This window comes from Pseudorca crassidens, chromosome 10 (assembly GCF_039906515.1).
Source record: "Pseudorca crassidens isolate mPseCra1 chromosome 10, mPseCra1.hap1, whole genome shotgun sequence".
NCBI classification, from domain to species: domain Eukaryota; kingdom Metazoa; phylum Chordata; class Mammalia; order Artiodactyla; family Delphinidae; genus Pseudorca; species Pseudorca crassidens.
The window spans coordinates 5,585,788-5,701,484 of record NC_090305.1 but is presented as its reverse complement, the minus strand read 5'-3'; the positions used below and the strand labels follow the sequence as shown (position 1 = coordinate 5,701,484).

The following is a 115,697-nucleotide window of genomic DNA, read 5'->3' as shown; positions in this document are numbered from 1 at the left end:
CAGCCCTTAGCACTGCGCTTGGCACACGGAAAGTGCTCAATCCATATTTGTTAAACGTGTTTGAATGAGGAAATGAAAAGGCCAGTTAGAGGTAGTATGGCTTCCCTCTTCCTTCTCTCCAGATCACCCTCCCCTACTTTCTCTTTATCCACCACCTACACTTAAACACGTACGCAGGGACCAGGTTGTTTCTGCCCCAAACCAGCTGGGCATTTAGCCTCTCTATGCCTCAGCCTCGTCACCTGTCAAATGAGGAGAATAATAATGCTACCAACTTCAGAGGACTGCCATGAGCCCTAGCTGGGTCAGCACGTACAGAGCACTTACAACATTAGCTGGCCTGTCATAAGTGCCACGTAAGTGTTTGTTCAATTGCAGCAAGTTCTGACACTGACTCCCGGAGTTAGCCCAGACCTCATAGACTCCAGAAGGCTCCACAGCTCTGGTGGTTCCCAGGCCACCTGAGCTTCTGGCCAGCTGTCTACAAATGTCAGGAGGTCTCACTTTACCCTTTCAGGTTCAATAATTCACTAGAATGACTCACAGAGCTAAGGAAAGTGCTGTGCTTATGATTACAATTTTATTGTAAATGATACAAGTCAAGACCAGCCTAATGAATAGATGCGTAGGGTGAGGTCTGGGAGGGTCCCAAACGCTAAGCTTCTGGGTCCTCATGTTTGCCTCACCCTCTTGGCACATTAAAGTACGGCTACCAACCGGGAAGGTCACCCGGGCTGTCCGGAAGGTTTTTACTGGGGTTGCACTGTGAAGACATGGTTGATGTATCATTGCCTGAATGACTGAACTCAATCCCCAGCCCGCTCTCCTCGCCAGAAGTCAAGCTGATATTACATGGCTCAAAGCCTCAACCCTTTAATCACGTGGTGGTCTTTCATGCATGGCCAGCCCCCATCCTGGAACCATCCAGGGACCCACGTGAGTGAGCGCTTTAGCATAACTTCCGGCCCACCAAGAATAACAAAGCCACTCCCCTCACTTGGGAAATTCCAAGGATTTAGAGGTTATCTTCCAGGAACCAGGGATACGGATCAGCCAAGTTCTTTATTATACAACAAAAATAAAGTAGATTCAATTCATTGAACAGGCAGAAGGGGCAAGGAAAACATTCCAGGAAGGGGGTGTCTAAAAAGGAAGAGGCAGGGCTTCCCTGGTGGCGCAGTGATTGAAAGTCCGCCTGCCGATGCAGGGGACAAGGGTTCGTGCCCGGGTCCGGGAAGATCCCACATGCCGCGGAGCGGCTGGGCCCGTGAGCCATGGCCGCTGAGCCTGCGCGTCCAGAGGCTGTGGTCCGCAACGGGAGAGGCCACAACGGTGAGAGGCCCGCGTACCGCAAAAAAAAAAAAAGAAAGAGGCAGAAATAATGTCTGGCACAGTCACGACACAGTGGAGAGACCACATCGCCACCCCACCCCACTCCCAGCTGATGGAGCTCTGCTGTTTTAGAAGCACCAGCCTTGAAGTCCATAGACCAGGGCTCTGACCATGGTTCTGCTATTTGATAACTATGGTACCATGTTGTGGGAGTACATTTACAGATCATTGTAAGCCATGTGAAATCCTTTCTATAAGAGGATATAAGAAATCCTCTATAAGAGGATTTCTATAATTCACACACACACACCTACCTTAGTGGATTAAAACAACAAAAATTTATTATTTCTCATAGTGAAACTGCACAATTCAGATTGGGACGTAGAACCCACTGTCTTTTTTTTTTTTTTTTGTGGTACGCGGGCCTCTCACTGTTGTGGCCTCTCCCGTTGCGGAGCACAGGCTCCGGACGCGCAGGCTCAGCGGCCATGGCTCACGGGACCCAACCGCTCCGCAGTACCTGGGATCCTCCCGGACCGGGTCACGAACCCGCATCCCCTGCGTGGGCCGGCGGACTCTAAACCACTGCGCCACCAGGGACGCCCGAACCCACTGTCTTTTAATTGAAATCACACACCTGGTCTCAGGACTTAATGAAGCTCAGGTTCTTTATGTCTCAGCATAGAAAGAATTCAGTGAGAGACAAAGTGATAGGTAAGAAATGAATTTATTTAGTGAGATACACATTCCATAGAATGCGGGCTGTCTCAAACGGCTAGAGTGGCCCTGGGAGAAACACATTTCACAGACAGTGTGGGCCATCTCAGAAGTCAAGAGGCCCCAAAATATGGGGTGGTTAGTTTTTATGGGCTGGGTAATTTCATAGGCTAATGAGCGGGAGGATTATTCCAACTATTTTGGGGAAGGGGCGGGGATTTCCAGGACTTGGGCCACCGCCCACTTTTTGGCCTTTTATAGTCAGCCTCAGAACTGTCATGGCGCTGGTGCCTGTGTCATTTAGCTGATGTATTACAATGAGCGTATAATGAGACTCAAGGTCCCCTGGAAGTCGAATCTTCCGCCATCTTTGACCTAATGGTTTCTAGCCAGTTTTCGTCATATCCTCAGTGGCTATGTCATTCTTTTTTTTTTTTTTTTTTTTTTTGCGGTACGCAGTCCTCTCACTGTTGTGGCCTCTTCTGTTGCGGAGCACAGGCTCCGGACACGCAGGCTCAGCGGCCATAGCTCACGGGCCCAGCCGCTCCCCGGCATGTGGGATCTTCCCGGACCGAGGCAGGAACCCATGTCCCCTTCATCGGCAGGCGGACTCTCAACCACTCCGCCACCAGGGAAGCCCTATGTCCTTCTTTTAGAGGTTGTGCCCTGCCCCCTTCCCTCCTGTTTCCATAACACTGTGGGTTGATTAGGCAGTTTTCTGGCTTCATGTGGTGGTATCCACTCCACTGCAGTTCATGGAACTGCGTTCAGCTGGCTGATGGCTGGGCTGAAAGACCCAAGAAGGCCTCCCTCACACTTGGCTGCTACGGGGCCTCCGTTCTCACCTATAAAGCCTCTCTACAGGGGATGTCTCATCTTCCCGTGCTTCTCCACAGCACGGCCTCTCCCCAGCAGGACAGCCTAGACTTCCTGACAGGAGCAAAAGCAGAAACTGCCAGGTGACTTAAGGCCCATCATGTTCTACCCATCAAAGCAAGTCACAAGGTCAGTTCAGACTCCAGGGGAGGGGAAACAAACTCCGTCTCTTGATGGGCAGCAAGGGAGGAAACATGGCAGCCATCTTAGAGACTCTCCCACATTCTCTGATCCTCAGCTTCTGTATCTGAAAATGGGTATTTTAATATTTATCCTAACTAGAATAATGAGAAGATGGTATGTTATGTGTGATGACATTTTATAAATTGTAAAGCGCCAAACACGTGCAAGACATTATAGTGGTGGCAAATAAAGGTGAATTGGGAGAAAGAGATTATACAGGGCTTTAAAAGGAGATAGAGGTTATTGAAATAGTATTTATTGAGCATTTGCTGTGCCAAGCGCTGTTCTAAGTACTTTACAGGTATTAACTTCTTTAATCATCACTTTATAATATGGATATTATTATTGCTATTATTGCTATTCTGTAGAAAAGGAACATCAGGCAAGTGGCACAGTCAGAATTTGAACCCAGTTCTGTCTGATTCCAAAGTCTTAACTACTGCACCTGGAATTTGTAAGGCCAGCAGGTCCGGGGAAGGGCCCAGGGAGCCAGACGGAACCCCCGCCAAAGTGGCTGATGCAACCGACACCTGACATTGCCACACCACTCGGCCCCGGTCTTCCCGCTCCCCGAGGGGCAGAACCAACGGCTCTGAGGCTGATGCAACCGACACCTGACATTGCCACAACACCCGCGAGATTACCAAAAAAGGGCTGCTTCACACAGCAAGACCTCCCCTGCGTCCATCCCTATACATTTTGTTAGCGCCCGCACCTGGGCGCGACTTCTCTGGCCCCTTTCTCTCGGACCAGTGAACCTCGCCCTGGAGCGTTCCCAAATAAAGCTTGTTTAAGCTCTCCTCCGTTTTTGGTGCCGTTTCTTACAGAATTCTTATATCATAATCAACTGGCAATTGGGTACGGGGAGGTAGCAGCTACCCCAGAACTACTGAAACAGAATCTGGGGAGGCAGAACCCAGAATCTGCAATTTTAACAGCCATGTTAATGTGGGGGGACTATCAATCTCACTGTACTAGAGGGAGCCTGAAGCCGAATCTGGCTTCTGTACCCCGACACCAAATTAAATCTTGGAGACAGAATTTTGGGTGAAGTAGAAGAGAATAGCTTTATTGGGAGGCCACAGCAGACTCCTGCTCTCAGAACTGTGTATCCCAATCTAGAGGGGATAGTGAGAAGTTTTATAGTAATGATTCAAAGAGGGCGCGATCAGCTTGTGGACATTCTTCTGATTGGTTGGTGGGGAAGTAAGTGGGAGTCAGCATCGTCAACCTTCTGGTTCTAACCGGTCTGGGGTCACCGTGCTTATTATGGTTAATTTCTCCCACCTGGTAGGGGTTTCAGTATCTGAAAAGATATTGTTATGTATCCCTGCCCCAAGGCTGCACTATTTTTTTTTTTTTTTTTTTTTTGGCCACACTGCGTGTCTTGCAGGATCTTAGTTCCCAGACCAGGGGAACCTGGGATTGAACCCCAGGCCACTGAAGTGAAAGCACCGAGTCCTATCCACTGGACCATTAAGGAACTTCTGACACTACTGTTTCTTTTCACTGTTCCTCCCTTGTCTCCGCATCCCCGCCCTTCCCTAATTAGCAACTGTTTGAACCTGCTAGTTGGAACTCTGGGAAGGTCATGGAGGCTGAATGAAGCCTATTTTCTGTAATCGAGTAATGAGGGACACAGAATTTTGTGCCCAGGAGCCCCACAGTGTCCTGTTCAGTATCAAGTCTTCCCAGGTTTTTCAGTAGTTCAAAGAAACTAAGCTTAGAGAAGATTTAGTCTGGCAGATGCAGAAGAAAACTTGAATACGGAAAGTGCCTAGAAGTGGGGAGGATAATGAGGGGCTTTAAAAATAATTACGTTTTCTAGAGGTTAATGCCAAAGCGAGGGAAATAAAAGGTTAGAAGCCGGACCCAATAACATGCAATTAACCAAGTTCACATTCTACTTATGAATTCATCTATTTTATGCCTCTTTGTTATTCCTGTGCTAGAAAACCCCAAGTTCCATCTTCACCGCACCCCACATGACTTACACAACATTTCAGGTCTGAAGACAAAATATACCTCCTCTGGGAAGTCGTTCCTGGCCACCTCCTGCCCCCAGGTGTCCCACACATGTGCTGCACTTAACTCCATCCTATCACATACAAGGCCCTAGACTGTAAATGTTGGTGACTGAGAGACCCTTGAGGGTAAGGACAGTGCAGGAAGAGAGGAGGGAGAAGGGAGAGATTAAGAGATGATTCTTAGAAAGAACCGCTGGGTGAACACAGGAGATGAAGGAGTCACTGAAAAGTTGCACCGTCTGTCGTTTGAACAGGCACAAATATTAACGCAAGTTCATGTGCCCGACGAAACGTCCGCGTTTGGAGCAGAGAAAGGTTTATTGCAAGGCCATGCAAGGAGACAAGGTGGCTCAAGTCCTAAAAAGCCTCCTGCACTCTGAAGGCTTTCGGCAAAGCATCTTTAAAGGCCAAGGGCAAGGTGGGGGGAGGGGTCTGCAGAATACGCGATCAGATCGTGCACAATACTCTGATTGGCTGTTGATGAAGGAACAGGGTGGTGTCACAGGGGTTAACTTTATCAGTCCTTAGGCTCCGGGAGGCCTGGGGCTACGTGCTCATAGTCATCAAGTAGTTAACATCCTCCATTTGGTGGGGGTGGGTTCACATCTTCGAAACACCTCAGGAAAATTTCATCAATTACTATTATCTAGGTACTTCCGAGAGGAGCTAAAGCAGAGGCTATGGGGGAAGGCCTGTGCCAGGAAGGGAATGACAACTTGTTGAGAATACAAGATCAACTCTAAGGAGTTTACCAAACAGTAGCACTAGATACAAATGTCAGCACCAGATTTGTCTCTTCATGGCTACGAATCAAAGCAGCCTAGCAAATTATGGTCCCTTCCATAATTACATGCATTTATTTTATCTTAGCCCCTATAACAACTGGTTGAGATTTTGTAAATACAAATGCTAAGAACAGACATTTTTGCTCTTTACATGGGCATGAATGAGTCTGAGAGGTGATTTGGGCAAATTACTTAATCTCTAATCCTGTTTCTTCTTTTGTTAGAAAGAAATGACAAAACTGTTTCCCGCAGTTGCCATGATGAGCAAATGTGGCAAAGCACTCACGTCAACAACCTCCATTAAATACTGGTGGCAGGTAATAATATAGATGATGTATTTACCCCACTATTATTCATATTCATCTATGACTAGATCCCCTCTCCGCCAACCTCTCTAAATCACGATAAATTCCAGCAGGTTTAGGGAGGAATAAATTTAGCTCTAACTTTCAAACACCTTCCTATTCCGGCAGCATCTGCCCTAACCCAGCATGGCGGCACCGGCTTCTTCAAGCTCACATCCCTGGCCACACCATAGTGGCTTTATAGGAACCGGCCGCTGGGTAGACTCAGCTTCCCCGATGCTCTTTGATGACGCCTAAACCCCGCGCGGGGAAAGCGGACTGTGTAGGTTTGCGCAGGCGCAGCGCGGCCGCGGGTGGGCGGAGCTGGCCGGGATGAGCGGCGGAGGGACGGAGACCCCCGTGGTTTGTGAGGCCGCGTCGGGCGGCGGCGGCGGCGGCAAGAAGAAGGACTCGCTGGGGACCGCGGGCTCGCCAGCCCACCTCATTATCAAGGGTACGGAGTTCTAGGGTTCTCGGCCCGGTGGTCCCAGCGCAGCCCCACCTCCCAGGCGGCGTCCTCTGACCCGGGGCCGAGCCCCAGGTTGACCCCCGGCTCCTGGGCGGCCTGGCGTTTGCGGTGGGTGGGTGGGGGAGGGGTCTGCGCATTGGCGCCAGTTTCCCCGCGCCAGGTGCCTCCCAGTAACAGCAAATCGCCCTAGCCCCTCCTGCTTCCTCGTAGAAGCCGCAGCCGAGAGCCGTCGGGCTGCCCTCTCCCCTCCCCCAGCCCGGGACCCTGCGTGGAGCTGCCGTGGACGCGGGCTCGCGACCCACGTGTGATGCCCTGAGCTTGGGAGTCGGGAAGAGCCCGCGCACCCAGGCAGGCCGCTTAGGAGGTGTGTACCTAGGTCGTTCGCTCTGACCCTGTCTGCTCCTGGGTCGTGCAAGGTGGAAACGAGAGAACATGAAGGCATCTTAAAACACCAAAGGCCCCCAACACGTGTACCGATGTCCACTCGTCCCGTCTGCTTTGAGCTGGGAGAAGGTTACAACCTAGCTACAGCCCTTATTCTCACAGAACCTGAATTGGTTTGATTCTCCAAACTCTCAACAACTGTTTCGTGCAGAAAGATCTTTGCCAGTTAAATACCGCACCGCCTCATCTCCGTCCTCTCTTAACCCCTCGCTTCTGCCGGCAGCCCTACCGTCTTGCAGTGTTGAAGCCCTTGTAGGATTCCGGCGCCCCTCAGCGCTGCCCAGGGAATGGCATCCTCGTGTTCATGCCTATTGCATTTTAACCGTATCTGTCAGGTTTGTGTAGAATTCAGGGTGTCTCAAATCTAGTTAGTAGTGTGGGCGTAGTGCATGGGTGTTAGCCCTAAATTATAATTGTTTACATGTGCAATCTTAGTGAACTATTACTTAAATTTTTTTTTAATTACGGTAAAATACATGGAATATAAAGTTTCCCTTAATCATATTTTAGCGTACAATTCAGTGGCATTGGTACGTTTCACGTTGTTGTGAAACCGTCACCACCATCCAGCTCCATAACTATTTCATCTTCCCAGACTGAAGCTGTGTACCCATTGAACACGGACTCCCCAGTCTCCCCTTTCCCCCGCCCCAGCCCCTGGCAGCCACCATTTTGCTTTCTGTTTCTGAATGTGGCTACTTTAGGTACTTCATATAAGTAAAATCGTGCATGTGGCAGAATTTCCTTCCTTTTTAAAGCTGAATATGATTCAAATATTTCATTGTATACACACACACACACACACACACACACACACACACACACACACACACACATTTTGGGTATACATTCACCCATGGATGGACGCTTGGATTGCTTCCCATTTTTGGCCCTTGTGAGCATGGATGTACAAATATCGAGTTCTTGCTTTCATTTGTTTTGGATATGTACCCACAGCTGAATTGCTGGATCAAATGATAAATCTGTTTGTAACTTTGTGAGCAGCCACTCTACTGTTTTCCATAGTGGCTGAACCGTTTTACATTCTCACCAACAGTTCACAGGTGTTCCCATTTCTCCACAACCTAAACAATACTTGTTATTTTCTGTTTCTTTGGTAGTGGCCTTTCTAATGGGTGTGAGGTAGTATCTTGTAGTTTTTTTTTTTTTTTTTAATATTTATTTATTTATTTTGGCTGCGCCAGGTCTTAGTTGCGGCACATGGGATCTAGTTCCCTGACCAGGGATCGAACCCGGGCCCCCTGCCCTGGGAGCTCGGTGTCTTACCCACTGGACCCCCAGGGAAGTCCCAGTAACTTGTAGTTTTGATTTGCATTTCCCTAAGGTTACTGATGTTGAACATCTTTTTATGTGCCTACTAGACGTTTGTAAATCTTATTTGGAGGAATGTCTATTCAGGTCCTTTGCCCATTTTTAAATCAGGTAGTGTGTTTTGTTGTTGTTGAATTATAGGAGGTCTTTTTCTATTCTGGATATTAGCCACTTTACAGCCATGATTTGCATATATTTTCTCCCATTCCATGGGTTGCCTTTTTACTCTATTGATTTTGTCCTTTGATGCACAGAAGTTTGTGATTTTGATATAGTACTTTTTTTTTATTGAAGTACGGTTGATTTACAATATATTAGTTTCAGATGTACTACTTTCTTTAAAAGAAGGTAATTCAAAGGAAGTTTTTCAGGTTAATTCAAAATTGAGTTATAATTGAAAATATGTCTAGAACCTCCTTGGGTTTTTTTGTGGAACGATTTACTATTTTCAGTATGAAAATCTGTTTTTAGTTCATCTTACTTGAAGACTATCGATTGTGAAAATATACGTGTCGAGTTTTATTGCCAGGGTCTAGGGAGAGGGAAATATATAAATAAATGATTTCAGTACTTAGGCCCCAGGTCTTTGAGGTTTTCTGGGCTGTGGTTGGCTGTTAGGAGACGGGGAGCTTCCTGGGGCATGCAGTGTCTGACCTGAGTCTTGAAGAATAAAGGGTTAGTAGTTGAGAAAAGCGGGCAAGGATATTTTGGACTTAGTTTGGAAGAGCATGAGCAAAGGTGTGGAGGCCTGAGTCAGCACGGCATGTTTGGGAAACTACACGTGGGAATCAGACCGAAGAAGAATTCTTGCCTTTTAAGGAGATTGGACTTCTTGTTGAATGTTCCATATTGTTATGGAACAACAATAAGTACAAGAGTCATGTGGTTAGATCTGTGTTTTAAATAGAACACTCAGGCAGGTACAGTGGGTCCTCATCTTGCAGGGTGCCCATTTGTGAACTTGCCTACTTTATAAAGTGAATTTGTAACTGCAGAATCAGAGAATACAAGGGGCCTACTGTCCTGCAGATAAGCAGAATTGACTGTACATGGAGTGGGTTGAAGAGGGGTGTGACTCACTCTGTTGAAACAGTCCAAGACAAGCAAGGATGGAACAGAAGGGATGGATTTGAGAAGCAGTGAGGTGACAATGGTGACGATGTGGGTGTTATCAGAAAAATTTACTCTGCAGTAAATTGTTCCTTATGGGCAAAGAGATCCACATACTACATTAAAGGTCTGCAAATTCAGGGCCAGAACTTCATTAGATAATGAGAGATCTGCAGTTTACTGTGTTTTTTCTTGTCTCATAGTCTGTTGAAGTACTTATTTCTGTCTTTTGTGTGAAGAGATTGTCTAACTCCCACGTTAGAGTATGCACTTTGGAGAACAAAGGATTATATCTTTTGTCTTGTTAACAAACAACAAAAGAGTGCTTTGCCTGTAGCCCGGCTAGGATTGAGTTTATGTGGAAATATGTGGCTTACCTTTACATTATTAAACTGAGAGAATTTGTTTGTAATCCTTGGGATACCTGTAACTCTGAATTATTATAATGTGTTTGTTTTGTTGTTATAATGTTATTACAAAACCAGCTTAATTTCTGTGGTCGTGTGTGTTTCAGAATCTTTTTTCCCCTCATCTCCACATCTTAAGTTCTGGAGTGCAGTCAGGGTTTCAAAAGTGGTGATTATCCACTTCTGAACAGAATTGAATTCTCCAAAGACTAAGAAAATTCCCATTACATCAGGCCACAGACGCAGGTATCCCAAGATCAATGTAATGGCTTCTCAGTCATATAGAAAAATGTATGTTAACCCTTTGTGGATGATACAAACAATTTGATCTCTTACTCACTGGAGTAGAGAGGAAATTTCAGGACAATATGGTATGTGGTATGAGAGCAGAATATACCCCGGGATGACTCACCAAAAACAGTTAAAATTCAGAACTTTTTTTCCTTAATTATGACTTATAGTGACTTACAATGAACACTCACCACCCATATTAATAAACACACATGAAGAGCCCCATCGTGCCCTTTGCTCTCATTGCACGGCCCTCCCTCCTCTAAGGTAACTGCTGTCTTGAATTTGGTGTTTATCGTTCTCGTGCATTTCTTTATAGCTTTATGGCTTCTGTATATGTCCCAACAGGACGTGATTTTGCATATTTTGAAAGTTTATATAAATGGCTTTATCCTTCTGAAAGTTGCTTTTTTGCTTAACATTTTATTTATGGGATTTTTCCTTGTTAATAAATGTAACCCCACTGTATTCATTTTCACTCACTGATTTGTAATATCCATCCTATGAGTATGTTAAGTCGTTCCCCCTTTTTTTTTTTGACATTATATTCATGCTGTAGTAAACATTATGCATTTCTCTTTCCTTTGTTTAAGAGTTTTTCTAGGGCACATACTTGGGCATGAAATTGCTAGGTATACGTCTTCAACTTTATTAGATATCGCCAAATTGCTCTCAAAAGTACTTTACCAATTTACTGATTGGATAATCCATAGTCTGAACTGGATTTTAACCTTCATACGTTTATGGGGACAGGAAGAGTAAAACAAGCTAGAGATTGTGCCACTTAGCGTGGATTGACCGTGAGTTTCATTTTGTCTTTACAGATCTCGGAGAAATTCATTCAAGGCTGTTAGATCACAGACCAGTTATCCAAGGTGAAACCCGTTATTTTGTGAAAGAATTTGAAGTGAGTATTTGAAACCTATTTTGTAAAAAGACTGCCCTAATTGTTAGTGTGTTAATATACGGAAGGGAAATTCCCTAGTTTTAAAATCTATGATTTCTGTTCATGTGTTCATAAAATGTACAGAGCATTCAGAGGCATTGACATGAATGGAGGGAGCACGAGAGTGGGCAGCAGGTGCCTTGGGCTCCAGTTCCTGTGCCTGCTCTGGGGTGTTTACTGTCTGTTGAACTCAGGTTTTCAGGTATAACATGAGATATAATGAAAAAAATGATTTTACAGATGAATGGGTCAGTTTTGCAGACCCATTTTCTATATTTTTTTTTCCTCATTTGGGGCAGCAGCATCTACTGAAAGCACTCAAGTTAAAACGTGAGAATCGCCCTTGGCTATTCCCTCCTCTTTAGGTTACATTCAATGATCAAGCCTTCCAAATGCTACCTAACAAATCTCTGTCCATTCTGATTGGTATGCCTGCTTTATCAACCCAGTCAAATCCAGTCTTCACCCTGCTGCCAGAGCGCTCTGACATTAACTTTTTCAAAACCTTTGATATCATTTTCTGTCTACAGGACAAAGCCCGGCATCCTTCTATGACCCGGCTCCTATCTTTCTAGCTTCACCGTCTCCCACCCCACCTCGTGTGCTATGTCCCAACAGTCCTGATGCACTAGCCTGCCATTCTGTTTCGTTTGACTGTGATTTCGCACATGTATAATTGGTTCACTGTGCGTTGAATAGTAACATCCCAAGCTCCTGTTGGGTAGATGGTAAATGACGTTACACAAGCAGTTTTGTGATTTTGTGGAAGTTGGGGTTTTCTTTTTCTTTCTTTTTTGGCCTCGCGGCTTGCAGGATCTTAGTTCCCCGACCCGTGATTGAACCCCCTGGCAGTGAGAGCACCAAGTCCTAACCATTGGACCGTCAGAGAATTCCTGGGGTTTTATTTTCAAATGAGACTCCAACCAAGCAGGAAGTCTAAACCTGCTAAAAGGAGAGAACCTTTCCATAAACACTTTAAAAGTACAGAAAGCCTGTGGTACAGAGCACTCAAAAGAGAAACAGAGCTGCAGCATTAGACACCATTTCTGGGTTCAAGAGACTTAAAATCTGCGTAATATCTGCTTCATGGAGTTATTGTGACGATTAAAGGTGTGTGTATCTTAGAATATTTTCTGGTACCTAGGAATAACTGTTAGTTATCTTCGTCATCATTACTATTGCTGTTGTAGAGTAAGAATAATTATCCCCCAGACAGAAAATTAACCATAGACTATTCCCTTATCATGCTATGTAAAGATTATTAACAATTGAATAGTGAGAATAAAGTAGTGGGAATAAAGTCTGGGCACAGCACGCTGGGTACTCTGCTCACGGTCTGACACGGTTAAAATCAAAGAGCTGTCCAGGCACCATTCTTATTTGGTGTTCAGGGTCCTCTTTCTGACTTGCAGGATTTTGGCAGGACTCAGTTCCTTGCCCAGGTAGACGAAGTTCCCATTTCCTTGCTTGCTGTCGGCCGGGGCCGCTCTCAGCTCCTAGAGGCCACCCATATTCCCTGCCACACGGCCCCTTCCTTCTTCAAAGACATAAGTGAAGTCTGCCTTTCATGCTTTAAACCTCTCTTACCGAGAAGAGTCCCATCCCTGTTAAGGACTCACCTGATGGAGTCAGGCCCTCTAGGGATAATCTCCTTTTCTTAAAGTCACCTGATTTGGGGCTTTAAGTAAACCTGCAGAATATCTATACAGCAGCACCTCGGTTAGGGTTTGACTGAATAACTGAGAGGTGTGTATATCCTAGGGGTGGTGCTCTCAGGGACCATCTTGAATTCTGCCTTCCATGAGCTCTTATTACTACCTATATTTTCCTTACTTTTTGCTTAGTTATTGCCCGTTGTCCTTCCTAGAATATAGACACTTACCTTTCTTATGCTCTGTTGTGTTCAAAGTGCCTGAAAGAATGTCTTGTGCATTGTAGGGTAGGTACTTAATATGATTCAAAAGCACAATTAACAGAGCTTGGCCTAAGACCTGGCTTTTCCAACATCCTTTCATAAGTCATCTTTTTTTTTTTGGCCAATCTGGTTAATTTGAAATGCTAAATAGCTTTTATTTTTAAAAAGTTTGTAAATGTATCTCTAAAGGCCTACTTTATATTAAAAGAAGCATAGAATTTTGGAATTAAGATGGCTTCTCTAATCTAACCCCACCCCCCCCACCCCCCCTTCACTGAGCCCAGAGATGGAAAGAAATGTGTGGAAGGTCACACAGCTGATTAGTGGCTGAGTGCTCATTAGATAATGTAGGTGGTTCCTGTGAAAGGGCTGTACAAGCAAGACTGAGTCTTGAATGGATGATGAAAGAAGTGTTATTTCATTTATGCTGCGGAATATGTTATATTGAAGAGCTCACTCCCTTTTGAAGCCAACACCTCTGTTAACTGGGGCCGAGAGAAGACGGGCATGTGCTTGAGAGGAGAGCAGTTACCTGGGTTCCGCGTTGTTCAGCCCTCCAGGGTCTCTTTGGAGACAGGGCTGTGCTGAAGCATAAAAGAACATGGGCCTTGGAGCTGGACCTGTGACGTATCTGGGCTCAAATCCTGGTATCCCTCTTCCTAGCTGTGATTATTTGCTTTATTAAGGCCTAGTTTCCTCTTTCTTAAAACGGGAACAATAATACATACTGCAGAGTTTTTGTGAGGATTAAGTAATGTATCATTGTTTAAATTCCGTGGTATGTCGATGTTAGGCAGGTGTTGGTAACTGTTATTATTAAGAGAAAGATGGGAGCAAGTAAAATCAAATTAAAATTGTATTCAGAATTTGCAATACTTTGAGTTTTGGTTCCGTTTTTGATATCTTTAGGGAAAACAGCGATTTGTTAAGCAAGTGGTATAGACATCTCAGGAAAATGTTTACTAAAGAATAAAATTTTCACACTGGGTATGACAGATGTAAGCTTATTATAGAAAGTGAAACAAAATGTCTTCAGCACTTATTTTGTGTGAGACCTCATGTCAGGAACCAGTGCTGTATCCCTGAGTAAGACAGACGGGCCCAGCCTTTATGCAGCAGGGTAGGCTCATGTAGTCACTGAAGAATGGTCTCTGAAGGGCTCAAAAATATTTCATCAGCTGTGTTTGCGCTCTCTCCAGCTAATTGGTCACATGACTCCTCTTCTAGAAAAGTACTTGATGCCGTCCTTTCACGCAGTCACCTCCCCAGTCCGTCTTTTTTAGTGTCTCCTGGAAGCTTTCCTGTATGTCAGGCTCGGGTACCTTTTCTGTCTGTTCCACACTAACCTTTCCCCTCAAATTATGAGAGAAAAGCTGAAAGCATTTTAGAGATTTAGATTTGAATAGATATGTGCATTACTTACCATTCTTTTCTATCTTGGCCCAAATAAAAACATCCTCTATTTACTAAAAGTGGTCTTTCCCCAGCGTCACACGGCTGGACCGGAGGAACGGGGAGGCAGAGCTGTCAGGGCTTCCTACAAGTTTTGTCTTTTTTTAAAAAATTGAAGTACAGTTGATTTACAATGTTTCAGGTGTACAGCAGAGTGATTCAGTTATATATATACACGCATACTCATACATATATATGTATATTCTTTTTTAGATTCTTTTCCATTACAGGTTATTACATGATATTGTATATGGTTCCATATGCCACACAGTAGGTCCTTAAGTTTTGTCTTCTCTAGGTCACTTAAATGTGGTTCACTTGAAGAAAAACTGGCTAGCATTTAAAAGGAAACTCGTTTATAGTTTATATATTTTTAAAAGTTAACACACACGGCAACGATAATCCTTTTCTTTATAAAATTTCCTTTCTAAAAGAAGGCAATAAGTGCCACACGGTGGCAGCATTACTTAAATTATCGACCTTCTATTATAATATTTTAAGCTCTCTTTTTGTGATTGTTAGTATTTCAGGACAGTTGACTCTCCTGCTCCCAACTGCACACAGCTCTTTTATTCCCCCCGATTCCAGTAAATACTATGAACAGAGATCCCGGCAGGGCCCCTCCAGTGAGCCTGTCTGGTTGTGTCAGCGAGTAAAGGCATGATCTTCTGCACTGTTATCTTTCCAGCTGCAGAGACGCTGGGGCCTCTCTCGTGTGGGACAGAGGGGAGGCCGTGCAGGTCAGCGTTTATGAAATGCTTAGGGGCTGTGCAGTCCTGCACGAACTCATCTTCAGCAAACTTCAGTCTCTGACTGCTTTATTGACTGGTTCCTGAATACCTTGGTGTATCATAAGGAAGGTGTTTGGTCACTAGTGACAGACACCTGAGGAGAGTGGCTTTCCTAAGTGCTTACTTTCCTCTCATGGCAGCCAGAGCCTGGGGCAGGTGTGGCAGCCCTAGGACGTCCGCTCTTCCTCCAGCTTCTCCTTCTTCCTCACTGCCGTGGTGCCCTCACCCCAGGCTCACGCTCACAGGGTAGCTGTGGGAGCCCAGCCATGGCGCGTGCACTTCATGCAGCAGAAAGGACGGCAGGGGGGCAACGGCTAGCTGTGTCTATTACGCCAGGTTTACCACCACGTGGTATTTGGGTGTGGAGAGGAGGGGGATGGATCCAGAGCTGTCTGTCACACCGGATACGCAAAAATAGATACGAAACAGTCTCTACCTTCAGGAATTTACAGTCTGCGGAGAACAAATTGTAATGGTGAAATTATTATGATAAAATAAGCACAAAGTGATTGAAATCTCAGAAGCGGAGATAACTCCCAGCTGAGCTGGGAGGGAAATCTTCAGAAGCGGGGCTGATACTTGAACTGAGAAAGAAAAATAGGTGTTAGAGAAATAGGGAAAAAATGGAGGAAATGTTGATTAAAATTGAGGCAAAAAAATTTGTTAAAATAAGTACAGTAGTTATAGGAGGTGTGAGGGTTCTTACTGCTGCGTCTGAATGTGAGTTGTACTGATAAAAAGGTAAAGTCCCGGGCTTCCCTGGTGGCGCAGTGGTTGAGAGTCCACCTGCCGATGCAGGGGACACGGGTTCGTGCTCCGGTCCGGGAGGATCCCACATGCCGCGGAGCGGCTGGGCCCGTGAGCCATGGCCGCTGAGCCTGCGCGTCCGGAGCCTATGCTCCGCAATGGGAGAGGCCGCAACAGTGAGAGGCCCGCATACCGGAAGAAAAAAAAAAGATAAAGTCTCTTAAAAGGCAGGACAGACAAGAATTTCATTTGACATCTGATCTCATTTTTGTTAGGTTGTAAGAGTAGCTGTCAGAGTATTAAATATCAGGAAGAAGTCGATCCCACATGGCATGTAATAGGTTCACGTATGTATGGTAACGGTTTTAAAACTTGTGAGAAAAGAAACTTGTGGGACTGACCATTTTGTGATGGAAAGAAAATTTTAAATATTACATCGGCCTCTCATTTCCTCTCTGATACTGTCGTTACATCTTTAATGTAAATATTACAGTGACTGTACTAACATTATGAACAATTGCTAACATTTTGAAGCATTTAGTGCCAGGCACTGTCTTGAAGCACATTACCTGAGCACTTGTTATTAATTTCAACTTGAGAAAAATTAACTGTATATGTAATTTTATGGGGTATTATACATCAGAAACCAAGCTTCATTGGTGCTGTGCTTTGCTCTGAGAATTTTCACCCCAGAAATAATATTCATATAACAAATAAACAGATGTTGGTTTATAGTCTTCCTTTTTTTTTTTTTTTTTTTTGAGGTACGCGGGCCTCTCACTGCTGTGGCCTCTCCCGTTGCGGAGCACAGGCTCCGGACACGCAAGCTCAGTGGCTTTGGCTCACGGGCCCAGCCGCTCCGCGGCATGTGGGATCTTCCCGGACCCGGGCACGAATCCGTGTCCCCTGCATTGGCAGGCGGACTCTCAACCACTGCTCCACCAGGGAAGCCCTATAGTCTTCCTTTTGTAGTAGGTGTCAACCGTATACCTTAGCCAAAAATATCAGCATAAAAACAAGCACATACCAGATGGGCCTATTTGTTGTTTAAATTAATTATTGTCATTAATGGGCTGTTAGAGAGGTGACAGTACAAATTCACTTACTATAACGTGTAATTTAAGGCTAAACAATGGCTATAAGGGAGAGAGCCAACCAGGTCACATGCGGTGGCTCTGTCTTCTGCCCGTGTAGATACAGCCTATCAGAAAACGGAAGGAGAGGGGAGGGCATATGAAAAGGAGACTGTCCTCAGTTGTTGCCTTATCAGTATTAACTGGGAGGGAAAGGATGCTATTGCAGATTAGATTTTGAGGGAGAGGGAAAGGCTAGAGACAGAAGAGGTGACCACCTAATACTAATCTTGCTTAGAGTAGGGAACCAACAGACAGTAGCCAGAGTGGAGACCGGGTTATTGTAAGAAGTATTAGTGTAAACATAACCATGAGAACAAAAACGCCAACTTTTTAAAATACTGAAAGAGATACCCAAAAGAGAGAACAAATAGACCGCGTGACCACATAGAGAAAGATTATATACGTTGTGGGTGTGTGTGTGTTAATCAGCGTGACTCAAAGTGAAATAAGAAAAGTCTGTATATCATGTTTCTGTTTAAGAAGGAGTTGAAATATATTTATACATAATGTGTATATACACACACATATATGTTTATATACGCATCTGTGTATACATACACATACCTATGTATACATGTGGATGTATATCCTTATAGTTAAGACAATGGCAGGATAAAAATAATTAAAGAGTGTTAGAGGGAATAGGATACAAAAGGTAGTGATAGAAGCTAGACTTTCTTGAATATATATATTTTTAGATGTAGTTTGGGGGCCATGTAAATATTTTACATAATTTAAAAGAGAATTAAATTTTAAGGAGCAATCCCTAAAAATCAAGTAACATGTAAAAAAAGCAAACCTATTTTCCTAGAAGGTGGCATTGCCACGCAGAGAAATTCTTCCAGGTAACTTAAAACGCAGTAATTTGACTGTGTACATTTCTAGTGGAATACCCTTCAGAACAGAAAGTTAAAAAAAAAACAACCTGAAATTATTTTCAGTAATTTTGTTAATTCTGGCACTGGTATTGTTATTTCATTGACTTGGTGATAAAGCAAATGAGTAACTCTGTTGGTATTTTGAGAATTGAAAAAGAAACATAAAGACAGGAGGGTAATTAAAAATCCTGTAGTCCTGAATTTAAGGGTTTTTTTTTTTTAAAATAAATTCATTTATTTATTTATTTTTGGCTGTGTTGGGTCTTTGTTGTGGTGCGCGGCTTCCTCTTGTTGTTGTGAGAAGGGGCTTCTCTTCGTTGCGGTGCGCGGGCTCTAGGCGCGCAGTCTCAGTAGTTGTGGCGCGCAGGCTCAGTAGTTGTGGCGCACGGCCTTAGTTGCTCCGTGGCATGTGGGATCTTCCCAGACCAGGGCTCGAACCCGTGTCCCCTGCATTGGCAGGCGGATTCTTAACCACTGAGCCACGAAGGAAGTCCCCTGAATTTAAGTTTGATTATGAATGTGAACTTTAGATGTTTCTTTTCTTTTCACAAAAATACCTATTTCCTAGCCTTGTCCACTCAAAGGGCTAGAAATGATGACTGACCCGTAGTGCTCAGTCTCTAAATACCAGTGGTGTTTAGAGACCTGCTGATTCCAAGTCTGGGTCAGGAAATGGACAAGAAGAGCCTGGAGCATCAGGTCGAACTAGAAAGCAAAGAAGCTACTAAGGAGCACTGGGGTTTGGACTGAAGCATTCCAGAGCCAAGGTAAATAGGCTCTCCCTGGAAATAGGATGATTTCAGCATCAGGGAGGACAAATACTGCAATGGGTTAAAAACTTCAGATATTCCTATGAGTCATAGGAATGCGTGGAAACATACAAAAAAGAAACCTTTAGCAGCTTTAGGAAACCAAACCATTATTTTTGAAACTGGTGGATAAAGAGAAATAATCAAATGTTTTATTCTGCCTTTCATATGAGCATATCTCAGAGTAACCAAATAGTTGTCGAGGGGAAATTTCTCTTTATGGAAGTATTCCTGCTGATAAATGAATACGGAATGTTACCAGCATCCTGTTGAAAGTGCACAGCCCACCTCTGAAATATTCCTTTTTTTAAAAAATTTTATTTTACTTTTCTTATACAGCAGGTTCTTATTAGCTATCTATTTTATACATATTAGTGTACATACGTCAATCCCAATCTCCCAATTCATCACACCACCGCACACACACACCCTCCCCACTTTCCCCCCTTGATGTCCATACGTTTGTTCTCTACATCTGTGTCTCAGTTTCTCCCTTGCAAACTGGTCCATTTGTACCATTTTTCTAGATTCCACATATAAGCGTTAATAAACGATATTTGTTTTTTCTCTTTCTGACTTACTTCACTCTGTATGACAGACTATAGGTCCATCCAGGTCTCTACAAATGACTCAGTTTCGTTCCTTTTTATGGCTGAGTAATATTCCACTGTATATATGTACCACATCTTCTTTATCCATTCGTCTGTCGATGGGCATTTAGGTTGCGTCCATGACCTGGCTATTGTAAATAGTGCTGCAGTGAACATTGGGGTGCATGTGTCTTTTTGAATTATGGTTTTCTCAGGGTATATGCCCAGTAGTGGGATTGCTGGGTTGTTTGGTAGTTCTATTTTTAGTTTTTTAAGGAGCCTCCATACTCCATAGTGGCTGTATCAATTTATGTTCCCACGAACAGTGCAAGAGGGTTCCCTTTTCTCCACACCCTCTCCAGCGTTTGCTGTTTGTAGATTTTCTGATGATGCCCATTCTCACTGGTGTGAGGTGATACCTCATTGTAATTTTGATTTGCATTTCTCTAATAACTAGTGATGTTGAGCAGCTTTTCATGTGCTTCTGGGCCATCTGTATGTCTTCTTTGGAGAAATGTCTGTTTAGGTCTTCTGCCCATTTTTGCATTGGGTTGTTTGTTTTTTTAGTATACAGCTGCATGAGCCGGTTTTATATTTTGGAGAGTAATCCTTTGTCTGTTGATTCGTTTGCAAATATTTTCTCCCATTCTGAGGGTTGTCTTTTCGTCTTGTTTATAGTTTCCTTTGCTGTGCAAAAGCTTCGAAGTTTCAGTAGGTCCCATTTGTTTATTTTTGTTTTTATTTCCATTATTCTAGGAAGTGGGTCAAAAAATATCTTGCTGTGATTTGTGTCAAAGAGTGTTCTTCGTATGTTTTCCTCTAAGAGTTTTATAGTGTCCAGTCTTACATTTAGGTCCCTAATCCGTTTTGAGTTTATTTTTGTGTATGGTGTTAGGGAGTGTTTCAATTTCATTCTTTTACATGTAGCTGTCCAGTTTTCCCAGCACCACTTATTGAAGAGACTGTCTTTTCTCCAGTGTATATCCTTGCCTCCTTTGTCATAGATTAGTTGACCATAGGTGCATGGGTTTATCTCTGCGCTTTGTATCTTGTTCCATTGATCTATGTTTCTGTTTTTGTGCCACTACCATACTGTCTTGATTACTGTAGCTTTGTAGTATAGTCTGAAGTCAGGTAGTCTGATTCCTCCAGCTCTGTTTTTTTCCCTCAAGACTCCTTTGGCTATTTGGAGTCTTTTGTGTCTCCATACAAATTTTAAGATTTTTTTGTTCTAGTTCTGTAAAAAATGCCATTAGTAATTTGATAGGGGTTGCATTGAATCTGTAGATTGCTTTGGGTAGTATAGTCATTTTCACAATATTGATTCTTCCAATCCAAGAACATGGTATATCTCTCCATCTGTTGGTATCATCTTTAATTTCTTTCATCAGTGTCTTATAGTTTTCTGCATACAGGTCTTTTGTCTCCTTAGGTAGGTTTATTCCTAGGTATTTTATTCTTTTTGTTGCAGTGGTAAATGGGAGTGTTTCCTTAATTTCTCTCTCAGATTTTTCATCATTAGTGTATAGGAATGCAAGAGATTTCTGTGCATTAATTTTGTATCCTGCAACTTTACCAAATTCATTGATTAGCTCTAGTATTTTTCTGGTAGCATCTTTAGGATTCTCTATGTATAGTATCATGTCATCTGCAAACAGTGACAGTTTTACTTTTCTTCTTTTCCAATTTGTATTTCTTTTATTTCTTTTTCTTCTCTGATTGCCGTGGGTAGGACTTCCAAAACTATGTTGAATAGTAATGGTGAGAGTGGACATCTTGTCTTGTTCATGATCTTAGAGGAAATGCTTTTAGTTTTTCTCCATTTGCTGTGGGTTTGTTGTATATGGCCTTTATTATATTGATGTAGGTTCCCTCTGTGCCCACTTTCTGGAGAGTTTTTATCATAAATAGGTGTTGAATTTTGTCAAAAGCTTTTTCTGCATCTATTGAGATGATCATATGGTTTTTATTCTTCAGTTTGTTAATATGGTGTATCAAATTGATTTGCATATGTTGAAGAATCCTTGCATCCCTGGGATACATCCCTCTTGATCATGGTGTATGATCCTTTTAATGTGTTGTTGGATTCTGTTTGCTAGTATTTTGTTGAGGATTTTTGCATCTGTAGTCATAAGTGATATTGGTCTTCAATTTTCTTTTTTTTTGTAATGTCTGGTTTGGGTATCAGGGTGATGGTGGCCTCATAGAACGAGTTTGGGAGTGTTCCTTCCTCTGCAATTTTTTGGAAGAGTTTGAGAAGGATGGGTGTTATTAGCTCTTCTCTAAATGTTTGATAGAATTCACCTGTGAAGCCATCTGGTCCTGGACTTTTGTTTGTTGGAAGATTTTTAATCACAGTTTCAATTTCATTACTTGTGATTGGTCTCTTCATATTTTCAATTTCTTCCTGGTTCAGTCTTGGAAGGTTATACCTTTCTAAGAATTTGTCCATTTCTTCCAGGTTGTCCATTTTATTGGCATAGAGTTGCTTGTAGTAGTCTCTTATGATGCTTTGTATTTCTGCGGTGTCGTAACTTTTCTTTTTTCATTTCTAATTTTATTGATTTGAGTCCTCTCCCTCTTTTTCTTGATGAGTCTGGGTAATGGCTTATCAATTTTGTTTGTCTTCTCAAAGAACCAGCTTTTAGTTTTCTTGATCTTTGCTACTGTTTTCTTTGTTTCTATTTCATTTATTTCTGCTCTGATCTTTATGATTTCTTTCCTTCTGCTACGTTTGGGTTTTGTTTATTCTTCTTTCTCTAGTTCCTTTAGGTGTCAGGTTAGATTGTTTATTTGAGATTTTTCTTGTTTCTTGAGGTAGGCTTGTATAGCTATAAACTTCCCTCTTAGAACTGCTTTTGCTGCATCCCATAGGTTTTGGATCATTGTGTTTTCATTGTCATTTGTCTCTAGGTATTTTTTAATTTCCTCTTTGATTTCTTCAGTGATCTCTTGATTTTTTAGTAACATATTGCTTAGCCTCCATGTGTTTGTGTTTTTTACGTTTTTTCCCCTGTAATTCATTTCTAGTCTCATAGCATTGTGGTCAGAAAAGATGCTTGATATGATATCAGTTCTCCTAAATTTACTGAGGTTTGATTTGTGACCCAAGATGTGATCTATCCTGGGGAATGTTCTGTGTGTACTTGAGAAGAAAGTGTAATGCGTTGTTTTTGGATGGAATGTCCTATAAATATCAATTAAATCTATCTGGTCTAGTGTGTCATTTAAAGCTTGGTTTCCTTATTAATTTTCTGTCTGGATGACCTGTCCATTGGTGTAAGTGAGGTGTTAAAGTCCCTCTATTATTGTGTTACTGTCGATATCCTCTTTTATAGCTGTTAGCATTTACCTTATGTATTGAGGTGCTCCTCCTATGTTGGGTGCATATATATTTATAATTGTCCTATCTTCTTCTTGGATTGATCGCTTGATCATTATATAGTGTCCTTCCTTGTCTCTTGTAACATTCTTTATTTTAAAGTCTATTTTATCTGATACGAGTATTGCTACTACAGCTTTCTTTTGATTTCCATTTGCATGGAATATCTTTTCCATCCCCTCACTTTCAGTCTGTATGTGTCCCTAGGTCTGAAGTGGGTCTATTGTAGACAGTATATATGTGGGTCTTGTTTTTCTATCCATTCAGCAAGCCTGTGTCTTTTGGTTGGAGCACTTAATCCATTCATATTTAAGGTAATTACCGATATGTATGTTCCTATTACTATTTTCTTATTTGTTTTGGGTTTGTTTTTTGTAGGTCATTTTCTTCTCTTGTGTCTCTAGAGAAGTTCCTTTAGCAGTTGTTGTAGAGCTGGTTACGTGGTGCTGAATTCTCTTAGCTTTTGCTTGTCTGTAGAGCTTTTGATTTCTCCGTTGAATCTGAATTAGATCCTTGCCAGGTAGAGTAATCTTGGTTGTAGGTTCTTCCCTTTCATCACTTTAAATATATTGTGCCACCCCCTTCTGGCTTGTAGAGTTTCTGCTGAGAAATCAGCTGTTAACAATATGGGAGTTTCCTTGTATGTTATTTGTTGTTTTTCCCTTGTTGCTTTTAATAATTTTTCTTTGTCTTTAATTTTTGTCTATTTGATTACTGTGTGTCTTGGCGTGTTTCCCCTTGGGTTTATATTGCCTGGGACTCTGAGTTTCCTGGACTTGGGTGGCTATTTCCTTTCTCATGTTAGGGAAGGTTTCGACTGTTATCTCTTCATATATTTTCTCGGGTCCTTTCGCTCTCTCCTCTCCTTCTGGGACCCATATAATGCCAATGTTGGTGCATTTAATATTGTCCCAGAGGTCTCTTAGGCTGTCTTCATTTCTTTTCATTCTCTTTATTTTGTTCCACATCTGTGAATTCCAGCATTCTGTCTTCCAGGTCACTTATCCTTTCTTCTGCCTCAGTTATTCTGCTCTTGATTCCATCTAGTGTGTTTTTCATTTCAGTTACTGTATTGTTCATCTCTGTTTTTTAATTCTTCTAGTTGTTTGTTCTTTAATTCTTCTAGGTCTTTGTTAAACATTTCTTGCGTCTTCTCGATCTTTGCCTCCATTCTATTTCCGAGGTCCTGGATCATCTTCACTGTCATTATTCTGAATTCTTTTTCTGGAAGGTTGCCTATCTCCACTTCATTTAGTTGTTTTTCTGGGGTTTATCTTGTTCCTTCATGTGGTACAAAGTCCTCTGCCTTTTCATTTTGTCTATCTTTCTATGAATGTGGTTTTTGTTCCACAAGATGCAGAATTGTAGTTCTCCTTGCTTCTGCTGTCTGCCCTCTGGTGGATGAGGCTATCTAAGAGGTTTGTGCAAGCTTCCTCATGGGAGGGAGTGGTGGTGGGTAGAGCTGGGTGTTGCTCTGGTGGGCAGAGCTCAGTAAAACTTTAATCCACTTGTCTGCTGATGGGTGGGGCTGGGTTCCCTCTCTGTTGGTTGTTTGGCCTGAGGCGACCCAGCACTGGAGCCTACCCAGGGTCTTTGGTGGTGCTAATGGCAGATTCTGGGAGGGGTCACGCCAAGGGGATTACTTCCAAGAACTTCTGCTGCCAGTTTGCTTGTCCCCACAGTGAGCCACAGCCACCCCCTCTGCAGGAGACCTTCCAACACTAGCAGGTAGGTTTGGTTCAGTTTCCTATGGGGTCACTACTTCTGGATCCTGATGCGTACACTACTTTGTGTGTGCCCTCCAAGAGTGGAGTCTCTGTTTCCCCCAGTCCTGTCGAACTACTGCAATCAAATCCCACTAGCCTTCAAAGTCTGATTCTCTGGGAATTTCTCCTTCTGTTGCCGGACTCCCAGGTTGGGAAGCCTGACGTGGGACTCAGAACCTTCACTCCTTTGGGTGGACTTTTGTGGTATAAGTGTTCTCCAGTTTGTTAGTCACCCACTGAGTGGTCATGGGATTTGATTTTATTGTGATTGCGCCCCTCCTACCATCTCATTGCGGCTTCTCCTTTGTCTTTGGATGTGGGGTATCTTTTTTGGTGAGTTCCAGTGTCTTCCTGTTGATGACTGTTCAGCTGTTAGTTGTGATTCCGGTGCTCTCGCAGGAGGGAGCGAGCACACGTCCTTCTGCTCTGCCATCTTGAACCAATCTCTACCTCTGAAATATGCTTGCAAACAATTTAACAAAACAAACCGTGAATCTGATCAGCTCTCTAGTTCTAACTACTAATTTACAGGAGAGAGAAGAGACAAAAGGATATCTTAAATCACACCATTAGGATTCATTCAGTTAAAAAACAGATTGTGGGAAACTGTTCAGAACAGATGACTCGCTTTTTTTCAATAAGTTGCAAGGTGGACAAAAAATGGAAGGGAAATCTATAGATTAAAAAGAATTTAGGAAACATATTAACCAGTTGCAGTGTATGAATCTTATTTAGATTTTGGTCTAAACGAACTGGGGTATAGAAGGAAACATTGGGATATTTGAGGTAATGTGAGTACTTCGTTGATATTTAGTATTGAAGAATTATTGTTGAGAGAGAGTGAGTGGGCGGGTTGGGGCAAGGGCGCTGTGATTTCATTTTTTTTTTATTTTTTATTTTTAAAGAGGAATCCTTGTTTTTTAAAGGTAGATGTTGAAATATTGCTTTAAAAGAATCTAGGATTGTGGGTAGGGGGCTGTACGGAGTGTTACAGGGGGAACAAAGTCAGCCACGAGTTGAAGCTTGGTGATGAGTACATGAGGATTCATTCTTTCATTCTCTCTCAACTTTTGTATAAGTTTAAAATTTTTTATTATGGAAAAATTCGAGTAAAAATCTGACCACAGCTGCTCATAAGAATGGTTCAAAACAAAACCCCCAGTAACTAACATTATTTCCTTACAATCAAGTTTACCACCCTTTCTGAAGTAAACTTTTCGTCTTGTATTATTTTAAGATTTACAGTAAAGTTACTAAGGTAGGACAGAGGTCTCCTATACGTCTCACCCCCCCCTTGTTTTGTTTTGTTTGTTTGTTTGTTTAGGTTGCATTGGGTCTTTGTTGCTGCGTGTGGGCTTTCTCTAGTTGCGGTGAGCGGGGGCTACTCTTCATTGTGGTGTGAGGGCTTTTCATTGCAGTGGCTTCTCTTGCTGTTGAGTACGGGCTCTAGGTGCATGGGTTTCAGTAGTTGTGGCTCGCGGTCTCTAGAGCGCAGGCTCAGTAGTTGTGGCGCATGGGCTTAGTTGCTCCACGGCATGTGGGATCTTCCTGGACCAGGGCTCGAACGTGTCCCCTGCATTGGCAGGTGGATTCTTAACCACTGCGCCACCAGGGAAGTCCCCTCCCGTTGTTAATGTTTTACATTAATTACTATACTACATTGGTAAAAACTGAGAAAGTGACATTGATACATTACTGCTAATGAAGCACCGGACTTTATTTGGATTTCACCGGTTTCTCCATTGCAGTCCTCTTCCTGCTCCGGGATGTAATCCAGGGCACCACACTGCATTTAATTGTCATGTCTGTCTAGTCCTCTTTGGTCTGTGACAGTTTCTCAGTCTTTCCTTGTTTTTCTTGATCTTGACAGTCTTGAGTCCTGGGCAGTATCCTGTAGAATGTCCCCCAATCTGGGTTTGTCTGCTGTTCTTCCTAAGATTATACTGGGTTTCTGGGCTTTGGGAAAGAGTACCAGAGAGGTTAAAGTGCCTTTCTTGTCACATTACATTGGGAGGTGCGTGCTGTCACCATGACATCACTGATGAGGTCACCTTCATTGACTCCACTGTAAAGTTAATATTTTTCTCATTCCCTGCTCTATTCTTTGGAAGCAGGTCACTAAGTCTAGCCCACCCAAGTGGAAGGGTGGTTTAAGCTCAGCTTTCTGAAGGGGGGATGGGCTGGGGGTCCCCAAGACCACCCCCAGGTTCATTGGTTACTCACAGGACTCAGCATGTGGTTGCACTGGTGGCTGAACTCTATTATGGCAAAAGGATGCAGAGCAAAATCAGCAAAGGGAACAGGTGCATGGGGAGACTCTATAGGAAGCCAGGCAGAAACTTCCAGGGGTGCCCCCAGCAGTGAGTTGTGACAACACGCATGAAATAGTGTCTCCCAGGGAAGCTCGTCTGAACCTGGGGGTCCATGGTTCTTATTGGGGACTGGACAAGTAGGCACACTCTGCCTAGCGCGTATCAAAATTCCAGACTCCCAGAAGGAAAGAGGTGTCTTACACCTCCATGGGAGCTGTTTTCTGGTCACGTTCCCAGCCCCCAGCCGAAGGCCAACCTTGCAGGCAGCCTTTGTAAGGAGGCGGTCTCAGGCACTCAGTGTTAACTCTTTTCTGTACAGGGAAGTTCCCACATACTATTACTTTTACAACACATTTTTAGTTGAGAAATCTGGAATCAGATGAAAAATACAGAGCATAATAATAGAAGCTTTATGATGGTAAGAACAACAAAATCAAATTTAAAACCAGATCATTTCTTTCTTTGCCACAGTTGAAATACATGGAGTCTAGGTCTCTTCTTGTTCTTTTAGTATTTCTCATGCCCAATTTTTTTTTTTTTTGCGGTACGCGGGCCTCTCACTGCTGTGGCCTCTCCCGTTGCGGAGCACAGGCTACGGACGCGCAGGCTCAGCGGCCATGGCTCATGGGCCCAGCCGCTCCGTGGCATGTGGGATCCTCCCGGACCGGGGCACGAACCCGTGTCCCCTGCATCGGCAGGCGGACTCTCAACCACTGCGCCACCAGGGAAGCCCCCCTCATGCCCATTTTTAAACATAGGTATAAAAATATTACATTGCAACTTCTGAAGCATTTCGTAATTTAAAAAAATGCCTCCAGGTTGTGACCTCATTTATTGCCAAATAATTGGAAGAAGGCTGGGTAAATTTCAGTAGTAGGTAATAACATAACCAAAACCTGGGTGGAAACCCCAGAAAGTAATTACTAAGATTTAAGACACAATATGTACTAGCTGTTTACTTTCTTTTAACAGGAAAAACGTGGTCTTCGAGAAATGCGAGTTCTTGAAAACTTGAAGAATATGATCCATGAGACAAATGAACGTACTCTTCCCGCGTGCAGGGAGGCCATGCACGATAGCTTGAACCACGTTCTCCAGAGACGTAAGCCGGAGGTTTCCTCATGTTGCTTTATTTCAGATGCATGCGCTGCCGAAATGGATGTCCTTGAGTATCTGCTGAGAGAGGGAGAGAGAATTCTTAAGCTGGAGCCAGGAGAGGGAAGTCACAGATAAGGTGCTTATCCAGCCGTTAGTGTGTGTTGCCCTTGATGCTAAGAGCATTAATCTCCAAGGCAAGATGGGTGCACAAGATAATCCTTCTAGGATGTAAGACAATCGAAACATTTTTTAGCTTAAAAAAAAAAGCTTATTCATAAGAAAAAGTTTGATGACCAGTAATTAGGATATGAAATGAAGCTTCTTTTTCAAACAGGATACTAGAGTTTTTAACTAAAAAAAAAAAAAAACCTGTCAAAAACGTTTATGTTTTATCACTTTTTTCATTAAGCAAAATATTTTAACATGGAGAGATGTTTGCTTAAAAGGATATTTATTAAACATATTAAACTATAAAATAAAAGGAGTTTTATTAGTAACTGAGTTTAAAATTAGAGGTGTATCAGAAACTCAGCGCTTCTCGGGTCCATATTGACACTGTTCAGTTTGTCCAAGGACAAATGATGCTGGTAGATAACGATGGAGGGCAACATGAAACAATATCTTTCTGGGGAGAAAATAGCAAAACTGGAGGGTAATGTAATGTCCTGTGAGGGAAGGTAGCAGGGGGGCTTGGTTAATGACTGAGTTACATAAGAGTATGTGTGCAAGTCCAGGTTAGCCTGGGTCCTCTGATGCTCAGAGGAGCTTGGAGAGGACAGACCTCCCACAATCACATTTGGTTTCTTTGAGTAGAAGAGCAAAGAGTCTAGAATTGACTTCAGGCTTTGCATGGTAACTGCAAACACACCCTTGTTCGTTCAACCATCACTTCCTTAACCTTGACAAGCTTTCTAGTCATTACAGTAAAAGTAAAACTCAAATTATTATTGATAGAAATGCTTATGTTTACTTTTGAGATGTACTTATAACTTTCCTTGTACACACTTTGAGTATATAAAAAATATTGGATAAAACTTAGTAAGAAAAAGAAAACTGTGAATGGTTGTTTTGACTTGTTTTGTTCTTGGGCCAAAGCTATTTCTGACGTGAGGCCTCATGCTAAAAGTATAGTCTTCACAATGAAATAGAAAAGTTTTACAGGTAACAGGGAATCCAGACTGTAAATGTATTCTGCTAAAAGAAAGAATTAAAGCACGCAGAATGTGAAGTAATAATGAAAGTTTTAACCTCTGAGGACTACCTTATTGTTAGCATTAGAGACATGCGGTGGCTTTGGAGTTAATTTTGTCGCTAGAAGCAGGAATGGCTTCCTCAGTAGGCTCCAGCCTAAGTATTTCCTGGTAGCTATTATCATGAGCCTAACGGGGATAATGGAGATAATTATCTGATTTTAGAGCCAATGTAGTTTTAAAAATTGGCCTGGGCCCAGCTCTTGTTCCTGCAGGATTTCATGTTTAAAAACTTTACATTTTGAGCCATGGTGCTGGCTTGCTTATAAAAGTGAGTTTATCTAGGCAGTATACTCTGATCTAACTAATACTTTACAAGGTTAGTGACAGTTGAGTTTTGTTTTGTGCCTGTTAGTAGATCTGTCTCATTTACCTCTTCTCTGCATGTTTGAGGGCTGAGCTGGGAGTGTGGTTGGCTGAGAATCTTAGAACTCGGTGGTGTGGATCTTAAGCTATTGGTCGATCGTTGTGCACAAAACTGAGCAACTGTGGAGCATTAAGGGAGGGACGTCTCGGCTTGTTTGGATGGAGACGGTTACAGAATCCTAGCTGAGTGTCTTAGCATTGGATGAGCAGAGGCTTCAGAACCAAAACTCACCTGTGGTTCCTTAAAAAACACAAAAAGTAAGTGAGAGCTCTAGGAGGGTACATAAGAGTAACCCGTAAAGTACGTTTTTCTCATCCTAGTGTCTATGTTCTACTTATTATTTATTTCATAGACTCGTAAACTTCACCGTGTTTGTTGTCTCAAGATCTTGCTTAGCATTGAGAACCCAGCCTTTGATTTTAGAGGCTAAGAAGGACAGAAAGCCTTCAGGTTATTCCTCATTCAAATAAACTAAGTTTTAAGAGCAGTGACTTTATTTTTTATTATTTAAACAAAAGGATATATGCCTAAGTAATAAGAAAGTAGAAATAAAGAAGAAAATAAGAAAGAAAAAGAAGCAAGAAATCACTTTAATTGCCTCAAGATAACCATTGCTTTTTAGCTTTGGTGAATATCATTCCCGACATCTTTTTTTTTTTTTTTTTTTCCGGTACGCGGGCCTCTCACTGTTGTGGCCTCTCCCGTTGCGAAGCACAGGTTCCGGATGCATAGGCTCAGCGGCCATGGCTCATGGGCCCAGCCGCTCCGCGGCATGTGGGATCTTCCCGGACCGGGGCACGAACCCGCGTCCCCTGCATCGGCAGGCGGACTCTCAACCACTGCGCCACCAGGGAAGCCCTGGAAGGTGGATTCTTTACCTCTGGACCACCAGGGAAATCCCAGTCCATTTTCTTTTTCTCATTTTTTGGGGGTTGGAGTGGTTATGGTGAGGTGAGGAGTCTCAGTTCTTTATAGACTCTGTGTTCCTATTCTTGGCCACCACTTTTTTTTAATAAATTTATTTATTTATTTATTTTTGCCTGCGTTGGGTCATCGTTGCTGCGTGCGGGCTTTCTCTAGGTGCGGTGAGCGGGGGCTACTCTTCGTTGTGGTGCATGGGCTTCTCATTTCGGTGGCTTCTTGTGGAGCACAGGCTCTAGGTGCGCGGGGCTTCAGTAGTTGTGGCTCATAGGCTCAGTAGTTGTGGCTCGCGGGCTCTAGAGCACAGGCTCAGTAGTTGTGGCACACAAGCTTAGTTGCTCCATGGCATGTGGGATCTTCCCAGATCAGGGCTGGAACTCATGTCCCCTGCATTGGCAGGTGGATTCTTAACCACTGCACCACCAGGGAAGTCCTTGGCCACCACTTTTCAAAGTTTAAATATAATTATATAATTCCTCATTGTTCAGTAAATGATGGATTTTTTTTTACCTTTTTAAAAAACTGTTAATTTATTTTATAAGGTACTTGGGCTAAGTTTGTCTGATTTTGCTTCACTCTCCCTCTGTAGCTAGAAAACTTTAAGAACTCATTATGACTTAAAATACTAATTTTTAATAGCACTTGACTAGTTAGATTTTTTACCTGTATTTTCCTCATTGGCCATCTTAACTGTGTAAAGTAAATATTTATCACCCTCTTCCCAACACATTTATAGTTGAGGAAACTGAAAGTGTTTTAACATCCATGGTTCTCCCTAATAGTTGGAGGAACCGCCATGCAGACTTAGTGCTTCTGCTGCCAGAGCTCAAGCTCTTTGAACTTCAGAATGACGCTTCTGTGGAACAGGTCATAAGGAGAGTCCGCCTTTTCTCCTGGATTCTCTCCTACAGCACAGGCTCCTCCTTCTCAGTCTGCTTTGTTAGTTTCCACTTCTCTCCTTGACTTTTGACATTGGGATGCCCTACGGCTTGGTTCTGGGACATCTTTTCCGTCTGTACACACTATTTGTTCCTTGAAATGAATGAATGAGAATTCAGCCAACATCTGCTCCTAATACCAAACCAGAGCTACTTTCTTAGGTGTGTATTTGCAGTTTACACATACACACTGTGACACAATGAATTTGTTTCTCTTTTATGTGAGGACACAGGGACACTGCTAGCTGTTGCATGTCACAATTACTGTGTGTGGTGCTAATCTCCTCAAGTAATCTTTTGGTTTAGAGAAAATAATTTGATGAATTCCTAACTCCTTAAAGTCAGTATAGCCTCCTGGGACACTGAGACAGCTGGGGAAGTGGCTTCCTACTGAGTCAGGAATGACCAATATGTGGTATAGAAGTGATAGGGTTAGATAAATGGCCCTTTTCCTCTTGGAGTCTCTACTTGTAAAGAAAGGGGAAGAAAGGGTAGTTAGGTGATTTTCTTAGATTTTAGAAGAGCAGATTTCATTAAATTCAGAAAGCAAACCTTTTTTATCATGTGGATAAAGAATGAAAAATTTCAGGGACTGAAATTTCTCAAAATGGATATTCTAAGTACAAAGATAATCCTGATAAGGAACTAAAGTGTGCCTTTGTCTGATGTGTTCTAATTAAATTTTTAAAGTATATAACAAATGACAAAATATAAATGTCATAGTCCTGTAACTCTTCTTTTAGATAAAGCCCAGAATGATCTGAAAATGATGAAGCACCCAAAGACCACAAAATGGGTTTTTTAAGAGTTATGTTCAGAGCCAAGAAAAAAAAAATACAGGAAATGATAGAACCACCACTCGGGAGAGATGATGTAATATTAATATACCACAGAAAGAAGGCAGAGCTCATCAACTCCTATTTTGTTGTGTTTTCAACTTTTCTATTAGAACAAACAATGATTGGGAACCTTAATTTTTAGTACTAAAGTGTTATCTTTGATGTGACTAAAATGAATGGTTACTGATAAAAACATGACTTTTTAAAAGCTGAACCCTCCCCTTTGTCATACCCTCTCAGGGAGGGGCCTAACATTTTTCTGAAAGAGAAGTCACAGCCCCTGCCCTGTATGGAACTTTGAACTTGGGGCTGGGTTGAGTGGGGTAGAAAGGCGTAATTGTGAAACAACTGGGTAAAGTTGTTTAAGCAAATGCAAGATAAAGTGGTAGGATATACACATACCTGTTTAAAGAATTTCAAATAAGAGAAAATCCTTACAGGGAAAGGATTCAACTGGAGGGCTTTATGAAGGCACTAAACCTTGAACTGGGCTTTTGAAACATGTAAACATTTTAATTAGAGGAAAGGAATAAGGAAAGCACTTTCAGTAGGGAGAGGACAGTGCATAGAATAATAGCAACAGTCACATTTCTTGACTGCTTACCATGTGTGAAGAACTGCTCTGAATAGCTTTTATTATTAATCTTTCAATTATTTTTAAGCATACTACGTACTGCATTATCTCATCCTTTTCTCATGTCCATTCTGAAGCCCTCTTATTAGTTGTTACGTTCATTTTACAAATGAGGAACTAAGGTTCTGAGAGATTAGGAGCAGCAGCAGTAGCACCTGGCACATAGCAAACACTCAGTAAATACCTGACAGACGGCTGCATGAACGAGCGAGCACACAAGCCCAAGGGCAGTCACACGCGTAACTAAAGTTCAACTCAAGGTTTGACTGTGGAAGGCTGACTCTTAGCCCACACACCAACCAGCGAAGTAAGTGAGAACGTTTGTGTACAAAAATAAAACGGATCTGGTAAAGGAAGAGGCTTGAACAACTGATGGATTAAAACCAGTTTCATTGTTGAGATTATAAGAGAGGTAGAGCCCTGAAGGTAAGAGCCGAGTCTTAGGGTCAGGGGTCTGATTTTAAGTCCTGCTTTCTGTGCCTGTTAGTCATATTACCTCCTTGAGTGACGTTTCACTCCGTTTGTGCCTCAGTTTTTTACAGATGACAAAAATCTGTAAAATGGGATAGTGATACTCAGTAGGAAAGTGGAATTAAGAGGAGTAATACATGGAAAGTACTTAGCACACTTCCTGGCACATAGTAGTACTCAGCAAATAACTACAATAATTATTACTAGCAATTTTAAGTCATTACAAAAGGGAAATGACTGAAAAGAAAGCAGTCCAGAGAAACCTGAATCTGGCAGTGGCAGCCAGGATGAATTAGAAGAGGTGAGAAGAATAGTAGAAAGTCGTCGAAGCATTCTGGGTATCAAGTCCTGCCTGCAAGAGAGCAGGGGTACCAGTGAGGAAGGGGCAGGGGAAGTTAATGAATCAGAGAGACTCCGTAAAGTCTACATCCATCAGAATGGAATGATACATTTATCAGGTGTTTTATATCTTTTTAGAGAATTCTGAGGTCATTGATGACAACTTGTCATTGGAATTAGTACTGAATGCCCTTGGCTTGCAGCTCAAAGCTCACAAATGATAGTGGTTCTCATTATGACATCCTGAATACTTTGTTTTCCCCTTTTAACCACCCTACCATGACCAAAATACCAGCTTTTTTTGCATAGTTTCTTAGATCTAAAACAGTCCAAGTGTTGTTTTTTGTTTTAATCCAGGTAAGTTTCTCCTTGAACAAGGGCTGCTGATTGAAAACCCACTCTGTTTTATTTCAGTGCAAGCAGCTACGGACTCGGTCTGTAGGCTCCAACAGAGGGAACAGGAGCGAAACAAGGTAAAAGTGGACCATTTGGGTAATGGAGGCTGTAACTCCAGGGCTTTTATTATCATATTATTAGCAGTTGCTTTTGATTTTAAAAAATTCTCTGAATTTGTTTTCTCTTGTGCAGTGATTTTAAAAGATTAAAAAATGGCTAATTCATTGAAGGTGTGTTGAGGAGGTATGGTCACATAATTGCACGATCTGTATTTTTATAATTCAAATTGCAGACCTCTTTTTCTCCTTTTCAACTTTTCCCTGAAAGTGGTATTTGTCTCTTAGAGGAGAAAGAATAGGACTGTTACATGGAACAAAAAATACCCACCAGGTTGGAAATATAAATCTTCAGGCCTGAGGCCTTGAGTATATTATGTATATTTCTTCTAGAAAAGGAGGCATTCATGCCTGTGGATGGGTTCTTTAATGAATAGTCATAAGAGTGTGTGAATCACTTGCTGGGTAGTGCTTTGCTTATTTGAATTATACCTTAACTAAATTCAGATGTGGAAAAACAGCACAAGAATTTAAGTTCCTGTAATAATTTGGTGTTTTAACTTACAGTTTTCATGAAGTATTTTTATAACTTTATTGTTCTAAACTAGTGGGGATGCACTTGTTAAGAAATGGTGAGTCACTCTGAAAATATGCCTTTTTGTGTGTTTATATCAGCAAGCGTTACTATCTCCATTTGTCCTTAATGTGTGGTTTATCCATAATAATGGTACCGATCTGGCACTGTAAAAAAGAAATACGGACCTTGCCTTGCCCGAGTTTAAATTTCTCCACCCTTTGCTCAACTCTTAATGTTGATATAAATTTAAAAACTCAACAATCTGATGGATCAGGCCTTACTGAAAAGACAGTTAAGCCAGGTGGGAAGGCTGCCCGAGAGGAACAGGATCCCAGCAGGCCAGGTTGGGAAACAGGGCTGTTGCGAGACCACTGATAACATGGCAGGGCAGAGCCGTGGGCAGGGAAGTTGGTGTCGGGGTGCAGTGCTTGCACAGTGTCCGGAGAGCACGGTAGGGGCAGCTGTGGGGGCTTCAGTGCGCCATGCCCAGCTGGACAGCAGATTTTTTTTTAGTCTCTACTTGGCTAGGTGCCACTGAAGGTGAAAGATTTTAATTTAAGTTTAAGGCAGCTCATACATGTAGGAGCTAAAAGTCTAGGAGTCCCAAACCACTAATGCAAATATAATGTAGGATAAAGTAAGGGCTGTGATAGTTACAAAGAACTTTGCAGGATCTTGGCAAAAAGTGTAATTTACTAGGAAGATAGTGACATCCGAGCCCAACCTTGATCAGTGAGTAGGAATTCGAGTGATAGAAGATGGGAAGAAAGATACTGTAGGATAAAGGATACAGTGGAAGCAAAGGCAAAAGATGGGAGAAGTCGGTGGTCTCACGGAGCTGGTAGGTAGACTGTCTAGATGGATGTTTCCAGAGAAGAATGTAGAGAATCAAGCATTCAACGTTAAGCAATTTGTTGTGGAAGCACCAGGAACATTCCTGTGTTTGAGAATCAGAAAGACTTTTTCTGATAGAACACTGGCTGTGCTGGCTGTTACTGGCTGTAACTTACGCAGTTCTCTTGGCTTTCAAAATAAAAATGAAAAAGGGTTTTTTTTTACGTGAATATGCACTCACATGATATTGGTCTTTATTTCTAAGACATTCTCAGGGCAGTTATGATTCTGATAAAATGGCAATCCCTGTCATTCTTAAGCAGAACTAACCTAACATTAAATTATAATTGGGATAGATGGTTCCTCTTGTCACTTTGAACTTTTTTCATGTTTGGTGTATTAACTGTATGTAAGTAGGAAAATTACCAGATTGGGTAAAAAATATCTGGTGTCTTCTATTTCTGGTACTTGCCTTTATTAGCTAACTGTGTGCCCTTGGACAAGTCCTTGAGCTTCAAAGCAAATACTTGTTCTACTTACCTGATAGATTGATGTTCTACTTACCTGATATATTGTGTTATATAATTTATGTGAAATAGCTTTACTTTCCAAATGTCAGGTGGCTTTTTTTCCCCTACCACCTCGATCGTTTGTTTAAGATGCAGGCAATCACTCTGGATAAGAGCCCTGCTGTGGTCTGTAGGGTTGGTGAAACACTTGATTTTCTAAATTGAAAGATACTGTCCCTTGGTTTAAAAAAAAATGGCCTCAAGAAATAATAAAGCCCTTGGGGTATTTTGGTCTTAAATATATTTCTTCCAGGTACTATCTCAGAGAATGTTATTGAACTTTTTTTTTAATGGAATACACATTAAAAATCAGTATTTTAGAATATATTGAAATGTAGTCTTTATTTCTTTTATTAGTGCGTGTCTAGTTAGCGGAACATTTGAAATATGGATCCTTAAGGTCTTTCTTTTTTCTGAAGTGCCATATCTGATTTCGCCAAAACTTGGTGTGGCGGAGGCTTCAGACGACGTACATATGACAGACTACATACATATGACAGACTACATACATATGACAGAGAGGCAAAGCTAACTTCTCCTCTAGCAAATGTGCACAAAGCAAAATTGACCTCTAGCTGCAGTTTACAATCTAATGTTAGTTGTTGCCTCGGTTATTCTATTGGCTACATTTTGTATATTTGAATGGCTCTCAGAACAAAGAAAGATGGGAGTAGTAATGGAATACAATAGACTATTGCCATTAATCATTCTTTTATGTCAAGACAATTTGTGGAATTCTGTGGGAAGTAAGTTATGATAAACGTCATTCATCCAAATCATACTTCCCACAATTGATATCTAAAAGTACATTCAGAAGGACAATAAATGCACATTCCCCAGTTATTTGACATATGTCTTAAAAACTGGTAACTAATACAAGCTGCATATTGGGCACTAGCAGTAAGAGTAGTGAAATGAAAATACAATTGGCTTATAAAATTCACTGACTTAAATAAGCTGTCAAAGGCAGATGATGAGCTGATTAATATCTGTCACTGGTTTAAACTTAGGTTCATGCACAGGCATCAACTATTGAAGTTCTGTTCATCCAGACTAGAGATAATAATAAAGTAAACATGAATCCTTTGATTCATCTTGTCCACAAATATTTATTAAATTTAGTTTTCCCTCTGTATGATTTTTTTTTTATGAGAGCAGTGAGATAGCATGGTTTATACATTTTTTCTTGATAGAGTTTGAAACTGTAGGGTAATAGATCAGTACAGTCGGCCCTCTGCATCCGCTGGTTCTGCATCCGTGGATTCAACCAAAATTTTAAAATGTATATTTTTTAAATTCCAGGAAGTTCCAAAAAGGAAAACTTGAATTTGCCACATGCTGGCAGCTGTTTCCAAAGCAGTTACACTGTATTTATATAGCATTTATATGTATTAGGTATTATAAGTAATCTAGAGATGATTTAAAGTATATGGGAGGATTTACAGGTTATATGCAAATACTACACCATTTTATAAGGGACTTGAGCATCTGTGGATTTTGATATCCATAGTGGGGGGGGGGCGGTCCTGGAACCAAAACCCCATGGATACCACGGGATGACTGTACATAATATTCTAAATATTTTAAATAATTACTGGCAGTTGTTATTCTGGTACTTCTTATTGATGTAAATACTTTTTCATTTATCCTTGTAAGGCATATGTAAAATTAAAGGCACATGTATTGCTGACAGATGTTCCAAAGAACCTTTTAGACATTAGTTGCTTTATTCAGAGTTTTCCCTTAGACAGGATTTTTCAACCTCTGCGCCGTTGGCGTTTGGGAGCAGATAAATCTTCGTTGTGGAGTCTTTCCTGCATGTTGTAGGCTGTTTAGCAGCATCCTTGGCCCCTACCCACTAGATGCCAGTATCACCACCCCCAACCTGTGTTGTGATAACCAAAAACCTGGGGGACAGGAGCCTCAAAATCACCCCCCACTGAGAATTACCGACATAGACTAATGCGTGCAAAAATGTGTTTTTATTATGTATCCATGAGTTGATTTATAGACCTGGTCCTAGACACAGTTTGCCTTCAGGATTGACTTTTCTTCAAATGTATCTCCAATGGGACATAAGTAAGCTGGGTTATTACTACTGTTTCTTTCTGTTGTAGAAAGAGACAAAAACCATTACAGCTAATTATTTTTGGTACACAGCTATAGCTCATTAATAAACTTTCTCTTTATTTTCTTTTAAAGTTGGCATTTTCTTTTTTATCTTGGGAAAACAAATGTATCCACTCCTTTGAGTATGCAATTGATTTCATTTAGGAAGAACCCTCTGAAACTTGATTTGAATTATTTTTATTGTGATAAAATACACAGATATGTCATTTGGGGAAGTATTAAACATAATAAGTCTGGAAGAGATTCATAAAAGTCACATTTCACAATGAATTCTAGAAACTGTAATACTATCTTTATTTCTTTGGAAACCATTTTAGTGGCTCCCAGTGTCCACAGTATAAAAATTTTAACTACAGAGTGAAACATACAAGTTTAAGTAAAAAAAAAAGTAATGTAGAATGATAGATTTGAACTAATTCAGGTTTTATTTCTGCAGTTGCTGTGCTGGATCATTTTTTATTTTTTTTAGTTTTATTTTTTGACTGTGTCGTGTCTTCATTGCTGCACGTGGGCTTTCTCTAGTTGTGGTGAGCGGGGGCTACTCTTCATTGCAGTGCATGGGCTTCTCATTGTGGTCGCTCCTCTTGTTGTGGAGCCAAGCTCTAGGCGCACTGGCTTCAGTAGTTGCGGCGCATGGGCTCAGTAGTTGTGGCTCGCGGGCTTAGTTGCTCCTTGGCATGTGGGATCTTCCCAGACCAGGGATTGAACCAGTGTCGTCTGCATTGGCAGGCGGACTCTTAATCACTGTGCCACTGGGGAAGTGCTGGATCATTTTTTAAATGCAAGGACATTTAGTAATTCAGGGATTAGAGGGGCTGAGCATCTAAAGAAAGCTGACATGATTCTGAACTGTTAGGAATTTACTTTTGGAAATGAACGTGTGTAGCTGACTCACTTTGTTCAGGACTGGCTCTGTAACTGGAAGTCCTTTAAATTAACTTCAAGGTTTATTAAAGGATAAACAATGAAAATGTGTTAATTTGAAACTTATGTATTACTAAACTTCAACAGTAACCTCAATAATCGTTTAGCACTCAGACCAAAGAAGGATTTGGGGGTTAAGAGTATTTTATCACTGACATTACTCAGTATATTGCCAGCACCTGGTGGTAATAAAAACCAGTCTGTCAGTTGTGTGTGTCATCGGTTTAAATTCTGTTCAGACAGTGCACCCCCTTGTTGCTTGCACCCAGGGCAGAGCTCTCCCACCCTCGTGCTGTTGGTATGCCATTAGTACATATTGTATCGTTATTGAAAAAAGAAAGCTGCAGACCATCATGTGTCGTGTGACTACATTTTGTTGTAATTAAGTAAATAGGTTTGTATGAACAAAGGAAAAAGCGTAAGTGTACCCATCAAACTCGTAATGATACTAGGAAAAAGGAAACAAGGGACAGGATTTGTATGTGTATGTTGGGGGGGGAACTGTCCCTTTATATTCTTGTATTTGAATTTGTTTCTAAGATCTGTGATACTTCTTTAATAAAAATTAAGGGAAAATGCTAATATGAGGAATTACTGAGCCTTAAGTGTTTATACTTTCTATTTTGATAGATTTTTGCAAATTGCTCACCAGAGACCCTAATTACTGCCACCACCATGAATATCAAGTTTTAAACGTATAATTTAGTATGTACTCTTTTGGTAGCTGCTAGAAATTTAACTGCTAACCGTAATTACCTATTACAGGTAATTTTAAGCTTTAAATGGTAAGTAGTTCCATTATTATGTTGTGTTCCTTCTGTTAGTCTTGTGTGAATCTGTTGCACATAACGATAGTTAGATATGATCGTTATTTTTCAAACGCATTTCGACTGTAGAGGAATCCTTTCAGACTAAATCTGACGTAGAGCCCCCTGTATTGAACGTGAAAGCCGAATTACTGTGCACAGGCGATGACGGTCTGCGGTTAGCTCACTGTTTATAAAAGACTGTTCCTTATTTCTGAGAGTTCTTTTTAGTTGTAAACAGACTCATTGGCATGTTAGGCTAAATCTTTGGCGTTTATAACTTGCTCTGAGTGAACTGGAGGCGCGCTGCCCTTAGGACGGGCTTGGTTCTCAAGGAGGTGGCGCCTTTGCTGCTTCAGATCAAGGAGCAGTTCAGCTCCTTGTTGTTCTGTTCTGGTGAGGTTACCGCTGCCCAGACTGTATTTCCTGACATTTTGAATAGATATGCTCTGAGGTAACCTTCACTCCTGTTGGCTTAAATAGTTTTTAACTTGCTTCTGGGTGATGATATGTGAGATATAGCTAACTCGGGATTTTTCTGCTGTTACATACAATGAAACCTCACGTGTCTAGAAGTCTTAGAACACAAATCATTCCATATAGCCAGGTCAACCACAAAGCTGAGATTTTTATCATCTTGAAGCATAGTACTTTTATCACTTTAACTATTTTGGATGGAAATCTTTAAAAATATATTCCACACTTTTCTGGTTTTTATAAAAAGTTTATTAAATGTTACAGGTTAATTTTCTTTATGAATTAGGAATTACTGAGAATGTAAAATTTTATGCTGTGGTGAAAATGGTGATGTCCTCAGGGAATTAGAGAGAAAAACGTGTTTCTCTATTTCAGATGCCCTCAGATACTGTCTGTTTCTAAGTTTCTGTATCTGTCTTCTTTTTTGTAAGGCTGATGCCTATCATTTCTTTCTATCTCATTTATCAGCATTTTCTTTAATTTGACTTTTAATATGGTATAGCTTTGGAAAACAGTTAACTAACCTGGTTAGAATTGTGTGTAAGGTAGGGCAAATAAATTCAGAATCAGAAGAGTTTTTCATGAATACTGCAGTATTTTTAAATGGACTTTGTGTTATGTTATTTTGGGCTGGTGTGTGTGTGTGTGCGCGTGCGCGTGCACGCATGTGCGTTTTTTTTTTTTTTGACCGCTTAAAGTTCTTACCATAAAGTTTTCAACTAAGTTTCAGGTAGATGTTATTTTCTGGTAGCTGACTTTTGTTTATAGGTAAAGATTACAGTGTTGTCAGTACAGGAATATACAAGCTACCCCTCCCTTTTTTTCCTTACTAATTGTGGAGAATGCAAGATTTCAAAGCAGTTATTGTTATTAAAGGTGGGAGACTGAGAAAGGATAGATAAAGTAGAGTGGCTTCCAGACCTCTTTTAAAAAATTTTCTTGAGGTATAGTTGATTTACAATGTTGTGTTTAATTTCTGCCTAAGCAAAGTGATTCAGTTATACGTATACATATATATATATATATTCTTTTTCCTATTCTTTTCCACTGTGGTTTCACAGCATATTGAATATAGTTCCCTGTGCTACACAGGACCTTGGTGTTTATCCAACACACACACACACACGCGCGTGCGCGCGCTTGCATCTGCTAATCCCACACTCCCAATCATTCCTTCCCCTAACCCCCTTCCCCCTTGGCAACCACAAGTCTGCAAAACTCCTTGATATGAAAGCAAGACTAGATTTTCAACTCGGTTAGGGAATTGTCAGTCTTCACCTTCTTTTCACCTGGACTAGGAGGCCAAGCAGTGATATGTGTCATATGAAAAAGCTACTTGGATGTATATGTCTTTGGTAATAGTATTCTGAAGCTACAAAATAGAGAAACTGGTCTTTGGCAATGTCTTAATTAAAGTCTTGTCTTACAGCCAAATGGTAAATGGTGGAATCACGGGAAGATTGAGTTGAGTATGGGATTGGGAGGCGAGAACTATTACTTTTATTCGAGTTGCCTTGTATTGTTTGAATTATAAAAATCTGTTGCTAAAATCAGATTATTAAAATTAAAGATTTAAAACCCTAAATTGAAGAGGATTAAAAAGTGGTTTGATCTGCCTTCTAATGCATTGCTCATATCTGTATAATAATGCTTACCTTCTATTAAGCACTGTAGACACTGAGCTAGGAACTTGACATGATACAGATTTATTTATGAATGTAAATATTCTTTTCCTCATTTTAAAATTAAAATTTAACGTGGCCAGTCATGCAACTGGTAACAGGTGAACCAGAATTTGAAGCCAGGTTTATCCACTTCCCAAATCTTCATTTTTCTCTGTTGAGCTGTATGGCAACATGCTGCCTGGTGGGAAGTCGAACCTGGGCTGTTGCCTCATGGCACAGATCACAGGGTCAGCCAAGCTAATGACAGTGCTTCAATTAAAAAGAGAAGACTAATCTGTTAAACAACTTCTGAGCATGCAGGGTTAGTATCCTCTGTACTTATTAGAAATTAATTTTCAGCCAAAGCAAGGCATCATTTTGATGAAATTTATTTGCATTTTTCTTCTCTATGACTTTTCTCTTAAAATAAATAGTTTTGTAAAAGTTCCATGAAAAGAATTTAATGAACTCTTCATGTTTTATTCATCTTTTGAAGAATTACCGTCCATGAGGCCGAAAGGTTAAGAAGAAATGTTTTGAATTTTGTTTAACCTGTTTCCCAAACTTACTGGATCAGCAAACCCCATCCTAACCCTCTCTCCCCACCACTGTACTGCCTGCTCAGATCACATGGGTCTGCGGGACATATTTTAGGGGAATGTTTCACTATAACTGAAACTTCAGATTCACTTCTAACCTCTCGCCTTGGTGCTGAGGAACTTTAGATCAGATTGGCAGAAAAAACTCTTGCAGTAGTTTTTTTTTTTTTTTTTTTGTCTTGCAGAAGACCTTTAGCCATCTATGTAAAACTTCCTTGGAAAGATCTGATTTGCACTTCGTGATAGAAAAGCCATAGGTTTGGGTGTCAGCAAGTCCTAAGTTTGAGTCTACAATGTAGTAGCTCAGTGACCATGGAGAAGTAAACTTAGTGTTCTTAAGCCTTAATTCTTCATCTGTAAAATGAGAATCCTGTAACCTCAGAAGTAGATAAGATATACAAAACAACTAGCAGAAATACACCTTTCATAGATACTTAGAGCACCATGGCTTCTCCACCTTGCTTCTTCTCATCATGGCCCAGATGAGAGAGAAGATAATGGGCGGCATTATGGGTGGCGGGAAAACACGGCTTCCATCTTTTTCCTGATAGCTCTCTCAGCATCTGAGTTACCAGTATTCTGAGTAACCAGGTGTCCTCCTGCTTTCATTAGAGCTCTGGGATTAGTAAGCCTTTTGGTGCTTTGTAGGTTTTGATGGTTTGCACCTGTCACAGTGCTTGTTTTTTAAACAGGACTTAGTCTGTGGCAAAACTTCTAGACACATACGTAGAATACTGAGGCAGAGATAGAAAGTTTTTTTTATACTGTCTTTTTGTTATTTAGCTCTTTGTGAGTTGACCAAAAGTTTCGTTCAGGTTTTTCTGTAAGATGTTACGGGAAAATCCGAACGAACTTTTTGGCCAACCCAATACCTATTCAAAGATAATAAATTATATTAAATTTATGCCTTTTAATTTATATATTGTTTCATCTTTATTGTTGTGTTACTCAAAAGAAAAAATTTGTCCTCATATAGAAATACTAAGGGACATCTCAAGATGAACTTAGATATTTGACACAGATGCTTTTGCCGTTTATTTGCTTTAAGTTTTGGAACTGAACCAAGAGAGAGTTCTTGAGTTGTCTTCCAGTGATTAATAATCTGTGATTCTTTTAATGTGGCCAAAAATATTCTGTGTGAGACATGCATTTTAATTTCTTAAAATAACAATTCTTTTGGCATGTATTCTTTAAACTTAATTTTTAAATTATATGCGATTAAATGGAATTTGTGGAGAAATAGAGGTATGAAAATTTACCTGGATTACGTTTGATTCTGTCATTTAAAATACTAGACATTTTTGAAATTTCAGAAATGTGCATGCCCATGTTCGGGCATAGTAAGAGAAGCCTTAGATGTTTCTAATATGTCATGTTCTTGTTGGACATTAAAACTATAAAGCAGTTTTGTCACTGTGACTTATAAGCCGATTGTTACACTGTAGTGAGCAAATATCAAAATATTTGTCTCTCTGCATAGAAAACTAATTGTCTGCAAAACGTCCCATGACTTTCAAATTTTCTTTTCTCAGATGCGTAATGACCATTTAATAGCTAGTGAGAAACAGCATATAATGCAGTGGGAGGATTTCATGAAAGAACAACACAGCAAACAGGCTGAAGTGGACGAAGAGCACAGAACAGCCATGGAGAGGCTGAAAGAACAATACGCCGAGATGGAGAGGGGCCTGGCAAAATACCCAGCCTTTGGAGAACTTGAGCCATAACAGTGACAGACTGATGAGAAAATACTGCCTCCCCTCAGAAACCGCTCAGCCTCTGCCTCAAGTTGAGCAGTGTATTCAGTGTCACTCTTTTGCAGAAAAAAGAAACTGCTACCGGAGTCTTAGCTGTTTCCTAGAAGAAGAATGCCACATCTTCCCAGTTTTAATTTCCTGTATCTGCCTGTATCTCTAAATGGGGAGAAGTAGGAGGAAAATGGTATAAAACACGCTCTTTGTTAATGAGGATTGGTCTTAGTTTCCATTGATTATCTCGGAGAACTGTAAATACAGACTTCTTAGAAAAGTAATTTAATTCATTCTTATGCAGGGTTAATGTTACTTTATTATTGTGGCTCAGAAGGCCGATATGGTGGCTGCCTGTCAGAGCCTCCCTGGCTCTTGGAAGAGTGTGTACAGTGTTATTCCATGAGTAATGTACTGAGAAACAACTGTCCTGGGAGCAGAGACCACATTGAAGAGAGTCAAAACTTTGTCTCTGCTCTTCAAAGAGAGCCACGTTGGTCTCTGAATTGGCCTGTTAGGAGAAGTTGCAGATTTTGCATGGCAGCGTAGTGCCGTGTTTCACTGGATGACAAGACATGCTTGTGAAGTTTGTGGCCTTCCCGCACTTCATATTTTCAGCTTTTAAAATGTGCTCACAAGGAAAAGCTTACCAAAAATAGAGTTGACTTTTAACCTTTCCAAGAACCATAATCTTGCCCATAGATTTACCTCATTTTTACGTGTGTTTTGCTGTGGGTAAGCTTTGTAAGATAAATAATGTCTATACATGTTTCAGCTGTTTAATGAGTAATCAGCAAAATCTGCCAAGGCGTCCCTCTGGAACCATATAAAGACTCTGGCTCTGAGTACACCAGAAGTATTTGCCCACATGGCAAATGATCCATGTTAAATGTAAATCCTTTTTAGTGTTTAATGTCTGTTCTCATCAGCAGGTGTATTAAGATGAAACATGTACCAGTTCTGTCATCACTGTGATCTTTAAAACTCTGCATTTACCAATCTAATGAGGAACTAAGTTGATTTTTTATTTGCCATAAACCGAGCAGAATTAAATGCAATAATTTCAAGAGATTTATGGCAAATGAATTTGAGGTATGGATAAATCTTTCAGGTCTTTTTTTTTTTTCATTGCTCTTCAGTAAAGAAAGGCACAAGAAAGAAAATACTCAACTCTTGTGTTATCTCAGTGTTGCTACTGCAGAAAAGTGACAATGCTTGCTTGTGTAAATTTATGGCTTGCTGTCAAAGCTTCATTCTTGGCTGCATGTTGAAAATGTGATTAAAGTTAATAGAGGAGATGAAATAAGTATTTGAGATTTCTTTCAGTAACACTGAACTTCTGCCAACTCCCTCTGTCCGCTACTGTAGGCTTGACAGGTTCATCCATCATCCTCCGGTACCTGGACGAAAAAGAGCACTTGCTGACATTCAGGCATGTTGGAATTTTCTTAATTCTCTTTCAGTGGATGGAAAAAGAAAACATACTTCCCAAAATATCCCACACATGAAAAGGGAGGGGAACCTTAAATGAAAATTCCTTTTGTACCATAGGCAGTTTGGGGAGAGCCATTAATTGCCAATGCACCATTGAACAGATGCTGGAACCAGGAGATCAGGACTTTGTGTGATTAGGAATGGTTTCTCAACTTGTGCAGAGATTTCTGACAGTGTTTGTTCATCTCATATGAATAATAAATACTTTACCATATGAGTTTGTATATACTATAGGAGGATCTAAGAGACTTCTTAAACCAAAATGATTTAATGGACTTTTCGAGCTTTAAACATTGATACTAAATTCTTTCTTTGTGACTTTCTTAGCTGTTCAGTATAGCTTCTAAAAGAGAGGGTTGCTTTTCTTTCCCTTTACTATTTTTAGTAGTGAACACTTTCACTTATATTTCCCAGTTTTTAAATCACTTTTGATATGTGTTTTATTTATATATAGAAAGTAGCTTTAGTCGTTACATAATATACAGCATTTCTGCTGCTGTGCTGTCAAGCAGAGAGTATGGATTCTGTGTGCCTCACTGGATTAGTTTCTAATGATCAAACGAAATCATGTTTGTCAACTTAAAGTGCTATAGAAATATTTGTTTTTAAATTCTAAGTATTTTTTATTTTTCATCATGATTTCTTTTTTGACTTATATATGTGGATTTTTTTTTCCATTTCCTAACATGTAGTTTTTTGCCTTTCTTTTTTATTTGCGGTACGCGGGCGTCTCACCGCTGCGGCCTCTCCCGTCGCGGAGCGCAGGCTCCGGACGCGCAGGCCCAGCGGCCACGGCCCACGGGCCCAGCCGCTCTGCGGCACGCGGGACCCTCCCGGACCGGGGCACGAACCCGTGTCCCCTGCATTGGCAGGCAGACTCCCAATCACTGCGCCACCAGGGAAGCCCTAACATGTAGATTTTTAAGTTCTGCTCTTATTATTGATTTCTGCTTTTATTGGATTGTGGTCCAAGTATAGATTCATATAAGACTTGAGATGTTAAAATTTGTTGAGATTTGCCATCTTACCTAAAATATGCTAAGTTTTTGTAAATGTTGTGTTAGTGCTTAAAAGTATGCATATTTTCCAACTGTTGGGTATTCATTAGACCAAACTTGTTAATTGTGTTGGTTAAATTGTCTGTTTTACTGTTCTTTTTTTCTTCTACTTGATCTTCCAGATTCTGATATGTGTTAAAATTTCCTACTCTAGTGGATTTTCTGATTTCTCCCTGTAATTCTTTCAGTTTTTATTTCATATATTTTGAAGCTTTGTTATTAGGTACATACAAGTTTAGAATTATCTTCCAAGTTTAGAATTGAATCTTATATTTGTAGTCACAGCCTCTATTTCTAGTAATGTTTTTGTATCAGTTTATATTGCTTTAAAATCTGTTTCTAAAAGAGAGATTTATACAGGCCACACCAGCTGGTTAATAATTTGTAGGGTATAAATTTTCTTTATTCTTCTGTTGGACCTTTATATCATGTTTTCATGTGCCCCTTAAAAACTGTAACTAGATTTTTTTTCTTTCTATCTAATTATCTTTTAACTGGAGACTTTAATCCATTTTACATTTGTTGAAATTACTAATATATTAGGATTTATTTATACAGTAAGTCCACTACATATGAACCTTCAAGTTGCGAATTTTCAAAGATGCGAACGTGCATTCATTCTCCTGTCCAATCACGTAAGCTAGTTCACGTGTCTTTCATACATTGAACACCTTGCTGTGTAACACGAGGAGCTTACTAATAAAGACCTGACAGAATTGGAGGCCCAGAGAAAGGACGAAGAGAGACAAGAGGAAGAAGAAGAACAGAAGAGATTCACAACACAGGAAATAGCAAGGGGATTGTCTTTATTTAGAGGAGGCACTGTTAGTTTTTGAGCACAGGACCCGAATGTAGAACGGTACACGAGGGTTGCAGCAGCCATTCAGAATGCGATCCAGTGCTACCGTGTCATCTGTGACAGCAAAAAAAAAAAGAGCTCCTACCCGGACATCACTGGATCGTTTTTACAGGAGGGTAGGTAGAATTGAATCCAGCAAGGAACCAGAACCTGTGCCATCAGTGTCAGGCATGAGTGAAATTGCAGCTTGCCCTCCATCTCCTATTGCTGACGATCCTTCAGCTCTACCGTCTCCCACCTCCTCTCCCTCCTCCAGTCAGTAACTCTTCTTGCCTGTTCACTCGATGCCAGCCCCGGTATCCCAGCTGTTGTACTGTACTACTGTACTTTTCAAGGTACTGTACTGTGAGATTAAAAATGTTTTCTTTATTTTTTGTGTTTGTTTTTTATGTATTATTTGTGTGAAAAGTATTGTAAACCTATTACAGTACAGTACTGTGTAGCTGATTGTGTTAATTGGGTACCTAGGCTAACTTTGTCAGACTTACAAACAAATTGGACTTAAAAATGCGCTCTCAGAATGGAACTTGTTCACATGTAGGGGATTTGCTGTACCATCTTACTGTGCTTTTTGTCCCACCATTTTGTTTCCTCACTGCCTTTGGGTTTTTTTTCTTTTCTTTTTCCACACTGAGTTTTGGTTTTGTTTTGTTTTGTTTTACAATTTTCCTCTACTAGTTTGAAAGGTAAAACTCAATTTTTATCTTTTTAGTGCTTACCATGAAATTTAGTTTGCATAGTTAACAGAATCTAAAGTTTATGTCTTTACTCTTATTTGAATATTAGACTTCTGAACAAAGTGATTGCTTCCCCTTAACTAATAAGTGTCTAGAATTTTAGTTTTATCTCAGTTTAACTCCAAAAACAGTTATTTTTTACAGTCAGTATTTGCTTATCATCCTTGAAAGTTATCTGGGTATACAATTCTAGATAGACAGTTATTTTCTCTCAGTATTTAAAGATATTGTTCCACTGTCATCTTGCTTCCAGTGTTGCTACTGAAATGACACTTGTCAGTCTGATCAGTATTCCTTTGTAGATAATCTGTCTTCTCCTTCAGGTTATGTTTAAGTTCTTTATCTTTCGCATTCTACAATCAAATGTCATTATACTACAGCATGTCTACTGTGGATTTCTTTTCATTGATCTATTCAGATTCACTGAGCTTCTTGAATCTGAGAATTAGTGCCTTTCATGAATTATGAGAAATTCTCAACTTTTACCTCTTTGAATATTGTACCTTTACATTCTTTGGATTCTCTCCTTTAGGAGATCAAGTTAGACTTAAGTGTTCCCATCTCACTCTGTTCTCCATATTGCTTTATCTCCATTTCGTATTTTCTATCTCATTGTCTCTATGTGTTGAATTCTGGATGATTTGTTTAAATGTGTCTTCTCACTGTCTTTAACCTATCAAGTTTTTAATTATGGGTATATTTTTTTCATTTCCAAAAGTGTTGTTTGGTTCTTCTTCAAACTTCCTTCATCATTTGGGGTAGTTCCATTATTCCCTCTTTTTCTTTTCTTTGAACATATTAAATGTACTTATTTTGCATTCTGCATATGATGATTTCTGTATTTTTCTCCTTTTTTGTGAATCTGAATCTATAGTTTGTTGTTTGTTGTTTTGTCTGAAACAAGTTTATGGTGACTTGTTTTCTGATGTGATCAGTGAATTTTCATTGTGAGTTTACATTCCTCTGAACTTTCTTTTCGGGAATTTTTGGTATGTTTTGTGTTTTTTGGTTTTTGGGTTTTTTTCCTAGCACCTCCATTTTGTTTCTTATGGCCCTCTAACCCTGGACCACTTCAAAGTCAGTTTTCACCTTGAGTTTTCCTCCACTCCCACCCTGTCACTCAGTGTGTGTGTGCTCACAGACACTTACAGGCAGTGTGAATTTCTTCCTCAAATGTATGCCAGTGTCAGGCTGTGATAAGACATTCCTAGAGATTTTTTTCATCCTTCACAGCTCTACTTGGAATAAAGAAGAGAAACTTTAGGTGTTTTCCTAGTTCACTCACTGAGAGTGGTGCCCTTTGGGGATTCACCAATTGTACTGCAGTCCAGCTCAGTCCCTGTTGTGAGCTGAATTGTGTCCCCCAAAATTCATACGTTAAAGTCCTAACCAATGTGACTGTATTTGGAGACAAGGCCTATGAGGAGGTAATTAAGGTTGAGTGGGGTCAGAAGGGTGGGGCCCTGATCTGATAGCACGGGTGTCCTTATAAGAAGAGGAAGAGACAGTAGAGCACCCTTTCTCCACGTGCACACAGAGAAAAGATCATATGGTCGCAGCAGAAAAGGTGGCCATCGGCAAACCAGGAAGAGAGGCCTCAACAGGATGGAATTTTCCAGCACCTTGATCTTGGACTTCTTACCTCCTGAACTGTGAGAAGATAAATTTCTTTTGTGTAAGCTACCCCATCTGTGGTGTTTTGTTACAGTGGCCCAAGCAGACTAACACAGTCCCAGACGGTGATTCCTGCCCCCATGCAGGCACAGGTCCTTAAAACTGGGGTTCTTCTAGGCCACAGGGATGGGGACCTAGGACAGTTATCAGTTCCAGAGTCAAATTATCCTGTAGAATTTCACTTTTTCCCGATCTGCCTTCAGTTGTTTTCATTAATTTGCGATGAACTTAGCCATGAATAAAAAATACAGTTAACTAACACAACATTGTAAAGCAATTATACTCCAATAAGAAAAAAATAATAAAGTAAAAATAAATACAGTTAAACTATTTTTCTAGCATTTTTGGTGTTCAGTAGCTATTGGAGATTTCTCTGTTCAGAAAGGTATGTTAGGTATATGTTGATTTTATTATATTCAAATTTCCCTCCCAAAAGACCTTGTCCATATTCTAGTATAAAGGATGATACCTTTTCTTTCAATCATTGTGCCTAATATTCAATATTTTCTATTTTGTGTTTTCTTATTATCTGAACTAATTTGATTGTTTCCATTATTTCTATTGGATTCTTTTTACTATTCATGAGCTAATAAAAGCAAATAAGAGTATAGCAGTCTCATTTTGAACCTGTATAACTCTTATCTGTATATTTCATTTTGGATTTCTTTTTTTTTTTTTTCTTTTTAGGGCATTGTTGTATATAGTTTGTGAAAACATCCCGGGTCCCTATTATGAGTATATAGATAGAAGTAGATTTGTGGTATTAAACCCAAGGTTTCATGAAAATCTGGAGGAATCACAAATGCCTCCAATATACATTGTGAATTCTCTTTTTTGTTTCTGTCACACATAGGCTTTCAATCTGAACACTTCCAGTCTCCGTAGAGGTATTATTTATAAGTGAAACTTTTGACTATAAGAGAAGTCAGTGTCATCTGCAAATAGAGTTTTACTTCTATGATATTGTTTATCATAGACTCCATCGAAGAAACTTACAACTAATAAATTCAGTAAACTTGCAGGTTTCAAAATCAATATACAAGGACCTGCTGTGTTTCTATTCACTAACAATGAACGATTGAAAAGAGAAATTAAGAAAACAATGTCGTTTACAATTGCATCAAAAAGAGTAAAATACCTAGAAATAGAGGTGAAAGATTTGTACACCAAAAACTACAATATATTGATGAAAGATATTAAAGAAATAAATGGAAGATATTTCATGCTCATGGATTGGAAGGATTAATATTGTTAACATGTTCATACTACCCAAAGCAATCTACAGATTTAGTGAAATCCCTATCAAAATTTCAATGGCATTTTTCACAGAAATAAACAATACTGAAGTTTGGAACCACAAAAGAGCCCAAATAGCCAAAGCAATCTTGAGAAAGAAGAACAAAGCTGGAGGTGCTTCCTGATTTCAAACTATATTACTAAGCTACAGTAATCAAAACAGTATGGTATTGGCATAAAAACACATAGACCAATGGAACAGAGCCCAGAAATAAACTCATGTATATGGTCAGTTAATTTATGACAGAGGAGCCAAGAATATACAGTGGGGAAAGGACAGTTTCTATAATAAATGGTGCTGGGAAAAGTGGACAGCCACATGGAAAGGTTGAAACGACACCTCCATCTTACACCATAAAACTAGTAGAAGAAAACAGGGGGTGAGCTCCTTGACATTCGTCTTAGCAGTGATTTTTTGGTTATGAAACCAAAAGCAAAGGCAACAAAAGCAAAAATAAACAAGTGGGACTATAGCAAATAAAAAGCTTCTGCACAGCAAAGGAAACATCAACAAAATGGAAAGGTAACCTACAGAGTGGAAGAAAATATTTGCAAATTATATATGTAATAAGGGGTTAATATCCAAAAAATATAAAGAACTTGTATAACTGAATAGACACTTTTCCAAGGGAGATAAACAAATGGCCGACAGGTACATGAAACATGCTCAACATCACTAATCATCAGGGAAATGCAAATCAAAACCATGATGAGATATCACCTCACCCCTGTTGGGATGACTGTCATCAAAAAGAAAAGAGATAGCAAGTACTGGTGAGGATGTAGAGAAAAAGGAACCCTCATACACTGTTGGTGGGATTGTATTGGTGTAGCCTCTATGGAAAACATCGTGGAGGTTCCTCAAAAAAATTAAAACTATAACTGGTATATGATCGAGCAGTTTCACTTCTGAGTATATATCCAAAAGAAACAATCACTATCTGGAAGAGATCATCTGTACCCCCATGTTCATTGCAGCATTATTTACAATAGCCAAGACATGGTAACAACCTAAGTGTCCATCAGTGGATGAATGGATAAAGAAGATGTGATATGTGTATATATACACATACAACGGAATATTACTCAGCCACGAGAAGGAAGGAAACCCTGCCATTTGCAACAACATGGATGGACCTTGAAGGCATTATGCTAAGTGAAATCTGTCAGAGAAAGAGAAATACTAAATGATGTCACTTCTATTTAGAACCTAAAACAAACAAAAACCTCATAGAAACAACAGATTGGTGATTGCCAGCGGCAGGGGTGGGTGTGGGTAAAATGGGTTGGGGGGCGTCAAAGGATACAAGATTTCAGTTATAAGTTCTGGGGATGTAATGTGCAGCATGGTGACTGTAGTTAACAATATTGTATATTTGAAAAGTACTAAGAGCGGATCTTAAAGTTCTCATCACAAGAAAAGAATTCTAGATCAAATTCTTGACTTTTATGAAATCGTCCATATTTTTTAAATTACAATTCTTCAGAGAAGCAATTTTGTAAATATTTTTAAGGCTTCTATAGTGAGTCCCTTAAAACAGAATTTGTAGAGAATCTGAATAGAAAGCCATAAGTTAAATTTTTTTTTTTTTTAATTTCATGTACTCTGAAATGCTTAAGCAGCTTTGGAGATGTATCTTTTTTAGAAAAATAGTTCATAAAATTACAGTGAGGTTGTGATCACACACACAAACCTTGTGGGGTCCATTGTATATTGAATAAATTTATTTTAAAATTAATTATACGTCAAATAATTTATTAAGATGGAAACTATTTAATTTTACTAAGAAAAATGTTGACGCTAAAGAATTTGTTTTTTACTCGGGATCTAAAATTTGTAGCTAAAAACCAGCAGGTGTCACTGTGATAACAGATTTTTTTTTCCCCACTAAGCAGTTTTGTGTAGATGGGTGCATACCATCTGGGAACAAAAATGTGTAAGAAATAATGAAAGTGAGTTATATCCTGAGCAAAAATGTCAAAATTTAAGAAAGCATATATATAGTATCCCTGGAGGGTTAGGAGTACTTTTGAGAATTGTTATTTTTTTCCTAACTTTCTTCATGTTTCATACATACAGATTTATAAATTATATTATTGATGTGAAGGTACTATTAGCAGTAAAAGTACAGCAAAAACCCCTGGTGAGGCTTTGGACTTTATCCTGAAGTGTAGAATAGTACACAATTCATTAGGTTACATCTTGTGTAGCCAAAATCAAGTCAAGAAACAGTGCATTCCCCATAATGTTTTTAAATGGATTTGGAAAAAAACCTTGGTCCTTTCCTCCAAATTATAGTTTTATAACTTCCAAATTAATTTTTAGAGACAAAAATACGGTAATTGGTGGAAAATAATAGTAGGAATTAAAGAGCTGGTTGTCAGGGTATCTTTTTCCCACCAACTATGGACGCCAAAGTAGAATTCAATACACATTTATTCATCGAAGCATTGTGCTGTGTCTGGACTGTATTCCAAGAGAACTAGAGTCAATAATAGCACTCCATCTTAATGGAATTTATGATCAGTTTTGCACATGTAATAACGAAATAGAAGAACCAGGACAATAGTATTACACAGTATCATATCAAAGACGATGCTCTACCAGGAAAACAGTTTATGATTAAGCGAATTCCTAGTAGGAACTATCTTTGTAAGTTATAATCAAAGAATCATTAGTAATAAAGATAAAACTTGAATTCAGTAGGATTTGGAGAGTGAGAAGAATGGCAGAATATCCGGTTCAGTTTAGTGCATTAAGCATTTATGAAGCACCTGTGGTCCAGCCACTTTGTGTTCCTAGATAAATTGTAGGGATTTTTAAAAAATGCATAAAGCTCAATTTCTGCCCTTGTTTATCAAAAATGCAAATGAAATTACTGGTAAGTTCATACAATAATTACTAGGCTTCTTTGGTGTTGAAAATATCAGAGAAGACTGGAAATTGGAAAGTGCACTTGTTTGAGAGTCAAAAGACCTAAGTTTCAGTTATGCTTCCATCGCTAAATTTACAGACTTAACATCACTTAGACAATTTTCACATCACTTCCAACTTTATTAATTTGTGCATAGCCTGTAGGTTAATGAGACTGTGTGGCACAATGACAGTATGACAGGAAGGTTGCGCTATAGACTCAGATGTGTGACTGATAGAGGAAATTGCTACCCTGCGCGTGGGTTTTTGAGAATGTGACTGAAAATAGCAATTCCTAGTCTAGACAGGGCAGGGATAGCGATGAAGATCTCAGTTTGGAATTTAAGATTGTGAGAATTTTTAACATCCATATATAGGTATGTCTATGCACTGTTTATATTTCTTATGACAACAAAATTTAGATAATCAGCCCTGTTGCTTTTTTATATATAATCATAATTGTTAGCCCAAGTGACTGAATTTTTTTGCTTTTGAGAACAGCATCACTATTAGGAAGATCAGAAAGATGTTAAGATATCTTTATCTTCTAGATAAATATTTTGCTTTTATACATTAGTGAGAAAATACTATGGGCTTTTATTAGGCAGCTAGGCCTATTTAAGGATTTCCCATTTCCTTTCCCAGTAGATTAAGTTATTCAAGGACAAAGAATGTGTTTTGTGCTGTTCTCTATCCCATGCTTAGAACATGTGCTGTGTGTTAAAAAAAAAAAAAGTTCTCTCCATAGTATAAGGCTACTAATGAGTTTGATTAAGTGAGGTTTGAATTACCCTTGCTATTTTTGTTACATTTGTGTTTCACAGTGGATGAATATGAAGGTAAAGACTAGATGAACATGTTCTGTTATTTTTAGTCTACACCATCAGGTTTCTGGTCTGTCACCTAGCTTATAATATTTGCTATTTCTCTCAGGAAAGCTTTTAAGATAAACTATATACTGTGAAAGTAGAAAGTTGACATCTTTTGGAAAACACAGTGACTCCCAATTACCAAATAGATATCTGTTTGGGAATGAATCTTCGGATAGAAACAATGATGTACATAGTGATCAGGCTTTTCTAGCCACAAAGACTGTTGTGTCTCAAAGTATTATAGTACCAGCATCAGGACCAGTGATGTAAGCTAGTAATCAGCCACTATATTGAAGGCCTTTTTTTTTTTTTTTTTTTTTGAGAGATGTATTTAGAGTTTCAACTTGTGGAAGCTGGACTGCAGCTCTGGAAGCAGTATTGCCGGGTAGGAACGGGGGTGGAAGAATCCATTCCTGAAGGGAGGCTTCTTTGGTAGAGGCCGAATCCTCCCTCATCCCCAGTTCCGGCCTCTCTCCAGTCTGCTTTCCTTGCTGTTGTTACACTTACTGCCTTGAAACAAAGTTCTCCATCCCACTTCCCAGTGAAGTATCACCGTTTCTTATCTGGTGCTAAAGAGATGTTCAAGTTTTTTAAATGACTTGTTGAGATTAAGTAGTAGATGAGAGAAGCATCCCTCTTCACCACCAACACACACACACGTTTTTAACGTACTTAGGTGACAGTGATAGTTCTTTAAATGCACCACCGGGTAAAAGGAACCTCCATTTGCAGATTCAGTGAGCTCCCATAACGTTTCGTCCCTGGCCCTCTTAAGGTGGGACGTCCTGTGAGCCGACCAGTTGGCTGTGAGTTTGCTACCCATAGGCTTCCACTGGGGCTGGAGAAGTGACAGGGGGCTGGGGGGAGCAGCCCCCAGGGTTTATTTTCATTTCTTTTCTTCTTTCTTGCCTGAACTGATCCCGCCATCCCAGACATGGGTTACCATGAAGTGAGTCAGCGCTCTTGGAGGTGCCGGGTCCCACTGGTGGTCTACACGCGGGAGAGGATGACAAAACGCCTTCCTCTCGTCCGTATCGGATACACGTGTTTGTGTGTATCTCTTGTATCGATTCTGCGTTTATTCTCTTATCATCTCATGGAGGTATTTCATTAGGGACACAGAGTAAGACAACACTTGAATCCTGGAATGTGTGGACATTCCTAATGTTAATCACCCAAAAAAGTGGTGATTCTTAGGGCCAGGCAGGTGTGGAAACCTCTCTCTCCCCTCCTGTCCCCTCCCCCCACGGTTCATCTGGAATTTTGGAAGTCTAGGCACACTTGATAGCAGCCTTAGTGGGTAGGGGTTACAGATGACCTCTGCCTCGTGTGGACGTGGTCAGGGAGTCTTTGTAGGAGGGCCTGGGCCAAAGATGAGTGAGTTATGCTTTATAAACCAGATTATCTGGTTATATTTTGTGACTCTTCACATTTTGTGACCCCCAGTCTTTAGTGAAACCCTTTTTTCCTAATGTTCCAACATGATCTCCGCTGTGTGGAGGGAATTAAGGAAGGAGCTGACCCCCAGTCTCAAACATGCTTGGTGGTGACAGCAGGGAGAGGGCAGAGAGCCCCAAGGGGGAGGCGGGTGACGCACCTGTGAGGTCTGGTTTCCATTGCCCACCTAGATTCGATTTTAGTAAAGAAAAGGACAAGTTCCTTTTTAAGTGTTCGGAAAAGGAAAACTCAAGGCTACAGCAAGTGAAAAGTAAGAGGCAATATGCATAGTTGCTGTGGCCAGCGGACTGGCTGAGCCAAGTCTAGGTCCCCATCGTATCTTAAACACAAAACAAAACAAAACTTTGATTAATTGTGTACAGAAGAAAAATGCGTGTTTCAAACATTAGTTATAATCAATTAAACTAGTTTTATTTCCATTTTTTAGAAGATGAAAAAATAAAAACTTAAAAGATCATGCAAAATCCTTCATTTAACATATTACAAGCGTGTTAGAACTGCCTCCTAAACCCAGGATGCCCCCCATCCGCCAGGCTCCACATTTACCCTTTAACTGCTGCTCCGCCCCTCTGCTCACATTTATAGCAGAATGCCTGGAAAGAACTTACCTTACCTTGTATGCTCCCCTGAGCCCATCCCAGCCCCTCCTTCAGTACCACTCCTCCACTGAAGCCCCTCTTACCGAGGTCACCAGAAGCCTCCATCAGGCCAAATCCAGTGCTCGGTCCTCGGTTCATGTTACTCTATCAGCAGCTGACACAGTTGATCCCTCCCTCCTTCTAGAGACGCTGTCTTCACCTGGGTCCCTGACGGCCACACAGTCCTGCTTTGCCTTCTCCCCTCTGTGGGCCTCTCTTCCAGGCTCTGATTGTTGCTGTGCCTCACAGATTTCCAGCCTGTTCTCTTCCCTGCAGCCCCGTCCCATGCTTTTCTCGACACCCAGTTTATATCTCCAGCCCTGACTTTCGCCCTCATATATTCAGCTGCCCGATTAGCACCTCCACTTAGGTCTCTAGAATGTACGTCAGACTTCGGTGTCTGAAGAGACCTTGCTGCCCCTTCCTCTCAGACCTGCTCCCCCAGGCTTCCCAGCTCTGTGTACAGCACCACTGTTTATCCAGTTGCTCGGGTCAAAATCCAGGCATCAGTTCTCACCCCACGCCCGACATCCAATCCATCAGTTAGCAACTTGGCTCTGCCTTCGTTATCCCCGGTCTAACCACCAATTCTTACCACCTCCACGCCTGCAATTCTGGTCTCAGCCACCGCGGTGTTCTCCGTGCACCGCCGGTTCTTACCGTCTCCTTGCTCATCCTCTTGCTTCCCCCAGCCCTACCCAATCCATTTTCCACGCAGCAGCCATGGATCCTTTAGAAAGCACGGAGCAGATCTTGTCACTCACCGACTTAAACCCTCTAATGACACCCTCTCCCGCTCAATAAAATCCAAGCCCCTTTGCATGGCCTGCGAGGTCCTGTTGCTGTCACGTTTCATCTCCCTCCCCGTACACCTCGCTTAGTTCCATCTGGCCACGCTGGCTTTCTTGCTGATCTTCAAACACACCTGAGCTCATTTCCACCTGGGAGCCTTTGCCTGACGTGCTCTTCCCTCAGATCCCACCGAGATTCCCTCCCTCTCTTTCCTTAGCTCTCTGTTCAAACGCTCCCTCCTCCAAGAGGCCTTCCCTGACCACTCAAGCCTTAAATAGCACCCTCCCATTGGTATTTAATGTTTCGCTGACTAGAACATAAGCCCATGAAGGCAGGAACCTTGTCTGCCTTATCCATTCTATATTCCCAGTACCTGGCATGTGGGACTTACTCACTGGATGGATGGATGGATGGATAGATATGCTATAGTCTTTGAACCTGTATTTCTTTACACCTGATTTTTTTAAGGTATAATATGAAAGAACTGAGGTATTTCTTAAACTTAATTCTACATTTAGTAATGGATTTTTAAAAATCATTTAAAGATCCTTAAGCTTTTGAATGACAATGCTAGGCATTAGACATTCCATAGAAATAGTTTCCTCTTTATTGAAGTATCATATATAGCACTGCAGCATACTGTTCCAGGGAAAAATAAAATCTCTCTACAGAAACTACTGGAAACTAAAGTTGAATTATAATAGAACTATGGTGTTTCTATTAAAAATATTTAGACTCTAACCAGAAAATGTTTGGTGCTTCTCATTTCATTACCAAACCATCCAAATAATAATCTCTATGAAGAGGAGATAAGATCATTGTATCGTAACTGAATCGGACAGAAGTGTCTGAGAACCACCAGAGGTTCCCAGAGGTGGGATAGTTGAGGGGTAAGAGTGTCCACTACGAGTTCAAATTCCACCTCTGCTACTTATTAGCTAGGTGACCGTGGGCAAGTTACCTAAGCTCTCTGTGCCTCACTGTCCGCATCTGTAAAATATGGGTAGTAAAAGTACCAAAACCTACCTAGTTTGTTCTGAGGATTAACTTCGTTAACTTACGTCATATATTTTAAACAGAGCCTGGCGTATAAGTGCTGTATTTAACGTTTGCTTTTATAACAGTTGTATTATCATCACCATCTCTTCTAGATGTCCATTTAGGAACTTACTCTTTGTAATCCACCCATAGAAAGGTTGATAGGTCGTGATCATAAGTAGCTTAAGCTTCTTAAAGAGAAGTCCATAGCAGCTCTCTCTTCTTGGAGCACTTAGCTAGATCAGACTGCTTCCTGTGATCCTAAAATACATATTAAAGCCAAAGAAATACTAGTTTTCTAAACCCTTAGATGGCACATCCATACAGCTGGTACCACAAATGATGTCACATGTCAGGAAAACCGGCTAATATATTCCACAGACTCATAGGTACTTCTGAGGATGAAATGTGTTTTACTTCTAGTTCCCAGGCTGGTCTTTGATTTAGACCCAAATGAGAGAAAAATCAAACCTTTCACATAGGTCTCTGCTGAACCCATTTTGATAGCACTTAATTTATTGGAGTTATTCATTTGCCACATTTAGTAGTATTGGTGAAATTCCTCATTTCTCAAAACAAGTTTTGCTTACACCCTTTCAAAAGCATGTTATTGGGATGTGGGTAGGTTGTCTGGGGCCAGTCTCTTATCTAGAGACCAGATTCAAAAAGTCTGAGTTCAGCAAAGTGACTTAGGCTGCACGCTCTTGTTTTGTTTAATAAGCATGTACGGGTCTGGCTGAAACGCAGTGCTCTCCCCACTAGGAACAATGCCATACACATCATTTCCTGCAATAATGGAGTTGGAAGGCGATTATCTACTCACAAAACAGGCTGAAACAACAGTTCCTGATATTCTTCTCAAATACTTTAACTTCCCAAGGAATCCGGAAAAAATAATTCCATGAGACAGTGTTGTGAATGAAGGTATGACATTTCAGTTTCCTTCACTGGAACCCAGTGACCAGCAGAAATGAATTACTACCCACTTGGCGTTACTGAGAGGGGCTCTGGCTGGGTGAGTTGTCTATCTTTGCTTTGGGACCCCTGTACTTGTGAGAGGATGGCCATGGGTTCCTTTTTGTCCATTTATGGGAACCATCCTAGAGATTACCTGCAGTTTCTGGAACTAATTTTATGACATTGTTTCCTTTTACTCCTAAAGAGAATTTGAGACTTCTGTTTCAGACTTTCTGGACAAGAAATGTATACTTTCTAGCAAGAATGAGGCTACATGTTGTATAGTAGTGTGAGAGCTTTTTAAACCCTGCGGCTCCTTTATCTTAAATATGGGATGGTAAATATTCATAATAAGAGCCTTCTTCTCTGTGACCCTTAACCATCCAGGCATCGCCCAGGTAGCCTAATGATGTGCCTATGACAGAAAGGAGTGATTAAGATGAAAGGTTCAGACACTGTCTTCTGGAATTTTCATGTGAAGGAAAACTTTGCAACAAATTATTTCATCAGGGATGCACACATAGGTTTTCTTCACGTCCTGAGACAAAATTGGGCACAGTCATTTGGCTGCCAACGTAGGACGCCAGTTGTAAAGCTCTTTGAAAACTTCCAGGAGATTGCCTGCTTTGAATTTCATCTGAATATTTGACTCTGTGTTGACATACCCTCCCTACTAAATAAAAGGTATAATATATTGTGTGCAAGTGTCACTGGGAGGGACAGTCAGCAGAATGAAGAGAAACCTGAGACTGTAATTACCCAGGGAGGTTATAGAAGCTCCGGAAGTTTGTCACAGAAATGTAGACTGTCTTCAGGCCGCTTGTTTGGGTTTCATAAATCTTCTCCCTGCCTGGAAGCTTAGGTATTGATTTAGTGTCTTCTCATTCAGATACATCAAGTCAAAGTGTTTGACATATTTCTCTAAGGAAATAGATAACTTTTTAAAATGTAGTATGAAATTGGCATTTAAAATTGTTTCTTTCTGATTGTATCAGAAATTGGCCAGTTCTTCAGAAATAGTGGAAATAGCTAACCTGAGACTTTCTTCCTTTAAGACGTCTTTCCCTTTAGCCCGGCCCTTCCTTGACAGTGTAGTTGGCACCCTCCATCTGGCTCCTGAAGTCCACATGTCCACACTGTGGACTTGTCTCCTTTTGCCTCCCACCAGCTCTGTTCAAGTCAAGAGACTCAAATTGAGAAACTGTAGGTGGAAATGGGTCAGATTGTTTTGGTAAAAAGGTAACAGGTAAAACTCAAGGTCTAGCGAAGGGTCCAGGATGAAGCTAAGCCTGACAGGAGGACTTGGGCCCTCACGTGGTGATGGACGGGAAACAGCCACGTGCAGTTCTGGGACGTGGTTAAGGTAGGCCCTGCGGGTGGAAAAGGGCCAGGCGAGGTCTTGGCACTCTCTTCCTTCTGTGGCGTCTGCTGGGCCGGATTTCAGTGGTCTTAGGCATAGTTCAGGAGCTTACGGAGAATAGACCGTGTCTGGAGCCTTAAGTCAGTTGCCTTGGCTGTTTGGCTCTAGTTCGTATCAGTGGAGTCATTTCTGGCTTCTTATCTTGGCTCACTCCCAGGACTGGCTTAACACAATAGTTAGCCAATTCTATAAATCCCAGTTACCTTCATCGTCTTCCTAACGACCGCAGAGGGAAATCACCAGCTGTGAAAAATCAACACATGCATGGAACACTTAAATCCTAACGGCTGCGGTATATATCTAAGGATGGACGCTATTAATGTTTTCTAGTATGATTTCCTTGGTAATATAGCAGTTCAGTAAGATGTATCAGTTAAGTTCCAGTTTGTTCCTCATTTTCAATTCATTTTTACCCGTCGTGCTGGATAAACAATAGATTATGAATCTGCATTTACCATGATACCGTTTTTATAAGCACTTTGAAGTATAGAATGAAATTTTTCTAAAGCAAAACCTGTCTTAGACTGTATCCAGGGGCTGCATCGCTAATCCAGTCCACATTTATCTCATTCTTGCGATGTACTTTGCAGAGAACAGGGGATGTAACTGAAGTATATGTGGCTGCTACTTATGAAAGACTTCAGGTGAAAAAACAAAAACTAACTTACATGAAATGGTTGGAAAACAATTTGAAACTAAATTTTAGACCTCTTGGGTTGTACAGGAGGAAGAGACCACGGTGGGCTGACGCAGTTCATTCCGTCTTTCAAGGACCCTTCATGGAAGAGGCAGGATGTAAAAGATGAGGGGAATGTCATTGGACAGAAAAGAAGAGAGAGAGAAAAGTTTAGGAGCCTCTTTTGGACGCCAGGCTCTTTGATAGTAGCGTCGTATACGTGATCTCATTAATCCTGCTGAGTAGACATTTATATCCCTGTTTATACATGAGAATATTAAGGATTAGAGAGGTTACATAGCTTGCTTAAGCTCGTATAACTAGAGGGTTGCTAATGAGTAGCGGTTAAGGTTATTGGCTCTGAATTCCAGGACTTTTTGAATTTGTATCCCATCCCGTCTGCCGACTGGCTATGCTTAATGTCTGAACTGCAGATTCTTTTCACCTGTAAACTGGGGACAATAACAACAGCTGCCTCATAGATTTAGTGTGATGAAAAAACTAATGAGACGAAGAACTTGGCGGTTTCTGACACACTGTACCTGCTCAATAAATGTTTTAAAAATATATATAGAAAGAATGTGAGTGAGATTCATACCTACTCTTGTCTGACTCCAAAGCCTATATACCCTGTATTATGTGACCCTGCAGAGGGAGCAGGTAGAAAATTCCAGAGAGGAGAAGAAGTACAAGCAATGTGTCTGCTAAAGAAAGGTGAAGTTCTCTTCATGCCTGACGTAAGGTCGGGTTGGTGAAGTAATGGCACAGCGATGGGATAAATCGGGTGGACGCTGATTCTGTAGGACCTCAGAAGCTGGGCAGAGGGTTGAGGCTGGAGGCCACAGAGATCCCGAAGGCCAGCGAGCTGGCGGATGGGGCTGAGGGTGTGGCTGTCAGCAGTGTGGGTGGCGAGGGGGGCAGTTCTGGGACTCCGCTTGTGACGCCACCAAGGAAGGCGTGAGGTCACATGGCCCCGCACTGGGGGAATAAAGAACAGGAAGAAGGGCCACGTGGGAGGATGCTGGCCCGGGTGTCACCACCTTGCACAGCTGGCAGCACAAATGGGGGGCGCTCAGTGCCGCCCTCCCTGCTGGGAGACCCCATCCCGCTGCCAGTGCCCTGGCCCTGGCTTCCCTGCTGTGGACCTGACCTCCCTGATGACCTCCCTGACCTCTCTGACCTCCCTGACCTTCTTCACCTACCTGACCTCTCTGACCTACCAACGCTACAGTCAGCTTTAACTAGAGATGATTTTGTCTTGATTAAGAGAAAAAGTCAACAGTGTTTTATTCTAGATAATCACAAAATGAATGAATGAGAAAAATATAGTATACCAGAGAGTCCCTTCGAGTATAATCTTTTGCCTTCAGCGAGCTCACGTACTGTTTTGTTTTGTTTGTTTTGTTTTAAGCCTCACATTACTGTTTTAATGCCTACCTATAATTTATGGAAGATTTAGTAAAGTGACTACACTGCTCAAAAGACCTGACATTTCTAATTTTACATCCCATTTTTTACATTTTCACCAGATAAGTTCAGTTTGAGTACAGTAATGCTCAGCCTTTCCTTAGCAGTGTAGCCGAGTGGTTCTGCCTAATAGGTCTTATGATTATCTACAAAGGTTAATATCTGAAGATAAAAAGAAATCAAACTGAATGTTTCCTGAGCAAATCCTTTGTTAATTAGACTAAAAGCTGGCATCTGTAGGCACAGGTATTGCTAACATATCAAAGGAGCCCAAGTCTTGCAAATTAATAACCATTGTATGTTCAGCCAGTGGTTGGAATGAAAACATATAAGAATTGTAGTAATAACAGTAATAATTATATCATGTTAGGAAAGAGTATATCCTAATGATTAAGAATATGGGATCCCGGGCTTCCCTGGTGGCGCAGTGGTTGAGAGTCCGCCTGCCGATGCAGGGGACACGGGTTCGTGCCCCGGTCCGGGAAGATCCCACATGCCGCGGAGCAGCTGGGCCTGTGAGCCGTGGCCGCTGAGCCTGCACGTCCAGAGCCTGTGCTCTGCAACAGGAGAGGCCACAACAGTGAGAGGCCCGTGTACCGCAAAAAAAAAAAAAAAAAAAAAAAAGAATATGGGATCCCCAGAGAGTCATGGGGTCGAGTCCTGACCTCACTCCTCTTTAGCTGAATAAACTTTGCATGTTGTATCATAAATCGTAGTTTACAAAAAACCTTGCTCACATGTTTATTTATCTGAACCGGTCAGTTCTGGGAGGTAGGCAGGAAAGGGGTTAGTATTCTCATCTGACGTAAGAACTGAAGTTCAAAGAGGCATTAAGTAACTTAACTGAAGTTAATTAATGGCAAATCCAAGACTCAAAATCTGGTGCTTTTTCCTCTACATCGTTCAGCTGCACAGACCAAAAACAAGACAGTGAAGGAGCCCCGACTTTCCTGAATATAAGAGCAGGTCCCTCAAAGTGAGAGAGTGGCATGGACATATATACACTACCAAACGTAAAATAGATAGCTAGTGGGAAGCAGCCGCATAGCACAGGGAGATCAGCTCGGTGCTTTGTGACCACCTAGAGGGGTGGGATGGGGGGGTGGGAGGGAGGGAGACGCAAGAGGGAAGAGATGTGGGAACATATGTATATGTATAACTGATTCACTTTGTTATAAAGCAGAAACTAACACACCATTGTAAAGCAATTATACTCCAATAAAGATGTTTAAAAAAAAAAACAGGTCCCTGATAGCAGTGGTTTCTGAGGGCCGGCCCACAGACAGTGATGATGCATGACAGCATTTTCCTGTGTGTGTCATTCAGACTTGAGGGCTGATGGTGAAGTGAGAAAATGTGGGGCAGAGTAGGGAGCTTTAAAGAGTTAAACTTATTCAATTTAAAGGACTGCCTTTTACTCTAAGGTTACATCTTTCCTATTTTTGGGTGTTAAAATAGTCTTATAAAATGATGACAGAACATAGTAATTTTTTTGTTGTTGTTGTTAACATCTCTACTTGATGTAATAGAACTTTGGCAAAACCATATTGGTTGACAGACTTTGTTTTAGAAATTTTTTGAGTCCAGAATTTGAGAATCAATGCTCTAGCGTGATTGCATTATTTTATGTATTAAGAGTGTAAGTTTACAGTGTTATTTAGTTATCTACATTAAGCCATAAAATCAGGCACTTGCATTTTTATACACATTGAATTTTCTCTTTCTTTTTTATTGTCTGAGTCAGTGATTCTTAGCTTTTTTGGCAGCAGTCACAGACCGCTTTGAGAATCTGATGAAAACTGTGGATTCCTCTCACTACCCCACCCTCAAAAAGCACACGCACAATTACCAGTACAAAGTAGTTTGCAAACTTGGCAGTACTGAAAATAAGGAGCCTCTAGGCGGCGCTAGTCTGTTTGATCATATATCCCATTCTGTTTTTTTCATCTTGTTTGTTTTGCTCTGTTAGGTATTAGGGCTTATACAGGGGACGTTGGTTTCACAAGAGACAGGGTAGGGCTTCCCTGGTGGCACAGTGGTTAAGAATCCACCTGCCAAGGCAGGGGACACGGGTTCAAGCCCTGGTCCAGGAAGGTCCCACATGCCCCAGAGTAACTAAGCCCGTGTGCCATAACTACTGAGCCCACGAGCCACAACTGCTGAAGCCCGTGTGCCTAAGCCCGTGCTCCACAACAAGAGAAGCTACCACAATGAGAAGCCCACGCACTGCAATGAAGAGTAGCCCCTGCTTGCTGCAACTAAAGAAAGCCCATGTGCAGCAATGAAGACCCAAAAATAAAATAAATAAAATAAATAAATTTATATATAAATATATGTATAAATATATAAATTGATATAAAAAAAGAGATAGGGTAGAAGGCTCAGTGTCAGGACCCAGTGTTTATTTGGAGGTCCCTATATCTCGTGTGGTTTTTCAGGTAGAGCTGTCATTTGATGGAAGATTGTAAATATTATTAGATGGTTTTGGCAAGGAAGTGGGGAGCAAGGGTTCTTATATACAGTCGTGATGGTATAAGTTGATGTAATTTCTTTGGAGGGCAATCTGGAAATATCTATCAGCATTTAAAGTGCACATACTTGTATGTGAAGACATGTATACAAAGGTCTTTGTTGGAGCTTTTCATATATGAGTAAACAACTGGAAACATACATATCCATTGGTATGAGACTGGTTATGTAAATTATGTATTCAAACTAGAATACGATGCAGCCATGAAAAAGGATGAAGCAGCACTACTGATGATAAAATGGAATGCCCTCCAAAATATATTGTTATGTGAAAATGCATTTTAAAAGGAGGAAATGCACACACACATGGGTTTGGCTGTTTCTGGAGTTTACACAGCAGCTGGTAATAATGACTGGCTTGGAGGTGAGGCCTGGGGAGACAAGGGTCTGCAGTGGGAGAGATACTTACTTTTTCTATATATTGTGGTGCCTGAATAATTTTAACTGGGTCCTGGTATTAGTTTTTTAAAAAGCTAGTTTTTTTGTTTTTTAATTAATTAATTAATTTATTTATTTTTTGGCTGTGTTGGGTCTTTGTTTCTGTGCGAGGGCTTTCTCTAGTTGTAGCAAGCAGGGGCCACTGTTCATCGCGGTGCACAGGCCTCTCACTGTCGCGGCCCCTCTTGTTGCGGAGCACAAGCTCCAGACACACAGGCTCAGTAGTTGTGGCTCACGGACCTAGTTGCTCCATGGCATGTGGGGTCTTCCCAGACCAGGGCTCGAACCCATGTCCCCTGCATTGGCAGGCAGATTCTCAACCACTGTGCCACCAGGGAAGCCCCCAGAAACCTAGTTTTTAAAAAGAACAAATTTTTAAAATCAGTATGCAATATGAGAAAAAGAGATGAAAGGGTATTTACATTAGATGAAATCTGCCTAAATGAAAGGGATGATGCAACACCAACAGACTTTTCTTTTTTTTTTTTTTTTTATTTGTTTTGCGGTACGCGGGCCTCTCACTGTTGTGGCCTCTCCCGTTGCGGAGCACAGGCTCCGGACGCGCTGGCTCAGCGGCCATGGCTCACGGGCCCAGCCACTCCACGGCATGTGGGATCTTCCCGGACCGGGGCATGAACCCGCGCCCCCTGCCTCGGCAGGCGGACTCTCAACCACTGCGCCACCAGGGAAGCCCCAGACTTTTCTTTTTTAAAAACTTTATTGAAGTAGAATTGATTTACAATGTTGCATTAATTTCTGCTGTACAGCAAAGTGGTTCAGTTATACATATGTATACATTCTTTTCCATTATGGTTTATCCCAGGATACTGACTGTGTATCCCTGTGCTATACAGTAAGACCTGGTTGTTTATCCATCCTGTGTATACTAGTTTGCATCTGTTAATCCCAAACTCCCAATCCACCCCTCCCCCTTGGTAACCACATGTCTGTTCTCTATGTCTGTGAGTCGAACAGACTTTTCTTTTCACCTCGTTCGCTAATGTAAGAACAGGGGACACCTGATGGAGGTGAGAACTGGTAAATGAGTAAATCAAAGGAAATAGCTTCTCACGCAGCGTGTGGCCAGTGTTAAGGGATTTACCGCCAGAGGCATAGAGTCAAATATTGTGGCTGGAGTTTCTTTTTTTTTTTTGGAAGTCTGGTCACTTCTGTGCAGTCATAACACTGTCGTTACGCAAGAAAAGATAAGGGTAATCAGACCTGGTGGTGCAGGGTGTAAGCTGATCATTGCAAAGGAAGGAATTTCTCCCCAACCTCCCTTCTTTTTTGGCTTCTTCCAGTGCCTCAGAATAAACATTACACAATTGGCTAGGTCTGCTTTGAAGAATGGACAGTACTTCCTCTGAATCATTAGATATCACCCACAGCCAAAGGAAGGATTCCAGACCTGCCAGGGCAGCAAAGCTCATCATTCTCTTTTTTCTTTTTCTGCACCCAGAGTGATGGGCCCTTCAGCTCAGAATGAAGAGTTTCGGCAGAGCCCTCCTGCTGCTGTCCTGCTCCTTCTTTTTCCAGGAAAGCAGAGGCTCAAAGGGAAGGAATGGATTTCAGCTCCCCTTCTGTGGAGCTGGCAATCTCGTATAAACAACAAACCCCAGATGACTGAGGGAGGGACTGAATAGATATTCAGGAAATAATTCATGCTTTTTTCTCTTTCTCTTTCCTTCTTTGGCTCCGACTAGTAATGAATCCCTCCACCAGGGGGTAGACAGAAGACATAAACTAGTGCTGACCAATCTCATTAAGCCCCGGTTACCTATTTGACATTGTTACAGGTCTCGTTTACCCACATGACTCAAGAAATACTGCACCCATTTACCTCTGTCTTATGTTTTAAGACTGAGAGTAATGTGTATCAGGTTGACCTGGATTTGAGCAGGTAAATGGGGTGTAAAATGGAATATCATGTCAAGGTGAGCAAGATAGTTGCACTTAACAAAACCCACTGCCGAAGGCTCCATTCTGTCCCTCCCATGTGATCACGTCAAGGGCAAACCTTCAGGTGTCCAATCACATGAATAAGAGGACCCTCTCGTTAAAGGCATTTCTCCCCCATTGTGGAATACAGTTGCAGGCAGACAGAGCATTTGTTCAGTGTGCAGGATGAATGCGTTTCCCTTTTTCTTTCTTTCTTTCTTTCTTTCTTTTTTGGCTGTGCCGCATGCCTTGCAGGATCTTAGTTCCCCAGCCGGGGCTCGAACCTGGGTCCCCTGCAGTGGAAGCGCGGATTCCTAACCCCTGGACCGCCAGGGAATTCCCCGCTTGCCTTTTTCAGGGCTTTGCATTGCAGGGCCTTTGCTGTCAGCCAGTAGCTGGATGGTGTCTACACAATTAGTGATCCTGGGCCCACCTGGTGGCCAAACACAGGGGCACGGCGTCTTGTATGTCCTACAGACAAGATTCAAAGCAGTCGGTATCCAAACACCCAAAGCCAGGAGAAACTTGTTTCGGTCATTATTCTTTGGCTTAATTACATGCTAGAAAGTTCCAGCTGAACTTTTAAAAGAAGATCTCTCATTATATTTAACTAGAATTCCTTTTTTGCTAGCCAAACCCACTGGCACCATGTGCAATCCCAACTTTCCACCGTTTTAGGAGACTCAGTCCATTTCCAACATTGTCCAATAGAACTTTCTGTGGTGAAGGAAGTGTTATGTATCTGAGCTGTCCAATATGGCAGCCACCAGCCCCCCATGTGAGGACTGAGCACTCAGAGTGTGGCTGGTGTAACCAAGGAACTGGGTGTCTGATCTGATCTGCTTTTCATTGAGTAGTAAACAACGATGCCACCCCAGCTTCAGTGTCCCTTAACGTCTGAGCCTATTTTGACATTAGCGTCCTAGCAAATATACAGAAGTGGTGCAGCTATTTTCTTCCTTCCTGGGCAGAGCACTGACTCTCTTTTTTTTGCCATGAAGATTTAAAAGCAATGTTAAGATACTGTTTCTCTGTTTTCACACAGTTTTAGGGAAAGGAGTGCAGTCTTGTCACTGTGCAGAGGCTGCCATTGTGACTCAGGTGCTGTAACAGGACCTGTGATCCCACCTTACACCTGAATGACAACCTCAGCGAACAGTAGTGAGGCCTCGTTTTCTAAGTGGAATAACCTTGAGTAGAAATCTAAGAATCTAATGTTTGCATGGCCAAGAGCAACATGGGGTACTGGGAAATTCCATCGGTAAGGCAAGCAACTTCTTGGCAGCAGGAACCATGTCTTTTATCTGTTTCCTTCATTCCTAGCATAAATTTTAATAACTGCTTCTCCAATGAGTGACATAGTATGTGAATGAAAAAATGAATATGGCTCAAAAGGGATGCTAGTAACATAACCTCCCAGGAGTCTCTCATTAAAGTCCCCAGCACCCTAGCAGGTATGTTTACTAGCAGAGATGTTATGGAAACACACAATGTAACTAATAATGTTTTGGACTTTTGCAGCAACTGATACAAAACCACTGCAGGCTCCTCTATGACTACTTTGAGTACTGTACAGTTAAATGATAACCTACATTTATAAAATCTATGAGTCCAGAAAAAAGTTCCATTTTCTACAAAACTTCTGTTTCTCTTTGAATGTGTTTTGTACGATGGCCCCTCCTCCGTCCTCCCTTCCTGACCATTCCTTTTCATCTTGACCTGCATTTGATGTGGCCCACTGCCTCCCTTCGGTGAATCCTGCTCAGTTTCACCATTATTATGGTCAGTTGCATGAAACTGCTTTGTAGGGACTTCCCTGGTGGTCCAGTGGTTAAGACTCTGCACTTCCACTGCAGGGGGTGCGGGTTCCATCCCTGGTCGGGGAACTAAGATCCCACATACTGAGATCACACACGCTGCTCAGCGCTCGGCCAGAAAAAAAAAAAAAATTGCTTTGTAAACTAAAGCACAGGGTAGTTCCATTTGCAGATGGCAAAACAAGAGCCTCGCTTTTCTTTTCTAAGATGCTTCCTTAACAGCGTTCACCGTCTGCATGTTTTTTAAGAGCTGCGCAGCCTGTCTGCTTTCTTCATTGTTCTCATCAAAACAAATCCATCAGTTTCTTCACCTGATCAACCTATTTCTGCCTTTAAGCCTTTTTTTTTTTTTTTTCAAGTTGTACCTAATGATTGGAATGTCCTGTCAGGTCAAGTGCTCTAACCTCATTTCCTTCCTAATATCAGCATACTTGAAATTCCAACTCAGAAGTAGACGCTTTCAAACAGCAAACCAGGTTGTTATGGAAGGAAGAACTCAGAGCTCTAGGAAGTGTGATAACTGATCTAAAAAATCTACTTGTGCACTAGCTGGTTGTATGATCTTGGATAAATTACTCACCTTGCCTGGGGTCATTTACTACCTCTGTAATATGGGGAGAAAGAATGATCCCTCCATACTGTAAAGTCTGTGGGATTAAGGTACACTGTCTGCTCCGTTCCATCCTGTCAAATCCCACAGTGATGACACGCTGTCTAACAAGTGATGCTGCAAATATATTCTGTAATGAATTAGAAATAATTGCACACGTCATTTACGTGAAATGTATTATGTACACTGCTATACTCAGCATAGTACCATGGATGGATAGGCATGTAATATGTGGCGGTGATAAAACATTTTATGATAGAGATTTGCTTCGGTGAAGGGCAGACTAGTCAATTCAGATCAACCCCCCTCAGAGAACAAAAAAATATGTTTTTAGTTGGTTGAATATATGGAGTGCAAACAAGTTAGTGAATAATTATAGTGCCAAGATCAGGGAAAAGAAAATTACAGAGAAATGAGCATTTGGGCCCATTTTTTCCTTAGGGACCTCTGCCTGTTCCATAAGTGGTAGCTGAGAGATTGAAAAGCTGAGCAAAGTTTTTGACAAACTCACAGGACTGGGGATCCAGAAATTGAGTTTGGGGTCCATCATGGCAGCAGGCTGGCATACCTCAAACACTCTAGATTGGAAAGGAGTCAGTATGTACTGAAATAGACCATTCCTCACGGACACTGTAGTTCATCTGTGGATCACCTCAATCCCAGCTTGGATTAAGATCATTGAAACTGCTATAGCCCTAGATGTCTGTTGAGAGCAAATTTATATTCCTCTTTGGAGAAATATAGCCATCATCCGAGGCCTTAAATTCTCTCTACAACATTTCATATAAAATTTCCATAATTCAGTCAAATATAATCACACACAGGAGTTAAGACAATGTGATGAAATCCCAAGAGAGACAATACACAATAGGAATGGACTCACAGGGGATCTGGATAACGACATTATCTTACACAGACTTTAAAACAACTGACTAATGTGTTTAAGGAAATAAGGTAGGCTTTCTAGCAGATTAGATACAGCTGAAGCAAGAACTTGTGGAGTGAAAGAAACATCTTAAGAAAATATCCAGAATGAAGCATGGAAAAAATAAAAGTTTAGAAAATACAGAAAAGGGTGAGGGGCAGGGGATATCATGAAAAATGTAACAGTAGGAAACAGTACAGTCTTTCCAGTTATTGGCTCTGGGTGAACTGAATACCCACATGGAAAATAAAATGTGGCCCCAACTTCCATACCATGCAAAAAATAATTAATCCCACATGGGCTGCAGGTTTAAATATGAAAGGTAAAATTATAAAGCTTCTAGAAGATAATTTAAGAGCATATTTTCATGAGTTTTGAAGGGAAAGATTTCTTACACAGGATCCCAGAAGTTTAACCATGAATGACAAGGCTTCCTTAAAATCTACAACTTTTGTTTTCAAACAATAACATTAGAAAGTGAAAAGGCAAGCCACAGAGTGGGAGAACATATTTATAACATGTATAACAAGGGATTTGTAGCCAGACAGATTAGTCATGGAGCCCATAAAGAGAATATCCAAATAGCCGATAAACATGAAAAAGTGCCCACTCACATTAGTCATGGGGAAATGCAGATTAAACTAGAGTGCAACGCTATTACACACACACACCAGAATGGCTGCAGTTTAAAGGACGGGCCCCACCAAGTGCTGGTCAAGATGTGAAGAAATAGGAATTTATATATTGCAGGTAGGAGTATAAACTGGCACATTCTGGAAAGACTTGGGCATTATCTACCAAAACTGAACATAGATCTGCTCAAAGACCTAGCAAGTCCATTCCCAACAGAACTGTGAGCCCAGGTGTACCGTAAGACACACACAGGACTATTTATCAGAGCATGGTTTGTAAGACACCAAACTGGAAGGAACCCAAATAAACATCAACAGAATGGGTACATAAACTGTGGTATATGTTCATGCAGTGAGGTAATATACTGCCCCCCAGATGAACTAACTCAGCTACATATAATAGTGTAGATGGACCTCACAAACGTAATGTGAGTGAAACAAGCTAAATATAAAATTATATACACGATATGACTCCATTGATATCATGTTCAAAACAGTAAAACTAATACCTGGTGGTGATAGAAGTCGAAATAGTGGTATCCTTGGGGAGGTGGGAGAATGTAGGGATTGGGGCTTGTGGGGTGGCGGTAATGTTCTAAGTCTTGACCGGGTGATAGTCATGCAGGACTGTTCTCTCTGGATGATTCACTGAGCTGTACACTTTTAAAAGATAAAACCCTATGATTATGTTTATTCAAACTAGGATTTATCATTTGCTGAACTCTAGGCTAAATGCTAAAATTGGAAAGGTGACTCGGAGACAGAGTTGGGTGTCCCGGAATTTGGAGTCTAGCTGTGGACTCGGGATTGCTTTCTCTCAGGAGTCGACATATGCATTGGGTCTTAAAGTGTGATCGGCTTTTCAACAAATGAAGGAGACGGTTAAGGACGTTCTACGTAGAAAGGGTGAACGTAAGCAACGTTTAAAAGTGCAGGCATGATGGACATATATACACTACCAAACGTAAAATAGACAGCTAGTGGGAAGCAGCCGCATAGCACAGGGAGATCAGCTCGGTGCTCTGTGACCACCTAGAGGGGTGGGATAGGGAGGGTGGGAGGGAGGGAGACGCAAGAGGGAGGAGATGTGGGGATATATGTATATGTATAACTGATTCACTTTGTTATAAAGCAGAAACTAACACACCATTGTAAAGCAATTACACTCCAATAAAGATGTTAAAAAATAAACTTTATATGGAGACACACACACAAATAATATAAAATCCTGAAAAAAAAAAATGCAGGCACGTTCACTCAGCCACTGAAAAGATAATGAGAAAAACCCATACGTGTTCAGTGTTGCATCAGTGCTGACGGCTGATGAGAACGCCAGGAGGATGGTCTGCTGCCAGTGGGAATGAGGAAGGACGAGCGAGGGAGAAGTTTCCCATGTTGATCTTCAGTCGTAAAGAAGAGTGGACTTACTTTATTTACTTGGTAGTAGCCAAGCACCCACAGAAGTAAATATTGAAAATAAAAACTGTGCATATCTTTAGGGGAAAATGCAGGGGCTCCTGTGCCCCTGTTTACGCTCTGCCCTCCAGTGCTGATGAGGCTCCTGGGGCACAGTAAGAAACACGTGTGCCCCACGGATTTATGGTTTTCTCTCTGGTCCCACCACTCACGCCACCACCGCCACCCCACCTGTGGGCCGGCATGAGCCCCAGCTGATTCTCCAAGTGGGCGGGCAGCTCTTCCCTAAGCTGACGCCTCAGCAGCGCCCAGGTCCTATTTTGTGCGTCCCTCGGCTGTGCGTTTCACACAGGGTGGTCATCTACCCTGCATCTGTCTCACATTCATGTCCTTATCCCTCCGCCTGGCACAGCGGCTGGTGTGCCGCTGGTGTACCCCGTGGTGCTGAACAAATGTTTGTTGAAACCACATTAAATAAAAGCCCAGGTGGTGAGTGGCCCTAATATTGCAGCTGTGGCATTAGGAGAGCTTATCTTGAGCCCTGATAGGGTGTGGACTGATGGGAGGGCTTACCATCCAAATAAAGACGCTTTGGAGTGAGAAAAATGGTATTATGAATACACGTGCCGGGGTCAACCCAGGATTTTCTGGAGGAAACAGAGATTTGGTCACCCTCACATGACGGTATCGCTACAGGGTGACAGGTGTCCCTGAGTCCCTCAAGGAAGTCCCATCTCTCCTGTGATCCCAATCCTGTGTGACACCACTCTTGTCCATCCTAGACCTCTGAGAGGAAGGTGGTCCTGGGACTAGAGCAGGCTTCGTCCCCCTGCATGTCCTCACGAGTTCCACTTGCGACACGCCACACCGTCAAGGTTGAGCGCTCATCTCCCGCGGGCCCACGGGGTTCCTGCTGAGTCTCTGAAGCCTGGTGTTTGGCCCCCGTGTGACACGTGCAGAGGCCAAGAGGCGCTTGGTCCCTGTGGCCGGTGATGGACTCCAGCATCGTGCCGTGTTTGTAGGGACACGCGACGTGCACCCACTCTGCCCTGTGCTTCTGCCTCAGAGACAGAGCCTTCCCCAGAGCAAGGGTTCCTGCGTGCCGTTTTTATCTCACCACAGGCACTTCCGAGGCCACAGTCAGGACGGTTTCGCTGATTTCAGGGGGATCAGTCCAGGAGACAGTAAACGTCTTGATAGACTGAGGACTTCCTAGAATATGGGGTCCGACCAAAGGGGAGATGAATGACGAAGATATAAATTTGCCATGGAAGAAAACAGCACTCCCCAGCACCAAAAAATACTTTCCGTGCTATGTAAGTAACGCACAAACATTACAGCCAATTCGCACTTGATACACGATGAACTTCCCCATTTCTTTGATAGGAAGGCTGTGAAGCGAGATAAAGCAGAGGCACGCCGTGGAGGACAAACATCTCGGCATCCAGTAAACCTCCACGTGTTTCTTTTTCTGTTTTCAAGACTGGTTGCTATTTCCTCCGTGCCCCTTGTTTATTAGTGTATTGACTCATCCAGAGTTGAGCTCCCTGTTTCCACACCAGAGAGACGGAGTCGCACATCTGCCAAGCAGAGCCGGCAAGAGATAACAGCCAGCAACAACAATGGTCTTCCTCAGCCTGTCGGCCAAAAAAACTTCTGGCAGAGCGGGCTGAGAATAACTTATCACCGGTGCCTGTTCTGGAAGCACGGAGTAGTTGTTTGCCAGACAGAGATAACAGGCAGGATGCGACCAAGAGCCAGAATCGCCCTGGAAGTCGGGGCTCCACCTGGCAGACGCTGAAGAGGAAAGAGGGATAGAGCAGCCAGTTAGCACATGGTTTCCTGGTGCCGAGACCCGGCCGTCAACACGTGCCAGTGTTCCTAAGTCAGCCAGAAGGATTGAGTTCATTCCTGAGTCCTGTAAAGGATACTTAATGGTTTATGCTGCAGGGAGGAATTTCCAGAGATGTGATTTTTTTAAAAAACCACCACCAACAAAAAAACTATTAATGCAAGCAACTCATCTGAAAGAGAGAATCTGTTCATTTTCAGTTGCTTTGGTTAAAAACTACATGATGGTGTGATGAGATGAGTGTTTGATTGTCTTACAAATCACCCTCTCCGTGTCTGACACATCCTTCATTCTCAAGGGGTGGCTTTGATTACCTAGAGATGTAGTTGAGGGTTTCTAGGAGGCTGGACCTGCTTATCCTGAGCTGCCGGAAGGGCATCTGAAACTAGACTCACCTCCCTTGTTGTTAAATGTCGGGATGGTACACGTTGCTCTGCAGGCTGTTTCAGCTTCAGAGGTTAGATGCACCAAGTGGCGCCACCCTTGCCAGTTTCTGTTGTCAATTTCTGATGAAAATTTCCTTCCTTGTCTCACAGAGCTTTTTAGAGTGATAATTAAAACAGCAATAAAGGAATGATTGTTTTAAATAAGTTCAACACTGTACTGTAAATCACTTAAACTACAAGTCCTGTGTAGCGTGTGAGTGCCAATAAGCTTTATTCATTTGAGAGAGGGCAGTGGAGAGCAAGGCATCTGAGTTCTCTTTCAAAGTCACAGAGCGTGTTCTTCAACAAGGACTCAAAAGCAGATGTCAGAGCTGCATTATAGGAATCTTGATACATAATTGATGTTTACAGAGTGATTCAAGATTCCAACGTGAAAGCTCCCTTGTCAATGGTAAGTAACTTAATGACACTGTCTGTAAATACGGTATACTCTTTCCCCTCACCTAACACCCACTCTTGTTCTGTCAGTTATTGTAAACTAATCAGTATCATCTCCAGGGGTTGTGCTAGGTCACCTAAAAATATCCCTCTGGATTTTACAGCACTCCTTTCTTCTTAATATGTGGATGGGTTTGTTTTTGTACGTTGGTCATTTAAATCCCCTGAAGAGAGGGATCTCAGAGTAGGAGTCTTACCTCAATGAAAGCCATGTTTCCTGGCTCTTCTGCAAAATATTTTCAGTAAGATTTTGGCAGGTGAAGATAAGGTTTAGCTACAGATAGCTTCGGTTTGGGTAAGGACCACACATCTTTTTTTTTTTTTAGGTAATTTTTTTTAAATTTATCTTTTTAACATCTTTATTGGAGTATAATTGCTTTACAATGTTGTGTTAGTTTCTGCCGTATAACAGAGTGAATCAGCCATGTGTATACATATATCCCCATATCCCCTTCTCTTGCGTCTAGGACCACACATCTTGGTTGAAGCATTTTTGCCATTAGCCTGTTGGTCTGTTTAAGATTGTGGTTAGCTATCTGATATCAATAGCAGCCCATTTCTTGCACTGGGCATTTCACTAACTTCATATAGATAACTCAGAAATTTCAAGGTCAGAAAGGCATAGCACTGACTGACTTGTTAGGAGGGGATTTCAGTGCACAGAGCCCTAAAAAGAGAATTCTGAATCTTATGGCTCTGCCTCCCTTGGGCCGACCATCTGGAGGGCAGGTGGGAAAGGATGTAGCAGTCCAGAAGCCCTAGGGATGTCTTCTGAGTCATCTTCTCCATATAGAAAAATAGGACCTAGTGGGGAAATGATACCTGCCCCCTCCATGGAAGGCCTGCAGTTTATGTGTGTATATGAGACAAAGCTGGTTTCTGTCAGTACAGAAGATACTAATGGGTAATTGGTGAAGAATTATTTTCCAAAATTCAGTTAATGTGATAAATTAATTTTTTTTTTGATTTTCAGAATGCTTGTAATGGAGTGAAATAGGCCCTTGTTTTATCTCAGCCACATTATCCCCCATCTAGACAGTTTTTTTTTAATAAACAATTATGCTTTGAGACAGTAATATTTTAGAACAGAAAATGGATAAGGGAAAAGTGATGACACTGAACACCTTTAAGGCAAATCATCTGAAAGTTAAAGGGAAGCAAAGACAATCTTAATTACTACTATATTGCCATATTTTCTCAAATCTGAGATGCACTTGATTATTTTCTTACATATTACATTTCTGAAATGAATAGCATCTTACAGTGGATCTCTGTATTTAATGTGATGGTGTTACTTTCCTTCCCCATCTCCCCCAAACGTCTGTTATAAACTCATCATCTTAAAAATCAGTGGCATCCTAACATTAATGGAATAAAGAGGCCCAGAATTAAGCAGAGATAAATTTTCCTATATTTCCTCAGAGTCTGTCATTTTACATATTAAAGTTGGAAGATTAAGTTTTTTCCTTTCTGATTTCGTGATTGCCCTCAGCGGAGTGTCCCATATGAGGGTGATCGTCTTAACTCTGTATTTCTTGGATAAAATGTATGCAAAATCATCACCCATTGCGACATTTAGTATTTCTTAATTATTGTCAGTTAATGGCTCAGAATGGTGAGAGAGAAAATATAAAATTCAGTAACGTTTCCATTTGGAGCTAGGCTTCTAAAAATCCCTGAACACCTTCACAACCGTTGTGTAATACATGCGGCAACTCGGACATGCTCTGTTTGCACGCCAAGCGGGCGTCCTGCAACACAGTCTGACACCAGCTACCTGGAGTGAGTGTCACACTCCACAGGGTTAAGGGCTCAGTCTCTCAAGCCTGCCCTCTCTTCTGACACCAACCCCAAGTCTCAGGCACCTGTGATTCTGACAGACTGGCAATAAACGTAAAGGGTTCCCCTAGAAGAAGTCCTAGAACTCAGGAAAGCGCCGTACTTATGATTACAGTTTTATTATAAGGGATACAAATGGAAGAGACACCCAGGGCCAGGTCTGGGAGGGTCTTAGACACAGAGCCTTTGTGCCTCTCCACGTGGAATCTGGGTGGGCCCCCTCCCTGCACATCAGGGTGTCACCAACCAGGAAGCCCCAGGGTTTAGGGGGTGGTCTTATTAAGTAGGTGCGATTGATTAAATCATTGGCCACATGATTGAACTCCATCTCCAGTCCCCCTTCCTGGAGGTTGAGCTGGTTCTCAGTCCCAACCCTCTGATCAAGTGATTGGTCCTGCTGGTGACCAGCCCCAACCTGAAGCTCTCTAGGGACGCCCCCCCCTTGAGTCATCTCATTAGCATAACAAAGACACTTCTGTCACTCTGGAAATTTCAAGGATTTCTGGATCTCTGGGCCAGGAACTAGGGACAAAGACCATATGTATATATTCTGGTACCACAGGGCATGGTCCAGATTCTGTGTAAGGTTCTAGCTTGTGTCTCTAGCTCTGTCCTTCTCACTGGCTTACTTGCATTCCACCGCAGGCTCCTCAGGATGTCCTCCTGCCATCTGCAGCTCAGCAAATCCCAAATTATGCTTAGCTTCATCCCCTGAATTAGCTTGTCCTAAATCCCCCATCATGGTTTATAGAAACCACTGTCCTTCTGTGCGTTGAAACTCCAAGTTTCGGGTTCATCCTCGACTCTCTCTGGTTATTAAGATTTTCTGTTAAGTCTTGTCCGATCCCATTGTTTAGGTCACTTTACAGCTTTTTTTGAACATAGGCTCCCTGATAATGTGTTAAAAGATCCAAAAGTGAACAAGTCATGAGGACCCAGACCGTGTTAAACTCCACACACTTCCTCACTGCGTCTTTTGCCCCAGAGATGCCGGGAGGTCCCCTCTGGTTGAGAATTTCGGGGCTAGATTATAGCCGGATCACAGTCATCCTCAGCCCTTCAGAATCAAAGGTCATCAGTCATGTTCCAAGGGAGCCTCCTCCCTGTGCCCTTGACCACACTGCCACTAGGTATCTCGCAAGGCAGGTTTAGGGACTGAACCCTGAGGTGGGGCTGGGTGGCTTGGGAGTGGCAGGGAGAGCTGGCAAGCAGTAGGTGATTGTAGGTTGCAAACAGACTAATCTCAATTTTCCTTTCCTTTTCCTTGGTATTCTATTTTATACATCCCACCAATCAAAATTTCCTACCCCACTTCTTTAGTGCATCCATTCATTCACTTGATCGTTCACTGATTCACTCGTCCCCGATCTCTTGAGCACTTCCTCTAGGCCAGGCACTGTTCTAGCATCAGGATAGAGCAGCATTTAACAAAGCACAGCCCCTTCCCTCTGGGAGATCCCAGTCTGGTGGTAGGGGAGGTAAGTAGACGGATATACAAGAGAATTTCAAGATGTGCTAAGTGCTATGAAAACAGTATTAAACTAGGCTAACATGATAGAGAGTGCTGGGGGGACGGGTGGTTGGTTGCTCTGGGAGGATTCTAGGATTACACTGCGCAGAAGCCAGGGAAGTGTGGTAGTTGAGAACATGGGATTTGGAGGCGAACAGACCTGTTTCAGGACCACAAAGGACCGCTTCCCCTTAACTCTGAAGTTAGAGAAATTGAGCCCAACTTTGTTCAGCTTGGTTGGCTCCTGGTTCCCATTAGGGAAGCTCTGTGCTTTGAAGGAGCCCAGCATTCTTTCCTGGAGGCTCAGTGTGATAAGGCCACACAATCCGGTTGCTGTGTCCTCCTGCGTCCCCTTCCTTACTGTCCCTAAGAGAGCCTCCAGGGGCCCACACTGGTTCCCTACTAAAGTGAGGGCTCAGGAATGAACCTCTCCGCTTCTGCTCCTTCAGATTCCATGGCCCCCCTCCCTCTCTCCATAAATAAACCTCCCTTCTGTTTATTTAGGGTGGTGAGTCTCTATTTCCACACAAGGCTGCAGTCAGCCTCAGGGCCCTCCTTGAGGTCTTCTGCATTCAGGGGTCTTGGTAGGGAGCACCCCTCTTGGGATTAATAGGAACCGGCAGGGCAGTGACAGTGAAATGTGAAGAATGTTTGGGGGTGGGGAGCGCCCTGCAAGGCCCGTGGTGCTTTTTCACAGGCAGGCAGCCCCCGGATGACTGAATGCCTTATTATTAAATCATGCAGGGGGGAAAAAGTCACTTTTGGCCTGAAACCAAATATGGGAACTTTCAACACCAAAGGCAACTTTCTCAGAATGTTTTATAAGGAGCTCTGTTTGAAGTCTCAAGTCAATGTAATATCCAGCTCAAAGATACACTTTTGTTGTAGTTCTTAATCATAACTCATTTGAAATAACAGGTATGTCAGTTTCCAGTCGTCTGCTCTGATTCATCAGGACAATGCTGTATTTCATCCAAATTAATGTAATAGATTATAAAATACCTTTTTATCTATACTTGTACCCAGGTCTGGAAATTCACTCTGCCTCCCTGTTCTTTTCCTTCTACCCAGTCCATGCCCACTATGCACCCACATCCCTCTGCATGGCCTGATAAGAATCTCTCGCTTTTTCTCTATCTCATTCTGATCTCTGAGCAATAGAAGTAGAAGGAAACGGAAATTAAAAGAGCTTTTCTCATAGAACTACCATACGACCCAGCAATCCCACTACTGGGCATATACCCTGAGAATATCATAATTCAAAAAACGTCATGTACCACAATGTTCATTGCAGCTCTATTTACAATAGCCAGGACGTGGAAGCAACCCAAGTGTCCATCGACAGATGAATGGATAAAGAAGATGTGGCACATATACACAATGGAATATTACTCAGCCATAAAAAGAAATGAAATTGAGTTATTTGTAGTGAGGTGGATGGACCTAGAGTCTGTCATACAGAGTGAAGTAAGCCAGAAAGAGAAAAACAAATACCGTATGCTAACCCATATATATGGAATCTAAAAAAAAAAAAAAGGTCATGAAGAACCTAGGGGCAAGACGAGAATAAAGACGCAGACCTACTGGAACATGGACTTGAGGACATGGGGAGGGGGAAGGGTAAGCTGGGACGAAGTGAGAGAGTGGCATGGACGTATATATACTACCAAATGTAAAATAGATAGCTAGTGGGAAGCAGTCACATAGCACAGGGAGATCAGCTCCGTGGTTTGTGACCACCTAGAGGGGTGGGATAGGGAGGGTGGGAGGGAGGGAGACGCAAGAGGGAAGAGATATGGGGATATATGTATATGTATGACTGATTCACTTTGTTATAAAGTGGAAAGTAACACACCATTGTAAAGAATTATACTCCAATAAAAACGTTAGGAATAAATAAGTAAAAGTCTAAAAACAGAAAAATAAATAAATAAGTAAAAGAGCTTTCTCACGGATGTTTCCTAGGGATAAGGTCGAGTGTTTCCCCTTCCAGCTATTGCTGAATTGATGGCCATGCCCCGTGTGAATCCACAGAGAGAGAAAGTCAGCAGAGGAATTGACTCCAAACCAGAACACTGGTATCCACCTAGCTATACTAGAGCCGATTTTGTAAAGACCTCATTAAATATCAGGAAAAGCCTGTTCACGGGTAATTAAATTTAAAGCTGCTCAGAAAACCGTATTACGTTCAAGAGCATAAGTGGTAGCGGTGCTCCAGGTAGAAACAAACAAGCCAGCAATTCCCAAGACCTCTCTGTCAACAGCGCCTTAAGCCTCTGAGAAGGCAGAGGCCTCTGGGGTTCATTAGCTCCTGAAGCTCTGTCCCAGTACTGGATGGCCCTCACTGTTAGACCGTTTTCTCTTATTGAACTGAAATTTCTCTCTGCCCACTGGAAATAGCTCTGCGTCTGGGGAGAAGGGAAGGGACGTACAGAAAAGGTCCAATTTTTCTTCTGGGTTGAAAACACCCTTCTATCTTATCTCTGGGTTAAACAAACACATGGATTTAAGGAAATAATTTTCTTTCTTTCTTTTTGTTTCTTAGCCACGCCGCGAGGCTTGTGGGATCTTAGTTCCCCGACCAAGGATCGAACCCCAACCCTCGGCAGTGAAAGCGCCGAATCCTACCACCTGCACCGCCAGGGAATTCCCAGGGAATAATTTTCACATGAAGTTTCTTCAGGTCCCCTCAGCAACTTGCTTTTCCTCCTCCTGAATTCTTTGTAAGTTGTCTCTGTGTCTCTCACACTGTCGCATCCTAAACCCCTTCCTTCAGTGTGCTCTCTCCTCCCATTGTGACCTTTTCCCCTGATGAAACCTGGGATGGTATCCACCACATGCTACCCCAACCTTTTAAATTTGCTTTTATGGCTCTACTCTCTATAAAAACAACCACTTATGTTCCTAAAAACATGTGGAATGTGTGTGAATGTGTGTGAATGGGAATATATATTCTTGGTGTTATTGGTAATTCACACGTATTTCTGTGTCTTTACAGCCTGGGAAAGGCGGCTATGTGGAAAACAGAACACTCATCCAAAGGTCCTGTGACACTAATAATAGCATTTTGTGTTTACACTGAGTATTATTTGATAACGGCCACTGTTCTAAAAGCTTTACATGGATTCTCCCATGTACCTTAACCCTCAAAAACTTACCAGGTAGATGAAGAGAAGGCTTAGGAAGATTACCTAACTCATCCAAGCTTCACAGGCCGGTAGAGCCAGGAATCAATCCACCCTCACGCCGACTGCGGTATCCTCCAGCCACCTCTGTGGTCTTTGTCAGTATCCGATAAACACTCATAGGTTTCATTCATCAAAACCTAACCTTTTTTTTTTTTTTTTTTTTTTGCGGTACGCGGGCCTCTCACCGCTGTGGCCTCTCCCGTCGCGGAGCACAGGCTCCGGACGCGCAGGCTCAGCGGCCAGCCACAGGCTCACGGGCCCAGCCGCTCCGCGGCATACGGGATCCTCCCGGACCGGGGCACGAACCCGTGTGCCCTGCATCGGCAGGCGGGCTCTCAACCGCTGCGCCACCAGGGAAGCCCCAATTTTTCCCATTTTGAGTGTTCATCTAAATAGTTTTGAGCAAACGCTCAAAGTGTGTTTGAAGTCAATTCCCTAGATAAAGGTCCAAGGATTTGACCATATTAGGACACATGCAAAACTTCTGTGTTTTCTTTTACACGTTTTGTATTTTTAACTTGTGCACTTAGGTCAAAGAACTGTCTTAAATTAATTTTTGTGAATTGAGGACTTGTAACCACTAGTTTGTTCTCTATATCTGTGAGTGTGTTTCCTTTCTGTTACATTCACCAGTTTGTTTTGATATTTAGATTCCACATATAAGTGACATCCTATAGTATTTGTCCTCTGTCTGACATTTCAGTGAGCATCATGCCCTCCAAGTCCATCCATGTTATTGCAAATGGCAGAACTTCATCGTTTTTTTTTTTTTTTTTTTTTTTTTTGCGGTACGCAGGCCTCCCACTGCTGTGGCCTCTCCCATTGTGGAGCACAGGCTCCGGATGCGCAGGCTCAGCGGCCGTGGCTCACGGGCCCAGCCGCTCCGCGGCATGTGGGATCTTCCTGGACCGGGGCACAAACCCACATCCCCTGCATCGGCAGGCGGACTCTCAAACACTGCGCCACCAGGGAAGCCCAGAACTTCATCCATTTTATGGCTGGGTTGTCTGTTCATTATTTTTCTGCATCTTCCACTTGTGGACAGCAACTCTGTCTTGTCTCTAAATGAATGAATACCTAGAAGACCCTGAAATATTTGCAGAATGACTAGTGCAATACCACACATAGGCACTTTAACTGAAGGTATGTATTTGTTTCACTGTCTAAAATATTTAGCTTTATTAATCTGTCTCAGTGTTCCAGGCTATAGAAGTAAACTCCAGGCCTTCCCGCCCAGCCCCTGCCCTTCCTCCTCAGTAGGACAGCATGTTTGGGGTGGGAGCGGGCCGAGAGTGGGAACAGGAGAGGGATGGTATCCCATAGGCCAGACTCCACTGCAGCCTGGAGTGAGACACTTCATGACTTCTCACTTTTGTGTTCCTGGTTCATTTGATGTCTTGATTCTTGGTCTTGGGGCTGTTTCTGCTTTGCTCTGACAGTTCGCCTGAGAACCTGGCCCCCGTGGTACCTCTGCGGGGCTCCTGGTGCCCCAGGTTCCCGGGCAGCCCCCCACTACGTCCGCATTGCTCAAAACAGTCTGCAGTGCCCGCTTCCCTTCCTAGAGCATAGACGTCTGACATCTGAATGTTAGGTTTCATTTTCTGGGGACTCCCGTTTGCATTCCATTTTAGCGTGCCCTAATTTTTCCTTGTCTTCCATCTGAGAGGATATTCTTTCTCTCTTGGGTGAATTACTTTCTTGTTTACGTGAGGGGTCTGCAAAGGATGGCAATATCGTATGTCTTAGAATTGCTTTAAATACGACATTCTGAAATACAGACTCTGATAGTGAGATTAAAACTGTTTTAGGATTGTAACTTCTCCCTGGAGAAAGTGATTTAGTGGTCACAGCCTCTGCTTGATGAGAGATCGTGACCCTCTAGAACCCCAGAGTTGGGTCCTTACTACTTACACTCACCTTTAGCTGGCTGCTGCCCTTCTTCTAAAGACCGCGATACCTTCTTTTGTACCTTAAAGCCACCAGCATTTATATGGGTGAACACAACCATCTGGGAAAGAACTCACTACTTAAACTAATACTCAGGACTGCACTTCATGGAACTTGGAGTTAACTCCATTAACAATAGACAGATCAGTCTGTTTTATTTTTACTGTTTTTCAATAATAATAATTTTAACATGAGTGTTACCTTTGCTTTCTGGACATGAATAAATAGCTTTCTATCTTCCATATTTGGGAGCAGCTTTTATACTACAGGATTTTTTTTCTTTGTGAATTGGATAAGATTCACCAGTAGAAATATAGAGCCGATTGGGAGGACTCTTTGATGACTGTCTACATTTTTTCTTGATATTTGGCCTATTCAGAATTTCATCAGTTTTGGTAACATTTTTTCTAGAAATGTTTTCCATCTCAATGAGTTTGTTGAATCTGTAAGCATGCAGTTATATAGACTCCTCTTATAATTTTAGTGAATTTTCTGATTATTTTTAGAAAGTGAAAAAAAAATCAGGGAGATGGTTTTTAAGATTGTTTTAATATTTTATTTGGCTGGGAAACCCAGAAATCTCCAAATCGGGCTGTGGTTCAGTCAGCCCTCTTTTCTGAAGAGACTCCAACGGAGATATAAGAACAGGGTGCAACAGCAAAGTGAAACAAAGGAAAGTCAAGTTTAATTTCATCTGGGACTTTGCCCTGCAGGGTGGAATGGCAGTAGGCCGAGCTGGGTCTGGGTTGCGCATCATCTCCTGGGTAATTGAGAAAGGGTAGAACCGAGCAAGTTTCCCATCGTCCCACTCTAGTGATCCAGAAGAGGAGGAAGAGCAGGCAGGAAGCACTGGCCCCGGTGACGAGCACTGAGCGGGTCCAGGGTTCCGCCCCAGGACGTTTCTAACAGACCAGCAGTGGCCTGCCTGGCTGCCACATTGGCGAGAAGACAGAGGAGAGAGAGTGAGCAAGTGATACATTGGGAGAAATAAGAAGCCCTGAATTGTATTTTTTATTTTCATGTTTTTACTTAGTGCAACTTTATTTTTTTTAATTTATTTTATTGAAGTATAGTTGATTTACAATGTTGTGTTAATTTCTGCTGTACAGCAAAGTGACTCAGTTATACATACATATATATATATATATATATATATATTCTTCTTCATGTTCTTTTCCATTATGGTTTATCCCAGTATATGGAATATAGTTCCCTGTACTCTACAGTAGGCCCTCGTTCCCTATGCTCTACAGTAGGCCCATCAGTTCTATATGTAATAGTTTGCATCTTCTAACCCCAAACTCCCACTCCATCCCTCCCCCAACACCCTCTCCCTCTTGGCAACCACAAGTCTGTTATCTGTGTCTGTGAGTCTGTTTCTGTTTCATAGATAAGTTCATTTGTTTCATATCTTAGATTCCACATATACGGGATATCATATGATATTTGTCTTTCTCTGACTTACTTCACTTAGTATGATAATCTCTAGGTCCATCCATGTTGCTGCAAATGGCATTATTTCATTGTTTTTTATGGCTAATATTCCATTGTATATAGGCACCACATCTTCTTTATCCATTCATCTGTCGATGGACATTTAGGTTGTTTCCCTGTCTTGGCTATTGTGAATAGTGCTGCTATGAACATAGGGGTGCATGTGTCTTTTTGAATTGTAGTTTTGTCCAGGTATATGCCCAGGAGTGAGATTACTGCATCACATGGCAAGTCTGTTTTCAGTTTTCTGAGGAACCTCAATACTGTTCTCCACAGTGGCTGCACCAATTTACATTCCCACCAACTGTGTAGGAGGGTTCCCTTTTCTCCACACCCTCTCCAGCATTTGCTATTTAGTACAACTTTATTATTATACATTTCTCTGTTGACAAATGTTAATACTGACATTATAGTGGAAGCACCATCACTTCTCAGCCCTGTCAGCCACTGGTTTGCTCCTGAGTCACTGTGATGCATATTTGCAGTATGAAATGGACACGTACTTTCAAGAGAGGCCAAAGAAAAGGCAGAGATTTGCGGGTCCAACATTTTGCTCTAATGCTTTCCTCTTTTCTTCATTTCTTATATTCTTTATTTTATCTGGTTCGAATAGGATTTATCATGGGTGATATTGTACATGATTTAAGTGTTTTTCCTCCTTGTGAAAATCTGATGGGGTGAAAATGGACATTCTGTTTTTAATTCATCTTCGTAAGATGTGAAGAATTGCCAAATAGGATTTTCTCTTTGGCCAAAATGAAATTTAAAACAAACAAACATATTGATATATATTTTTTAATTATAAATACTAACTTTTATTAAGAAAATAGGCTGATGATCTAATCTCCATTATATTCTTCTTGAAAATTTTATGAAATGGGTTGGCTAAAAAAGAATTAATGTTTTCCCAATATCTACCTAGTCCACTCTCTTCCACAACTGTTTCGATTGCCAGCTTTGTTCTCTATGTATTTAACTATTTGAGCGTCGTTTTGTTCTTTTTTGTACATAAATTAATGGTTTTCATGGACATCATTAATTATACCATTTTACTCTTGCATAGCAACTATACGTTTATATTTTAACTGACCAGTAGAATTTCAACCTATAAAGTACACAAAATTTTCATCTAAGTTTTATTAAGTGAGTAATCAGATATTACCAATAACTTGGACTGACACTGACATGTCTTATTTTACTTCATAAATTTATTTCATTTATTTATTTCTGGCTGCATTGGGTCTTCATTGCTGTGCGGGTGCTTTCTCTAGTTGCGGCGAGCGGGGGCTACTCTTCGTTGTGGTGCGCGGGCGTCTCATTGCAGTGGCTTCTCATGTTGCGGAACACGGGCTCTAGGCGCGTGGGCTTCAGTAGTTGTGGCTCGCGGGCTCTAGAGCGCAGGCTCAGTAGTTGTGGCTCACAGGCTTAGTTGCTCCGCAGCATGTGGGATCTTCCTGGACCAGGGACTGAACCCATGGCCCCTGCATTGGCAGGTGGATTCTGAGCCACCAGGGAAGTCCCTGACATGTCTTATTTTAAATCGATGTGATGCTAATTAGAAATTTTGGGCACATGGTCATTCTCAAGTCAAGGAAGAGTAAAAATGAAATAGAATTCAGCTCTTTGGCCTTGCATATGCCCAAGAGCAAAGCTGAAGTGGAAGAGCACACTTTTGCCACATTGGAAGCTGCAGCTGAAATTCAGTGCATCTTAACATTTAACTTCCTCTTTTTTAGATGTTTTTCGGAATAGTTATAATTATAGTGTTATATTGTTTTAACCACTTGTTAAAGTCATTCGGGAGAATGACTTTTGGAATTTCCAAATAGTTCTTTTTAATGCAAACTAGTACTTATTATATCCTCTTTAGGTATTTTGCATTTTTTCAAAGACACTTTTTATTCTCTTTGATGCATTTTGAATTCTGCCTGGTGTCAAATTCATATTGTTGTCCCTGATTTCTTTTGGTTTTTGTATGCCTGAAATATCATCTCCCCGTTGTTGTTGTTTTTTAATTGTAGTAAGATATACATAACATAAAATTTGCCATTTTAACCATTTTTAAGTGTAGAAGTTATTGGCATTAAGTACATTCACAATGTTGTAAACCATCACCACTATCCATCTTCATAATCCCACACAGAAACTCTGTCCCCATGAAACACTAACTCCGCATTCCCTCTCCTTCCAGCCGCTGGTAACCTCTGTTCTACTTTCTGTCTCTATGAACTTGCATTTTCTCGGTATCTCATAGAAGTGGACTCATACAGTATTTGTCCTTTTGTGTCTGTTTCACTTAGCATAATGTTTTCCAGGGCCATCCATGATGTAGCATATGTCAAAATTTCATTCCTTTTTATGGATAACTAATATTCCATTGTATGTATATTTATATTTTGTTTATCCATTCATCTGTCAGTGGACACTTGGGTTGTTTCCACCATTGGCTCTTGTGAATTATGGTGCTATGAACACTGGTATACAAGTATCTGTTTGAGTCCCTGCTTTGAATTTTTGGGGTATCTGCCTGGAATTGCTGGATCACATGGAACATATAAAGTTCTATGTTTAACTTTTGGAGGAACTGCCACACTTTTCCACAGCGGCTGCTCTGTCCTTTTGTTTTTAACGGTGCCGTGTGGGTCCGTTTTAGTTGTGTTTCTTGTAAGCAGTGTATGTTTGGCTTTTACTTTTTAACCCCAAACTTTCTTTGACTTTAACTATCCCAGTCATTTGGCAGATACGTACTCTTTTTTATTAGGGCTTGTCTTTAATGTTTTTCAAAACATAGTCTCCAATCTATATTTTCTGACTGTAAAATTTAAAAATTAAAAAGATGCTTTTTGACCTACGCTCCTGCCTATAATTCCCATGTAAGACTTGAAATTTAAATTATTTTTGCTTCTTCATCTTTACCCTGTACTTTCACCTCAGATACTGGTCTTCTTTAATATAAATAGGAGTTTGAAATTGAGGTTATTGTTACTATTGTATAGTTTTTGTAGGTGAGTGCATGTTAATTTTCAGATGGTACGTTTCACATTGGCCTTGAGTTTAGCAACCATATTTGTGACAGTATTTTCTACAACTCTACCTGTAACTGACTTAGTGCTCACAGCTGATGCTCTTAGTCTCGTTTTCAGCATTTTTGGTTTCATTTCTTAAGCATCTCCAAATAATTTTTCAAGAGAAAATGAGTGCCATGTATATTCAGACCAGAATTAGCTTTTCCAGGACGCTTGTGAATTTTATGTTTCAGGTTTTCTCACTCATAACACCCCCGCCAGTGCCTCATCCCTAAACTTGCATTCGTAACACTACATACTTTTGAAAGTTCCCCAGATTGTACTTTAGAATCCACAAAGCCTGGATCCGCCCTTGATTCTTACTGATTAATCTCTGAGTATATTCATTTTTTGCCTTCTCATGGGAAACGATTACAGAGCTAAAGTCAGATTTTTTACTCTTTCTAGGAAATATATTTTTCCTATCCAGAATTCAAGTGAGGTTGTTTTCGTTTGTTTGTTTTGTAATTCAAACATTTCTCTAGACTATATCACCCCCACCACCCATCAATTCCTGTGCTGAGTTTCTTCTTCCAGTTGTTACTGTCTTTGGATGACTGTAGAAAGAGAGCTGCGGGATGAGAAGGGGGACTTTGCTCAGCTATTCTGAAGCATGACAACCAAAGAGGAGATGACCAGATGCGAGAGTTCAGGCTTCTATTCCAGGTTTCAGACAGTGAAGTAGGAATGACATATTGGCCTATCTTCTTCCAAACATGATAGAGCTGTCATAATTTGAGAGAGGCATGGGTTATTTTTCTCAGTCCAGTTCCACTAGTCTTATAATTTGTGGCAAGATCAGCCAGATTGTTTTTTAAATAACAGTGTTATTGACATATAGTTCACATACCGTATGACCCACCCTTTTAAAGTGCCCAATTCAATGTTTTTTTGTATATTCACAGATATGTGCGGCCATCACCACAATCAATTTTAGAACATTTTCATCACCTCTAAGAGAAAACCTGCACTCCTTAGCTGCCACCACCCCCAATCCCCTTATCCATTCATTCCCCTGCATCCCTAAGCAACCACTCATCTACTTTCTGTCTCTGTAGATTTGCCTGTTTGGGACATTTTCTATAAATGGTATCATATAATATGAAGTCTTTCGTGATTGACTTCTTTCCTTTCACAGAATGTTTTCAAGGGTCATTCATGTTGTAACACATACCAGTATTTTGTTCCTTTTTTGTCCAAATAACATTGCACTGTATGAATATTACATTTTATTTATCCATTCGTCTGTTGATAGCCATTTGGGTTGTTTCCACCTTTTGGCTTTTACAAACAATGCTGATATAAGCATGTATGAAAGAGTTTTTGTGGGCGTATGTTTTCATTTCTCTTGGATAGATACCTAGGAGTGGGATTTCTGAGTTATATTCTACCTCTACATTTAACCCTTTGAGGAACTACCACACTGTTTTCCAAAGTAGCTGCACCGTTTTACATTTGCATTAGCAGTTTAGGAGGGTTCTGATTTCTCCACATCCTCGTCAACACTTGTTGTCTTCTGACTTTTTCTTTATAGCGATTCTTGTGGATGTGAAGTAGTATCTTATCGTGGGTTTGATTTGTATTTTCCTAGTGACTAATGATGTTCAGCATCTTTTCGTGTGTTTATGAGCCATTGTATATATTCTTAGGAGAAATGTATATTCAGATACCTTGCCTATTTTTATATTGGATTTTTTTGTGTTTTTATTGTTAAGTTCTTATTAAGAGTTCCTTATATGTTCTGGATACTAGCCCCTTATAAAATATGTGATTTGCAAATATTTTCTCTCGTTCTTTGTGTCAGCTTTTCACCTTCTTGATATTGTCCTTTGAAGTTTTTTATTTTGATAAAGTCCTATTTATCTCATTTTTCTTTTGTTGCCTGTGTTCTTGGTATCGTATCTAAGAACCATTGCCTAACCCAAGTCATGAAGGTTTATGCCTATGCTTTCTTCTAAGAGTTTCATAGTTTTAGTTTCTACATTGAGGTCTCTGATCCATTTTGAATTAATATTTTTATATGGTGTGAGGTAAGGGTCCCGCCTCATTCTTTTGCATGTGGAAATCCAGCTGTCCCAATACCATATGTTGAAAAAAACTATTCTTTTCCTAGTGAACTGTGAACTGTCTTGGAACGCTTGTCAGAAATCAATTGACCTTAAATATAAGGGGTTATTTCTGGACTTTCTATTCTCGTTCATTGATCTATATGTTTGACTTTATGCCACTGTCACACAGTCTTGATTTCTGTAGCTTTGTAATAATTTTCGAAATCGAGAAGTATTAGTCTTCCAACTTTATTCTTTTTCAAGATTGTTCTGGCTAGTCAGGGTCCCTTGCAATTCCATATGAATTTTAGGACCAACTTGTCTATTTCTGCAGAAAAGCCAGCTGCAATCTTAATAGGGGTTGCATTCAATCTATAGATAATTTGTGGAGTGTTGCCATTTTACCAATATTAAATTTTCTAATCCAGGAACACAAATGTCTTTCCATGCATTTAGGTCTTGTGAAATTTCTTTCAGCAGTGTTTTGTAGTTTTCAGTGTACAAGACTTACACGTCTTTTGTTAAGTTTATCCCTAAGTATTTTTTATGCTATTGTAAATGTAATCATTTTCTTAATTTTATTTTTAGATTGTTCATTGCTGGTGTATAGAACTACAATTGGTTTTGTATATCAACCGTGTATTCTGCAACCTTGCTGAACTTGTTTATTAGTTCTAATACTTTTTAAAAGATTCTTTAGGATTCTCCTGGTGCAAATGGGTTAATATTACTTCTTTCCTCCTTTCTGGATGCATATTTTTTCTTTGGATTGGCTAACTGCCCCAGCTAGAATCTCCAGTTCAATCTTGAATACAGGTGGTGAAAGCAGACATCCTTGTCTTGTTCCTGATCTTAGGGGGAGGTTTTCAGGCTTTTGGCACTAAGTATGATGTTTGCTGTGGGTTTTTCATAGGTGCCCTTAACTGGATTTCAGAAGCTCCCGTCTATTCCTCGTTTGTTGAGTGTTATCATGAAAAGGGGTTGGAATTTTTCAAATGCTTTTTCTGGATCTATTGAGATGATCATATGGTTTTGTTCTTTATTCTATTAATATGGTGTATTACATTGATTAATTTTCATATGTTGAATCAATCTTCCATTACTGGAAAAAATCTCACTTTATCATGGTTTCTAATCTGATTTATACATTACTAGATTTGGTTGCTAGTATTTTCATAGGTATTTTTGCATCTATACTTATAAGAGATTTGGGCCTCTAGTCTTCTTTTCTTGTGAGATGTTTTTCTGGTTTTACTATCAGGGTAATACTGGCCTCTTAGAATGAATTGAGAAGGGTTCTCTCATCTTCTATCTTTTGGAAGTGTTTGTGAAGGACTGGTGTTAATTCTTCTTTATACATTTGTCAGAATTCACCTGTGCAGGCATCTCATTCTGAGCTTTTCTTTGTGAGTAATTTTTGATTAATAATTTAATGTGTTTACTGCTATAGGTCTGTTCAGATTTTCTGTTTCTTCTTGAGTCAGTTTCAGTAATTTGTATCTCTCTAAGTTTTTGTACATTTCATCTAGGCATACAGTTGTTCATAGTATTCCCTTAAAATCCTTTTTATTTCTGTAATGTCAGTAGTAATGTCTCCTCTTTCATTTCTAATTTAATAATTTGAATCTTCTCACTTTTTTCTTGGTCAGTCTTCTAGCCAGATTTCTAATTTCATTTCACTGTGGTCAGAGAATTGTGTTTCATTTCAATCCTTTTACATTTATTGAGACTTGTTTCCAACCTGATATATTGTTTATCCTGGGTAATGTTCTTTGTGTACTTGAGAAGAATATGTATCCTATTGTTATTGGGTAGAATGTTCCATAGATATCCATTAGGTCTAGTTGGTTTATAGTGTTATTCAAGTCTTCTATTTCCTTGTTGATCTTCTGTTTTGTTGTTTTATTCATTAGTTAACATAGGGTATTGAAGTCTTCAACTATTAACTGTTCGAAGTTCTGTTTCTTTCATCAGTTCTGTCAGTTTTTGCTTCATATATTTTTGGGTCTCTTTATTAGGTACACACATGTTTATAATTCTTATATTTTCTCGATACCTTGACCCTTTTATCTTGCCTCTTTTATTAAATGTTCTTCTTTGTCTCTGGTCTTAATGTCTACTTTGTATGATAGTAGGATAGCCATCCCAGTTCTTTTGTGTTTAATATTTGCATAGTATCTTTTTCCACTCTTTTTCTTTCAACTGATTTGTATCTTTGAATCTAAAAGGTGTCTCTTGCAGACAGCATATAGTTGGGTCATTTTTTTAAAATTTTACTTTATTTATTTATTTTTGGCTGTGTTGGATCTTCGTTGCTGCGTGTGGGCTTTCTCTAGTTGTGACGAGTGGGGGCTACTCTTTGTTGCGGTGCTCGGGCTTCTCGTTGCGGTGGCTTCTCTTGTTGCGGAGCACGGGCTCTAGGCACGTGGGCTTCAGTAGTTGTGGCATGCAGATTCAGTAGTTGTGGCTCCCAGGCTCTAGAGTGCAGGCTCAATAGTGTGGCACATGGGCTTAGTTGCTCCGCAGCATGTGGGATCTTCCTGGACCAGAGCTCGAACCCGTGTCCCCTGCATTGGCAGGTGGATTCTTGACCACTGCGTCACCAGGGAAGCCCATTTGGGTCATTTTTCTTTTTATTTCTTATCCATTCTGCAAGTCTCTGCATTTCGATTGAAGTGTTTAATCCATTTAAATTTAATATAATTACCAATAAAGTAAATTTTACGTATGCCATTTTCTATTTGTTTTCTATATGTCTGTGTCTTTTTTTTTTTTTAAATTCCTGTATTCCTCGATTACTGCCTCCTTTTGTGTTAAGTAGATAATTCCACCCTTTAGGAATGGGCCTTTGGAGGAACTCCAACCCCATCTGCCTCCTCCAGTGACTCCCAGTCTTATTTTCACTGTGATTGTGGAGCTGTTGGTTTACAAGATTATCACAGAGGCTGGCAAGAGGGATGGGTACATGGAAAGTTAAAACATCTCAAAGTTTGCTCTTACTGAAATTCAGGTCTTTTTCTTAAACAAATGCTTCTCAGATTGTTGCAAGTCTTTAGTTAATTTCCAGAGTTTGGAAAAAGTTGATTTGGACAAATTTTTAGTGTTCTTATTGTTTTTATGAAGGGAGATGATTGTTAGGAGTTTTCACTCCACCATTCCTGCCCATGTCACCCCTTTTAAAATCTTTAAGCAGATTATATCACAACCTCCTTAAAATCTTCCAAAGACTTCTCTTTACAGTTAAAATTCCAGTCCCTAGCAGGGCCTATCAGGTCCTGCATGATTTTGCCCCTGCAGCCCCTCTCACCTCACCTGCGTTGCTCTCGCCCTTCTCACTAGATAGCCTCTCTGTCCCTTCTATTGCTTGAATACACTGGGCTGGTTCCTTCTGCAACTAATGTCTCAGCTCATTGTCACCTCCTCACAGAGGTTATTCCTTACCTCACCCTTTCCCTCTTTATCCCATTACCCTGGTTTATTTTATTTTTAACATTTAGCACTATCTGAAAACATTTAGCACTACCTGAAAAGATCTTGTACTTGTTATGTACTTGTACATAACCTCCTCATAGAGGTTATGCCTTACCTCACCCTTTCCCTCTTTATCCCATTACCCTGGTTTATTTTATTTTTAACATTTAGCACTATCTGAAAAGATCTTGTACTTTATTGTATCTTATCCAATAAGATTTGCCTATCCAATAAGATTTCCCTCACTAGACTGTAAACCCGATGAGAGCAAAGGCCCAGTTTGTCATCTTCTCTGCCACATCCTCACTGTGTAGAACACTCTTTGGCATATAGTTAGGTATTCATTGTTGAATGAATTAAGACCTAAGCTCATGGTTTACAGGCAACAAAAAGGGACCCACTTCAATTCTTAAAAAGGATTAGAACTTTATTTTTCTCCCTTGAAATTTCTCCAATCTATAGTCTGGCTGTTAAAATGAAGTTACTAAACTTTCCCTTAAAATAAGTTAAAACAGTTTTTTTTTTATTACCTATTTTTTTCCTTTCTTTTTTTGTTTAAAGTTTACTTTTTCTGGGAAGTATTAGTTCGAATGTAGTATGGGTAATACTGGAATACTAGAGCCTCTTTTTTTTTTTTTTTTTTACATCTTTATTGGAGTATAATTGCTTTACAATGGTGTGTTAGTTTCTGCTTTATAACAAAGTGAATCAGTTATACATATACATATGTTCCCATATCTCTTCCCTCTTGCGTCTCCCTCCCTCCCACCCCCCCATCCCACTCCTCTAGGTGGTCACAAAGCACCGAGCTGATCTCCCTGTGCTATGCGGCTGCTTCCCACTAGCTATCTATTTTGCGTTTGGTAGTGTATATATGTCCATTCCACTCTCTCACTTTGTCACAGCTTACCCTTCCCCCTCCCCATATCCTCAAGTCCATTCTCTAGTAGGTCTGTGTCTTTATTCCTGTCTTACCCCTAGGTTCTTCATGACATTTTTTTTTCTTAAATTCCATATATATGTGTTAGCATACGGTATTTGCCTTTCTCTTTCTGACTTACTTCACTCTGTATGACAGACTCTAGGTCCGTCCACCTCATTACAAATAGCTCAATTTCGTTTTGTTTTATGGTTGAATAATATTCCATTGTATATATGTGCCACATCTTCTTTATCCATTCATCCAATGATGGACACTTAGGTTGTTTCCATCTCCTGGCTATTGTAAATAGAGCTGCAATGAACATTGTGGTACATGACTCTTTTTGAATTACGGTTTTCTCAGGGTATATGCCCAGTAGTGGGATTGCTGGGTCATATGGTAGTTCTATTTGTAGTTTTTTAAGGAAACTCCATACTGTTCTCCATAGTGACTGTACCAATTCACATTCCCACCAGCAGTGAAAGAGGGTTCCCTTTTCTCCACACCCTCTCCAGCATTTATTGTTTCTAGATTTTTTGATGATGGCCATTCTGACTGGTGTGAGATGATATCTCATTGTAGTTTTGATTTGCATTTCTCTAATGATTAATGATGTTGAGCATTCTTTCATGTGTTTTTGGCAGTCTGTATATCTTTGGAGAAATGTCTATTTAGGTCTTCTGCCCATTTTTGGATTGGGTTGTTTGTTTTTTTGTTATTGAGCTGCATGAGCTGCTTGTAAATTTTGGAGATTAATCCTTTGTCAGTTGCTTCATTTGCAAATATTTCCTCCCATTCTGAGGGTTGTCTTTTGGTCTTGTTTATGGTTTCCTTTGCTGTGCAAAAGCTTGGAAGTTTCATTAGGTCCCATTTGTTTATTTTTGTTTTTATTTCCATTTCTCTAGGAGGTGGGTCAAAAAGGATCTTGCTGTGATTTATGTCCTAGAGTGTTCTGCCTATGTTTTCCTCTAAGAGTTTGATAGTTTCTGGCCTTACATTTAGGTCTTTAATCCATTTTGAGCTTATTTTTGTGTATGGTGTTAGGGAGTGTTCTAATCTCATACTTTTATATGTACCTGTCCAGTTTTCCCAGCACCACTTATTGAAGAGGCTGTCCTTTCTCCACTGTACATTCCTGCCTCCTTTATCAAAGATAAGGTGACCGTATGTGCATGGGTTTATCTCTGGGCTTTCTATCCTGTTCCATTGATCTATCTTTCTGTTTTTGTGCCAGTACCATACTGTCTTGATTACTGTAGCTTTGTAGTATAGTCTGAAGTCAAGGAGCCTGATTCCTCCAGCTCTGTTTTTCGATCAAGATTTCTTTGGCTATTCGGGGTCTTTTGTGTTTCCATACAAATTGTGAAATTTTTTGTTCTAGTTCTTTGAAAAATGCCAGTGGTAGTTTGATAGGGATTGCATTGAATCTGTAGATTGCTTTGGGTAGTAGAGTCATTTTCACAATATTGAATCTTGCAATCCAAGAATATGGTATATGTCTCCATCTATTTGTATCATCTTTAATTTCTTTCATCAGTGTCTTATAATTTTCTGCATACAGGTCTTTTGTCTCCTTAGGTAGGTTTATTCCTAGGTATTTTATTCTTTTTGTTGCAATGGTAAATGGGAGTGTTTTCTTGATTTCACTTTCAGATTTTTCATCATTAATGTATAGGAATCCCAGAGATTTCTGTGCATTAATTTTGTATCCTGCTACTTTACCATATTCATTGACTAGCTCTAGTAGTTTTCTGGTAGCGTCTTTAGGATTCTCTATGTATAGTATCATGTCATCTGCAAACAATGATAGCTTTACTTCTTCTATTCCGATTTGGATTCCTTTTATTTCCTTTTCTTCTCTGATTGCTGTGGCTAAAACTTCCAAAACTATATTGAATAAGAGTGGTGAGAGTGGGCAACCTTGTCTTGTTCCTGATCTTAGTGGAAATGCTTTCAGTTTTTCACCACGGAGAACGATGTTGGCTGTGGGTTTGTCATATATGGCCTTTATTATGTTGAGGAAAGTTCCCTCTATGCCTACTTTCTGAAGGGTTTTTATCATAAATGGGTGTTGAATTTTGTTCTGCAAAACAAAATAGATGCAGCTTTCTCTGCATCTATTGAGATGACCATATGGTTTTTCTCCTTCAATTTGTTAATATGGTATATCACATTGATTGATTTGCGTATATTGAAGAATCCTTGCATTCCTGGAATAAACCCCACTTGATCATGGTGTATGATCCTTTTAATGTGCTGTTGGATTCTGTTTGCTAGTATTTTGTTGAGGATTTTTGCATCTATGTTCATCAGTGATATTGGTCCGTAGTTTTCTTTCTTTGTGACATCTTTGTCTGGTTTTGGTATCAGGGTGATGGTGGCCTCGTAGAATGAGTTTGGGAGTGTTCCCCCCTCTGCTATATTTTGGAAGAGTTTGAGAAGGATAGGTGTTAGCTCTTGTCGAAATGTTTGATAGTATTTGCCTGTGAAGCCATCTGATCCTGGGCTTTTGTTTGTTGGAAGGTTTTTAATCACAGTTTCAATTTCAGTGCTTGTGATTGGTCTGTTCATATTTTCTATTTCTTCCTGATTCAGTCTTGGCAGGTTGTGCATTTCTAAGAATTTGTCCATTTCTTCCAGGTTGTCCATTTTATTGGCATAGAGTTGCTTGTAGTAATCTCTCATGATCTTTTGTATTTCTGCAGTGTCAGTTGTTACTTCTCCTTTTTCATTTCTAATTCTATTGATTTGAGTCTTCTCCCTTTTTTTCTTGATGAGTCTGGCTAATGGTTTATCAATTTTGTTTATCTTCTCAAAGAACCAGCTTTTAGTTTTACTGATCTTTGCTATCGTTTCCTTCATTTCTTTTTCATTTATTTCTGATCTGATCTTCATGATTTCTTTCCTTCTGATAACTTTGAGGTTTTTTTGTTCTTCTTTCTCTTATTGCTTTAGGTGCAAGGTTAGGTTGTTTATTCGAGATGTTTCCTGTTTCTTAAGGTAGGATTGTATTGCTATAAACTTCCCTCTTAGAACTGCTTTTGCAGCATCCAGTAGGTTTTGGGTTGTCGTGTCTCCATTGTCATTTGTTTCTAAGTATTTTTTTATTTCCTCTTTGATTTCTTCAGTGATCACTTCGTTTTAAGTAGTGTATTGTTTAGCCTCCATGTGTTTGTATTTTTTACAGATCTTTTCCTGTAATTGATATCTAGTCTCATAGCATTGTGGTCGCAAAAGATACTTGATACAATTTCAATTTTCTTAAATTTACCAAGGCTTGATTTGTGACCCAAGATATGATCTATCCTGCAGAATGTTCCATGAGCACCTGAGAAAAATGTGTATTCTGTTGTTTTTGGATGGAATGTCCTATAAATATCAATTAAGTCCATCTTGTTTAATGTATCATTTAAAGCTTGTGTTTCCTTATTTATTTTCATTTTGGATGATCTGTCCATTGGTGAAAATGGGGTGTTAAAGTCCCCTTCTATGAATGTGTTACTGTCGATTTCCCATTTTATGGCTGTTAGTATTTGCCTTATGTATTCAGGTGCTCCTATGTTGGGTGCATAAATATTTACGATTGTTATATCTTCTTCTTGGATCGATCCCTTGATCGTTATGTAGTGTCCTTCTTTCTCTCTTTTAATAGTCTTTATTTTAAAGTCTATTTTGTCTGATATGAGAATTGCTACTCCAGCTTTCTTTTGGTTTCCATTTGCATGGAATATCTTTTTCCATCCCCTCACTTTCAGTCTGTATGTGTCTCCAGGTCTGGAGTGGGTCTCTTGTAGACAGCATACATATGGGTCTTGTTTGTTTTGTTTTGTTTTGTTTTGTTTTTGCGGTACACGGGCCTCTCACTGTTGTGGCCTCTCCCGTTGCGGAGCGCAGGCTCCGGACGCGCAGGCTCAGCGGCCATGGCTCACGGGCCCAGCCGCTCCGCGGCATGTGGGATCTTCTGGTACCGGGGCATGAACCCGTGTCCCCTGCATCGGCAGGTGGACTCTCAACCCCTGCGCCACCAGGGAAGCCAAGGGTCTTGTTTTTGTATCCATTCAGCCAGTCTGTGTCTTTTGGTGGGAGCATTTAATCCATTTACATTTAAGGTAATTATCGATATGTATGTTCCTATTCCCATTTTCTTAATTGTTTTAGTTTTGTTCTTATAGGTCTTTTCCTTCTCTTGTGTTTCTTGCCTAGAGAAGATCCTTTAGCATTTGTTGTAAAGCTGGTTTGGTGGTGCTGAACTCTCTCAGCTTTTGCTTGTCTGTAAAGGTTTTAATTTCTCCATCAAATCTGAATGAGATCCTTGCTGGGTAGAGTAATCTTGGTTGTAGGTTTTTCTCCTTCATCACTTTAAATATGTCCTGCCACTCCCTTCTGGCTTGCAGAGTTTCTGCTGAAAGATCAGCTGTTAACCTCATGGGGATTCCCTTGTGTGTTATTTGTTGTTTTTCCTTTGCTGCTTTTAATATGTTTTCTTTGTATTTAATTTTTGACAGTTTGATTAATCTGTGTCTTGGCGTGTTTCTCCTTGGATTTATCCTGTATGGGACTCTCTGTGCTTCCTGGACTTGATTAACTATTTCCTTTCCCATATTAGGGAAGTTTTCAACTATAATCTCTTCAAATATTTTCTCAGTCCCTTTCTTTTTCACTTCTTCTACTGGAACCCCTATAATTCGAACGTTGGTGCGTTTAATGTTGTCCCAGAGGTCTCTGAGACTGTCCTCAGTTCTTTTCATGCTTTTTTCTGTATTCTGCTCTGCAGTAGTTATTTCCACTATTTTATCTTCCAGGTCACTTATCCGTTCCTCTGCCTCAGTTATTCTGCTATTGATCCCTTCTAGAGTATTTTTAATTTCATTTATTGTGTTGTTCATCATTGCTTGTTTCCTCTTTAGTTCTTCTTGATCCTTGATAAATGTTTCTTGCATTTTCTCTATTTCCATGATTTTGGATCATCTTTACTATCATTATTCTGAATTCTTTTTCAGGTAGACTGCCTATCTCCTCTTCATTTGTTAGGTCTGGTGGGTTTTTATCTTGCTCCTTCGTCTGCTGTGTGTTTTTCTGTCTTCTCATTTTGCTTATCTTACTGTGTTTCGAGTCTCCTTTTTGCAGGCTGCAGGTTCGTAGTTCCCATTGTTTTTGGTGTCTGTCCCCAGTGGCTAAGGTTGGTTCAGTGGGTTGTGTAGGCTTCCTGGTGTAGGGGACTAGTGCCTGTGTTCTGGTGGATGAGGCTGGATCTTGTCTTTCTGGTGGGCAAGTCCACGTTTGGTGGTGTGTTTTGGGGTGTCTGTGGCCTTATTATGATTTTAGGCAGCCTCTCTGCTAGTGGGTGGGGTTGTGTTCCTGTCTTGCTAGTTGTTTGGCATAGGGTGTCCAGCACTGTAGCTTGCTGGTCGTTGAGTGAAGCTGGGTGTTGGTGTTGAGATGGAGATCTCTGGGAGATTTTTGCCGTTTGATATTATGTGGAGCTGGGAGGTCTCTTGTGGACCAGTGTCCTGAAGTTGGCTCTCCCAGCTCAGAGGCACAGCATTGACTTCTGTCTGCAGCACCAAGAGCCTTTCATCCACACGGTTCAGAATAAAAGGGAGATAAAGTAGAAAGAGAGAGAGAGAGAGAGAGAGAGGAAGAAAGGAAGGAAGAAAGAGAAAAGAAACTAAAGTAAGGTAAAATAAAATAAAGTTATTAAATAAAAAAAATTATTAAGAAAAAAAAATTTTTTAAGTAAAAAAAAATGGACGGATAGAACCCTAGGACAAATGGTGAAAGCAAAGCTATACAGACAAAATCTCACACAGAAGCATACACATACACACTCACAAAAAGAGGAAAAGAGGGAAAGATAATAAATCTTGCTCTCAAAGTCCACCTCCTTAATTTGGGATGATTGGTTGTCTCTTCATGTATTCCACAGATGCAGGTACATCAAGTTGATTGTGGAGCTTTAATCCGCTGCTCCTGAGGCTGCTGGGAGAGATTTCCCTTTCTCGTCTTTGTTCTCACAGCTCCCGGGTTTCAGCTTTGGATTTGGCTCCGCCTCTGCGTGTAGGTCGCTGGAGGGCGTCTGTTCTTCGCTCAGACAGGACGGGGTTAAAGGAGCCGCTGATTCGGTGGCTCTGGCTCACTCAGGCCGGGGGCGGGAGGGGCACTGCGTGCGGGGCGGGCCTGCGGCGGCAGAGGCCGGCGTGACGTTGCAGCAGCTTGAGGCGCACCGTGCGTTCTCCCGGGGGAGTTGCCCCTGGATCCCGGGACCCTGGCCGTGGGGGGCTGCACAGGCTCCCGGGAAGGGGGTGTGGATAGTGACCTGTGGTCGCACACAGGCTTCTTGGTGGCGGCAGCAGCCTTAGCGTCTCCTGCCGGTCTCTGGGGTCCGCGCTATTAGCCGCGGCTCGCGCCCTTCTCTGGAGCTCCTTTAAGCAGCGCTCTGAATCCCCTCTCCTCGCACACCAGGAAACAAAGAGGGAAGAAAAAGTCTCTTGCCTCTTCGGCAGCTCCAGACCTTTTCCCGGACTCCCTCCCGGCCAGCCGTGGTGCACTAACCCCCTTCAGGCTGTGTTCACAACGCCGACCGCAGTCCTCTCCCTGCGCTCCGACCGAAGCCCGAGCCTCAGCTCCCAGCCCCGCCCGCCCCGGCGGGTGAGCAGACAAGCCTCTCGGGCTGGTGAGTGCCGGTCGGCCCTGATCCTCTGTGCGGGAATCTCCCCGCTTTGCCCTCCGCACCCCTGTGGCTGTGCTCTCCTCCGTGGCTCCGAAGCTCCCGCCTCCGTCACCCGCAGTCTCCGCCCGCCAAGGGGCTCCTAGTGTGTGGAAACCTTTCCTCCTTCACGGCTCCCTCCCACTGGTGCAGGTCCCATCCCTATCCTTTTGTCTCTGTTTATTCTTTTTTCTTTTGCCCTACCCAGGTACGTGGGGAGTTTCTTGCCTTTTGGGAGGTCTGAGGTCTTCTGCCGGCGTTCAGTAGGTGTTCTGTAGGAGTTGTTCCACGTGTAGATGTATTTCTGATGTATCTGTGGGGAGGAAGGTGATCTCCGCGTCTTACTCTTGCGCCATCTTTCCCCTCTCTGAGTTTTTTTTTTTTTTAATGTTTTAATTTCAGTCTTTTACATGTAGCTGTCCAGTTTTCCCAGCATTAAAACAGTTTTAACACTTGTTTTTTGAAACTAGTTATAATCTACATTAATTATGCCCGATATATATTCTTAATCCCTGTTCACTCCTGGCCTCATATCTTAAGACCTCTGTTTATTTTAGAATTCAACTTTGTATATTATATAACCCCAAAGATCACTTTCCTTCCCTTAACACTAGGAAAAATATCACAGGAAATTCTGAAGAATTTCAGTCTCTAAAGTGGGAAACCTTAAGATCTGAAAGTAAATTTAACTATAGTAAGCTGTAGGAGGTAAGATCTGTGGAAGTTTGGGTTGTAAATTAGGCTCTTCAGAATATGAATTCCTCATGCTATCACTTAATTTACTCCGTGCTAAATTATTCCCACAGAGTAACCAAACCCAATCTGTGTTTAATATAAGGCTATGCAACATTTCCCTGCCATTTTTATGTTTAAGAACCATTTTTCCTCTTGTGGCATTCCTTGCAGAAATGAAATCTGTGAAATTATTGTGAGCCCTTTCTTAGGGTCCTTGTGGTGAGTACAGTGAGGTGTGGCCTGATGACTCATCCTGTGTAACTAGCGCCACTCTATCCAGGAACCGAGCCGTATCCATAAATGTATGAGCTCCAACACCAGATGTCAAAAAGTCAGCATTTATTTAGGAAAGGAAATATGTCATTGAGTGATTAACTCCTAGAAGCAACAGTTAAACTTTTGAATCATTTGAATTTATTTTAAAGTGCCACTATTCTTCTTTACTTCGTAGTTGGAATTATTTACTAGACACTTGGGTTTTCAGTGAGAAAATAACATGGACACCTGTCCACATCAAGAGTTTTCTCTTTGTGGTTAGTCTGTAAAATTAGCTGGAGAAACTCAGCAGTTAATAATTTCCTGCTTTGAGAGGAGCTTTTGAACCTTTCCAGGATTGTACCTGGGTGGATTCCATTCAGGTGTGCATTCCCTGAGTCAGAGAGCCGCCTGTACACGTGGAAGGATGCTGGGAGCCATATGCAGGTGGCATAGTGACATGGCGGTGTAGACTGGTTCTAAGAAGTTTCATTCAAGGAACATGTGGCCCCAAAAATCTTTCTCAGTGGGCTTCCCTGGTGGCGCAGTGGTTGAGAGTCCGCCTGCCGATGCAGGGGACACGGGTTCCTGCCCCGGTCCGGGAGGATCCCACATGCCACGGAGCGGCTGAGCCCTTGAGCCATGGCTGCTGGGCCTGTGCGTCCGGAGCCTGTGCTCCACAATGGGAGAGGCCACAACAGTGAGAGGCCCGCGTACTGCAAAAAAAAGAAACACAAAAAAATCTTTCCCAGTGGTTAGGATTCGACGCTTTCACTGCCATGGCCCGGGTTCAGTCCCTGGTTGGGAAACTAAGATTCCACATGCTGCACAGTGTAGCCAAAATAAATGGAGAGCAAACGGTGGCTCTGTCCTTCCACTGTACACAAGTCACGGGATATCTCGTTGACTTGCACACCGAAGCCTGAGAGGCACAGGCAAGCCTGCTCGGTTGGTTTGGTTGGTTACAGCACGATGATAACAGGGCCCAAGGATGCCCTGTCTGGTTTCTCTCAGGTCAGCTTGCCTGGTTCAGGGAAACAGAGTCTAACCCAAGGCCACAAACATTACCCTTGGCCATTCACCTAAACCCAAGCCACTCACAATTCTCTTACACAGTTACATTCTTGGTTCCACAGAAGGAGATAATGGTAAACAGGCTGTAGAAGTCACTTTCTAAATGCTTTCTTGTTAGTTTGTCCGAGTTCCAGGTTTAACTCTAGAAATGTTTCTTCATGTGGGTGAAGGCTTTTTTTTTTTTTTAAAGGAGGTAATGGCTCTTTAAAAAAGTCCATTTTTTTTTTGGCTGCGTTTTGGGTCTTTGTTGCTGCGTGCAGGCTTTCTCTAGTTGTGGCGAGCGGGGGCTACGCTTCGTTGCGGTGCGTAGGCTTCTCATTGCGGTGGCTTCTCTTGTTGCGGAGCACAGGCTCTAGGTGCGTGGGCTTCAGTAGTTGCAGCACGTGAGCTCAGTAGTTGTGGCTCGCGGGCTCTAGAGTGCGGGCTCTAGAGTGTGGGCTCAGTAGTTGTGGCGCACGGTCTTAGCTGCTCCGTGGCATGTGGGATCTTCCCGGTCCAGGGACTGAACCCGTGTCCCCGGCATTAGCAGGTGGATTCTTAACCACTGTGCCACCAGGGACGTCCCAAAAGCATTTTAATAGATACATAATGGGAGAATTATACAGATTGTATAAGACATATTTAAACATTTGTTAGCCTATTCATTTAACGTATACAGAGTATGTGTTTGGGACCAGGTTCTGAGAATACAAAAGCCAGAAAGAAATTCCTGCCTGCCCTCAAAAAACTTACAGTGTAATTAATACTGAGTTAATTGGAAGTTCGAGTTATTAGGAAGGCAGGGGGAGGAAAACTATAGGGGAGGGAAACAGTAATATGTGGTCACATGAAATTCAAATATTCTCACGTAGTCCTAAAGGTAAGCTTTTTATTTCTTTTCTTCTCATTAAAACTATCAAACCTATTTCTCTTGCTGCTGAAAAATAAATAGTAAATAACTACTCTGAAACTTTATTTCTGATAAACATAATATACTCACATAATAATATATAAAAATTAATGCCAGGTACTTTTAAAAAGGAATATAAGTTGAGTATCCTATTTAAGAATATAGTTCTTGTGGGCTTCCCTGGTGGCTCAGTGGTTGAGAGTCCACCTGCCGATGCAGGGGACGCGGGTTCGTGCCCCGGTCCGGGAGGATCCGGCATGCCGCGGAGCGGCTGGGCCCGTGAGCCATGGCCGCTGAGCCTGCGCATCCGGAGCCTGTGCTCTGCAACGGGAGAGGCCACAACAGTGAGAGGCCCGCATACCACACACACAAAAAAGAATATAGTTCTTAAAAAAACTAATTTTTATTAGTTTTTCATTCTTACATATTCATCGTAGAAAATTTAGACTACACAAACCAAAAAGAAGAAAATAAAAATTATCCATCATCCTATTACTCAGATATAACCAGATACCACTTAGATATATGTTTCAGAAGGTACCTTCCAGCCTTTTAATTATATAATAATAATGAACATTTATTGTGTATATAACAATAGTTAACATGTTAGCATGCTGCTAGGCCTATCACTTGCAGCATCTCATTTAATAAATGGCCTCAGGCTTTGCATGTGTTTCGTGGCAGTTTTTATTTTATTTTTTTTTTTTTGCGTTACGCGGGCCTCTCACTCTTGTGGCCTCTCCCGTTGCGGAGCACAGGCTCCGGACGCGCAGGCTCAGCGGCCATGGCTCACGGGCCCAGCCGCTCCGCAGCATGTGAGATCTTCCCGGACTGGGGCACGAACCTGTGTCCCCTGCATCGGCAGGCGGACTCTCAACCACTGTGCCACCAGGGAAGCCCAGTTTTTAATTTAATATATTGTGTGATGCTTTCCTTTTCACTAAATATTCTACTAAGGCATCATTTTAAATGGCTGCATGGTGTTTTAACATATGATGTATTTAACATAGATGTATTTAATCAAATGTTTAAAATTTTTTAATTTTTTCCTATTATGATAAATGCTAGTGATGAGCATATTGTTTATAATAGCAAACAAAACAAAATAAAACCCGACAAGCAAGAAAATATTTGTAACCTCCAAAATTATTTCCTTAGGATAAATTCTTAAAAACAGTTCTGAAAACAAGCACTTGGATAATTTTAAGACTTTTTTTTTTTTTTTTTTTTGCGGTACTCGGGCCTCTCACTGTTGTGGCCACTCCCGTTGCTGAGCACAGGCTCCGGACGCGCAGGCTCAGCGGCCATGGCTCACGGGCCCAGCCGCTTCGCGGCATGTGGGATCTTCCCGGACCGGGGCACGAACCCATGTCCCCTGCATCGGCAGGCGGACTCTCAACCACTGCACCACCAGGGAAGCCCAATTTTAAGACTTTCAATAGGTATTGCCCAGAGAATATCCCTTTTTGCATTCAGCATCCGTATTTCCAGAACATAAGGATGGGCTGGTATTTTTCCATCATGTAAACAATCTGTTAATTTAGGACACAATGAACTGTTACTCCTCTTGGTCTGTCCCTTCAGCAGCTGCAGCTTTGGAGTTGCCAGGAAGTTGCCTGACTGGCCAAATCATGGACATCTTGGCCATCATCAGAAAGAACACAAATAGCCGATGTTGGTGAGGGTGTGGAGAAAAGGGAGCCCTGCTGCACTGTCGGTGGGAATGCCAGTTGGTGCACACACTATGGAGAACAGTATGAATGCTTCTCAAAAAACTAAAAATAGAACTACCGTATGACCCAGCAATTCCACTCCTGGGTATATATCTGAAAAAAACCAAGAACGCTAATTTGAAAAGATACACACACCCCAATGCTCATAGCAGCATTGTTTACAATTGCCAGTATATGGAATCAGCCTGAGTGTCCATCAACAGATGGATGGATAAAGAAGATGTGGTGTATATGTACAATGGAATACTACTCAGCCATAAAAAAGAATGAAATTTTGCCATTTGCAGCAACATGGATGGACTTGGAGGGCATTAAGCTAAGTGAAATAAGTCAGACAGAGAAGGACAAATACTGTATGATATCACATGTGGAATCTAAAAAATACAAGAAACTAGTGAATACAACAAAAAAGAAGCAGACTCACATATATAGAGAACAAACTAGTGGTTACCAGTGGGGAGGGGCATTACATGGACAGGAGAGTGGGAGGTACAAACTATTGGGTGTAAGATGGGCTCAAGGATGTACTGTACAACATGGGGAACATAGCCAATATTTCATCATAACTATAAATGGAAAGTAACCTTCAGATGTTGTATAAAAAATTTTTAAACTTTTTTAAAATAAAAAAAATTATCATGGACATGCTACTGGGCTCATGGTACCTACTTGTAACAGTAGGGGAGGCAACACAGTCGCCTTTCTTTCAATTCAGAGAAATGAATCCTAATAAGTTTGTATAAATTCAAATACCTAGTGAAAGTTTTTATAGGTTAAAACATACACTGCAACTTTTTTTTCCATAGTCCCTCCTATCAGCATAACATCCAGTTTCTGAGATGTGGCTGAGGAATTATCAAGAAAGGTTAGAGGGCTTCCCTGATGGCGCAGTGGTTGAGAGTCCGCCTGCCGATGCAGGGGACACGGGTTCGTGCCCCGGTCCGGGAAGATCCCACGTGCCGCGGAGCGGCTGGGCCCGTGAGCCATGGCCGCTGAGCCTGCGCGTCCGGAGCCTGTGCTCCGCAACAGGAGAGGCCACAACAGTGAGAGGCCCCCGTACAGAAAAAAAAAAAAAAAAGAAAGGTTAGAAGGAGGTGGAAGTCTAGCCCAGCAATGTGGGGATACTTGAACTTGGAGATCACATCGGATAATCTTACACCCTTCTGGGTTCTGGGCATCTTGAGACATGCAGTATCTACCATCAGCCCTGGAAAAGTCCCCCAAAGGTTCTGGATGTTCTCAACTAAGGCACTAAGGAGATCACTTAGATCCTCTATATGACCTCACCAGTGTCCTGCAACAATTGATAAAATAAATGTGAAGATGCTATGTAATATTCACATCAAATAGTAGAGACATTAAGAGGTCAACTCTAATAGACCCTTAACACAAAAGAAGTTTATAATTTTCTTTTAAGACCAAAGAGGATGCCAGTATTGGTTAAACATTAGAGAACTGTAAAAATTCCATCTCGGGAGACAAAAAGAATAATAGTGTTCAAGGAAATTTGACCTCAAACCGCTCCCCCACTTATATGCTTCCCAGTTGCCTCCTTGGTTTAGATTTTATTCTGAAACTTTCTCTCTGGCATCATCTGGTACTATGCTTGTGACTTCATTTTGTCCCCTAGAGAAAATGGTGTAATGTAATTAGAAACCTTAAAAAAAATTTTTACTCACAAAAATACCAAGCACAAAAGTTAAAAACAAAACAAAAAAAACCCTAAGTAATTATGAGTCTCTCCCCCTCCAAATAAATAATTAGACTCAAGTGTGGGTTATTCAGAAAAGGAATTCACTGATAAATGACTAGTAATAATAGTTCCTTTTTCTTTGCAGAATCAAACTGTAAAAAAAATAGTTAAATATCATTTGCACGTGGGTGGGCTTATCAGTACTTCCTGTGTTAGGTTAGAAGGTGGGAAGTAGTAACATATTTACTTTGGTCACAGTGGCTGCTGGTTGAGAGTTCTAGTTTGTTCCAAATTATTTTACTCACCAGTCATTTATAATAGGCTTCCTGCATTCATACTCTACCTACACCTTTCAAAGAAGCACTTAAAGTCAGTCCAGAACTGTTTCTTAGGTTACAGTATTTTTAAGGCTAAAACAACTTCTTGTATCGTCAATGGTACACTTAATACATGTTCACTGATAAGCATGTGGTTTAAAAAATGAATGTTTTGCCTTGAGGGAGAAGTAAAATCATGAATTTAAAGTAGGATGCTCTTCTGGCTTCTGTTAGATTTAGTTAAGCCCCAAAGAATATAATTCCTGGTATAACATTTTAAGTCTCAATATTATACATTGAGTTTAAATATTGATGTTGCTTTCCAAACAAGTTTTCCATTGAAAGTGTTACTATTTCAAATTTGCATACTTCTTCACTATGGTATTTATTGCATGTTGGAATATACCTTCAATTTTATAAGGAAAGTTAACGATGATAAAATAAGCATAAGCTTATGTTCTCACCAACTTTCCAAAAAGAGCTCTACCCAATAAATGAGATATGACTTGGCTGGTGTGAAACCTATTAAAATGTACTGTAGCTTAAGTGATTATATGTAGTATTTAACAACATCTTTTACTGAATTCAGTAGACTTAAGCATTATTACGGTTGTTTATAGCCTGTATGTATGTATACACATGCACACACTTCTTAAAACTGGGCACGATATTTTAAAAAGAAAACATGATTCTTATATATTCAACAAGGACGTTTATTAATCATGTGTCAAACATTTATATGCCATGTCGTTACAGTAATTTTTTGTTGTCGTTAGAGGTCATAGTAACTGTGCCCTTTTTCATGGCAATTAAACATTCATCTTTAAAATGGCACTTATGGCTACGTTAGTTATTTGTGGATGCTTCCAGTTTTAAAGACAGCTTTACTAAAAGTTTTCAAGATACGTGGAGATGCTTAATATGGGATCCTCAAATTCTTTTTTTTTTCAGTCACACCACGCAGGGTCTTAGTTCCCTGATCCCAACCAGGAATTGAACCCAGGCCCCCTGCAGTGGAAGCTCGGAGTCCTAACCACTTGACCGCCAGAGAAGTCCCTCAGATTCTTAATGATGCCCTCTTATTATTTTGCCTGTGTGTGTGTGTGTTTGCCTTTCCTTAAGCCCCTTCATTTCCCCCCAAACTCCCATCGTGTGGCTGGATCATGAGAAATTTTGTGCCTTTGAATACACCCAGAGTTGCTGCAGAATCCGTCTTCATGACAGTTCTTCCTCCTCTGATGGATTTCCTTTCAGACTCTCTCCTTAAAAGATGCCCATTCCTGACTTTATTGAAACTAGGACTTCCAAGAAACGTTTGGGTAATTGAAACAATATAGAGCTTAAAAATGGGGCAGAGGAGACCAGCGTCCAGGAACGTGGCTCTCCCCTGAGTCCGCCTCTGGCTGGACTTTCACGTGAGCTCAGGAGATGCGCTGGGCATCCTCCCTGCTCCTCACTGCTGATTTTCACAAGGAAGAGGAAAAGTAGTAAACTAGAAGCAGCTTTTCCACCCTCAAGCAAAAGACGTTTTCTCCTTTGAAATGGAAGAAATGTCATCTTTGTCATTAATTCACAAATCTTTATGGAGGTCCCCAGAATTGTGTTAGGCCTTGGGGAAACAGAAATGCAGAAAAGACAACCTTTGACATCTCTGAGCTTCTGGTTTTGGGAGGGAGGGAGATCATCAACAGGTAATGACGCGATGAATAGTCTCCAGAAAAGAAGTGTCCTTGACTGTGGAGGGCAGAAAATCAGGAATGTTCCCAGAAGTCAACACCTGAGTCTCAGGGAAGGAGTTGGCCAGCTCCCAACTCTACTAGCAGACTCTACTCAATACCAGATGAGTAAAACAAACCCTCATCTCTCATGATAACCCTTTGTTCCTGAGAACTTTCTGTACTTGCCTCAAGGATGTTATGTGGAAAGATTTCTAGAATATGTCTGGAAATGTGCTTCCTTGAATGGGAAAGGCTTTCTTGATTCCTGACCAGATGTGTTTCAGGAAGAAGGAGGCATTGACTGAAAGCCGTAGAAGCCAGCCATAGAAGAAGAGAAAGCATGCCTAGTCCTTCTTTGTAGAATTCAGTTTAAAGACAAACAGACAATATGTGAAGTTATTTGCACTCTTTGTTGGGAGTCATGATCCAAGTGTGATCGTGGAAAGGTGATTTTCGAGGACCAGAATTGGTGAATCACACACATTTGTAAGAACACGGCAGTAATTTTAGATCAAGTGAAACGGCCAGTTGAGGAGCTGCTGGGGGGATCGGATGGGCCATTATTGAAATCGGGCAGAGCGCCCCAGAACTCCCAGGAATTGGTGAAGCTCGTAGGCTAACCTGGGGCAGGAGCCGGGGGAATAGGTGGGTCCCCAGCAACCTGGGAGACTTGGTCTACCTTGATTTAGGTGAAAGCATGTCTACCCTCCAGTGACCCCTGACCCTTGACAAGGTATTAAGAATCTGCATGGGGCTTCCGTGGTGGCTCAGTGGTTAAGAATCCACCTGCCAATGCAGGGGACACGGGTTCAAGCCCTGGTCTGGGAGGATCCCACATGCCACACAGCAACTAAGCCCATGCGCCACAACTACTGAACCTGCACTCTAGAGCCCGCGAGCCATAACTACTGAGCCCGTGTGCCACAAGCCCGTGCTCCGCAACAAGAGAAGCCACCGCAGTGAAAAGCCCGCACACCGCAACGAAGAGTAGCCCCCGCTCGCCACAACTAGAGAAAGCCCACGTGCAGCAACAAAGACCCAACGCAGCCAAAAATAAATAAATAAATTTATTTTGCAGAAAAGAATCTGCATGATGGTGGCAACTGTTATGAAGGCAAAAAAGACAAAGAATGTTGAGACTGAGGACACTTGGGTGCTCATCCCGTCTTTGCCATTTGCTAACTCTCTATCACACGCAGCACAAACCTTAGTGTCCTTAACTGCTTTTTCCTATTTCTAAACATGGGGGATACATCAAGGTATATCATCAAGGATGCGTTAAGGAAGGGTCAAGGGAGAAAAAGGAGGTGAGGCACCGCACAAGAGGGCTTTCTGCAGACAAGGTATTGCTTTGTGCCTTGGGGTGCATCTGTGGAGCTTCTAAGAAGGCCAAGGGCATCCTATGAAAGGAAAATCACGCTGAGAAGGGAAGTCATTTAGGAAAACTGTTGCTTTATCTCTATTAGAATTTTAAGATTCTCCAACAATAAATATTAATAGGTTACTTATAAAATGTTAAAAACTGGAAGAGTACAGAAGTAGAACTGTGTTTTTTAAAGGAATATTTTGTCAGTTAAGGAAATTTAATGTAAAAGAAACAACTTAACTTGTTTTCCTCTTTGAATACAGGTCCATAATCCTTCATTGTTCTGAAATCCAAAGAACTTTCAAAACAAATAATTTTTAGAATAAGTTTTCAGCAAGCTTGTTTGATGGTAAAACATAACCTGAGGGCTTCCCTGGCGGCGCAGTGGTTGAGAGTCTGCCTGCCGATGCAGGGGACACGGGTTCGTGCCCCGGTCCGGGAAGATCCCACATGCCGCGGAGCGGCTGGGCCTGTGAACCGTGGCCGTTGAGCCTGCGCGTCCGGAGCCTGTGCTCCGCAGCGGGAGAGGCCACAACAGTGAGAGGCCCGCATACCGCAAAAAAAAAAAAAAAAAAAAAAAAAAAAACCATAACCTGTTTTTTAGACTAGTCTTTATTTATTGCTTTACTTACTTTTTGTAATTGTACCGACTGATAGCATGCTACATAATACATAATACAAGAACCATTTTAACTTTTTTTTTATTGAAATATAGTCAACTTACAATGTTGTGTTTGTCTCAGGTGTAGAGCAAAGTGATTCAGTTTTATATCTATCTGTATTCTTCTTCAGATTCTTTTCCCATATAGGTAATTACAAAATTCCCTGTGCTATACAGTAGGTCCTTGTTGTTTATTTATTTTATATATAGTAGTGTGTATATATCAATCCTAATCTCCCAATTTATCCCTCCCACCACCCCCTTTCCCTTTTGGTAACCATAAGTTTGTTTTCTGTGTCTGTGAGTTTGTTTCTGTTTTGTAAATAAATTCATTTGTATCATTTTTTTTTAGATTTCACATATAAATGATATCATATGATATTTGTCTTTCTCTGACTTACTTCACTTGTATGATAATCTCTAGGTCCATCCATGTTGCTACAAATGGCATTATTTCATTCTTTTTTATGGCTGAGTAATATTCCATTGTATATATGTACCACATCTTCTTTATCCGTTCCTCTGTCAGATGGAAATCTTGGCTATTGTAAATAATGCTTCAGTGAACATTGGGGTGCATGTATCTTTTCAAATTATGGTTTTCTCCAGGTGCATGCCCAGGAGTGGGATTGCCGAGGAATGGGATTGCAGTGGGATCATATGGTAGCTCTATTTTTAGTTTTTTAAGGAACCCCCATACTGTAATCCATAGTGGCTGTACCGATTTACATTCCCACCAATGCTGTAGGAGGTTTCCCTTTTCTCCACACCCTCTCCAGCATTTATTATTTGTAGCCTTCTTCATGATGGCCATTCTGACTGGTGTGAGGTGATACCTCATTGTAGTTTCGATTTGCATTTCTCTAGTAATTAGTGATGTTTAGCATTTTTTCATGTGCCTATTGGCCATCTGTATGTCTTCTTTGGAGAAATGTCTGTTTAGATCTTCTGCCCATTTTTTGATTGGGTTGTTTGTTTTTTCGATATTGAGCAGCTTGTATAGTTTGGAAATTAATCCCTTGTCAAGAACCATTTTAACTTTTGACGATCTGAAAAATTCTGATATATCTTGACGCCAGAGGTTTCATATAAGGAATGGTGTACCTGAATGTGCATATTAAACTCATGAATAAAACAAATACTCCAGTGGCTCTTTCTAGAGCTTTAGTCAGGATAAATGCAAGGACCTCAGGTCTGGTAACTTTTCTGAGGGCATCATTCAATACAGCAGACACTTATTGAATTGGTACTTTGAGGAGAATATCAAGATTAACAAGAAGTGATTGCTGCCCCCAAGGAATTTGAATTATAGTGGGGAATGTATTTCCACTTAAAGTTAATGCAAATTACATTGAAATCAATGCTGTAACAGGACTATAGTCAGAGAGCAGAGATGAGTGAGGGTCCGGGAACCCTGCGGGGGAAGGAGGGGTCCAGACTGCCTGGGGGAGGTTGAGAGAGAACTGTCTTAGGTCCTGACATTTTCATTCCTTTTTCTTTCTAAGTCATACATTGTGTTGTTGACACCTTTCTGTGAGATCTAAGAGGCCCTAAGGAATGAGCATTCCCAAATATTCCCCAGGGTTCTGAGATGCACTTTAAGGGCTACCACTCCTTTAGAATTAGGGCGAGCAGTAGTGAAGAGTCTTCTGAACCAGAGGGGGCGCTGTTGCATGGAGGCTGTCTCACCCAGATCTGGTGTTCCCAAATTCGTTACCTGAAACGGTAATGTTAAAGCCCCCTTTCTTTTCCCCCTTTGATGGTTGATATTAAAACACATCGGTTGTAAAGCCATGCAAAAAAGTAGTGGATAGTGAAGGAATATTTTATTAGTTAAGGAAATTTAATGTAAAAGAAGTTATTTGTAACTTCTCTTTGAATATAGGTAAGTTATTTGCTTTTCTCTTTGAATATAGGTCCACAACCCTTCATTGTTCTGTTTTATTGTTTGAAATCCAAAGAGCTTTCAAAACAATTTTTAGAATAAGTTGGATTAA

General features: G+C 41.3%; 1 protein-coding gene across 3 annotated transcripts; it reads left to right on the top strand.

Moving 5' to 3' along the window:
- Positions 1-6,557: 6,557 nt before the first annotated feature.
- Positions 6,558-114,850, top strand: BLOC1S5 (biogenesis of lysosomal organelles complex 1 subunit 5). 3 transcript variants are annotated; one of them, XM_067751956.1, is made up of 6 exons: positions 6,558-6,718; positions 11,142-11,224; positions 28,014-28,143; positions 34,313-34,371; positions 82,964-83,141; positions 110,907-114,850. In XM_067751956.1, the coding sequence occupies exons 1-5, from the start codon at positions 6,598-6,600 to the stop codon at positions 83,132-83,134; spliced, it is 564 nt and encodes a 187-aa protein (XP_067608057.1). In that variant the 5' UTR covers positions 6,558-6,597; the 3' UTR covers positions 83,135-83,141; positions 110,907-114,850. The 3 variants fall into 3 exon arrangements, with proteins under 3 accessions (XP_067608057.1, XP_067608056.1, XP_067608055.1); XM_067751955.1 differs by lacking the exon at positions 110,907-114,850 and having other exon boundaries at positions 82,964-83,729; XM_067751954.1 differs by lacking the exons at positions 82,964-83,141; positions 110,907-114,850 and adding an exon at positions 44,463-48,458.
- The last annotated feature ends 847 nt before the right edge of the window (positions 114,851-115,697 follow it).

Bases quoted from the DNA above. Each gene is read 5' to 3' on its own strand.
- BLOC1S5 (XM_067751954.1), top strand. From the start codon at position 6,598: ATGAGCGGCGGAGGGACGGAGACCCCCGTGGTTTGTGAGGCCGCGTCG. The intron at 11,225-28,013 runs GTGAGTATTTGA...TTCTTTTAACAG, and splicing joins ATTTTGTGAAAGAATTTGAA to GAAAAACGTGGTCTTCGAGA. The intron at 28,144-34,312 runs GTAAGCCGGAGG...GTTTTATTTCAG, and splicing joins GAACCACGTTCTCCAGAGAC to TGCAAGCAGCTACGGACTCG.